Here is a 144179-nt window from a genome sequence, read left to right as displayed (position 1 = left end):
TTAAACGAACTTTTTATATTGCAAACAGATAATTGTCTCTATATTCAGTAATTATTTTTGATATGTAGGAGCGGACTGAGCATTTTTCTTTTGTTGTAATAACTAGCCTATATAAGGCACAATAAATGTAATACGTACAACATGTTACAAAATATGCAAAACAAAACAGATCTTTTTTTTTTTTTTTTACAGCAACGTTTTATTGAAATTTCATCCAGGAACACTGGGCAATAATAAATATCTCATTTGTCAACAAGAATGTACAAAAATAAAGACCACGGCAATCTCTCTGGAATAACAAAAATTTCCCAGGAAAAAAGATCATGCTCATGCTGAAGAGTTTCAAATAAAGACACGACACACTGAAGGTTCAGCTATTACTCAGGCAGACAATGGACGAATAAAAGAATCGAAAGAGAGATATCATCATAACAACACTCTAATGCGAACTAAATCCACAGTCGTACAGTTTCCATCTGAAATGCCATTTCACAATCCTTGTTACAAGGAACATGTGGGTTTCGTCTTTTCACGCCCTTTGCAGAAAGACACATGCACGCGCCTCATCATCGTCACATCACATGATCAACAGGTAGCCTTGCGCAACTTTACCATGTTAGCCACATGTGCGCCAAAACTCCTAGAGATGGGTAACACTTTGTTTTACATTGTCCTTGTTACATGTAGTTACTATAATAACTATAAATGATGCATAAATGCATGCAACTAACTCTAAACCAAACCAGACCCTAATCCCATTGAATTAATATTACCATAAATGTATAATTAAACTGTAACAAAGACACCTTAAATAAAAGTGTAACCGAGATTTGTAACGCTGAAGCACATACAATGTCAGAAAGGAGATCCCGCATTATTATTATTATTATTTTTCGGCGGACAATATGGTTACCAAAGTAAGCTCGCGCAAGGGGAGTGCTCGCGTTTCCAGGGCAACTTCAAACACATAAGATTCCATTTCGAATAGAACAATTTACTCTCATTTACAGTGAATGTACACGGAGCCTCGCGCGGCCCCTGACATTATTTACAGTGCGTTATGCAGCACATACTCCATAACTGTACCTTACAAAGCATTACCAGTGAGATCCTTGTTACAAGGACAAAGTAGTGAATTTGTAAGGGCTAAAACAATCAAACAGACAGACAGACAGACAGACAGACAGACAGACAGATCATGCAAAGTCCAGTCCACAATGCACACTTCACTTCATCACGTCCTTGTTTTCTGTGGAGAGCCTGGTGAGTCCTGTGGAGGTGATGGGCAGGTGGGGGGGTGGAGGCACCTGGCAGATAGTGCAGGGGCACGGCAGGCCCGACCAGTGCTGGAAACTGCCCCCGAGGTGCAGAGGGGGTGCGGGGGTGCTCTTCATCAGAGAGTGCGGGGTCCTGATGGAAGTAAGTCCCGGTAAACTGGTCGAAAGCGTCGAGGAGGTGGAAGAGGACAGCGCGCTCCCGAGGAGCGGGTGATGCACCTGGTGTGCCGTGCTCGCGGAATGCGCGCCGCCGTGGCTCACCGTCCCGCAGTGAAACGCCGAGTGATGTCCACCGTAAATCTCGCCCACCAGCCGCTTCATCTCGTCCAGGGAGCTGGTCAGCATTAAGATGTAGTTTCTGGCCAGCAGGAGAGTGGCGATCTTGGAGAGCTTCCTCACGGACGGCCCGTGCGCGTACGGCATGACCTCCCGGAGCCCGTCCATCGCCAGGTTCAGGTCGTGCATGCGCTTGCGCTCGCGCCCGTTGATCTTCAGGCGCAGTTGCTGGACCTCCTGCTCGGTGACTTGCTTCTTCAGCTTGTACTTGCTGCCGGAGGGAGATTTGGACAGGTGTTCGCTGGTCATCTTCTGGAGCAGCTCGTTCTGCGTGGAGGACACGGAGTTCAGGCGCGCGTCCTGCGGGTGGAGGAGGTGGTGGTCGCGGAGGAACATCTCATCCATGTCTGGAGAGGAGGCTCTGCTGGAGCTCGAGTCCGAATTCATTTTATGGCTGAGCTTGTGTAGGAGGTTGTCTTTCTCTTGTCTTGTTTTTATTTCAAGTCACTCCTGCTTGATCACCTGATTTATCCCACCGGAGCCTCTCTCTCTCTGTGTGTGTGTCAGTCAGTGTCTCTCTCTCACTGTCGATCGAGGCCGTGTCGCCTCTCTCTCTCTCTCTCTCTCTCTCTCTCTCTCTCTCTCTCTCTCTCTCTGAGTCGACCGAGGCCGTGTCGCCCGGTTTTGATCTCTCTCGCTGATGAACCTCTCTCGATCTGTGGAGTCGCATCACAGGACTCAGTATTTATAGCGCTGCTCGACAGGGGCCAAACAAAAGGAGCCCCTCTATTCATAACGGTCTTGTTAGGATGACGTCCCCATTATCTGGAGCGGTGTGCTTTGACTGTCCCATTGACCAGAGGAGCATCTATTCATATTCATTGTAAGGACGCCATGGGGGGACACTTCAGCCCAGGAGCCTCCGAAACTTTGCAAATACTTCTCCACACTTAAGAACCGATGCCGGGTCAGTCACAACACACCTCGCACCCTTCATTTCGTCTCACTGATTATGTATGCAATCACAAAATATGCATACTGTATGTTTATTGGTATGCGTCATAGGATAATAATATTTTGTTATTACTTGCGTGCATCTAAAATAATATTAACAAGCATGATTAGATTAAGTAATGATCCTACGGATTATGTGTGCGTGTGTGTGAACGGCTGATCTGTTAATAATGTGCATAATAGCAGAGCCGGATTAACGCAAAGGCAAACTAGGCACGTGCCTAGGGCCCGATTGGCGGGATGGGGCCCAGACAGAGGGACAAAAAAAAAAAAAAAAAAAAGTACAAATGTCCTATCTACAATTTATTTCAATATTTATTAATTCACTATAAATAGTGACGATGTTTATCTTAACCATAGACTGTTACATTACTGCAGTTAAACCAATTAATGTGTGCCGGCTTCTGAAAGTATGTGTAACGAACGCATCCATCAGATGCTGCGAGGCTAAAGCCTAATAAGCACACAAAGAAGCACAGCTAATAATGCAGGTGTGAGAGTTGTCGTCATCTATTTTGGAGTGATTGCAATGTATTCTAAATATAAACTTGTACTGTAGATCAGCGTCATTTCTGGAAAAATCATTCACCGCTTTATTACGAGTTTAAAAGAGCGCGAGCGTCATTAACGTGCCCAGACGCGACGCTTTGAATTTGCGCGTACAATGAATAACATCGCGTCGGGAGCTGACTAGTAAAAAAGCTACAAAATTAAAAGACAAGACGTCTGTATTCTAAGTTAAAAAGCCAACACACTACAACATTTTTAAATGTTTCAAATAGTCTAAAGGATATCATCTATGGGTCTATCTTCTAAATTCTGCTGATGATTAGATTCCTGACATCACGCCAATAATTTCACTTATATATTTTTTTTCTGCTCAGTAGCGATCGTGTCTTTCTCTTCCACTTGATTTGTGTATAGCATATTTAAGGTAGCAATGCAATATAAAAGCCCTTATGCTCATCTACTGAAGTGGGATTCTGGAACTGTGAATAAATTGAATAAAACAGCAAAATAACAACAACAACAATAACATCTTCATTAAACAAAAAAGAGATTACCGTAGATAAAGTTTGATTAATATGTACAGTACCGGTAAAAGTCTGGACCCATTACTATTTTTAATGTTTTTGAAAGAAGTTTATTATTATGCTCTACAAGCCTGCATTTATTTGATCAAAAATACAGAAAAAAAAATATATGTGTTAAATATATAAAAAGTGATAGTGAAGACTTTTTTAAAACAACTCTTTAATAATCAAAAATCCTGAAAAAAAGTATCACAGGTTATAAAATAAATATTAAGCACCATTTCTAACATTTGATAATAAATCAGAATGATCACGTGGCACTAAATTCAGCTTTGCATCACAGAAATATAAAGTATAGTAAAATAGAAAACCATTATTTTAAATTTTAATAATATTTCACTTTATTATTTTTCTGTTTTTTTTTTATCAAATAAATCCAGGCTTGATGAGCATAAGAGACTTCTTTCAAAAACATTAAAAATAGTAATGTGTCCAAACTTATGTAAGTAAAAATATACTGCTTTTAAAATTAAATGTTGTATAAATAAAAAGGTTAGGAATCATATTTGTTTCAAGTGTTTTTTTTATTGGGGGTGGGGGGCCTCCAACATGAATTTTGCCTAGGGCCTCCTAATGTCTAGAACCGGCTCTGCATAATAGTATGCTTGTTATAATTATTTTGATATATATAAACATTGCACTTTGTCTTTTGCTGGGCCATTTTTAAGGCCCACATACTGTCAAACTCAGCCGCTCTTAATTTAAACCTTTAAAATTTAAACCTTCAGTTGAATTGCCTTAAATCTGCAGAAGAATTAGATTGGAGCCGCACTTACAGTTTAGCAAAATTACTGATCAAGAAAATTTATTTGAAATTCTGTTAGCTGGAAAACTGTTACAAATATATATATATATATATATATATATATATATATATATATATATATATATATATATATATATATATATATATATATATATATATATATATATATATATATGTGTGTGTGTGTGTGTGTGTGTGTGTGTGTGTGTGTGTGTGTGTGTGTTACAAAGATTAATCCTGAATGCATATTATCATTTTTTAAAATGCAGTATATATTTTGTTACTTTCATAATTAGTTCATCATTGCTTAACCTGTTTCATGGTGTAAAAAAGCTACATTTGCATTGCTTTGTTGTGTCTGTGCAATTGCATTTCTTTACATAAAAAAACAGGGTAAAGTTAAACAAATGAGTTACTATTCAAAAATAATAATAATAAAAAAAAAAGAATTATAATCACATGAACTGAATGAAAACAGAATTCGGTATTCAGTAAATTTAACACTTACTTTAGCCAATTATCTATGGCAAAATTCTGTAACTTTATTATGAATCTAAAAAGCAGACAAGGTGTTCAGAAATGTACTTATAGCAACTACAATTAATATTGTCCTTAAGTTTATATAAATTTCTGCTTATGATTAATATTAATATTAATATGCTTATACTGATTTATGCTCACTTGCTGAATATGCGTAATTACAAGATCTTTTGATTTAATTTAGTCATATCTGGTTATGCATTACAAGCAGAGCATAATTTATATATTGGTAAGATAAATATTAAATATGTTTATCTTATTAAAAAATTGTTAATTGGCAGATAAAGACTTTATGCTTTACTGTTACAGTGTCTCTTCATTATCATCTGGTTCATATGAAACAAACAGAGTGAGATTGTAAATTTGCTTGTCTCATAATTCTGAAAACAATCAACATTTCTGTGTACAAAGTAAAACAAAAGTCTGAATTGCCGGGTAATCATCAGAACATCACAGAAATGAAAGAAAGTATGATGAGAGATGAAAAGTCCCGCTCTGAAACAGAAGTTCCCAGTTTAGTGTGTGCAGGATAAAAACAGCGTTCCCTCTCGTCGTCTCGCTGCTTTTCCACAGCAATAAAATCCCTGCATAAAAAGAGTGAAAACATGAATTCACGGCGCCATAGAGGAAGTTGAAAGGGAATCGTTTCTCATAAAGGTGCTGCAATGCAAAGAAAAGCTCAGGACTGCTTTACTCTCTCTTGGTGGCATTTGAAAGTGTAAAGCTTTGAATACCAATTGCTTGAACTGGACATATGTGAATCCTTTTTAATCCTACTAATCCTGTCTCCAAGTGTTTCTTTGTCTGTGGGGGCGACCACATAGATCTAAGTGAAAGTGTTCCTAATCCGGCCAATGTGGAAAAATGTCTCAGTGTGTGAGCGGAGGAGAGAGGGAAGAGATGGAGGGGGGAGAGAGAGAGAGAGAGAGAGAGGGATGAGGTGGATGTAGAGAGGCGGGGGGGGGGGGGGGTCCTCATTTACTCACTGCTGCCCCGAGAAGGAAACCCAAACAGCAGGACACCATCCCAGAGCCGGGACTACACTACACAAGCACTCCGGCTCGACACAGACCCTAAAACACACTGTGAAAAATGAGGCACTTTATTTTGATGATCCGACATTTTACTGACTATAAGTAACTGTACATGTCAACTAACTCTCATTAGAGTATTAGTAGATGGTCTGTTTAATATCTGTTAACTCTTTATTGTGATGGTCCTCCAACAGATATTCTACTGACTATAAGTAACTTTACAACTATTATTCTACTAACAGTCTATTAATACTCTAATGAGAGTTAGTCGACATATAGTTGTAAGTCTAAAGTGGACCAAAAAGTTGTAAATAAAGATTATTAATAATCCGTCATTAATAAGTAACTATGCAGGAAGTAATACAGGACTAATGAGTAGTTCTACATTAACACCTCAGCTACTACTATTAACTAATATGGAAACAATATGAACTAATCAGTAAGTAATATCGAATTTAGGACTAAGATAGTTCCTTATTAGGTAATCAATAGTTACTTAATGAGATTGGCATCATTAAGAACTAATAAGTAATTATGACAACTTATAAAGAATTACTAATTAATTACTAATCACAACATTATCATGTCTGAGACGTTAGCAATTATCTTTTTTTACCTTCAACGTGGTCATAAAATTCATCACTACTTACTCAAGTGTTACATAGTCACTCTTCAAGGACTACTTGTGATCTGGACCATTATTTTAAAGTGAAAAAGATGTTTTTGGTCCAGATCACTAGTAGTTCCTGCATAGTGACTAGGTAACACTTAGTGATGAATTTCATAGTAAAAATGATGACTGATTACGTCTCAGACACACGATAATGTTCTTTATAATTTGTCAGTTAGTTAATGAAGCTAATCTCATTAAGATTAAGGAATAATCTCCTAAATTTTATATTACTTACTGATTAGTTAAGCTTGTTTCTTTATTAGTTAATCGTAGTAGCTGAAGTGTTAATGTAGTACTACTCATTAGTCCTTCATTACTTCCATACTGCATAATTATTAATGACGGACCATTATTATAGTGTTACCAGGTTATTTATTGCCATTGATGGTTAAAAGTTTCTTTAAAAATGGTTCTTTAGGTTTTTAAAATGTAAGAAAACGTGTTTCTTTTAGTAACTTTTTACTGAAAGATTCTTTATGGAACCACAAATGGTTCTTCTATGGCATCGCTGTGAAAACCCTCCTCTTGGAAACTTTATTTTTAAGAATGAACATTTAACAATTCAAAATTGAACGTGTAGCATGTCTTTGAAATTAATTGTGAAATTTACTAGTGATTTCTGAGTGAAAATGCTTTCTACACCTAGGTCTGGTTTCACAGACGGGGTTTAGATTAAGTCAGGATTAGGCCTTAGTTCAATTTAAGGAGCTTTTATAAACGTGCATTAGAAAAAAAAAACATTACTGGTGTGAATCTTGAGACAAAACACTGACACTGGTATATTTTAAGATATCAGTGCAAGTTGCTTTCAGTTAAAACAGCTCAAATCTGAGACTATCTTAAGCCTAGTCTGTGGAACCAGGGGTCATTTTTAAAAGTTTGATTGGCCAGGGTTGCAAAAACAATACCAGACAGCGACGGCGCGCGTACGAGGCACGTCAGAAGCATTTAAAACATTTGCAGCTGTTCTCCAGTGGCTCTAAAGACTGTTCGCTCACTTCAGCCACACTTAAAAATCCATTGCCTTACATATATCAAGCCTAGTGGCGTCTGCAAACAAGTGATGCTAGAGTGCCGGCTTCATCAGACGCTCAGCAAACACCAGCCATCAGGGCAGTTTCGAAGTCAGTTCCCCTAAAAAACGTGTCCTATCAGAGGAAGCAAAGGTGCAGAGAATCACATTAACATTTGACAACCAGAAAGTGTCCAAAAACATTTAAATGCACAATATTTCTCCCCCAAATCAGCGTGCAGTCATGTTAAGTTTATTCACTAGTTTACTGAGAAGTCTCACAGTGTTAATGGCACAGTTGTCCCGCTGACAGACCGGCACGGTTGAGTGAGGGACGTCCAGCCCCCGAAGGGCCGATGCTCTCAGACAATAGTGACGCGATGGAGGCCCGGATTACATCGGTTTACCGCTCGTCCATGCTAGACAGCCTGGTGGACCCAGAACAGATCCTCTACAAATCACTGCAGACATGAATGGTTTCATTAACAAGACTTGTTTTTTTTATGCAACCATAATATGCATGTAATTTTCACTCTATATGATATGCTACATGCAATCCGCATACTGACACACTTCTTTATCCTTCTATCCTGATAACTTTAATGTGAGCACTGGTTCTTTCTGTTTCTCCAGACAAAATAAATCAGATGTAGGTTTTTAAAGAGATGAATATACTTTTTGTGTTTGTAATTTTTTTCAGAATCGGGAAAAGTTTTTTTTTTTTTTTTTTTTGGTATGATGCTAAGAGAAAGATATCAATGGAACTTTGAATCCCTTGATTCTATATTCTGTTATCTTACAAGTAAACAAACCTTGAAATTGAAGAAATCTAATTATCATTGCGATCAAACGATAAAAGCTCCCTAATTAAAGAGCTTGTAAGAAGCAGTACAATGAATGTGAGGTTTCTAATTAATATTTTCAGGGTTATTTTCCTCAAAGACGACATTTGCATTCATTAGGCAAAATGAGACAAATTAACATTTCAGTGTAAAAAATGATACCTTTATGTTTCCCTTTAGATTGAGCAGTGTGAAGGCGTAACTATAGTTTACTTTTCAAAGCTGTCAGTCTCAGAGACTCTTTGAAAGACTGGCCACACTGGGAAAGGATTAAATACCATAACTCATTACAACATGCTTTGCTCCAAAACATTATTCAGTTAATGCTGTAGCCTACAACATTAGTCTAACATTATTATACTTAAAGGTGTGTGTGATATTAAAATTATAAAAAATATGTTCTTCCATCATCACTTAAATATGCAGAAACGTATTACACCATACGTGAGACATATACCCATGAAATATGCAAAAACTTTAAACATTGGTCTGTTATATGCCATAACTTAAATTCCCAATATTTTCTATTTTTATGTATGGGTTTATTATGAAAATAATAATAATTATTGTATGTATTTATTTGTTATTTATTAAAAAAAAAAAAAAAAACATATTTATTATTTATCATTTATTATTTATGCATATTTATATATTTTTTATTTCCCAGAGTCATTGTATGCTTTCCATGTACATACGAAAGAACCACATGTATGTTTGAGATACATGGCACACATGTATGAAAGCATAAATGTTATGCACATATATATCCATCCAAAAGTTGTTAATATATGTCAATATTACTGTATGTACATTATGTGAATACAAAAGATGGACATATTAAACATTAAGAAATATATATATGTGCATGCAGAATTTTGGCATAATGTTGCTTTCATAAACTTAAAATAATTCTATATTTTTTACATATTTTATAACATAAAATAACAATGTCGTAATATAGATATTATTAATATATGTACAGTACATATGAAGAGTTCAGATGCAAAAGCCTCTAAGTGCCATCTGAAATTTTCTTCTAGAATGATCATTTTTATAAAGCTTGTATATTTAAGTTCAGTAATTTCACTTAACTGACAATTAATAGGTAATTTGCATTGCCATTTAAGTGAAATTACTGAACTTAAATATACGAGCTTGATAAAAATGATCATTCTAGAAGAAATTTTCAGATGGCACTTGCATCTGAACTCTTCATATATGAATTATACTCTGGGTATTTTCCACTTTATGTTATAAACTCATTTCTTCCTATATCCAGAAGATGCATGTATGTGATAATAATATATTGCCTTACACATACAGTATATCACTCTTGATATGTGGGCAATATATGTCACATATTAAACTTCCGTATGGGATGGAATAAACCGGAAATGATTTCCACGTCAAGCACACACACCTGTTACACAATGGCCACAGACCAAGGCCAGTTCCAAGGGGTTTAACAGCCAGAAAGAGTTTTTCGGGAAAGTTTCAAACCAGCAAAACACTTTTGTTCGGGCCAGATTTTGTTCAAAATTAAGTCCGTTCTTGGATTTCACCTGAAGTTTATACAGTAGTCGACATTTGAAGCAGATCAAAAAAGTTCATCAAAGTTGTCCTAAGACAAGAACGGGTGTTATTCTACTTTGATGAAAGGTTCTGATCCACTTCAGATGTTGACTACTGTACATCGGGACATCATTGGAGAAGCTAAAATGTGCCAGATGGCCAACAAGACCAGCTTTTCAGACGACTACATCCAGCGCTCAGCCAGAGACAGAAACCGGCAGACTCCGCGAGAGAGACCGGCTGGTTGTAAAGTCCGGCGCGGGACTCGGCCTCTCGCTGTCTCACTTTAACTGTCCCTTTCAGCGCCAACAATTGTTAGTCTCTTTTCAAGCTCAGTTTCAGCCTGGTAGCCTCCATTCTGCTTTGTGTGTCACTCTGTGTCTGGTTCGCCCCCTTCTAATGGGTGCACATGACCAGAAAATGAAGGCTTGCATGAGGGTTTCGTCAAGACGGGGAACCGCGAGAAGAGATTAATATGTAAGCTTTGCGGCTAAGCTGGACACAGGGGAGGGTGCTTTGTGCCCGGGGAGGGTTACATGTAAGGAGAGAGGGGCTGGCCTTTTCATTCACCAAAACATGTCCCGAGGAGCGCCCGCTCGCCATTGTGCGAGTCGACATGAGGGCGGTTGTTTCATTAATTACACATTAGCCATTGGGCCGCAAGGTGGGAGGTACGATGGAGAAAATACAGATGTGCTGGCGAGGGCAGAGAACGAGAAAACACATTGATCTCATCCAAAGGATTTTCATCTAAAATGAGGCCGTGCGGGCTCGGAAAAGGAGGCACTTTTTGGCCGTCCCGAACCTTATCCCAGTAAAAATGCTTGGTGGTCTTGCATTGTCTCCCTCTAAGTCTCTCCTAAGCAGCCATTGTCACAGGCACTTCAGAAGAGGAATCACAGCAGCTTGATGAGGCATTGCTGCTCCTTCTGCCCACCGGCACCGGGCTCTCACACACTCACACACTCCACAATAAAGCTGAGAAGAGCCCAGGCTCGTCCCTGAGAGGCTGCGTCGGGCTCTGTCTCATTGTGCTCGTTCTCCACGCCGGCTCGCCAATGCTGCAAACCTCTGCTGCTTTATGACCTGCTCTGGATAGCTGGCATTCAGCTGGGACGGCCCTCTCCGGCCCCCTGGTAACCCAGTAAAACCAGTGGGAGGATCACAGCTTTATGAGAGCTTGCCTAAATGTGCGCCTGGATTGTCTCCCATTAGAGCGTCCCTCCCATCCATCAACAATGCCCAACAAGATCCCAGAGCCAGAACGAGACTGCTACTTTACTTATTTCAATTAAGCAACAGATGTAGGATGTCTTGACCCAATTGGACCATGAAGAGAATCAGCAGTCTTGTGGACTGAACAGGAAATAAAAATGGCTTGTCACTCGGACAGAACACACCAAGGAGAATATCTGTACCTTTTTACTAGGGCTGAGTAAAAAATATTGCTTTCTCGATTTTAATTGATTCTCATTTTTACGAACCAATATCGATTATTAAATCCCAAGATTATTAAATCATCCTGTTTTCAGTTGATGAATGAATGGACCATTGTAGCGCGCATCCCATCCAATAAATCGCAATAATCTTTGTGCTTTGTTACTATTGATATGAAACAAAGTCTCAGATTTTAAATTACGTCCATTTTCTTACGAAATTCAAAAACATAAATACCGTTTTGACGCTGTGGCGTGAGATCGCTCTGCCTCAGCTCAAGAGAAGCACATGATCTTCTCTTCCGCCTTATAACACCAGTTACAGCGCGAGATAAACATGAATGAGCATCTGAAAGTGTGTTAAAAGATGGAGTACAACTTATCAAAATCCGTATCATGTGACATGGAAACGCTCAACCAGAGTTTCAACCGTGGAAAGACGTCATTAAAACAGCTTGTAAACAATGTCATGTGACGTCACATTTACCTCAGAAAAACCATATTCAGTGACTATAAACTCGTTAGTCAGCGAGAAAAATTACCTCTAGAGAGGAGCATTTTGCTAAATATATGCACTGTATTACATATTCATTATAATTTTTAATGTTCTTCAAATTTTTAATGCATGTTTGAATAAATCTAGCAAGTTTTTATGACAGCCACCATTTAAATGTTTACATTTCATATAACTTTATTATTATAAAAATAAATAAAAGTGTAATTTAAGTTTTTATACAAATCAGTTCATTTTTACCTTCAATATTATAGTAGGCTAATGAAGCCCATAGGCTACAACTGACTCCCATAGTTTACAGCATTAGTTAAGAGATTTGAAATTTGCCATGTATTGTACCTGTGTGATATCCAAAATAATCAATATTGAATCGAATCGAAATCGAATCGAATTGTGAAATTTGTGTCAATACCCAGCCCTACTTTTTACCATTAAACAGGGGTGTCCACACCTACTCCTGGAGGTCCATTGTCTGCCGAAAGCATCGTTAGACAACTATGGTTGCAAGTTCTATCATTACAAATATAGATATATTCCCGAAACCATATAGTTCCCAACGAACATTCGCTGACTGCATCGCAAAGTTGTATGACATGTGGACTTGTGAGATTTATAATCATTCTCTTGAGCACAATTTTGGGTGCCTGAAAACGCAAAGTCTCCGTGTAAACAACAAAAACGTGAATCTCTGAAGATGATGACGACGTGCACACGTGTATCACGTGTTCAGTCTATAGTGTTTCATCGCCATCTACTGGCCTTGGCAGAAGAATACAGCGTTTTTAGTCGTTTTCGCGGATCTGTGTGAACGGGGATCGTTTTGACAATAATGTCGTCTATTCGCGGAAACCTCAATGGAAAAACTTCTCCGTTTTTGTCATGTAAACGTACCCTAAATGAACCACACATATAGCCTATAACAAATAGCAACAGCTTTTCTGTCGTTTCATGTGAAAATGAACAATCTGACGAAGATTGCAGTCTTGCTTTGATTAATTAGCAGAAGTTATTAGTCCATCATTAATGACAGTCCTATATGTTGAACTGATGGAGGTGCGACTGTCGTTCTATGGTTTCAGGAAACAGTTGTGAACGCTAGATCATTTCTCCAATGGTGTATCGTTTTCCCAGTCTCCCACAGTCTCCACAGAGATGCTGATGTGTGATTTTATGGTGATGTAAAGCTCTCCAAGCCCTGTTGAAGCAGAAGGCCTTGAGGTCAGCCCTGAGTAAACTCTGAGTGTTGGTGGCCGAGCTTCACCTTTTACCCTCTGAAAAGCCCTTTTTATTACACTCATGCATGAGACATTCACAGTCCAGTGGGAGTGTTTGATGGAAGTGGTCATCAGGCCGAAGGAGGAACGCAAAACTAGATTTCACTTCAATCGCCATCAAATAGCTTTCAGAAATGCCTCTTATTGTATTGTAGGATTGTGTTTTGTGAAATATTCATGATAATATCATGAATATTTAAGCAAAATCATCATGAATATATTATATTCATGATGATTTTGCTTAAATAAAAACAAGCAAAATAAAAATAAATTGTGAATATTTATTTGGCCTTTGAGTTTCCTAAAGAACATGTCATTATCACTTTCTGTTTTCACTGTTTTCATTACAGCGTTAAGAGAGACGATGTCAAGAGTTATTAAGATTTATCTCCGTGAATCAGTTTAAAACTCTGAGTCAATTAATTTTGTATCGTCAAAAGAGGACGTCTCCACATGGCATTTTTCTTATAATAAAAATGTTTTAGTGATACATTTAGGTAATTTTTTATGTTTATGCATTGTGTTAAAACAAAATCTGTGTTGTGTTCATTAAGGGAAAATCTATGTGAATTTTTTTTTATTTTTTTTATTGTTGTATCATGGCATTAAACATTTTCAAAGGCAGAATAGTCAAAATTGTCTTTAAGGACAAACACATAAATATATGCATAAAAGGCTGAAAAATATTGCAATAAAATGTCTTTAGCTGCAGTATATCGAACACCTCTGTTTATGTATGGGTGTTGATTGATCAAATGAAATGCCATCGCTTTCTCTTGCATTTCCATCTAGAACAAAGATGCGTAGACTGATTACTCGTAGTGCAGTCATGAGATGTAATGTCTCTCTCTCTCTCTCTCTCTCTCTCTCTCTCTCTCAGCTCATTAGCACTCACTAGTCAAGGGCCATTAGCTTTTCAGGTAGTGCGGTAGGGAGGTGAAGGCCAGCGTGAAGTTAAACTAACACTTATCTAATTACCCACAAACGGCAAACAGAGTGGATTCCTTCTGCTTGATTGCTCTAATCTGACAATGTACTTATAAACCACACAAGACACACTGTGCTTCCCACATATCCAGTTAGATGAAATACTAATACTAAAGATTAAAGATGAAATTGTTGTTACCATTTACTCATCATAATGCCATTAAAAACTGTATTATTTATTTATTTTTGAGACAGTGTGCTAGTGTGTGGTCATTTATAGTGCCTAGCTCCTAAAATGCACCATAAAAGTCCTTTAAAATAGTCATGACTTCATGAAAGAAATTTTGGTCATTATACACTGATTTAAAACCTGTTAACCAACGTTTTTTGACATCAGCAACATCAAACCAACCGTGACATGTCATACAGTTTTAATGAACAAGAGCAAATTAAGCAATCAAATGCAAATGAGAAGAAGATATTCAGTGAATAAGGTACAGTTTGTGTTGAAACCAAATGAATGGTTTCAAAAGACTTCATAATTCTTTTATGGTTATTTTTGGCTTTTTATTTTGCCGTATAAATCATCAAAATGACAAAACGTCATTTACTGTTTCATTGAAGAAATACACCATTTTTGTAGCAAGAAAAGGACAAAATATCAATAATATAATTTTTGGGTGAATGATTCCACAAAAACAAACAGATTTGAAATTTCAAATATTAAAAAGTAGTAAAAATGTAATTTTTACTACTTGACATTATTTTATTATATAATCAAAAGCATTTCATAGAGGAACTGCAGTCTATAGTGTTAAATCAATAAGCATATCTAGTTTTCAGCCGGTTCATCCTCTATTTCCCCCTCACGACAATTAATCTGAGAACATTTTTTGTTTCATGAGATCACGTGAGGTGCATGATAATCGTGACGTGCCACGGTATTTAAATCTTGTAGTGTGTGCATGTTTGAGATTTGAGAGAAGACAATCTGTAAAGATTCTAAGATGTGCAATTATCAAAGCAAATAAATGCAGGATAACCATTAGGATAAAAATAATCCATTTCCATGTTTCTCCCCACGAAGAAGGCCTGGAGTCAGTTATTCCTCACTCAAAATATTTGTTAAAGACTGGACAAAAATACATGCAATTAAAGTGTATAATTAGCAGCAACCATTTGAATTCTTAAAGAAGCAAAGCGGTTCTGAAAGGGCCATCAAAACCCTTGTGCTGCAAATGACAGTAAAACCATTTAGAGTTGGAGACAGAGGTCTTTCTCAGGAGAAGAGGCAAGTGTGTGTAATTTGGAGGTATTGAGGGGGACGTGATCCTCTCCACCCTCTCATCCGCAGCTGCACACAGGGTGTCGGAGCCTGGCGGGCCCCGGGGTCTGAGCGCATGAGGCGGTCCCCGTGTTTCCCAGCCCATCAGCTAATGGAGGAAGCTAATTGTGTTGGTTGTAAAGCCACCTGTCACGCCAGCCTTATTTCCATAGTAATAGGACGAGCACGGACAGCATGCCTCACACACACACACACACACACACTGCAATGAAAACAACATCTACAAATGCTGAGCTTGTCAGCCAGATCCAAAATAGCTGTAATTAAACCACACAATACAACCGTCAGAATCAACAAGGATAAACAGAACACATGTTGCCAAGTAAGCAGAAAATGGAGGATTTCGTCTCCGTCAGATCTTGTTTTCTCCAAACTCTGACTATGTTAGTGACTTCAGCTCGAGTTTGGTCAACAACAGCCGGAGAAGCGGAGGGCAGTGTGATACACCATCTGTGTGAAAGAGCGTCCGTTCGTCTCACGGCCACAGGCAAAGCTCAGGCGTCCTCAGTTCAGCTGTTAACACACGACACACCGCTGCTCTTCACAAGACTGTGTGCTTTCTCAGTAATAATATATTTGCTCTAAAGTGGCCTAAAAGTGTGATTTTTTCAATAAGAGGAATAATAATTAGTCAAGTATTCAAATAAATGTAAAAAAAAGAGAAAAATCATGTATGTTCTCCACACTTGTTGACATGACTTAAATATTATTTTATTTTTTATTATTTTCAAATAATAAAATGCAATACTTGTTGACATGACTGAAATATTATTTTATTTTTTATTATTTTCAAATAATAAAATGCAATACTTCAAAATGTAGAGCTTGAGGTTGGTAATATACACACACACACACATATATACATATATATATATATATATATATATGCTGCATTTAGTTGATCATGAATACGGTAAAAACAGTAATATTGTGAAATATTATTAAAATTTAAAAGGTAAAGGTAAAGTGGACGGTTTGAGTTTGATTGTACTGTGCTCAATGGGTTTATACTTTCAGAGCATGACAGTGGTCTTTAATTACAGAGAAATTATTTCTTTAAATGATAAAATAGTTTTGGTTGATGCAATATGACACTGGTGGGTGTGGCCATAAGATTTTATTTCCTAAATTATAAGGTTGCTCACTAAATGTAAACAAATACTATTGTGACAGGTCTTGTTTTGTTTGTTACTACAGTTAACAGGAAATAAAATGCAAAGAATAAAATTCTTTAGTAATTATACTCAAATTCATTCAATTAATTGACATTCATTGATTATTTTATAGTTGACATGTATAATCTACTTTTTAGAAAACAGAAGTAGGTGTCCCGTTATATAAGATATAAGATGAGGCATTACGCTCAATCTGTGGAGTGAAGAAAGGATGAGAAATGCAGAATATAAAGCTTTAAAATATGTACAAATACAGCAGACGAAGAACACAGGAAAACCCGGGGTTTAGAATAAATACACGAGACAACAAGAAACAGGTGTGGGTAATTGGAAACAAACCAGGGTAACTATAACAAACAAGGCAGCAATGGAAACACTACAAAATAAGAGTCCTCAAACAGAAGACAGGGGAAACGAGACAGGAACTGTAACGGTGATTCTCATAAAGGACTGCGAAACTATTGCAAGTCTTTAGGACACATTGAGGCCAAATAAAAGCACATTAAAATCATTGCATATTGTCACTCATGACTCATGGCTCAACAAGTCATTATAAAATATTTTCACCATTTGCAAATTCACGCCCTGTTGATTGGCTTCAGTTTCATGTCCTTGCAGTTGAGATTCAATATCAATATTCAATATTCACTCAAATATTTCACTGTTTTAGTGTATAGCAGCCATGCAGCAAAACATAAAAAAAATTAATTTATACATAATAATAAATCTTCTGAGGGGAAAACTGGCCTTAGCAATAAGAGGTTAGGACATGTTCCCATTGTCCTCCTATTATATTACAGTATTGTCTATCGACTGAGACAGACACACTTGGGACAGACTGATAAATATAAAGAAGTCCAAACTTTCTGAGCTCTTTATGGTAAGCAATATGATTATGCCATGTAGCGGTGTATTTAATTTGCCAACAGCCCCCCCCATATTTCTATTTGTACGCATTTAAAATGCTAATGCCCACTTTATTACGTGCTCTATCAAATGCAAATGTTTTGTTTTACTGCAGTAAAGTTGGGCTGACAAAGGCATTAGCATATCTTACGCCTCTCTCCTTAGCATGCGCTGGCGTGGAAATGCTATAAATTACATTAACAGACGCATTAGATAAACAAGCCCAAATGATGTCGCCGTTAAGACCTGCAGGAAGGTTGTTTGGGCAAATGAAGGTGCCTGGCTTTGCTAGCATATGGCGCACCAATTTCATCAAATCAACACCGTCTGAACATTAGCTGGAAGAGTCAGGCGAGGCTGGAACGGTGTAACGGTCGTCGTTTTAATAACGGTTTATGACAATGGATGAATCAGAAACTTCAAGAAGCTTAAAAACAACTTTTGATTGCTAGTGTTGATGGATACACTGGTATTAGCATCAGCTTTGAGTACTTGATGTGATGAGTGAAGGAACACATTACTTTATACATTTAAACAATAATATTTGAGTTACATTTTTTAAACTACTGAATAATTTTTTTATCTTTTCTCCAAAACAGTCACTTAGACATTTATGTGAATGGAAAAAAAATTTAAAAGTAACAAAACAGCATTTAATAAAAAGAGTTGTGCAGTAGGTAATATAATTTGTGATGTTAAAGAGGATCTATTATGCCTTTTTACAAAGTCTTGATGTTGTTTTTGGCCTCTAGAACAAAAAAAAACACATTATTTTCCCATATTCTCCATGGTTGCGGCTCCTCTCTTCCCAGTCTGTCAGTAACGCTCTGTTTAGTTTCTGTCTCTTTGAAGCCCTCCTTCTGAAAAGCACACTGTGATTGGTCGGCTGGAGCAGTGTGTTGTGATTGGTCGAGTGTGTTTGGGAAATGTCCCGCCCCTTACCATAACCGCCAGTTTAACACACTAACTCAACCAGGCCCCGCCCCTTTATTCTGCGTATGAATTATTATAATGAGGAATATTTTCATGATCAAACAGCAACATTACACACTAAAGAGAGATGAACATGGAAACAAGCACTTTTAAAAGTAACTTTCCCCAACACTGGTAAGATCGCAGCACTGATGGCGACATTGGTAAAGTGCTGCTTTTACTGTATAAAGCTCATTAGGAAGACAACGATGCACATGACCCACGGTAATTTTTAGGACACCATCCATCCGTTCTTTATGGAGGCCTGAACATCCTCAGTCCTGCTTCACACCCGTCACGGGCCGTAAGGAAACCTCAGTCCCGAACAGATGGCCAGCAGTCTCTGAGGACACGCGGATACATGGCTGCAGTCCCGTCCCCTGCTGACACACACACACACACACACACACACACACACACACACACACACACACACACACACACACACACACACTGTTGCTGGCAGATTGCAGCACAGGACCCCCCCCAAACCTCCCCATCTGCACCTAAAGACCCACATGCCCCGACAATGAGGTGGCCATGTCCCTGCCTGCACACAAGCAGAGGGCCGAGAGACCCGAGAGGGGGAACACATTAACAAGCTATAATCTCAAACGCCTTATCCATAATGCATTGTCTGGGCCAATTTACATGGTGTGGAAACCTTCGGGGAGAAAGAGCCATCCATCACATTACTTTATTAGCTTTCCACCCTGTCTTACTCAGGCCAGCCTTTCACTTTTCTTTTCTTGTCTTTCTTTTTTAGGACCTGTTTTGTCATGCTTGTTGTACGGAGCACAACTGGCCCCATAAAGAACGTTAAACAGCTTAATTGTAAGGGTGTAAAAAAATAAAATGCTTGAGTGCGACAAAATATACACTGTAAAAAAAGACTTTTTCAGTCTTTCTACATCAGTATTTTTACATTTAATTCAATGTGTTGCTTGCCGTTTCTTTGTAAAACGTTTGTGAAAATTAGCAATTTTTGAATTAAAACAATTCTACACCAAATTTTCTTCAGTGTGAACGCAAATGTTTCGGTAACACTTTACAATACGGTCTCATTTAGTTTATGTATTTACTAACATGCATTTACTAACATTTGTTACCGTATATAAACCGTGTTAATTTAAGTTAAAATAAAATACAGTTGTTCATTGTTTGTTCAAGGTGCATTAACTAATGTTAACAAATACAACTTTTTAATTACATTAGTAAATGTAGTTCATTTTTAGTTCATGAAACCTTATTGTAAATGAAACCTTCATTTACGTTGCTGTTGCATTACAAAATGTGTCAAAGCAAAAAGTATGTCTTGCTTTCTCAGTGACGGCGCTGATGTTTGATCAATATTATTTTTAATAATGTACATGGACCCTCTAGTGGTAAAAAAAAAAAAAAAAACTTCATGGATTTTGCAGAAGAACATTGTTTTACAGTTTGTGTTTGGTCACCGTTTTCACAAATTCACATTTTTGTAGTTTACACAAGAACAATATTTTCATAAACTTGCACTTTGAAACCTGTTTCCAAAAGTTTGCGTTTTCCGCCTGTTGTCGTGTAAATGAATGGCCAAAACGCATAAAAAGTTTTACGTTGAAAAAGCTGTCATGTAAACACACACAGCAAACCCACCAGAAACACAAGCAATTTCTTTCAACTAAAGTCAACAAATGTTAATAAATCCTGTAACAAATGTCTTGTTCATTGTTTGCTGATTTTGAACTTTAATTAATGGGACCTGATTGTAAAGTGTAACCTACTTTGTCAGGCTCTGTCGGCCTCATGAAGAGTTTAAAACTGATTGATTGTAAGGTTGTAAAAAGGAAATAAACTGCACACACAGAACATGGTGAGTTAGAGGGAGGAGTGTAGTAAAATAAGTGGAGGAATAAGCCAAATCCTTCTCAACAAGAGCAGTCCAAATGAATTCCCCCATGAATCAATCAAATCAGCAGCAATTCTGAGTGTGTGTGTGAGTGTGTGTGTGTGTGTGGGGTCAATGGACGGCTTGTTACATGAACCTGTGATCATGCTTTGACTACTAAACAGTCCTGTTGTGTGACAGATGAGAGCGTCTAATTACCTTCAAGTTTTGTCGGATCAGTTATCCTGAAAGAACTACCAAACACTCAAACGCAAACACATGTCAGGATTACTCTGACAATCACAATTTGGTAACAATAGAGATGAACACTTTTGGCTCAGTATTTAAATATGTGTGTGTGTTGGGGTGGGCGACATGAACAAAATCTTATATCAAGAGTCATTTTATTTCACGATAACTATATACATTACGATATAGTTATCATTGCTCTAAATAAGATTTTTGTGATATCAAAATGTTGATACTATTGAAATTTAATCATTTTGTTACAAAAATCTATTACTAGCCCAAGTAAAAATAAAAAATAAAATAAAAACTCTTAAGAAGTAAACAGTGATAAAATAAGAACAACTAAGCTAATTACAAGCATACAGGAAAACAAACTAAAATACAACAATGAAACAAATGAAATAGACCTAACTGTAAAAACATGATCTCATGAAAATGTGTATGTATTTATCGTGCGATTTATACGCAAAAATAATTTTTACGTGCATATGATACGTACTGTAAACACCTTAGGATTAGTGGTGTGGAGTATGTGTGTATTACACGTCATAAAGTGTGTATCATATGCACACGAAAACTGCATATCATATGCATGTAAAAAACTCTTGTTTGCGTATAAAATGCACGATAAATACAATTTGTGCTGTAGATACGCACTTTTATGAGATCGGGCTGGAAAAACTTATAAAGTAATCAAATGTATAAAAAACACTGCATAATCTTCACTGTGTAAATTAAGTCTATATCTATTCTTATTAAAGTGAGACAAAAGTGATTCAGTGAAGAGCACTGAGAGATTTTCTCTTTTTTGTTGTTTGATTGACATTAATAACTCAGGTTTATTAGGCTGCTGTTCCTTTAAGACTGAATGCACGGATCCAATACACTGTTACACATGTGTTTCTTTCTCAACGGTTTACCTTCACTTAAGACATAAATTACTGTGTTTATGAGGATACTTGCAAAGACGGGCATTTGACATACAAGTATGTGTATTTAACCAACTCAGTTCATCATTCATGTGAGTTTAAAATCACTTGTTTTAAAACCGCAATGGTTAAAACGATAAGCTTTCCTGACGCCACAGCACATCTACGTCACGCGAGTGTAACCGCGATACAGATGACAGTCCAAAATCTCTACTGGCTAATCGGTTTACCCGTATATATGTGTGAAATTATATATACTGTCCTTCAAAGTGCTTTACTGAGTGGATAATGGTTATAGTTACAGAGAATAAAGGTAAAGCAGGAGCCTTTCTGATCATTTGTCAATGGCAGTGATTAAAAGTATGATCCAAATACAATAACATTTAATTATAAAATGCATTATAGCAATAAAATGTATCTGCTTTTAATTTATTATATGATTCAATTTTTGCAGTAGACAATGCCAAGTTTATGTATAATCTATAACAGATTACTGTAGTACAGTAACCCCCCCCCCATTAAAATGATTTTTCACCCAAAACTGAATATATTGTTGCCATTTACTCGTGTTTTTCCTTCTTCTCGAACACACAACGAGAGCAGAGTGTTAGTGACTGACAGCCTCCGTCACAATTCACTGCATCTTACAGTGAACGGCGACTGACTGAGGTGTGTTTCATAAATCACAACCATAAAGAAATGAGTCTTTCCCAATGCAAACACTACAGATACACCTGGTTATTCTGCTGTTTCACATTATTCACATTTTCCAATGGAACTTTTTAAATAGTGCCGTCTATAAAAGAAGAGGACAAAATAATATTGATCATCTTTAAGAAATTGCAATTTCAGCAACTTGTGAATTGTATAAATGGTTATTGTTAATATGTTCTAAATGAGTCTGATGATTATTATTATTAAAAATGCAATTTCTCTTCACTACATGCAAGTGCAATAATGTAACACATCTTACTTTTTTTTAACAACACAAGACAGAAATCAATAACCAGTTATAATTAGAGTATGTCTAAAACATTTGATAACATCTAAGAGTTGCATTTGCTAAAACACCATGTCAGTTTTTAAACTTTTCAGACAACAGCTAAAATATGTCCATCTTTCATCGCTGATGGACCTTCATGTTAGTCATCAGAGTATTTTCTCCTTTCTCAACCTCAAACAACTTCCTATATGACAGCGATTGCTTTGAAAAAGTGCCAGTATATTCAGTGCAGGACCATCATAATAATAATAACTGGTGATGTTTCACTTGCACGCGGTGACAGGACGTCTGGTGCCCACCGTGAGCATAAACCCACAAAAGTGCCCGTTTGTTTAATTGTTTCACATCTCTAAACACCTCACTAACTCATTACCCCGACTTTACCCACAATCCATCTCAGGAGTGAGGACAGCACACATCATGCCGGCAGCCTCTGAGAAAGAGCTTTATAATTGTAATCATATATGTAGAGACGCTGCATTTGTGCCATACTGTACGATTAGCAAGACAAATAAGTAATAATTTGCTAATGACAACATTATGTTGAGTCAGTTTAGGGGCAATTAAAGTGAGTGATATTTACATATGCCTAATGAATCACCGTGCAGTGGCAGCTTCAGGAAACCTCATGAATATTCATCCGTGCATGCGCCAGCCCCGCCGCAGTTTATAAACTGAATTATGGTTGATTTGCCCTTTTAAAAAATGAACATGGGCGCATCTCCCACAAGGAGCGAATGAACAATAAAGGCTGATTATAAAAATGTTTTAGTGGTAAACTGCCGGTGAGGAGACTAAAGGCTCGTTTTTATAGACTTCCCAGGCTTTCGTGCAACTAAAATAAAAGAATGAATAACTAAACGCCATGCGCGCGCGTTCGGGTGGAGGCACTGGAGCAATCTGTGGTCTCTCTCCCCTGTTCAACTGGTCGGCACCCATTAGTGAGGTCAACTATATCAGCGAGAGTTCACCCAGCAATCAGCTCGAAACACAGCCTTCGTTTGTCATTTCTCATCGTCTTTCAGCAGGTGCAGTGTTTCATATCCATACGCTGATGTTTTTGAGATGCAAAACGAGACGCGTGTTCAGCTTTCAACTGTCTGATTCTTCACTGCAACTTCTCAATTCGCTAATTAGTCTCTATTAATTGCAAGATGTGCGTTTTGTGTTGGGAAATGCAATTCCCTGGGTAGATTATTAATTGTAAATGCCAACATCTGCCGTCATGAAAGCGATGCGATCCTGCCCACTCTGACCTTTTGACCCTGATCTGTGATACTGTGGAATTTTAAACATATAATCATTTACAATCATATATTTTAACGTTTGAGAAAGAAAAAGAAACAATTATTAAGAAAAATAACATTTAAATGATCATTTTGCTACAATTTTTTCTTGAACATGTTATTTCTTTAATACGTTTTCATTTTCATTTTGCAACTTATAAAAGGCCTATGTTAAATAGCAAATGTAAATTATTTTATTGAATTTGAATTAGCATTTTGCTTCAAAAGTTGCACATTTGGTATGGAAAATGTACATTTAAATATTGAAATACATTGCCATTTTACATATTGCATTGCCATTTTGCATATTACATTTCAAATTTAAAAATTGTTACCCACAAGCTTCCATATCAAACAAGTCGCTGTTTACTTTACAGTGACGGGATCAGACCGTATTTAGGGAATGTTTGATAGTATTTTACCAATCAAATCTGTAATGCTGATTGTGAGTTTGTTTCAAATACTGTGACTTCTACAGTGAAGGTAGTTTTAAAATATCATTACCTTTCATGGGGAGTTTCATTACCTGTCTAGTGGGACCTTTTGAACAATGTAATGATTTTTTGATTAAAAAAAAAAAATCCTCTAAAATCAGGCTCCTCGAGGTGATGATGGAAACCCCGGATATATCAGGGAATTTTAAAACTGTGATTCTGGAAAAATCATGGAAATAAACACAATCTTTAGTCATAATCACCATGAGAAAAAAAATTCTATTCTACTTCTTTTTTTAAATAATTCTGAGAAGTCAAATATTTCACTACTCTTATAAATTAAGTCCTTAATTTCGAAGGACTGCAAAAGTCATGAACAGGTCTGGCAACCCTGAACATACTGAGATAAATACACTTGTTTGCTCTAGATAAACATTATATCACTCCAGGTTATTATGATCAGATATCCTCTCAGAAAAGCTGTCACTGTGTCTGTACCCTTTAAAAATGTATTAATATGAACACTTTAGGTATACGCTCCTTTAAGATACTAATATGCACTCTTTTTGAAAGGGCACAGTCCCAGACAGCTTCTCTGAGAGTGTATCCTAATATCCTATGCTTGTTTCTAACCTAAACGTGCAACACTTTCACTGACCTCTCGTCTAAAGAAATACCATCTGCTTTCAGACCGGAAGAGGAATCCCAGCACGCCACATAGAGCATTGCTGACACCTTGTGGCCGAAAGGACTGAGAGTTCCATTAGCTGAAGGTGCACTGGCTTTTTCCACTAGAAAAGCTTTACCAGTAAAGAAAAGATTTATACTTCAAAACTCCCCAAAAGATTAATACTTTATTCCCTGACATGTCCTTTGAGATGTGTGTTTTTATCACTCCATCCGGTCTCCAGAAGAGGTAGCACTGAGACCTACTCGGGTTCTGCGAGTATCATTTCCTATTATCCTGAAATTCTGTCTCCTCGGACCCTTCAGAGTTACTAAAGGCTGAAATAACATTTAATGGTAGCCTATTTGGTGCCTGACATTTTACAAAACCGTCAAATGTCATTTATTGCATTAATCATGCTAAAACCGTGCCACATTTTTGTAAACATGTACAATTCACTGCAGGTTTCAGCTGAAATGAACACTAGAAAAACAGCAACAGCTTTTACTCATTTTCACACAAATTATGCTTACAGGGACTCACGTTGGGGCCACGTTACCACCTCGGGTGTGCATTATTTTTGCAATAATTCAACTGTGTATCGTCAATTATTCCTTACTTGTAACAGACACTTTCCTTATGTTGCAACGGTTTTTTTTTTCGTTAATGTGGGCACTTCCGATTCAATGGCTATTATAGTAGGGGAGACCAGGGACAGTTGCAAAACTTTTTGCATTTCTCTCAGTTACTCAGAGACTATTTGGACTAGACCAACCAAATTTATATATATTAAACTTGCATCTGTCTGCTAATTACCCATACCATTTAAAGATGATTAGGCCTATATATGACATATCGTTCACAGTATTTATTTGAATGGAAGTCAGATGTTGCAACTGACCCCGACCCAGGGACGGTTGCAACATGTTAAAAATACGTTAAATTTCATTAATTAACTTAAGCTTTTTGTCTCAATGAGCATATAAAATATTAACTGTTTTAGGCCTACTATAATATTATAGGATTATTTATTTCAATAATATTATTGTAGCCTATTATTTATTTATTTAGTCATATTTATCAAATAACAGTTTTTGAGTTTTGTTTGTTCATGTGTAGAACATAGGCCTACATAGATTCAGTGTGCAGGTGTTACAGACGCTACTCAATCTCTCCATATTTCAGTGTCAGACAGGAAGAATTGAACAATTTGCAATGCAACAAACTTTTATTAAACATGCATTTTATAACCGTCCCCAACCCTATGAGCCATGACAGAACATCATACGCCTGCTATAGACGCACTGACTTTGACACATGCTAATCATGTCACTTAGAAGTCAACAAAACATGAACGTTCTCTAAGTTGTGCAATTCGTTTCCAAGAAAATCACAGTTTAAGCAGGAGCACGTTCAAGCCTTTTACTATTACTTTTACTTTTACTTTCTTTTACTGTCCATGGTTCAAGCTCAAACCGGTCCACAACGTTTTGCTACGGTTGGTTGAACGACATGTTTCCTGGAAACGATGTGCAACGGGGTTTGAGATGCGTTTTTCTCTTGTTTGGTGGGTGTGTAAACCAGCTCGCACAATGGGCATGGTGCGTTCAAGTCATCTCGTATCGTAATTACGAGTTGAACGCACTTGAACACCACCACAATGTCGTAAATACCAGTGGGGAGCTCGGGATTTTTTACGAGTTGGGGGCGTGTCAGTGAGAAACATGGCGGAATCAATGGATGTTGCGCAACGTAGCCTATGTAGTTGACGGTAAATTTTAATTGAGAGAAAAGTGATAGTAAAATATATATATCACAATACTTACAGGAATTTAGCAGTGACATTGTAAGGCTTTTTCATTTATAACAAAGGAAGCTTTCTGCACAAAATATGATATCATTGTAATGTAATATAACAATTATATAATAAGTATATAATGATACAGTTTACATTGGCTTCATAAGTTAATTACAAACATAAAAAGAAAAACACACCTGATGCGGATTCTTTGTTCTTCATTTTCTATAGAGCTGGTAAGTCCCGCCCATCCGTAAAACCCCAAGTGAACCTCTAGGTTGAAAAATCGTCAAACAAAGTGAATGGGAGAAAATAAATATTTTCTGGTCCCGTTTGAATTGTGCCATGAATGTGAACATATGTTGTCTGTGAATTTTTTATATAACTTTTCATGTTACGAGTTTGACAGTAGGCTATATAGTATGATTCTTCGGCTAGCAGTTGTGGAAAAGACATAACGAGAAAGACTACATGTCGCCTATGTGACGTCACCCCATAAAGTTGACTTACCCGTGGTTTTCGCCAACCTCAACGATTTTGTCCTCTCCCTGAAAGAAGGCGGTGAAGTGCACCAAAGACACAGCCATGTTTAGCGGGATCCGTGAGCTAGTGTCCGTGTGCTAGTGGTGTTGACGTTTCAAACGCGTCGAAAGCAGCGAAGAGTTGTAGTCCACAAAGTGCTCTCACACAAAGTCTAACCGTATCAAACTTCTACCCGCTAAATTGTAGCATTCTTCACACGAAAAGTTATATAAAAAATTCACAGACAACATATGTTCACATTCATGGCAAAATTCAAACGGGACCAGAAAATAATTATTTTATCCCATTCACTAGCATTGACGGTTTATCAACCTAGAGGTCCAGGGGGATTAGCGGAAGGGGCGGGACTTACCAGCTCTATAAGCAGGAGTTAACAAACCTTGCTGTATTTTCGTGTAATCCATTAAAAGAAGGTACACCGCCATTTTGCTCCGACAAAACTGACTTGAACGCACCTCACGTCGTAAACACGACTTCACGCCTCGTACGTACGAACTTCCCAGGAGGACTTGAACGCATGCGTTTTTTTCTTGTTTGGTGGGTGTGTCAAAAATGTCAGCCCAATCAGCAGCAACATATAAACCAGCTCGCACAATGGGTCCAAGTAAAGTCGTTTCCAAATGTGTCCAGCAGCTCAGTATAACTGAAGATATTAGAAGATATATTTGTTGAAAGAGTTTTATAGTAAAAATAAAATATAGCATATCAACAGTGATCAGCAATAATGATAAGCCTAATTCACAATAAAAATAATAAGGCCTAATATACTAGATATTAACACAGTCTCTGAGGTAAGAAGTGGATTATCCTTCATCTGAAATGTTTGTCTTTTCATCCTGAAATGCGAGGAAAATGTTGGATCACGATAATTAGGAACCACAGTTTCTACAATTCCCTGGAAAGGGAAAATGTGCGTAGGCTATGGGTTGTTCCAGGACCTCTCCACCTCAGACGACCACCAAAAATCACTCACCCAATCGTCCGTTTCTCATTCACCTGAGTAAAATTCAACCTGTCCGTGGCGTGGTGGGCCATTACATCAAGCAACTCCCAGTAAGCTGTTTGTGTCACACCGCATCCAGTGTTGACAGCATCACTGATTATAATGAGTTCTATCTGATTTTGTCGCAGATCGACTTCGAAAGGGATATCTAATCTCTCTCTCTCTCTCTCTCTCTCTCTCTCTCTCTCTCTCTCTCTCTCTCTCTCTCTCTCTCTCTCTCTCTCTCTCTCTCTCATGTAACAGCATTAGTCATCAGCATAAGGAAAAACCTGGAAAATGTCTTGAAATAAAACACCAGAACAACGTCTTGAGTCATTATAGTACATGATTAATTAAAACTTTTTGACATCATCATCTCCATATGTATGGCCTTTCTAACACAGTACATTTGTTCAGTAGCTCAGCTAATAGGCCTACAGCTTTGCACTTGAGTCCCGATATGACAGCTTCAAAACTTAGGCTAATCAAGCTAAAATGCTGAAGCAACATGTGTTTGTATATTTTGGATATGGTTTAGGAGAGGGTTTAGTGTTATTCTCAAATGTGAAAGTATTAACCTTTTAGCGCCACTCACCTGACATTTCATTTCCGATCTGCCACAAACCAACGTAATAAAACCATCGCCACGCCACCTGCATCTGTTTCTGATAAAACTGAACTCATTTTAGCCCACTCACTGATTACTTCACTTTAAAAGTGCTTTAAAACGTGGAAGAAGCAGCGTAATCGTTTTGCAGAAATGTTGCCAGAGACATGTTTCTGCAATGAGCCTGAGTTGGGTTGACTGACATTACAAACCATACCGACTGGGACTCTGGTCGTGAGTCTTACACAGCAGCACACAAATCTTTGGTATTTTTTATTATATAAATACATTTTTTTTAAAATTACAATATTATTTTATTTCATAATTATTGTAAATACAAATCATCTAAAGAGAATTAAATCCTCAATAAAACAGCAGTGCATGTGCAAAGCACACAAAATGTGCAAAGCCCAAATTACAATCCTCAGAAAATTATTTTGTCCTGCCTTTGTTTTAGTTTTTTATCATAATAAAGTTTGTATAATGATTGATTCTGAAAGAAAGAATTTGGTGTTTGAAATGTATGTAATAATTATTCATACAATGTAATTGTATTATGTACAGTATTGGCCAAAAGTGATTTCTGGCCTATAGGAAAACCTTTATAAAGTGCCTTTATTAAAATATTATTCAAAATTTGTTAAACATTTTGTAAGAATATTGCGTAGTTCGAGTTGATTGTTTTATTTGTGATGCCAAATAGTATGGACATAATTTCAGAAACAAAAGAGAACCAACAAAATAACTGATTATGTTGTAGTCAATGTATGCTTTTTTGTTTTTCTATGCATATTTCCATAGTAAAATAAAACCTGTATAGCTGTAGTTTCCCTTTTTTGCCAAATAATTGTGTGTGATAAATAACTTAACCAAATTAAGTGTTTTTTTCTTCCCTCATATTGAAAATATTTTCCTGATATTTTGATGGTTTAATCGAACTTGTAGGGTCATTAAAAACAAATATCCCCTCCGGACATCATTTTTGGCCACAACTGTATATACATTACTAATTATGCACAACAGCTATTTGTGTTATAGTGACAGCAACAACTGTGTTACATCTACAGTACAATGAAGCATTGAAGGTCCCCCTGTAGTCAATCATTGTATCCCTTAAAACTCATCTTTGAGAATCAAAATTACACATTTAAACTTTTTTCCCTTGAATGTAACTCGACACCCTTGCCTCATTTGGTATGCGTGGTTCTATGAATATGCAAATGAGCCCCGTCTCCACTCACTCACTCAGCTCAGAGATCCACTGGTTGTCGATCACACGTTGATCTGATTGGTTACAAGGTAGTTTGTGACGTCAGAAACACCAGTGATTTCAAACCGCGTTTTTTAAGGAGACTTTTAAGGAGGAAAATACTCAGCAATGGTGTCGACTCATGACTGTTCACATGGTTTGTCTGAAAGCATATTAAAAACACCACATAGACTTATAAACAACTTTAAAAGCTGGATTTTCACCACAGGGGGACTTTAAATTCCACTCTCAGAAAAATGCCTCTCTCAGTACAGAAAAGTGACGAATATCCTCATCTCCGAAAGCGCAACGCGAGACATAAAAATGTCCGGGAAGGACATCATGCCTCTGCGATCCACTTTGGTCTGGACCGTGTACGACTTCAGCTCTGATTTCCCGGTCAACACAGAGGTGTGAATGACAGCGATTCTCGCCTCCTCTTGATACGGATCGTCCCTGTCCTTCCCTATGGCGACGTTGTGACTCTGTCCAGGCCTCCAGAATGGGTACTGGACCGTTAGAGTCTCCAAACGCTGCACGGTGAAGTACTCAACCGGGATGGGCTGGTCGTCGGCTGGTTTGCACTGGACCAGCGTCAGGTGCCGGACCTCAGAGTTGTTGAGCAGGAGGGCCACGTTCAGAGGCGAGGTGTACAACACTGTCAGATGCTTCTTCTGAACCGGACTGGGATTCTCGGCCCTTTGCAACACTGATGACTGATCCTTACAGTTGTTGTACTCGCTGGAGTTCATCTTCTCACAGAGGCCCAGATCATGCGCACATGTGCACATGTACACGTTGCGCTCGGTCACGTAGGCCACCTTGAATTCGGAGCGCAGGACGGCGGGAGAGGCGAGCCACAGTGTGCAGAACAACACTGCAAAACTCATCTGACTGCACAGGATCATCTCGGAGAGGGATTCTTTGAGACCTGCGTGTGAGAGACGGAAGAATACAGTAGATCAAACTTTATTCATGTAGACGTGTAGAAACAGCATAAACTAGACAAAAACATTATAAAACATAAAAAAAAAACAGATAAATTATGTAGACAGATCAAAAACAACAGATATTTCATTAAATATAAAAGAAAAAAGATTAATAAATAAGTATATGGGTAAATATACTCTCCTAAAAAAATTAAACTGGTCCCATGGGAGAGTCAATACTGAGATATACTGATATTAAAAAGTCTTCTGTTGGAAGAAAGGATCTTCAGTAGAGCGTCTTCAGTCTCTGAATGAGATTTTGTTTAGCCTGAGAGCAACAGTCATGGCTCTGTTCCAAAACCCGGTGCACTGCCTTGTGTCGTACTGACAAGTTATGATTTGCAGCTCTTCTTACCAGCACGCACGGGAGATTTGCCTTAATGTGGATTTCAATACAATCCAGTGTTAGCTAACCATGTGATACTTAAAGGCCCCCTGAAATCAAAATATGTTTTTTAGCTTTTAGTGTGAATATGTTAGCCTTAAAGGGTCATGAAACATTTGGGTACCAAAATACGGGAGACCTGGGGGGGGGGGTTCAGTTCAACCACATGCAGTTTCATGTCATCTATACATTTCACACCCCATCATCAAATCATAGAAAAATTCAGTTAAGACAGTTGTATTATCTTAACAATACACAACAAATCAATATACAGAAAAACAGATTTCTAAAATAAGGTATAATCCACAAATCTGTGAGTAGGCTACAGTTTTCAAAACTGAACAGGTGATGTTGTGTAATATTCAGTTACTGTAAAAAACTGTTCCAGCGGGTGGAGTTTACTGTACTGAATATTACACATCTCCTGTGTATACTCCATGTCTGGAACAGATTTTCACTGGAACTGAATATTACATCCAAATATTGTTATGTAATCAATCAGCATATTGTTGTGTAACGTAGTTTTTATTTTCTTTTTTCTGTATAGTTCTGTTAATACATTTTGCATACTTGAATTTTACCCCCTGATCCCTAAACCCACCCCTAAACCTATACCCATCTCCACCCCCTGACCCCTAAACCCACCCCTAAACCTATACCCATCTCCACCCCCTGACCCCTAAACCCACCCCTAAACCTATACCCATCTCCACCCCCTGACCCCTAAACTTATACCCATCTCCACCCCCTGATCCCTAAACCCACCCCTAAACCTATACCCATCTCCACCCCCTGACCCCTAAACTTATACCCATCTCCACCCCTTTATCCCTAAACCCACCCCTAAACCTACCCATCTCCACCCCCTGACCCCTAAACCCACCCCTAAACCTATACCCATCTCCACCCCCTGACCCCTAAACTTATACCCATCTCCACCCTCTGACCCCTAAACTTATACCCATCTCCACCCCTTTATCCCTAAACCCACCCCTAAACCTATACCCATCTCCACCCCCTGACCCCTAAACTTATACCCATCTCCACCCCCTGACCCCTAAACTTATACCCATCTCCACCCCTTTATCCCTAAACCCACCCCTAAACCTAGACCCATCTCCACCCCCTGACCCCTAAACCCACCCCTAAACCTATACCCATCTCCACCCCTGACCCCTAAACTTATACCCATCTCCACCCCCTGACCCCTAAACTTATACCCATCTCCACCCCTTTATCCCTAAACCCACCCCTAAACCTATACCCATCTCCACCCCCTGAACCCTAAACCCACCCTTAAACCTATACCCATCTCCACCCCTGACCCCTAAACCTACCCATCTCCACCCCCTGACCCCTAAACCCACCCCTAAACCTACCCATCTCCACCCCCTGACCCCTAAACCTATAACCATCTCCACCCCCTGACCCCTAAACCCACCCCTAAACCTACCCATCTTCACCCCTTAGATTCTTTTACCCTGCCCACTTCCGGCATCAGACTGTTAGGCTGGCGCTGTCATCCTCACACTGCTATGACGTATGGTTCTGCGGTTCTGCAGTTGGTTAATATTGGGCGAAACGGGTACGGATTGAAAAACCAAAGCAATTGTACGGTTACAGTTAACAAATCTGAGCACAGCTGAGACTTTTTCTCTGGTACTTTTGGCGTAGGATATTTATTTCTGTCAAGGTCAGGCTGCGATGTCAAATGTATTCCCATGAGTGAGTGATGCGCTTTCCGCTTTTAAAGTTTTATAAAATAAGTAGCCTAAGATATGGCTTGAATGGTTTAAAAGCATTAGCAGGAATAAAAGCGCATCATATAATGTAACGCCATGCAGCCAAAGGATGACAGAAAAAAACAGATGCTGCGTTAATTGCGTTAAATATAAAATAGCTAAATGGATCAATATACACAAGCATAATTATCCTTGGCTAGAACTGGAACAAAACAAATGCACAAATATCTCAGTTGCAGATCTCCCCTTCCTTTCACAATCAATCAAAAAATCCAAACTCTGCCAACACATTACCATCCATTCAACTCTGACAGCCTGGTGGAAAACGAACCAAATCACAAAATCATCACTAGAATTAAACAGGTACACCCCACTCTGGCACAACCCAGAATTCATGATACAGAACAAACCTCTTTATTTCCCCACATGGGCACAAAAAGGAATCACACATCTTCACCACTTATTTGAGAACCAACATTTCATGTCATTTAACACACTCACACAGAAATATGGGGTTGGGAGAGAACAATTCCTTCAATATCAACAAATTAGACTTCAAATTAAAGATAAAACCACACTTACCAACAATACATTACAACCTTCCCAGCTTATAGAAGAAATTTTGAAAATTAATAACTTCAAAAAATTAACCTCCCAACTATATACACTAATCTCCAACCAAAACACAACAATAACACTCCCAACAACCAAGTGGGAAACCGACCTGGCCGTCTCTTCCAACCCTGAATACTGGGAACAAATCTGTAGGAATACATTTTCCATGACCGATAACACAAACCTGCAGCTTATACAATATAAAGTCATTCATAGAACTCACATCACCCAAAGTAAAATGTTCAAAATGGGCCTACACAACACCGAAATCTGTTCACAATGCACTTTGGGTAGCACAGACGACTATTTGCACGCCATGTGGCACTGCCAACCAGTTCACTCTTTTTGGATTACAGTCACTGAAACACTGTCCACTATCCTGAGCCACAGAATCCCATCGTCACCAACACTTTGTCTCATAGGCGACTCTTCCGAAATCCATATCCCACAAAAATACAGGAATCCGTTGCTCATCTCTCTAGCTGTCGCTAAGAAAGTAGTTCTACCAGAAAGACTCGGGAGAGTTATTTCAATAAACCATACATTTATTGACAGCTCAGCAAGCTGATAAACTACAAAGTCATTTGGCGTAGGCCCCGTCCGTAGTGCATAATCCGAGAGTATCGGATCTGCAATTCCTGCCTAAAGATGAAGGCAGGGGCGCAGCCGACCCCCCCTGGGAGGTATGGACGGGACCATCCTGGTGGTGGTGGGGAGGATGGGGGTAATCGTCGCTTCAGTATCTGCGAACTCAAACATGTGTAAGTACCGTGCTTTTATACAGTGAGCATAAGAATATGATTGGATAGAAGTGAAGGCAATAAGTGACGTAGTAATTGAGTCTTCCCAGCAGAACTTATGCTAAAGCTTTCATTTCTCCAAAACTGGAAATCAAAAAAATCTTGCCACATCAAACACTGGACAAATTTAATCTCAGAATACATTTCAATGGAAAAACACAATGCACACAGAAGGAAGCAAACATCAGCCTTTGAAGACACCTGGTCACCATTTTTGACATTTCTTAATACCACACAAACATAACTACAAGCCGTGTACATTACCAACTTTTGTTCTTGCACCCATCACTTCATACATACACATAGGCATACACTTATGCATAACACGTTTCCAAACCCTTTTCCCTTTCAAACACCCTAGCCATGACCAACTAATATAAATCTTAGATTAACAAATAAAATTTGCTTAAGATCATTCTACTTAATCAATAATAATACGTTTTTGTGTTTGTCAACTGTCCTTTCCCTCTGTTGTCTGTCTATCACCTTGTCATGTCCTACAGTATATGTTATGTTACACTCTGTTCGTGGTGTTATAATCCCCCCCCACCCCTCATGTACCCAGGGTCCTACTAAATTGGTTGAATGGTCACGCACTGTATATAAATCTGTTGTCAGTATTGTAATATATTGTGTATATGATTTGCTTTATTAAACAATAAAGTTGTCCTCCGAAGAGGGGGGGTGGTGGCGGGCCAAAAAAAATAAAAAAAAAATAAAAAAATAAATTGCGTTAAATATTTACACAGAGTCTTTTCCCATTTCTACCAGTAACGCTTATTCAACGGGAGTGTTGACAGGTATACATGAAACCCTAAACCAAATTTTCTGAGATTTTAACAGAGGTATGTGTGTTGAACACCATTGAAGACAATGTTAGCATCTGTTAGATTTAATAGTAGGGGGAAAATGGTTAAATTTGAGTTTTTCCCCGCTATTTTCATCTTCCGGGTTTAAAATCATCATCATGTCCACAGAGCGCTATAGTAGTCAAGTCAAGTCAAGTCATCTTCATTTATATAGCGCTTTTTACAATGCAGATTGTCTCAAAGCAGCTTTACAGAGATAAGCGTATAATTTAAGGTAACAGAGATTGTTTCGGCTTTACAGCAGAGTTAAGTTATTTCCATCTAAAGTTAGTTTTAATTGATTTGGTTCCGTCGCAATGATCATTTGTTATTAAATTAGGGGCCGCTAAGACGACACCATTCTCTCTACACAGACTTTAAACGCGAACCTGTGAGAAACGCTGATGGCGGTCACATGCGCATTTAGAATGGGTTCTATAGTTATGTGCGTTAGAATATACGCAGGTTTGGAATTCCCTACAAGCCAAGCCTAAACAAAATACTTGTCTTTCCTTATAAATTTTGATAAGGAATTTTATTTTATTTGTTGCTTTGGGGTAGGACCGCAAGACGAATTTTCCCGACAACGCCTTATCTGTAGAGTGGTAGTGGGATCCTCCATAGGGAGAGACTAGTTGGCTCATCGGTGTCTCATAATTATTCATGTATTGAGTTTTCTTATCCAATGAGAAGACACTTTCTCTTAATTATTCATGACACCACGTGGTTCCCCTTCGAGGGAACTCGCACTGCGTCGTCGTCGTGACGACACTATGGGAACGCCCCCAGCGTAACGCATCTGAAGCATGAATGAAATCTGTCCAATCCTGATTGGTGCTACGTTATGACGTAGTAGATGACGGCATACCCGGAAGATACAAAGGGACGCTGGCTCATACACACGTTAGCTTTTTGCTCTTCAGCTGAAGCGCTCTGTGTTTGTAAGTCTTATTTATTGTTGTCTGTCCTTATCTGAGTACAAGCATCAAAATGAGCGAGCAGTTTAAGAAATGTGTGCATCCGTGCCAGCGCTATATTTCGGGCTCGGACACACACCAGCTGTGTGTGCATTGTCTCGGCGTGCAGCACGCTAGGGCGGCTCTCGAGGGAGCCGCTTGTAGCGAGTGTGATAAGCTGCCGCTGAGAACGTTGCGCTCACGGCTCGCCGTGTTTGACCAGCACAGCCAGGCTCGCGAGCCTCGCGGTTCTGGGCCCGCTGTTGCCGAGGCAGAGCGGCGTCGCAGATCGTGGGGCTCACAAATGGATCTATCAGCGGGACATGGGACTGTTACGGCATCTTCCCAGTCCTCGTCTGAAGATTCAGACGTTCTCCCGCCCCGTGTGGAAGCCCGCGGGGCGGCTTCTTCCCGCGAGGCGGAGGAACAGATGTTGCAATTGTCTGGCTCTGAGGAGTCAGATGATTTAAACATCGAGGTGGTTGATGCGGCGTTAGAAGCACAAACGCCAGCACACGCACCCGCTCAAGAGGAGCTTGTAGAGGTGTTGACGCGCGCTGTGGCCAAACTTAATATCGATTGGCCACAGGAAGAACCTCAAATCCAGCCGCCCAGTAAGCTGGATGAGAAGTTTTTCAAGCATAGATCTCAACCTCCACGCCGGGGTCTGCCTTTTTTCCCTGACTTGCACAACGAGTTGTGTAAGTCGTGGGACAAACCATTTTCAGCCAGGGTCTCTAATCCCCCAGTCCTTGATTTTGCAAATGTTTTGGGGGCGGCTGAATCTGGTTATGGGAGATTGCCTCGGGTTGAGGAGGCTCTCGCCAGTTATCTCTCCCCTGAGGCCGCATCGTCCCTTAAGGCCCCGGTACTGCCCACTAAGCCGTGTCGTGACACTTCAGCGCTGGTGGGCAGGGCATATATGGCAGCTGGGCGGGCTGGTGGCTGTCTACACACGATGGCAGTGTTGCAAGCCTACCAGGCCGACCTCCTTAAGGAGCTGGATGAAGGCCAAGGGCCATCTCCAGAGGATATTTTGGAGCTCAGAAAGGCCACTGATTTGTCTCTCCGCATCACCAAGGAGACGGCCCGTGCCATCGGCCGCTCCATGGCTGGTTTGGTGTGCGTCGAGAGACACTTATGGTTAAATTTATCGGGGATGAAGGAGAGAGAAAAGCATTTCCTCTTGGATTCCCCGATCTCGCCTTCTGGCCTTTTCGGCGGTGCGGTCGATACTGTTGATGGAAGGTTTTAAGAGGTGAAAAAGCAGTCAGCTGCCTTCCAGCAATACCTCCCCCGTCACTCCAGCTCCTCTAAGAAGGCTGCCTCTAAGGGGCAGCCTCAGCCGTCTGCCAGCTACTCGTACCGTCAGGTGCAAAAAGAGAGTGTTGCCTCCTGCGCCCCTCCCGAGGGAGCCTGGCGAAGGAGGAGACGCTCTCGAGGTAAGCCTTCGGAGCCGAAGGTCGATCTAAGGACCGTCCTTCAGGCGAAGAAGGCTTCCTCTAAGCGGTCCTAGTTACCGGACCGCTGAGAGCTGTCCCCCCCCCCGGGATGGAGCGATCGAGGTCGCCTCTCGGGGAATCAGTGCTGTGCTTCCGCCGTCCAGTACGTTTCGGGCCACACTGATTTCCCCCGTACGCACGCCGCTCCAGCCACCTCTAAAAAGACCTGTGGCTGGGCAGCGAACGCGTTCGCCCACCGAAAATCATTCTCGACTGCTCCCTGCCGGTCAGCCGCTTCAGGGGGTCGGGAACGAGGCTCGGTTGACACCCGAGGCCAGCCTCGAGAGGCTGGTTCCCTTAGTAGATTATCTCGGCGCATGGTCATGCCTTCCGAATATATCTGCGTGGGCCCTGCGTACTGTAGAGCTGGGTTACAGACTGCAGTTCAGCTCCCCTCCCCCGAAGTTCAACGGGGTGGTCTGGACTGTGATCGGCCCAGAGCAGGTTCGGGTTATGGAACAGGAAGTTCAATCCCTGTTGGTAAAAGAGGCCATAGAACGTGTTCCTCTGCCACACAAGGAGTCCGGGTTCTACAGCCGGTACTTCATAGTTCCCAAGAAGGATGGGGGGTTGCGTCCAGTAATAGATCTCAGGCACTTGAATCATTCTCTGAGGAGATTCAGGTTCAAGATGCTCACAATTCCAGCCATCGTGAGTCAGATCCAGTTCGAGGACTGGTTCGTCACGATAGATCTAAAGGACGCATACTTCCATATATCCATCCTTCCATGTCACAGGAAGTTCCTGAGGTTCGCTTTCGGGGGCGAAGCGTACCAATATCGGGTTCTTCCCTTTGGCCTAGCTCTTTCCCCTCGCACCTTCACCAAGTGCATGGATGCAGCGCTGGCTCCGCTGAGACTCCAGGGCATTTGTGTACTCAATTACATCAACGACTGGCTAATATTAGCCAAGTCGTACGATATGGCAGTTCGACATCGAGATGTCGTTCTGGCCCATATCAGGTGCTTGGGGCTGAGACTCAACACGAAGAAAAGCGTGTTGACGCCCTCCCAGAGGACTACGTTCCTGGGAGTGGTATGGGACTCCACGACGATGCGGGCACAAATGTCTCCTGCTCGGGTGGGTTCCATACAGGCGATGGTCTCCAGACTTAAGCTAGGCCACAACCTCACTGTAAAGCAGTTTCAGATACTGCTGGGGCACATGGCAGCAGCGTCCAACGTCATACCTTTTGGCCTGCTACACATGAGACCCCTACAGTGGTGGTTGAGAGCCAAGGGGTTTTCCCCGAGGGGAAATCCGTTCCGTATGATCAGAGTAACGCGCAGATGCCTTCGTTCTCTCGTCATATGGAGGAAACCTTGGTTCCTGTCCCAGGGACCAGTGCTGGGAGCATCATGTTGCCGGGAAAACCGTTTCAACAGATGCCTCCCTCACTGGTTGGGGCGCGGTCATGGACGGCCGTTTTGCGAGAGGTCTGTGGGAGACCCAGCACTCTTCCTGGCACATCAACTGCCTGGAAATGCTGGCGGTCTACAAAGCTCTGAGGAGCTTTTTCCCAGACCTCCGCGGCCACCATGTCCTGATACGCTCGGACGACACTTCTGTAGTCGCGTATCTAAATCATCAGGGGGGTCTGAGGTCGCGCCCTCTATGCAGACTGGCACACCAGATCCTCCTGTGGTCCCAGGGGAAACTGTCGTCTCTCAGAGCGATGTACGTCCCCGGGGACCAAAATCAGGGAGCAGACGTCCTGTCGAGGCAGGGGCTGAGGCCCGGGGAGTGGCGTCTCCACCCAGAGGTGGTGGGAGCCATGTGCGTGAGATTCGGCCCAGTGGAAGTGGATCTTTTCGCGTCTCAAGAGACGTCCCACTGTCCACTGTGGTTCTCTCTTAGGCATCTAGCCCCGCTGGGGCTGGATGCCATGATGCAGACGTGGCCGAGGCTGCGTCTGTACGCATTTCCCCCAATCGCTCTGCTCCCGGGAGTCTTGGAGCGGGTCCGCCGTGAGGGGATCAGTCTACTTTTAGTAGCACCCCGCTGGCCGACCCGGGTATGGTTCTCGGACATTGTAGCACTGCTGGGCGGCCTCCCGTGGCAGGTCCCTCTGAGGAGGGATCTGCTGTCACAGGCAGGGGGCACAATATTTCACCCCCGGCCAGAGCTGTGGAACCTCTGGGTCTGGCCCCTGAGGGGGCTCGGTACCTAGAGGCTGGCCTGTCAGCAGATGTTGTCGAGACCTTACTCAGCTCCAGGGCTCCCTCTACCAGGAGACTGTACAGCCTGAAGTGGAATGTGTTTTCCACTTGGTGTAGAGAGCGTGAGGTGGACCCAGTTAACTGCCCAGTGGCTTCAGTGCTGGAGTTCCTCCAAGATCGTTTCTCCGCCGGTCTAACCCCGTCCACACTTAAGGTGTATGTGGCTGCCATTGGGGCTTTCCACTCGCCTGTAGATGATGGGCCCTTGGGGAAGCACCATCTGGAGTTTGCCCCCGGCGGAGTTAAGGCCATCTTACATCCTAGACCGGGCTATGTGCCCAAGGTGCCATCTAATGTGGCACGGTGGTTCTTCAGGCCTTTCATCCTCCACCTCACGCGACGGCGGAAGAGGGGAGACTTCACCTGCTCTGCCCAGTCAGAGCCCTGAGAGTGTACCTTGAGAGGTCCTCTCAGTGGAGGAAGTCAGATCAGTTGTTGGTGTGCTTTGGTTCACCCAAGAAAGGGCTGCCTGCATCCAAACAGACAATCAGTAATTGGATTGTCCATGCTATAGCCACGGCTTATCAGGTGCGCAATCTGCCTGCATGGCCTCCTCGGTAGCCCTCCTTTCTGGAGCCTCGCTTCAGGATATTTGCGAAGCGGCTGGGTGGGCCACTCCGCACACCTTCATACGATTTTACAGTCTGCAACTCCCTGTGACGCCTGCCGCCAGAGTGCTCGCGTCCTAAGTGTGCCTGGTCTCCAGCTTCACACTAGGGTGGCGTGCTTACGGTGTGGCATAGTGGGCATTGCGTTCCCATAGTGTCTGTCACGACGACGACGCAGTGCGAGTTCCCTCGAAGGGGAACGTCTCGGGTTACGACTGTAACCCTTGTTCCCCGAGAAGGGAACGAGACACTGCGTCTCGCCGCCACACCTATCACGTTCAGAGCGCTTGCTTCATCGCAAAGTAGCTAACGTGTGTATGAGCCGGCGTCCCTTTGTATCTTCCGGGTATGCCGTCATCTACTACGTCATGACGTAGCACCAATCAGGATTGGACAGATTTCATTCATGCTTCAGATGCGTTACGCTGGGGGCATTCCCATAGTGTCGCCACGACGACGACGCAGTGTCTCGTTCCCTTCTCGGGGAACAAGGGTTACAGTCGTAACCCGAGACGATCTTTCCAATGACAGACATGTCAAACTGTGATATCCCGTAGTAGATGATGATGGGATGCGTATGGCAAGCTATTTTAACATTTAACAGCTAGACTGGATATGTGTATCAGATATCTGTAATTCAGTTTTGCCTAGTCAAAAAGAACATTTCAGATTCTTTCTTCCTAGGACAAATGACGTCACTTTTGCCATTCATTTGTATGGGGTTTATCATTACAGATATCTACAATTCAGTTGCAGATATCCACTATGTGAATTACGGATATCTGCAACTGAATTGTAGATCTATAATCTGTAATTCTAGTTTGAGATATCTTCAATTTGATTCTGACTAGTCATAACTCCAGGTCAAGATATCTTTAATTCACCTCAATTCAAGATATCTAAAGTACATGTTCCTTTTCAGATATCTTAAATTAAGTTTTGACTAGGCGAAATGACGTTGTAGATATCTGTAACTGGAGTTATGTATGACTAGTCAAAATGGCGTTGTAGATATCTCAAACTGGAGTTAGGGATAGTCAAAATTTAATTGGAGATATCTATTATCAAGTTATAGATATCTTGAAATTAATTTTGATTAGAGATATCTGAAATTTGAGATATCTGTAACTTTCATTCTGCCTAGTCAAAATGTAATTACAGATATCTTGAATTAGAGTTTTGACTAGGCCAAATGACAGATATCTGTATGCAAATTAAATCAAATCACATAGCACCTGTTAACTGTTAACTTGTAATTAGCACTGATTAGCACCATGTCGGAGCAACCAAAGGGGGGAAGGAGTTTTTAATCGTCTTTTTAATGCTGTTAGATATACTGTTTCTGTCACGGATCCACTCAGCACACCTCAGCCAGCGTCAACTCAACACACCTGGTCGCGATCTCACTCACCCGAATTCTGATTGTCTGCACCTGCAACTCATCACTTCACTCTGGATATAAACCCCAGTCACACCACAGCTCACTGTCCGGTCTCGTCTTCAGACACCCGTGACTCTTCAGCGCTATTCTCCATGCTCCACATTTGCAAGTATATCTCAAGTTCAAGACTCTCATTACTCTCTCTGTGTGTTCCCTGCCAGCCTCAGTAACCGGAGATCTCCTGGAATCCCTCAAGATCCAGACCAGTCCTGTTTGTCTCAACCAGCTAAGCTTCATTGATCCAGTTCCACGCCCCGAGTGACTTCCTATGTTTCATGCATTCTAAAAGACTCTAGTTCTACGTTATATTCCCTGAGTTTGACCCTTTTGTGCTTCCCAGTTATCCGGAGCTGCATACAGTGTCTAAATAAACCTTTGTTATCCTTTACTCTGTGTCCTCGTTCATACAGTGGTGTGACAGTTTCAAACTGGAAAATAAAATAAAAAAATAAGAACTAATCTGAACTAAGAACTTTTTTTCTCATCTAAGGAAGTTAATGTTATTGTACTTCCATGGCAAGAATAGCATGCATGTCAGCATCTTTATTAAAGTGAATAAGTGTGAATCTCTTTCACGCATAAATCTTACGTCAACTGCAAAACTGCGTTTGGACTGCAGATGCAAATTAGCCTAATGCCTGGTTCAGATTACACGATTTTTTTTGTCTGTTACGATAGTCACTGTGTCAGATTACACGATTTTGACTCCTAAAAATCTTATGTCGTGGACAAGAAACATGTCAGACTACACGTTGTTTTCCGACCAGTCATCGCGAGCCGTCTCACACACTCATTCACTCGCACATACACACGCTCACTCACATAGCCTACACGCAATCACTCTCACACACACACACACACACACACGCTCTCTCACTCACACACTCACTCTCGCGCACACACAGTCACACACACATGCTCTCTCACTCACACACTCACTCTCGCGCACACACAGTCACACACATGCTCTCTCACTCACACACTCACAGTCACACACTCGCGAACACACACTCTCTCTCTCTCACTCACTCGCGCACCGTCGTCGTGGAGGACCGTTAAAAAATTAAACATGCTAGTCTTTTTGTCGTGATGTCGTGAAGCATCGCAGACGCGACGTAGGTTGTCGCCCACTATGACACACTATACGAGATGAAACGATCGAATCTTGCGTCCCGACGCCCGTTGTCGTTTGCGAATCCCCACGACACCCTACGTCAAATGGATCGTGCCAAAATCGGGCTAAAATCGTGTAATCTGAACCAGGCATAAGGCTAACTCTGGTGTAATGCATCAAATGTTTACATTTATGTTTTTAATTACTCATGGTCCCTTTTAAATAAAAAATCAATCAATCAACAATAAGCTACGTAATTTTAAGCATGATCATAAACAGCATTGTAACATTTTATATTTTTTTTTATTTAAAATATTGTATATAATTTTTTTTATTTGTAGGCCTATATAAAAATCATTTTCTGGTGTTTTTTTTCGATTACGGCCAACGCCATGACTGCTTCTTTCTTCCTCCATTCATAGAAATAAGGAAATGAACCCACTTCTTTGATTATGGCGGGGAGGGGAAATTACTTATTCATGAATATCTAAAATAGAGCAATGTCATGCACAATAATTTGCACTAGTCATAATGACGTTTGAGATATCTTTAACTTTCATTCTGCCTATACTGAATTACAGATATCTGCAATTGTCATTTAAGATGTGTGACGAGTTGAATGTCGTTTTCAATGACGTCATTGCAGATATCTGTAATTCAGTTTTGCCTAGTCACAATTACGTTACAGATATCTTGAATGACAATTCCAACTATCCAAAATGTAATTACGACTAGTCAGAAAGACATTGTTGATATCTACAATGTTAATTCCGGAGAGGTGTGTGTGTCTAAAATGTAACCCTGACCATTTTACTTGCCTTTTGTTAAATAATCACTCGTTATTAAAATTTAGATATTTCGATAATACCTCAATTGTATGGAACGTATGCTTAATTTGTGCAAATTTCTATGTCACTCACTGTCCATCTTTATTATGTGGGTTTAGGGGGCGCGTAGATCTAGGCTATGTACGAAACGTTTTGTTTTGTTTTTAAGCGGAAAATGTATTATTTTCAAATATATGCATTTATAGTGTGTATAGAAACAATTTATGTTTTAAATACAATTATGATTACTGTAGGCTATATATAGCAGGGCATTCAGTTACTTTTGAAAGGACAAAAATAAGGTGTCCATTTATTTCATTAGACTTTAACTTTGCCAGCTATAAAAAAAATAGAGGTGGGCATAGATTATTTTTTTTAATCTAGATTAATCTAGATTAATTTTGAAATTAATCTAGATTAATCTAGATTAAAATGGCTCATTTGAATTCTGCCGAAGGCATTCATAATATGTGTGCTACCCAAATAATGACTATAAAAGTAAGTCTTTGAGAACGGGTTTCTCAAGCCAGGTGGCGCATTAGACCAGGGGCTCATCTCCTGTTTCCAAAATGCATCACAAACTGCTTGAGAAAGCTGTTCTACTCACTGTAAAAGGTTACTACTGTACTGTTACCGTCCGTAGGCAACATTAGGTAGGCCTATGTTATTATCAACTAGGCCTACTATAGGCTATCAATTAGGGATGGGCGATATGGCCTAAAATCTATATTGTGATATACATTGCAGCCTCTTGCGATAACGAATTATGTTGTATACCTACAGTTTTGCACAATATATGTTCTCAAAACTACATACACCAGTAGTCCTTATCAGGGGGCATGTGTCAAAATGATTTACGACTTTGACCTTTGACCTTTTGGCAGGTTGAACTTCCGGTGACCTTTATGATTGACAGGTTGAACTTCCGGAATGCGGTCATGGGATTAACCTATTGACCCTGCTAGCCTATCGATCATGTTGTATGACAGTTAGTTTTGAACTATGACCTAGCTAGGACTAAATCATAATTTTGATGGGTAGTTATATTTGAACAGATGTTTTTTGCCGTTTGTTTGAACTTTGTCCCAGTTATATGTGTGTGCGTGTGTCAGAGGCCTGCGCCCCCTCCGCAGTGAAAGTGAGAAGCGTATGTCACACAAACACATTCTATCCTTTATATAATTTATATCATATAAATTATATAATCTAAAACATACAATGAAACCAATTATTTTAGATGAACAAAAGTATATAAAATAAAAAGCTACTAAAACCAATTATTTTAGTTTTAGATGAATAAAAGTATATAAAATAAAAAGCTACTAAAACCAATTATTTTAGATAAAAATTACATAAACATTCTGCTCTTTAAAAGTGTATAATCTAAATCAATTTAAGGTTGAAAAAACATTTAGTTATTTCACATTCCTATCCTTTATATAAATTCTATATTAATTATCATGCTAAGGTTGTTTTTAAGTCTATAATATAAAAGCTTACTAAAACCAAAAGTTTTAGTTTTAGCTACAAAATAAAATCGTGTAACATAAAACATACTGCTCTTTAATATCCTTTATATAATATAAATTATATAATAATTATCATGCTAAAGTTCTTTTTAAAAGTGTAAAATATATAATCTAAATCAATTTAAGGTTGAAAAAACTTTTAGTTATTTCACATTCCTATGTAAAACATCCTATCCTTTATATAATTTATATAAATGATCATGCTAAATTTGTTTTTAAGTCTATAATATAAAAGCTTACTAAAACCAATAGTTTTAGCTGAATAAAATTGTCTTACCTTATTTTAGAAAGTTGAAGTATACCATTGATGTCCACAAAAAATGCAATGTATGAATGGATTCAAAATTGTTTTACACAACTGAATTCACATAGTCATTCCTGAATGACCTCACACTCTCAAAACATAAGGAGCGCGCTTCTAATGTATGTGTGTCAAAAAGTAAAACACACGTGTCTGTGTGTGTGTGTGTCTATGCGCGCCCCCCTATTCCTGTGAGCTCTGACATCTGAAACACGGTGAAGTCTATATCAGACTAACAAGTTGAAAACATGCCTTTAAAAGTATAATATAAATATCTTATTGATCCAATTATTTTAGTTTTAGATGAATAAAAGAATACAAAATAAAAAGCTTGCTAAAAATAAAAATCATCTTACATGTTAGAGGTAAAGTATACCACGGATGTCCATAAAAATGCAATGTATGAAACGGAGTCGCAGGTCCCTCCTGCCTTCACATTCCTGAACAGTATATATAAATGGGGTCAGTTATTTCATATATGTCACATTCAGTTATTTCACATTCATATGTAAAACATTCTGTTCTTTTTAAAAGTATATAAATGTTAATAATATACAATAATATCTTACTAAAATAATTAAAGTTGAAAAAGATTCTATCTTTTAAAAGTGTTTAAATGAAATCTTGCAAATTAAACTAAAGTTGAAAAACATACTGTTCTTTAAAAGCTTACTAAAACCAATTGTTTTAGTTTTAGATAAAAATTACATAAAACATTCTATCCTTTATATTCTATCATTTATATAATTTATATAATCTAAAACAATTAAACTAAGGTTGAAAAACATTCTATCCTTTAAAAGTATATAATGAAATGCTTATACAATATATCTTACTAAAAATAAAAATCATCTTACATGTTAGAGAGAGTTAAAGTATGTCCTACCATGGATGTCCACAAAAATGCAATGTATGAATGGGTTCAAAATTGTTTTACACAACTGAATTCATCTAGTCATTCCTGAATGACCTCACACTGTCTCAAAACATAGCGCGTCTAATGTATGTGTGTCAAAAAGTAAAGGAGCCGTGCGCGTTTCTGTGTGTGCATGTGTGTGTGTGTGTGTGTGTGTGTGTGTGTGTGTGTGTGTGTGTGTCTGTGCGCGCCCCTTCACATGTGAGCTCTGACCCCTCTCCTTCGCATATTAGAGCACGGTGAAAGTGAGAAAGGGGGTTCCTAATATCACACTAACAAAAGTTGAAAAACATACTGTTCCTTAAAAGTGTATAAATAAAATGGTTATAAAAATATACTGAAACCAATTATTTTAGATGAATAAATAAAATTCATCTTACATGTTTAGAGTTACAACTCTTGAACTTACAAGTTCAAGAAGCTCTTAAAGACATAAATCACAGAGTGGTTCTCTCTCACACCAGCGAATATCTAACTGTAGATTGTGATCTGAGATCTCTTTCATTTTATTTACAACGTTGTGTGTCGTGAGTGAGATGTTAGAGAAATCTGGTTGCACTACGCCTGAAACTTAATCATCAACATCTAAACTAAACATTATCATGGTTTAGTTGTATTTTTCTTTAAAATGTTTTTTCTTAAAAATTATCGTTTCATCGTATTCATTTATCAGGTTGATGTTTAGAAATAAGCAAAAAATACATTTATAAAACAAAAAGAACCGGTTAATGGCCTTGTGTCAGAACACAACAGATTATTCTAACTTTGAAAAGTGTCATACAGTATTTGATTTTGGGTGAAAATCTGGAAAACTACCTTACACATGCAGTGTTTTCGCCAACGGGCCTAAACCGTTGACCCCTGAAGTTCTGACTTCTGAAGGTCTCTCATGTGTAGATTGAAAAATGGTATGTTGTCATTTAAACATCTGAAACTAAAGGTACAAGAGTTTTTTTATTAGCTAAAATCATTGTCTGTATTCATAAAAAAAGTCCTCACAGGTGTAAAATGATCTGACTTTAAGAAAGATCATTTCTTATCTTTATTTACATGGGACGGGTAAGTCCAAGGAGGCTTCCTGTGTGTTCCGCCATCTTGAAAAAGAGCAGAGAGGGACAAAAAGCACTAGCACGTTTCATCATCAACAGTACTATAGTCAACAACCAAATTATGACTTTAAAACATTAAAAAGGCGTCATTGACAAAAATTGTAAATTATGACAAGTCGAAATGATGACTTAAAAAGTTGAAATGATGACTATGCGTCATAATTATGAGATGAAAAGTTGAAATGATGACGTACTAAATTTAAATTATGATAAAGTATTCCATAGTGAAATTTTCTGAATTCAATATAATTGTATTTGTGAAAATGATTTGGTACTGAAACTGAGTTTTCACACATTCTGCTTGTTTCTGCAGTTCGTGTAGGACTCTAAGACTATGAATTACTAAAAATGATTATTGATGATTATTCGACTATTGAGTAGCAGCCTGGACAGCCTGGATGAAAACCAGGAATCCTAACCGCTAGACCATATGGGAGGCGTTGATACTGCCCCCGCCACATTTGAAAGGCTGCACTGCACGGTACAATATAATGCTGGATCATAGTTATGCCGAGCCACAGGAGAAGTTTTAATTAAATTCAAATTTAATTTATCGGTATGTAAATAAATATCGGGATAGCTTTTATCTAGGAATCTACTTTCTTCTCGACGGGTAAGTCAAAAGTACGGTCTATTGCTCGGTTGTGTAAATCATTATATAGAACGGTAGAACATGTACGGTAGAACGTAACAAATACATCATAATGGTAGAACATGTACAATTAAACTCGATGAAGTGCTATCGGAAGACACGTTGTCATAGATACTTGACACATTTACCAAAGTTGAAAAAGCGAGTAGATGGGAGAACCGCTAGAGAGCACTATTCATTTAAATGCAAAATAGAATTTCGCCGCTAGATGGGAATCTTTTTAAATCTTTAACAAAAAGGCCTGCAAAATCGAGGAGGTCAAAGGGCATGCTTCCTGCTATAGCTCTCCCCAAAGTCTGTTCATACGGCCACCATCAACAAATGTTTGAAACTTCTACATATATTTTGAGTAGATGGCCGATAGTATATTCTCAGTAAAGGGTTTCACCCTAGTTTGGGAGATACAGGTAAAAATGATCGTATATGATGTGTGATTTTTACTTTGATTTTCCAAATGATACAACTTTGTCTAAATAAGAGCAATGTGAAGTCTTCGGATTTCTTAAAAAACGTTGTGACAAACTTTGACACCATGTTTCATGTTGTATGTTGTATGTAACAATCTAAAGTTTTTGGACAGACGCTCCTCAGTAACAATAATACATAAATCTTCTAAGAAGATATGATTTTAAAGATTTGATTTAAACTTTTAAGGTTATGCTTTTACATGAATTTAGTATAAAACTCTAGATATACTCTGGAATGCAGACTAGATTTACTGTGACATTGTCCCCCGAGACTCATTTTTTTTATCTCAGAGTTTATCTCTGGAGGATTTTTTTGTTTTGTTTTGTTCTGTTTATGACAACTTAAACTATTTGCTTTTTTGGATCGTTTTTATCAGTGCATAAAGAACTACTTCGCCTCTCTGGAAATTTTTTAATAAATTATTTATTTATTACATTTTGAAAATGTAGTTCTCTTACGAGAGGTTCTCTCGTATTGCGTAGTTGCTTACGCTACGGGAAAGCCTTTCTTTCTCGAGATACTGAAGCCAAAAATTATCCTTAATTTTTATAATCTTGTCAACGCAGTGCGGCAGCCTGCAGACCTAGGGCAAGCTAACTAGCGTGCCCATTGGCTGCCCTGCGGCAACTGCAGCAGCCTACCGCTGAGCCCTTGGCGTGACGTCACGACCAATGAGCGCGCTTGGCGCGCTTAATGCGTCACAGCCCGCGAAAAAGGGGTGTGGCTTAGCGTATATAAACAGGGCTCGGAGGCTGCTTCTCTGATTTCTGTCTTTTCAGCGAAGCTCTTCGCATCGCTGCTCTCTGAGGAAGCCGCCGTCGAAACAAGCGACCAGCACGCCGAGGATCTCAGCCTGAGGACGCCGGCCGCCTTCGCCGCCTTCAGCTTTCCCTGCCTGCTTCGCTATCCGGCGATCATATCCTTTACTGCTCTGTGTTGTATGTGTTGTGTGTTCGCCCCGCGACACACTTTTGCATCTAAAAGAGCGCGAGGCGTTGTTGCAAATGCCTCGCTCATCCTGTGGCTCGTGCAGAGCCCCGCTCAGCGATGGAGACCGCCACGTGGTCTGCGCTCTCTGCCTGGGCTTCGACCACGCAGCCCGCGCCCTCTCCTCGGGTGGCTGCGAACAGTGTGAGGACTTGCCGATGTCGACCCTGCGGGCTCGACTCGCCATGTTTGACGATCCTCCACCTTCCCCGGCTGCCTCTTCAGGGCCGCGTAAGAAGAAACGCCGCTCTCAAAGGCCTCCCGAGCCGGTGGTTATAGCTGAGCGCTCGCCGGAGCCCCTCCCGCGAGCCTCGCTTTCTCCTTCTCCCCCGCCCTTCACCGACGCGCAGCGGCCGGCTACTGCCCGCACTGCCGTCGCCTCAGGGGATGAAGCAGATGACGCCGCTGACAGCTGCTCTCTGCTTGCTTTGGACAGCGAGGAGTGGTCGGGCTCTCACCGCTCCGCCTCCTCGACTCCTGAGTCTGGCAGGTCCCGCTCCAGTGTCGACGCGGAGCTTATCCGCCTCCTCACCAAAGCGGTCGACCGACTGGGATTGGACTGGTCCCCACCCAAGGAGCCCGCGCCTAACCGACTCGACGGGTGTTTTCTGCCTAGCCGCCGCCAAGCGCCAGCCTCTAGGTCAGCACCCTTCCTGCCTGAGCTCCACCAGGAGCTATCGAAGTCGTGGAACGCGCCCTTCTCCGCTAGACTCCGCTCGTCTGTCTCCTCGGCTCTCTCCCAGGTGGACGGGGCCGCCGAGAAAGGCTATACCGGCATCCCTTCCGTTGAGGAAGCGGTGGCAACGCACCTTTGCCCGCCGTCTGCTAGATGGCGCTCAAAGTCTGCCCTGCCGTCTAAAGCCTGCAGGACCACATCAGCTCTCGCCGGCCGCGCATTCGCCGCCTCCGGCCAAGCTGCTTCTGCCCTGCACTCGATGGCTGTTCTTCTGATCCTGCAAGCCGACCTCCTCCGCGAATTGGACGAGAAGGGCTCGGATCATACAGCCTTAACAGATCTGCGCAGCGCGACGGACCTTTCGCTCCGTGCTACCAAGACCGCTGCACAAGCCATCGGCAGATCTATGGCCGCGCTCACCGTCATCGACAGACACTTATGGTTGACGCTGGCGGATATGAGTGAGTCAGAACGCGCTGTTTTCCTCAACGCCCCGCTCTCGCCCACCGGCCTCTTCGGCCCTGCGGTCAGCGGGATTGTGGACCGCTTCTCTGAAGTACAGAAGGCGTCGCAGGCTATGAATCTCTTCCTGCCCCGCCGCTCGAGCCCAGCCGCAGGCCGCTCTCAAGCTCAGCCTCCTGCGCGCAGCTCCACACAGCGCTCGTCTCGGCCACCAACCACTTTGCAGCGACGCCAGGGCGGCCGCCCTAGGTCGCGCTCGACCAGCCGTCACAGACCGCCGCCCCCCCGGGGTCCGCGTCCCAAGATAACGCTGAAGTCTGAGCCCGCGAAGTCCTCCTAGCATCCGCAGGGAGGAAGAGATGGCTGAGTCCCGCTGCGGCCGGACCGCCATCAAAACGCCCAGCTCTGTCAGTCCCCTCAGTGCAGGCTACTGCAGCAGCTTACACCGCAGCCAACGAGCCAGTAATACCACTCGCTCGCCTGCACACAAACGCCGTTTTTACGGCGGCCCAAATAAATCTCAGAAAGAGTGTAAATTCGGGCTTTCCGGCTCCGGCCGAAGGTGTTGTAAGTGTAGAAAATGTGCCCACTCCCACGTGCTCACTGCTTCACACAAACACGGTCCCTATGGTAACGCTTTCAGAGCGCTCTCTCATAAAGCGGTCACACGCCGCTCGAGTAATAAGTGTAGTAAATGTGCCCACAACTCTGTGCTCACATCTACCTGTAACTCGCTCTGCCACTCGGTTACCCCGGGCAACAGCGGCTCAAGCCGAGGGTGTTATAAGTGTAGAAAATGTGCCCACTCCCATGTGCTCACTGCTTCACACAAACAGGGTCCCCATGGTAACGCGTACAGAGCGCTCTCTCATGAAGCGGTCGCAAGCCGCTCGAGTATTAAATGTAGGAAATGTGCCCACAACCTTGTGCTCACACCTACCCGCTGCTCGCTCTGCCAGCCAGTTACCTTGGGTCACGGACCCTCTAAAGCTCCCAAACACTGGCCGTGTCATAAGTGTAAACCCTGCGCCCGCTCACGAGCACGCGCACTCACTTGTAGACATTATAATCCCCACGCCTCTCTCGCGCCTGGGATGTTTGACAGCAAATCACGCTCCATCCGATGGGACCGAGCTACTGAACGCTGTACAGTCGGCCAATACTGTTTACCAGCCCCCGTGTTCGAGCACCAGCGGCGCGCGCGCCGCGCCTTTCTCTCTGATACAGGCTCCCCATCCCGCGCAGCGCGGCGATCTGAGCCCAGAGACCATTCGACCCCTAGCTATGCATGCGGAAGCATGGGAAGCGATTCAGGGCGCGTCAGAATGGGTGCTGAAAACTATAAAACACGGCTATTCGCTTCAATTCGCTCGTCGCCCTCCGCGCTATACAGCACAGACGGAGACGAGAGTGAGTTCAGAAGCTGCGCACTTGCTTCAAGCAGAAATAGCGAAGCTGCTGCGCAAAGGGGCTATAGAACAGGTTCATCCTTCTTTGAGCGAGTCGGGCTTTTACAGCCGCTACTTCCTCGTGCCCAAGAAGGACGGAGCGTTCAGACCTATTTTAGATCTGAGACATCTGAACAAAGCCCTCATGAGACGGCCGTTCAAAATGATCACAACCAGAAAAATCCTCGCGCAGATTCGCCCAGGAGACTGGTTTATCTCTCTCGATCTAAAAGACGCATACTTTCAGATCCAGATAACTCCCCGTCACAGGCCATTCTTGAGATTCGCCTTCGAGGGTCGAGTATATCAGTACACAGTCCTGCCGTTCGGCCTGTCTTTGGCACCCCGTACATTTACGAAATGCATGGACACGGCCCTCGCTCCCCTGAGGAAACAGGGAATGCGAATACTGAATTATCTGGACGATTGGCTTATTCTAGCGCAGTCAGAGACGGAACTTGTGTCTCACAGAACAGCGCTTCTCAGCCATCTGGAGGAGCTGGGTCTCTCGGTCAACTGGACCAAGAGCTCGCTATCACCCCGTCAGTCAATTTCCTTTCTTGGAATAGAACTGGACTCGGTGGCTATGACGGCCAGACTGTCGGAGCAGCGCGCGCGCCGCATCCGCCTCCTCGCCGCATCCCTCCAAATAGGCAGCCGGGTTCCGCTGAGGACATTCCAGCGTATCCTGGGGCATATGGCCTCAGCTGCAGCAGTGCTCCAGCTGGGTTTACTGCGCATGCGCCCGCTCCAACGCTGGCTGAAAATGCGCGTGCCCCACCGAGCCTGGGCGGCCGGCGGCTTGCGAGTCAGAGTGAATCAGGGATGCATTTCAGCCCTGCAGCCCTGGCTGGCAGCCGAATGGTATCACACAGGAGTGACTATGGGAGTGATTTCACACCGGAAAGTTGTCTCGACAGACGCTTCCAACCTAGGTTGGGGAGCGCTCTTCGAAGGCAGACCGGTCTATGGCCGCTGGTCAGACCAGGAGAATCTCCTACACATAAACTGTCTAGAGATGCTCGCGGTCGAGAAAGCGCTCAAACACTTCCTCCCATTCCTCCACGGTCACCATGTTCTAGTCCGCACGGACAATACATCGGTAGTGGCCTACGTGAATCACCAGGGCGGTGTCAGATCAAAGATGCTCTGCACCCTGGCGGAACGCCTCCTCGTGTGGGCTCAGCACTCTCTGCGCTCGCTGAGAGCCGCGCATGTGCCTGGCCACCTGAACGAGGGCCCCGACAGACTGTCCAGGGACAACATTCCCCCTGGGGAGTGGTCTCTACACCCCCAAACAGTCCAGTCACTGTGGCGACGGTTCGGCAAAGCGAAAGTCGACCTTTTTGCGTCAAAAGACAACGCTCACTGCCCAGAGTTCTTCTCGAAGAACGAGGACGCGCTGGCCCAGATCTGGCCCAGCGGCCCGTTGTACGCTTTTCCCCCGGTCTCTCTGCTGCCTCAGGTCATCGAGAGAATCAGGGAAGCGCGCCACTCAGTGCTCCTCATAGCCCCATGCTGGGAGAACCAAGCTTGGTTCCCGGATCTAATACAGCTGGCAGGCTCAGCCCCCTGGCCGATACCGGTGAGGAGAGACCTTCTCTCTCAAGCACGCGGATCGATATGGCATCCCCATCCAGAGCGCTGGTCTCTGCATGCGTGGAGCCTCAACGATTACACGCTAATCTGCCAGACGGGGTCATGAACACGATCATACAATCTAGAGCCCCCTCTACGAGGCGGCTCTACATGTCGAAATGGTCAGTGTTTAACACATGGTGCACTGCTAAGGGGCTCGATCCACAGACATGTGGGGTATCGCGAGTACTGTGTTTCCTTCAAGAGCTACTGGACGCGGGCAGGTCCCCCTCCACGCTCAAAGTCTATGTTGCGGCCATTTCAGCGCTCTCGGTTTCTGAGCAGGGCCGCGCATTAGGAAGGAACGAGCTCGTCATCCGCTTCCTTAGGGGAGCCAGGAGGATGAACCCCCCGCGACTCCCCTCGGTTCCTATGTGGGATCTCTCTCTGGTCTTGGAGGCCCTGAGAGCGCATCCCTTCGAACCCTTGGAAACTGTGGATATGAAATACCTCACGCTCAAAACCGTTTTTCTGATAGCTCTGTCGTCAGTCAAACGAGTGGGAGACCTTCACGCGTTATCTGTTAACGCCGCGTGCCTCGAGTTCGGACCTAATGACTCCAAAGTCATTCTCAGACCGAGGCATGGGTACGTTCCAAAAATTTTGGGCACTCCCTTCAGAGCACAGGTCATTTCCCTCTCAGCCCTGCCGACGCACGGCAGCGAGGCCGATAGTAATCTCCTCTGCCCGGTCAGGGCGTTGAGAAACTACATTTCACGGTCCGCCGCTTTCAGGCGCTCGGATCAGCTCTTTGTTTCGTTTGGTGGGCGCACCAAGGGTCTCGCCGCCTCGAAACACAGCCTGTCCAGATGGATAGTGGACGCTATTGCTGCTGCTTATGCGTCTAAAGACCTGCAGTGCCCATTGGGCGTTCGAGCTCATTCCACTAGAGGCATGGCCTCGTCGTGGGCATGGTCCAGCGGGATTCCCATTCATGACATTTGTGCAGCGGCAGGCTGGGCCTCCCCCTCCACGTTTGTTAGGTTTTACAACCTGGATGTTCCCGCCTTGCAGGCGAAAGTCTTAGCAGTCTAAGTCTCGCGTATGCCAGCCCACTATCTGTGCGCGGGCTACGTTGTGTGATTTAGCTCTACTGGTTGAGCTGCACTATGCAGGGAATTGTCAGTTAGGACCGGCCGTGCCGCTCCTAACCCCCTAGTGTGTGCTTATGTACGGCGCTAGCCCTCTTCGGGCTGCCCGGCTCTCCGCTATCACGTTCCCCGGGCTCTCCCTGGGACTCATTCAGTGGATGCTGGGCGCGCACGGCGTTGACAAGGGCGTTCCCGTAGCGTAAGCAACTACGCAATACGAGAGAACCTCTCGTAAGAGAACGTTTCGGTTACTCACGTAACCTCTGTTCTCTCTAGAAGAGGGAACGAGTATTGCGTAGCCCGCCGTGCTCGCGCCACGAGCTCATTTCGCTTCATGCGACAGAAACCAGAGAAGCAGCCTCCGAGCCCTGTTTATATACGCTAAGCCACACCCCTTTTTCGCGGGCTGTGACGCATTAAGCGCGCCAAGCGCGCTCATTGGTCGTGACGTCACGCCAAGGGCTCAGCGGTAGGCTGCTGCAGTTGCCGCAGGGCAGCCAATGGGCACGCTAGTTAGCTTGCCCTAGGTCTGCAGGCTGCCGCACTGCGTTGACAAGATTATAAAAATTAAGGATAATTTTTGGCTTCAGTATCTCGAGAAAGAAAGGCTTTCCCGTAGCGTAAGCAACTACGCAATACTCGTTCCCTCTTCTAGAGAGAACAGAGGTTACGTGAGTAACCGAAACGTTTTCTGTGATGGTCGTGTTTAGGTGTACAGGATAGCTATGGAAAACCATAAAAATTGAAACCCAGCATGGACAAAAAATGCTGGTTGAATCTTTTTCATATAAATGAGATTTAAGACGACCAAGTACAGTTTTTGAACAGACATTGTTTAATAACAATAATACTTTAGGTCAAAAAAATAATTTATATCATACATAAGTACAGATAAATAGAAGATGAGTATGTATTGAAACTTTAAAGATTTAATTTAATCAATCTTTTAAAATATCTAATGCAAACTTTTTAAGGTTATGCTTTTAGATGAGAGAGAGAATATTTTTTATATATTTATAAAGAACAGAATGTTTTTTAACTTTAGTTAGTGTGAGATACACTTCACAGTGTCACTGTTACCTCTGGAAATGGAAGGAGGGGATGTCAGAATGCAGCATAGACACACAGACACACGCGCGCCCCCGTCGGCCTGCTGACAGACACGAGCCAGGGCCTCTGTTTGAGAGACTTTTTTATACATTTTTTTTATACATTACATTTACATTTTATAAAGATATCATTTAAACTTTGAAATAAATTTAGCCCTAACACAATGTCTCATTCTGGGGTGCGTTTCCCGAAAGCATCGTTGGCCAACTATGGTCGCAAGTTCATCGCAATGTCCATTGAACTCTATTGGTAACGACGGAACTTGCGACCATAGTTGGCCAACGATGCTTTCGGGAAACGATAAAATAATTGGATCAATTATTTAAAATAATTGGATCAATAAGATATTTATATTATACTTTTAAAGGCATGTTTTCAACTTGTTAGTCTGATATAGACTTCACCGTGTTTCAGATGTCAGAGCTCACAGGAATAGGGGGGCGCGCATAGACACACACACACACAGACACGTGTGTTTTACTTTTTGACACACATACATTAGAAGCGCGCTCCTTATGTTTTGAGAGTGTGAGGTCATTCAGGAATGACTATGTGAATTCAGTTGTGTAAAACAATTTTGAATCCATTCATACATTGCATTTTTTGTGGACATCAATGGTATACTTCAACTTTCTAAAATAAGGTAAGACAATTTTATTCAGCTAAAACTATTGGTTTTAGTAAGCTTTTATATTATAGACTTAAAAACAAATTTAGCATGATCATTTATATAAATTATATAAAGGATAGGATGTTTTACATAGGAATGTGAAATAACTAAATGTTTTTTCAACCTTAAATTGATTTAGATTATATATTTTACACTTTTAAAAAGAACTTTAGCATGATAATTATTATATAATTTATATTATATAAATTATATAAAGGATATTAAAGAGCAGTATGTTTTATGTTACACGATTTTATTTTGTAGCTAAAACTAAAACTATTGGTTTTAGTAAGCTTTTATATTATAGATTTAAAAACAACCTTAGCATGATAATTAATATAGAATTTATATAAAGGATAGGAATGTGAAATAACTAAATGTTTTTTCAACCTTAAATTGATTTAGATTATACACTTTTAAAGAGCAGAATGTTTATGTAATTTTTATCTAAAATAATTGGTTTTAGTAGCTTTTTATTTTATATACTTTTATTCATCTAAAACTAAAATAATTGGTTTTAGTAGCTTTTTATTTTATATACTTTTGTTCATCTAAAATAATTGGTTTCATTGTATGTTTTAGATTATATAATTTATATGATATAAATTATATAAAGGATAGAATGTGTTTGTGTGACATACGCTTCTCACTTTCACTGCGGAGGGGGCGCAGGCCTCTGACACACGCACACACATATAACTGGGACAAAGTTCAAACAAACGGCAAAAAACATCTGTTCAAATATAACTACCCGTCAAAATTATGATTTAGTCCTACATAGGTCATAGTTCAAAACTAACTGTCATACAACATGATCGATAGGCTAGCAGGGTCAATAGGTTAATCCCATGACCGCATTCCGGAAGTTCAACCCGTCAATCATAAGGTCACCGGAAGTTCAACCTGCCAAAAGGTCAAAGGTCAAAGTCGTAAATCATTTTGACACATGCCCCCTGATAAGTACTACTTACACCCTTTAAAAAAAATACATTTAGCAGTTGTTTAGCAGGGTCTGTGTAACCTGTTCTGAAATGGTTTTATTATAATATACTGTATATGTAGTTTTGAGAACATATATTGTGCATACCTGTAAGTATACAACATAATTTTGCAGATAAATAAAATTGAAGTACACTAGCTGCAGAGACTTAAGTACGCATTTTCCGCACTATAAGGCGCACTTAAAAGCCTTTCATTTTTTCAAAAAAACGACAGTGCGCCTTATAGTGCGGACCGCCTTATATATAAGGACCTGGCGCCTTATGTTAATGTCTGTAAAACAACCGCTGACTTAAAACCTTGTTTATACTGTCGGCTGGCACCGGAGCGCGAGCCTCCGCTAACTGCGCGCGCAACTCCCCAAACAGACGAGGCATTTATACTTGACGCAACTGTTTTGTTTTAGACTGAACACCAGACCATACAACTGATTTAGACGCGCAAACTGGGTGCCGGTGTCAAGTCTAGTCAAGTCAACTTTATTTAAATAGCGCTTTTCACAATACAGATTGTATCAAAGCAGCTTCACAGTATTAAATAAAATAGTACATCAGTGTTTGTTTCTGGTGTAAAACATCCACGTTTGGTAATGCAGATCAATAGCACTGTTGAATCGATCAATCAAATTAAGTATCCCCAACTGAGCAAGCCAAAGGCAACAGTGGCAAGGAACCGAAAAACTCCATTAGGTGACCTAATGGAGAAAAAAAAAACTTGGGAGAACCCAGGCTCAGTCGGGGGCCAGTTCTCCTCTGGCGTTTATGAAGTAGAGACCGGATTTAACTGTAAGATTAAAATATTATATGAATGCCTGGCTGAAGAGATGCGTCTTTAATCTAGTTTTAAACTGGGAGAGCGAATCTGAGCAACGAACAGTATCAGGAAGGCTATTCCAGAGTTTTGGTGCTAAATGTGAAAATGCTCTCCCTCCTTTGGTGGATCTGGATATCCTAGGTATGACCAGAAGCCTCGAATTTAGTGATCTTAAAGAGCGCGATGGATTATAGGGCGATAGAAGATCCGTTAAATAAACTGGAGCTAAGCCGTTTAGGGCTTTATAAGTCAGTAGCAATACCTTGTAATTAATACGGAACTTTATAGGTAACCAATGTAGTGATGATAAAATTGGTGTTATATGGTCAAACTTTCTTGATCTAGTAAGAACTCTAGCGGCGGCATTTTGGACTAACTGTAGCTTGTTTATTGAGGATGCAGGACAACCAGCTAATAAAGCATTACAGTAATCTAGTCTCGAGGTCATGAATGCATGAACTAGCTTTTCTGCATCAGAGACAGATAGCATGTTACGTAATTTAGCAATATTTCTAAGGTGAAAAAATGCTGTTTTTGTAACATATGAAATATGATTTTCAAAAGACAAGTTACAATCTAATATAACACCCAGGTCTTTTACTGTAGAGGATAAAGTAACAGGACACCCTACTATGTTAAAGTTGTATTGTGAGAGGTTTTGTGGGCGGTTTTTTGAACCGATAAGTATTACCTCTGTCTTATCTGGATTTAATAAAAGAAAATTGTGCGTCATCCAATCTTTTATATCTTTAACACACTCTGTCAATTTGGATAATTTAGCGTTTTCATCCGGCCGTGATGAAATATATAGTTGAGTGTCATCAGCATAACAATGGAAACTAATTCCATGTTTCCTTATAATATTTCCAAGTGGCAGCATATATATTGAGAATAATAGAGGGCCTAACACAGATCCTTGCGGCACTCCATAGTTTACTGGAGTTATGATCGATTTTTCTCCGTTTAAATAGACAAAATGGTAGCAGTCAGATAGGTATGATCTGAACCAGCTTAATGCTTGTCCTTGAACACCGGTATAGTTTTGTAGCCGATCTAAGAGTATTGTGTGATCTATAGTATCGAACGCAGCACTAAGATCAAGTAAAACTAGTATTGAGATACAGCCTTGGTCAGAAGCTAAGAGTAAATCATTTGTGATTTTAACGAGCGCAGTTTCAGTGCTATGATGCGGCCTGAACCCAGACTGAAACTTTTCATAGGTGTCATTTTCTTGCAAGAAAGAGCCCAGTTGGGCAGACACAACTTTTTCTAATATTTTGGACATAAAAGGAAGATTTGAAATGGGTCTATAATTTGCTAGGTTATTTGGGTCTAATTGTGGTTTCTTAATGAGAGGTTTTATAACTGCCAATTTAAATGTTCTTGGAACATGACCTAAAGATAAAGACGAGTTAATAATATTGAGGAGAGGCTCTTCCACTATAGGTAACACTTCTTTCAATAGTTTAGTTGGTATGGGATCTAATAAACATGTTGTTGTTTTAGAGGAAATGATAAATTTATTTAACTCTTTTTGTTCTATAGTTGTAAAGCACTGTAATTGTTCTTGCGGGGTGATAATCGAGGCTGAATTATAAGGCGCGATTGAAGATTGAACGTTTACAATTGTGGATCTGATGTTTTCTATTTTCTCAGTGAAAAAATTCATGAAATCATTACTACTAAACTGTAACGGAATATTTTGTTCAGGTGACGCTTGTTTATTTGTTAGTCTAGCCACGGTGTTAAATAAGAACCTAGGATTGTTTTGGTTATTTTCTATTAGTTTGCGGAGATGCTCAGCCCTGGCCGCTTTTAGGGCCTTTTTATAGCGTGACGTACTGTCTTTCCAAGCGATTCTAAAAACCTCTAAATTAGTTTGTTTCCATTTACGCTCTAAATTACGGGTTTCTCTCTTTAGAACACGAGTAGTATTGTTGTACCATGGTGCTTTAATTTTCTCTCTGACCTTTTTTAGTCTCATAGGTGCAACAATATCCCATTTTCCAGAGAGAACGGTGCTCATAGTGCTGGTTAGTTCGTCTAGTTCATCTGTTTGTTTAGGTTCAGGCAGCAGCTGAGACAGATCCGATAAGCAATTTGAAAAATTATCTATGGTGGATGGAAGGATTGTTCTGCCTAATCGATAACGCGGCGCAGCATGATATATTCCCGGGGTACGTAATATGCAAGTTACCATGTAATGGTCAGTTACATCATCACTTTGCGGAATGATATCTATATCGGTTGGATCGGTTCCATGTGATATAATTAAATCGAGTGTATGATTAAAACGATGAGTTGGTCCGGTAACGTTTTGCTTAACCCCAAAGGAGTTTAATAAGTCTATAAACGCAGCCCCTAACGTATCATTTTGATTATCTACGTGTATGTTAAAATCTCCAACAATTAATATTTTATCGACATTGACCAATAGATCTGAGAGAAAATTTGCAAATTCTTTTAGGAAATCAGCGTAAGGCCCTGGTGGTCTATATACGGTAGCCAAGGCTAAAGATAATAGGGATGTTTTTCTATCATCTAAGAGCGTAACATTTAGTACAAGTACTTCAAATGAAATAAACTCATAACCCGTTTTCTGAGTAACATTGAGAATATCTCTATAGATAGTTGCAATACCGCCGCCACGACCAATCAGACGGGGCTCGTGCTTATAGGAGTATCCTGATGGAGTAGACTCATTTAGACCGAAATAATCATTTGGTTTAAGCCAGGTTTCAGTAAGGCAAAGTACATCGAAGCTATTATCTGTGACTATTTCATTTACAATAACTGCCTTAGGTGTGAGTGATCTAATGTTTAAAAGACCTAGCTTTAGAAATTGTTTTTGTTTACTAATAGCAACATTTTCTGTTTTAATAACAATTAGATTTTTCCTAGATCCTGCAGTAGATTTATTATTTGATCGCACTAAACGAGGAATAGACACAGTTTCTATGCAATGTTCTACACTACTATTTATGGGACATTCTACCAGAAACGTACATTTTCTATCCCCAAAAAAAAAAAAAAAAAGTATTATTAACCTTCAACTTTAACCCTGACTTTAACAAAGGAGATAGTGAATAATTGTAAATTATTGAAATCCCACCTCGGCACATAATAATTTTTGAATAATAAGCATTTTAATATGCAGTTACTCTTTAAAATGTCAGGCTCCGTCACAGACATGGCTGATAATGTAAGTGTGTTAAAGAATATGCTCTCTTCTGCACAAATATCATCATTTTAATGAGGATCTGTCCCTTATTGAAGGAAACATATAATTCATTAAAAAAAACACAGCTATCAGGCTGATTTTGCTTGTTTTGTGGGCTCTTAGATAAAGAATGACCATCAGGTTCACATAATGTTGTTGAATAAGGGGCTTTTGGGGTAAAGTTTGTTACCAACGCATTATTGTAAATATATAATCCAGTCTTTACTATCACTATATACCCATTTCAATAATTGTTATAATCAAAATAGCCATTTTTGGACTAAAATATACTTTGTGACAGGACTGACCGTGGTGTGACAGGGTTGACAATGTTGTGACAGGACTGACATTTTTTCCATCAAGCATTACGAATTACATTAAAATGACCAGATTTTCTCTGAAAAACTAAAAAAAACAAAATGTTTATAATTTGTAGTAATATACTAAAAATCTGTATTTAAATAGTGGATAAGTCTTTATTAATAAAATTAATCAAACACAATTAACAATGGGAAAAGATAGTCTCGATTTTAAAGAGTAAACAGTATTTTAATTCTCTAATAGGCCTATTATGAGCCACTTTAAACCTGTGTAGGCTACAAGTAAAATTCATTAGTATATCCTATATATGTTGTCATATATCTTTACCCAGATTCCTTATTGAATCAGTAACTTAAGAGCTGTATAATAGAAGAAACAATACACACAGCACACTTGTCTTTGGTATTATTGTATTAATTAATATTGTTGTACAAAACCATTTTTTAACAGTTGAATCTTTTTTATTTAAAAATGGAATAATGATGAGCAAGTAGCAACACATAAAGCACATTTTTAAATGAGTTCAAGATATATTCTTTAAATCATTAACTATTAAAGGGACAGTAAGTATCTAGTGGTGAATTTGTATTTTGTGAATTTTGCAATCAAACTAATTTTGCTCTGAAATTGAATCTGAATTGAAATTAGGCGTTTATTAAAAATAAATAAATAAACAAATGTTAGCAGTAGTCAACATATTCATCTGCAATGAAACAAGAAGATTACCTGTGGTATTCACTACAAACAAGCAATGTATCAGGCCCCGTCACAGAATGTCAGGCCCTGTCACAGTGAAATGTGACAGAGCCTGACGTGACAGGGCCTGACAGTCAGACATTTTAACAGCTATAACTCAGCTATTTAGCATGCTAGCATAAAAACTGACAACATTTCAGAGAGTATTTACACAAAAGATTTAATTTGTTCCAAATCTAAACCTATTGACATACATTTTCTGGGACATTATTGCGTGACAGGAACTGACGTAGTAGCTCGACCTCAGGTAAAAACATGCAGAAAGGCTTAAAATTACAAAATTCAAGGACAGAAATTACCTCTGGTTGGTGTCAGTGTGTGATGAGAGGCAAATGAGGTCACTTCCTGTGATTTGGGACCTTAAAGACATATCACACCCTTTTCTTGGAATCTTTTATGCAAGTGTGACAGGGCATGACAGAAACCCGGGGACACTTCTAAAAAATCTATTTATTTATTAATAATTCATTTTACTGATGATTTTAATCGAATAATACAAATTATAACATCTTAAATGTGCTATGGTATTGTTTTTTCTATGAATTTCAAATGTATAATTATTATTTATATGATGTATAGAATTGAGATTTGACCTGGGACAGTACATTTTAGGGGTTCTTAATTTTAAAAACTGTTTTTTAAACAAAAATAAAAAACAATTTAATCAAATACATAACATATTCTGTTGTAAAACCCTCTAAATTAATTCACTGTATGACAGTTTTGGGAAATATGTGGATTACACCAGTTTTATAAAACAATAGTAGTGCCAGGACAGCAAATGTACGTTTCTGGTAGAATGTCCCTTATATCAGTTAATTTGGTGCAGCAGAGACTATGATTTGGACTTTTGGTTACTAGTCAAAAGGTATTTAACATTTTGGAGATGTTATCTGACAGAAGATCCGATCCGAATCTGTTTGGGTGTAAGCCATCAGCACGGTATAGCCTAGGACGCTCCCAAAACAGATTCCAATTATTTACAAAGAGCAGTTTCTGCTCATTGCACCATGACATTAACCATTCATTTAGCGCGAATAATCTACTAAACTTGTCATGTCCTAGACGGTACGTGGGAAGCGGTCCTGACACAATGATCGTTATATCAGGCGATGTGCTGCGTACCGTATCGATCAGATTCCTGAAGTCTTTCTTCAGAACTTCCGTCTGGCGCAGCCTGATGTCGTTCACTCCCGCGTGCAATACCAAAGTTCCGACGCGCTCGTTATCGTTCAGAATCTCGGGAACGCGAGCAGCGATTTCAGAAACACGAGCACCAGGAAAGCAGTGACTGTGCACCTTATTTTTACCTGATGTAGCATGGACGTGCCGAACAATGGAATCACCGATGATCAAAGCGTCGCGTTCTGTTTCGCGAAGAGCGGAGAAGCGGTTTTGTGTGGATAACTCGAAAACCGGGAGGGTCGGAGAGGGTCTTGGTCTAGACCTGACTCGCGTCTTCCGCTGCGGAAATATCCAGGCTTCGTGGTGGCGTGTTGGAGCCGGAGTGAACGAGACCATGGCTGATCGCGACCTTGGCGCTCGGGACCGATGCCGAGTAACGCACGGAGTAGACGAGGTCGGAGTCAGCCGGTTAGTAACATTAATCTCTGATTTGTGAGCATCAGCGCGTGATGTTTCAAGAGCCAAACGCCGGTCTCTCAGCTCGGCCTGTCTCACTAAAAGGTCGTGGATCTGTTTCTCAACAGCTTCCAGCTCAGACTGTACCGCGTGCAGCTCAAATGTGTCCTCACCTGCACCAAAAGGTAGACTACTTGCATCTGATATATTCGCCATTTTAACAGATGGACAGTAAGTTAGCAAAAGACACTACCAGTGATGCTATCAATTAATACTAATTTCTGACAAGCGTCTTAGATATAATCCGTCTTTTAAGTGGTACGGGTGTAGAGTAGACGCACGATAGGTGAAAAATGTTTGTAAGTGAGTGTTGAGAAGACGCGTTCAGCCGTGATCCCCGGGAGTAACCTATAAGAGTATCCAGCGTAGAATCACTAACAGGCTTGAGACACGTCTGCTCAACAGTCCGCGTTGTAACTATGAGGTTTGAGCAGTAGTGCTTCTCAGTGAGGAAAAGTAGAAAATGTTTGTTGTAAGTAAGTTTAAAGAGTAAAATCAAGAATTATAAATCAAATCGATAGAGCTCCAAAGACAACAACGCGTTCAGACCGGGTGCCGGGTACCGGGTGCCGGTGTGATGATGAGATGTACTAATGTCCGTCTGCTCGGGCAGATTCGGCTCAAGTCGTGCATCTTCTGATGCGGAGGCGCGCGCGCTGTTAAGCCGAATCTGCCCGAGCAGACGGACATTAGTTTTTTTTTATTACCTTCGCGCTCATGCGGACGCGTCGAGTACAAGGTTTTACAGCTCAGCCACTTGTTTTTTTATATATTTTTTTGCAAGTGGAAGATCTTGGTTTACATTTCGACTTTGGATGTGATCTTAGGCTTGAAAAGGTTGGTGACCACTGCAAACGTTTGACTGCAGTATCTTCTATTCTATGCGCTTTATAATCCGGTGCGCCCTATATGAAAACAGTTCTAAAATGGGCCATTCATTGAAGGTGCGCTTTATAATCCGGTGCGCCTAATAGTGCGGAAAATACGATAGGTCTAATGTTTATTATAGCTTGGAGTTTATGAAACCCCAAATTTAAAATTAGAATATTGTCTAACTGATGTATTTTCAGTTAAAAAGAAACACAACAACGATTCTTAAAATCGGGCGTAGACAGAGATTATGTGTTAACGTTACACCACTAAGATATATTGGAATGGGAATAATACGCGCTGGTATTCAGTGATATAATGTTTCGTTTTGAATTTGAGGTGGTAGAACGGATTAGTCGTGTGTACTTACCAAACCGTTACCCCACACACTCTGTCTATAGTTTGCTGCTGTTTGTCGGACGGCTTAAATCTGAACCAAGTCCAAATAATGGATGTTGCAAAAGATGTGATCTTTTTCACCAGCTTATACTTTCAGCCGTGTTTACTTAAAGGGATACTTCACCTCTGGGAAGATGAATGTGTATTTAAAATAGGTCATTTAAGTAGAAGAAATGTGGAGAAATTTTTGAATTTGGAGCTTTCTAGACTGAGAAAAGCCAGAAAATGTATTTTTGGCTTATGTGGATGAAAGACAACAACTCCCAGAATGCACTTGCTTCGCTGCCTTAGGAGGCCACGCCTACCGGTTAGAGAGCACAGTTGAAAACAACAAGGCTAGCCTAAGTAAGTGATGAGTTTGCCAGGGATTTAGAGACCCAAAATGTCCGGGATTCGGCTTTTGCGTTCTACAGTCGCCATTCATCATGTTTACTGTGGCGAGCAGGACGAGGCTGACGGCCGCGGGAGAACGGCGCGAGGGCGGTGGCGTCATTACTGAGACGCGCCGGGTCTCGCATCTCTCACGGAGGAGCGGAAATTTTCTTAGCAAGGGTAAAACGCACATCAACCGATCACTTGTTTACCGTTCATGTAAACACTACAGTCAGATTCACCGATCGGAATTAATTCAGTTAGATTGAAACGAGAGGTGTGCATGTAAACAATGAATAGCGACCGCAGAACGCAAAAGCCGAATCCCGGACATTTTTAACAGTCTCGCCCACCGGAGAAGTCCGGGAAAAAGAAGATGGTAACCCCTACTATTCAGCTTTCTCCTATTATTCAGCTTTCTCCACAGAACAAGAGCCTGCTAGCTTAGCTTCCAAAGAAAGACGGCTGATACTGTGTACATTCTGTGAGTGAGATCCCACCCATATGGGCGGGCTGAAAACATGCGGAACAACGCCATCTACTGGCTGTAGTCTTTAGCCTCTGGACAGAAAATCCTCCGATGACGCAAAATGACGATTTTTGCGTCATCGGAGGATTTTTTCCAGACAAAAAATACACAAATCTCTCCTCTCAGGGGGATATGAGGGGGGAAAGCATGGTAATTCGAAAATACTACAGGTTTTCTACTAATACAAAGCTTAATGCTAAATCCTGAAGTAACCCTTTAAGATGACGACGAATATGCGTTGCAGCCGGGTTTACCTCGCGGCCGCGGGTAGATTGCGTCATCATAGCTTGTGTAGTTGAGTCATCTCCCAACCCAACTTGGGGAATAGATTAACGGCGATATTTTTTTTATCGCGCGATAAGAGTCTCGCGTTAACGCAGCGCGTTAACGCCGATAACGGCCCACCACTAAAAAAAAATCTAGCATTTCCTCACGTTACCACTGATTTTTAGAGACAGTCGATATGCATGGGCCACTGGCGATGACAGTGACAGATATAAGCATTCAAAACTTACAGTCTCTCACTTCCGCTAAAATCTATCAGGGATTTTTATGACATCACCGTGATATGAGATCACATCATCTCCTGTCCAATCAAATGCTCTCTAGAATCTAAAGCTCCGCCCCCTCTGCTATAAACACCACCTGGCCAAAGCGAGCATTGACACGTCACAGAGCAATATTGTCGGGATAATTCCAGTTCGCGTGGATACGTGGAAGCGATAAAAATTCTGCATTTTAAGGCCAGACAAGTATGTTGAGGGTTGATTTGTAGGGAAGGACTACATGCCTGCGCACATATATTCAAACACTCATACCTATAGACTGAACTCGTAATACGCATGTGCACGCCATCAGCGTTCTCACAGGTTCACGTTTTTGAAGTTTGCGCAGAAAAAACGTAAGAGTTTTCTGTTAAAACGGTGTCGTGTTAGCGGCCCCTAAGTTAATAACTAATGGTCGTTGCGACGGAAGTGAATCAATCAAACTAACTTTAGCTGGACAATAACTTTATTCTAGAGCTGCTGTAAAGCCTAAACACTTTACTTTAATTTCCTATTATCAATGTAAAGCCGCTTTGGAACAATCTACATTGTTAAAAGCACCTTATAAATTAAGATGACTTGACTTGACTACAACTCGCAGTCTGAGGTAAACTAAACACTATTGGCTATTTGAAAAAGATTTCAAGATGTCCCGCCTTAGCTTCTGTTTCAGTGGAAATCACGTCAGCATCATCCAAGGCCTTTAAGCATAAAAACATATAGAAGAAATCAAAATACTGGGGTACATTGGTCCATTTTGAATCAGAACTATTGATTTTAGTAATGAATCAATTCTATTGATAGTTCTCTGTCCTTACGCCATCTTTATCACTGAGCTTGTTGCTATTCATTTCTCTAAAGGATGCTTTGAATTTGCCTTCAAGAAGGATTCTTAGAAGGCAACATAATAGTTCTTCCTTTTGGAATCGCACAGATGGTGCCTTATAAACTCAGGAATGAGCCAATCTCCTTACCAGTGAAAGATCTGCACCCACAGGGTTTTTCAGTGATGCATGAACAAGAGTGGCGCTCTGATTGGTTAGTCAGCCAATGCCAGATGTAGAGAGGACAATAAAACAGGCTCAGTCCTCTGACAGTCTGTCAGCAGTGCCATGGTGTTCATGAGCTGTCGTCTCAGCTGAAAACAACAACATCCTCTATCTCATCTGCAACTGACAACATAAAGTGGTCCACAATGACCAGTTTGTCCACTTAAAGGTAGGGTAGGCAATTTCAGAGTGGCTAGCAATAGCAAGCTAGTTTTGAAAGCTTTAGATCCCGCCCTCCCTTCAAAGCCACTCCTCCTTCAAAACACATGACTGTACACTCAGACTCATAAACTATTACTATATAGTCCAGTCATTTTATGAAAAAAGGTTGAACAAATTGCAACTGAAGCAAACTCAACTGGTTTTGTATCCTCAATATAACCAGCCTTTATTACGTTTGCGTGGGGGGGGGGGGATACACCACTTCTATTATTGAATGCTATCAGGATGTGAAGAGAGTTTCAACCAGAATAACAAAAAGAGTTTATGAAAAAAAATGCCTACCCTATCTTTAACCATGGAAATGAACGTGTTAAAATTCTGAAAATGAAGAAAGCATGATGTAATAGTGTGGAGAACTCTAAGAAAAAGGGTTCAGTGGGGTTCTATATAGAACTAGGGTTCTTGACTCAATTTTAAATAACACTTTATGCCAAGAAGGTTCTACAAGGACAAATGTCTTAAATGATCGCATAATACTGTCATATTTAATGGTATTATCTAGTGATAAAGTATGTTTACAAGCTGTTTAATTCATAAAATTGTATTAAAAGATGAACTGAAACAAAATGAATTCATTAAAACTAGATCCATGATGGGAACGCCTAAACGGTTCTATATATGAAGACAGAACCCTTTAAAGTTCTATTTAGAACCTTTTCCTCTATTGACATTAACTGTGTTTCCACGCCAGTGTCTGGAAATAGAGCAGAAATTCCAATGACATTTTTTTTACATTAAATATTAAAAAAATAAAAAAAATAGACAATTTGCACATTTTAAATAATTCACAGACCGTTGCATCATCAGCATGTTTAAAACACATTCGAGTACTTACGCCTATCATCGAAACACAGTGTAGCTTTACCTTTCTATCGGCTTTCTTTGGCAAGTTCAGACCTGAAGGTTTCGATTCTGATGAAAACTCCTCAGCACCAGTCGTGTTGCTTGGATTGGCGGGCTTCTTCCTCCAGGGGTTTAAACTGTGCTTGAGTCTCTCATTATGCAACAGAACTGCCCGGAGGTGACGCGCCGCTAACAAACACTATTTCTCCTGCCTGGTCCAGAACACATGCAGCTGTCCTCCATTTTCTCTCCTGAATAACACAGGGTGTGTCACACTTCATCAGCGAGTCCGAGCTGCTTCAGGATTTACTTTCCATCTCACCTTCTCACACAGAGCAAACATGAAACTATTCATTCTCAACCAGCATCTCACATTACATCCTTTTCAGAGCTCGGAATAAAGGATCTACATAATGCACCCATTAATAAAGCTTTCCAGTAGAGTCTTTCTCCTTCATGCAGAATGGAAGAATTCCTGGCAGCTTTGCATGTGATGATTCACTGTTTCCTCGAGTTAATCTAAGAAAACATCTGTCTTGTCAGACGATAATACCCTGTGTGTGTTGTTAAAGTGGTTAGATTGTCTTTAGATAAACACTGTCCACATATGGCTTTTCCAACACTTACACTCAGAGTCCTGAACGGTTTACGGTAAGTCACATTTAAAGAAAGAGAGGGTGAAAAGGAGATTACCTGTTAGTGTTTGTCATGCTGAGAGTCAGTGAAGCACATGTCCATCTCACGGTCCACTCGTCTGAGGATATCAGGGATCACTCGTGGACTGTGGGGTTGGGCTTGCCGAATACACAGAGGTTGCCAAAGCCACAAGACGGTGTCCTCAGCATCTTGCTATGCATGAGCCGCTAAGCCAAGAAGGAAAATGTTAACTGGAACAATGTGAGGCGGTCAATAAAAAATATGAGGCAAGCGCATGACTCGACCCTGACCATTTATGAACTTTCTCCGCTGACTTTCTATGTTTTAATGACGCTGAGTTTTAAAGGCAGCTGTCTGACTCTGAGATGCGAACGGGAACATGGTTTGTGTAACATTAGCAACACGTTATAAGCTGTTTGATAATGTATTCAAGCCAAAGGCTAGTCATATTAATTAGCGTTATGTGTCCGACTTTGCAGAGAACGATACAAAAAAGCATTCTGATACATGGACTTGTAGACGAGCCTGTATAATTCACTCTTCCTCTTCTGAATCAGTTTCTGGACAGTTATACAGTAAAGTTGAGTGAGTATCAGCTATTCTGAGCTGGTGTGAGTGAGTGGAGACGGGGTTAATTTGTACATTCATGCAAATTAAACCGTTACAGGACCTAACATACAAGTTTTATACCGTTATGTAAATTTGAACTAAAATCTTGGTCATGAGCATGTTGCGTTTTGACAGAACTACACTCACAAACAAGCCAACTACTCATATCATGCAATGAATCACACAAACTTTCCCTTTTTTCTTTCTTTCTTTTTTGAACCTTTTTTGAGGCGTAATACATTAAATGACCAGAGGAGGCGAAATGAATCCTCTTCTTTTTTTAATGTGTTACAAATCAAACTGATGCAAACATGTGTGTTAATTGTTCAACAGAAGCAACAAGTCACTGGTTAGTAGGTTTGTTATATAAGTGAAAGCGATGGACCGTTTCCATCATTGTTGCCAAATATGCAGATTCACTGAACACATGTTGACCTGTGTGTGTGTCACACTGTAAATGTCACAGTCAAACCCACCAATAGAGTTTACAGCAAATATGCAACACGTAGAAATATAAAAGCATGTAAAATATTTCTGAATTGTATACATTTAATATTCAAACATAGATCTCGCTGCATTTTTGGAAAGTTTATAATAACATTAGGGGTGAGAAAATGATGGTGTTTGTATGTAGTTTATTCTTTCTAAGTGCCTGCACGAGTATAACTGTAAATGCTAACATTACATCTCACTGTAAATATTTGGTTACAATGTATTTCGATAGTCCACTTTATAACATTGCACCACGTCAACTAACTTTCATTAGATTATTAGACTGTAGTAGACTAGCAGTGTTAGGTATTAGAGTTAGGGTTAGAAAAATAAGTTGGCATGCACTTGAACAGTTACTTATATAGAATATCTGTTGAGAAGCATCACAATAAAGAGTTAGCAGATATTAAGCTGACAGTCTAATACTCTATAATACTCTAATGAGAGTTAGTTGGCATGTTGCAAAGTTACTCATAGTCAACAGAAAGTCTAAAGTCTACCACAATAAAGAGTTACCAAATATTTTTTTCTAATCATTTACTGTATATAATGAATGTATTAGAGTTGTTAATGATTGCTCAAACACATTTCTTGGAATTATGACTCATTTTCTTGAAACTCTAAACACAAATTCCTAACTTCTTCTCACCCATTTCCCCAAACTTCCTATTTCCAGGTCAAAATGAAGCTGTCCACTCAAAACCATTCAATCTTCACATCTGACATCATCTTCACCCCTCTGACATCACACAAGCCCTCAAACACACACACACTACAACATAGTCTTTCACACTGGTGAGATAAATTCAAAACAATACTACACAAAAGTTCTGAAGAACACCTACACCTGTTTCTGATGGAGGCGATGGAGAAGCGACTCGTGTTTGGCTGAACTCGTTGCTCAGCCTCACTCATCATCACGCCATAGACATCAACATGGTCAACTAGAGTAGCACTAATTTCATCCGAGACTGCTTGTCTCCTTTCCCTTCTTCCTCCTCTTCCTCCTCCTCCTCCTCCTCTTCCTTCTTCTCTTCCTCCTCCTCCTCCTCCTCCTTAACCTCCTCCTCCTCTTCCTCCTCCTTCACCTCCTCCTCCTCATCCTCTTCCTTCTAGTCTTCCTCCTACTTCTCCTCTTCCTCCTCCTTCACCCCCTCCTCCTCCTTATCTTCTTCCTTCTAGTCTTCTTCCTACTTCTCCTCTTCCTCCTCCTTCACCCCCTCCTCTTCCTTCTAGTCTTCCTCTTCCTTCTCCTCTTCCTCCTCCTCCTCTTCCTCCTCCTTCACCTCCTCCTCCTCCTCCTCCTCATCCTCTTCCTTCTAGTCTTCCTCCTACTTCTCCTCTTCCTCCTCCACCCCCTCCTTCACCTCCTCCTCACCCTCTTCCTTCTATTCTTCCTCTTCCTTCTCCTCTTCCTCCTCCTTCACCTCCTCATCCTCCTCTTCCTTCTCCTCTTCCTCCTACTTCTCTTCTTCCTCCTTCACCTCCTCCTCATCTTCCTCCTCCTTCTCCTTCCCCTCCTCTTCCTCCTCCTTCACCTCCTCATCCTCCTCCTTCACCTCCTCCTACTCTTCTTCCTCCTTCACCTCCTTCACCTCCTCCTCCTCTTCCTTCTCCTCTTCCTCCTACTTCTCTTCTTCCTCCTCCTTCACCTCCTCCTCCTCTTCCTCCTCCTTCTCCTCCTCCTTCACCTCCTTCTCCTCTTACTCCTCCTCCTTCACCTCCACCTCCCTCTTCCTCATCCTCCTCCTTCACCTCCTCATCTTCCTCCTTCTCCTCTTCCTCCTCCTTCACCTTCCCCTCCTCCTCCTTCTCCTCCTCCTTCACATCCTCATCCTCCTTCACCTCCTCCTCCTCTTCCTTCTCCTCTTCCTCCTCCTTCTCCTCTTCCTCCTCCTTCACCTCCTCCTACTCCTCTTCCTCCTCCTTCACCTTCTCCCCCTCCTCCTTCTCCTCTTCTTCCTCCTCCTTCACCTCCTCCTCCTCCTTATCCTCTTCCTTCTAGTCTTCCTCCTACTTCTCCACCCCCTCCTCCTCCTTCACCTCCTCCTCATCCTCTTCCTTCTAGTCTTCCTCTTCATTCTCCTCTTCCTCCTCCTTCACCTCCTCCACCTCCTCCTTTACCTCTTCCTCTTCCTCCTCCTTCACCTCCTCCTCCTCTTCCTCCTCCTTCTCCTCCTCCTCCACCTCCTTCTCCTCTTACTCCTCCTCCTTCACCTCCACCTCCCTCTTCCTCATCCTCCTCCTTCACCTCCTCATCTTCCTCCTTCTCCTCTTCCTCCTCCTTCACCTTCCCCTCCTCCTCCTTCTCCTCCTCCTTCACATCCTCATCCTCCTTCACCTCCTCTTCCTTCTCCTCTTCCTCCTCCTTCTCCTCTTCCTCCTCCTTCACCTTCTCCCCCTCCTCCTTCTCCTCTTCTTCCTCCTCCTTCACCCGCTCCTCCTCCTTATCCTCTTCCTTCTAGTCTTCCTCCTACTTCTCCACCCCCTCCTCCTCCTTCACCTCCTCCTCATCCTCTTCCTTCTAGTCTTCCTCTTCATTCTCCTCTTCCTCCTCCTTCACCTCCTCCACCTCCTCCTTTACCTCTTCCTCTTCCTCCTCCTTCACCTCCTCATCCTCCTCTACCTTCTCCTCTTCCTCCTACTTCTCTTCTTCCTCCTTCACCTCCTCCTCATCTTCCTCCTCCTTCTCCTTCCCCTCCTCTTCCTCTTCCTTCACCTCCTCATCCTCCTCCTTCACCTCCTCCTACTTTTCTTCCTCCTTCACCTCCTCCTCCTCTTCCTTCTCCTCTTCCTCCTCCTTCACCTCCTCCTCCTCTTCCTCCTCCTTCTCCTCCTCCTTCACCTCCTTCTCCTATTCCTTCATCTCCTCCTCCAACCGAGAAGTTTTCAGGCACCAAAACGACGTTGTTGTGTAAAAATGAACGGCCAAAACGCATAAAAAGTATTAAGTTTTTAGTTGAAAACGGTATTGAGTGAACAGCCCCTTAGATTGTTTCCATGATTCCTAGTATGTTCTAATTTGTTGCCATGGCAACTCATTGTTTAATTTGAGTTAAGATGATATGAGGTGATACACAGGGCAACTTTTTGAGCAATGTTGCTGGGCAATGTTGCCGTCAACGGGCAACCAGATGAGACACAGGGCCCACGACTAATCTAAATTATCCAGATAGAAATGTTTTGCCCATGTTCAATGGGAAAGTGCCCAAGCAACAATCGCTCGGCAAGATTGCCCAGCAACATTGCTCAAAAAGTTGCCCTGTGTATCACCTTTAGGGTTAGTAGAATAAGTTGACATGCACTTGCAAAGTTACTTATAGTCAGTAGAATATCTGTTGAGAAGCATCAAAATAAAGAGTTATCAGATATTAAGCAGACAGTCTAATACTCTATAATACTCTAATGAGAGTTAGCTGACATGTAGTTGCAAAGTTACTCATAGTCAACAGAACGTCTAAAGTGGACCATCGAAATAGTGTTACCAAATATTTTTCTAATCATTTACAGTAAATAATGAATGTATTAAGACCAGTTATCATGTTTTGCTGATATATGAATATTACAAAAATTATATTTAGTAGGCCTATATATTAGTGTATATATTCATCAACCTCCTCAGAAGCTCCATTTGCGAGAGCAGAGAGTCACACATTGGGGCAAAATAAAGTGGCTCAGCAAACCTCCTTATCTCAGTCCCACAGTCATGGATAATATATCGATATCTGAATATCAGCATGACATGTACGTTTTTTACATATAGTCGTGCAAAGAAATTCAAAAGTAGGCCATCTTTGTTTGGACCATGAGAAAGAAAAGGTCAATGTTATTTGAAAAGTTGTTTCTGTCTTCAAGTTCCTATTCAGTGTGGTTTGACACGTGTTGGAAAACAGTCATAGAAGTGCTGAAGTGCAGAATCGTGTGGTTGTGGTGGCACGGATGTGACAAATGCTAGAACTGAATGTTTCTGATAAGAGAACACTGTAAAAAACCCCACCTAATTCAACTTCAAAACTTGAGTATAATCTGTATAATCAAATTGGCTTTACAAGTCAAAACATAAAAAAAAATGAAAGTTGAAATGTTGTCATATTGATCATATCATTTTTTTTTTTTTACAAAGATGGTGGAAATGCAGAGACGACGTCAATGCTGCATTTTCTCACTGATTCTTGCAGCTCTTTTATTAATCTATATTTTCCAGGCTTCTCCTGCAATATTTCTAAACATAAATGACCAAATGAATCATAGCTGAATAAGTAAGAATTACTGATCCAATATCACCATTGCACACGTGTGCAAATTTCTTCCTTCGATGACTTAGTACAGATTTTCCGCTCAAGGCAGGATCATCAAACTTACAGGACCTTGAAACACAGATCTTGCATGAAAGTTATATTTTCCTGCCTGAAACTGAACACGTGTTGTTCATTCAATAAGGGCTATTTCAGTATCTTAAATTGAATTCTGTCATCCAGAACTAAACTAAAACTAAAATTCCATCTAAACAAAGTATTTTCTAATTGAGCTCAATTGGTTGGGGCAAGTTGCTTTATATTTGGGCAAAGTGTCACATGTGTTTCATAGGTTCACTTCTGGAATGAGTGTCAGTAAACAGCAGTGTAGGTTATGCTAAATCTGGCAACCCAGCTATAACAGGACACATTCCACAGCTTTAACTAGTGTTTTGTTAAAGTTAAGATAAAACATTCTTTAAATAACATTTATAGAATGTTCTTGTAACATAATAATGTTGGCTTGAGAAACCATGAGAAAGTCAACATAGGGAAATTTTAAAGACTTTGCAATGTTATTTGACATTTGATTATTCCACTTATGTTCTTTAATAAAAACCTACAAACCCGAAACCTGATTTCTTTATGCTATTGCTTACACGTTGCTTATTATGAACTTTAACGTGTATACTTTTGCTTTAATAATAAGCTTATTTATTAGAATACAAAATAACATGGGTCAATGGGAAAAAAAAACAATAGGCCTACAAATACAAAATAGAAAATGTTCTGAAAACAACATTTTGCAAGTAAAAACAAGGTTAGGAAAATGTAACACTGTAACCTTTTAACATTCTAATCACGACAAGAAAACTGGACATTTTAATGTCTTAGAAACATTGTAAATTGCTGTTCCCACATCATTTTTAATAAGCTGTGTAAATCCATATGGTATGTGATAACATTCCACACTATTCGGTACATAAACTGAAAAATAAACTGTCTTTTTTTTTTCAGGGGAGATGTTTTTTAGTCAACTTGACTTTCATCACAAATATCACAACACATTCTGACAGTTAACCCTGGTCTCAATACATAATAGCTATGATGAGTAACATCGAAACTGTAAGGTGTTACCAAACATTCAGGTAAGCTCTACTATCATAAGTTTTTTTTTTTTTTTTTTTTTTTTTTTTTGTAGCTTGAGGCTGATAAGGTGGAAAGTACCGTATCTTTCATTCAACCGGGTTGCCAGATCACTCATAACACGAAAATCTTAAAATGCCCATCATGTCAGCAGTATTCATATATTAGAAAAACATATTTACTAATCAAATAAAGAAAATAACGCATTTAGTGTAGCCTATAATGGGTTAACGGGGAACACTTCGCCTCTCACTGTGTCAGGGCGGATTTGAATATTTGGCAACCCAGACTGAGTCCAGTCGAGGGAAAGCGCAGATCTCCGCGAGACCGAGTCAGGAAATGTTGTTGTTCGGGTTCCGGACGCACATCTGAAGTCGGCCTGAGAGTTTTGGGGAAAACCGGTTTGCAACAATGTTAAAGGACCCTGTATTCCAGTTTGTGGTGTTTTACGCCTTAATGAGTCAATATGCCCTTGGTTTTGGTGAGTATCATATTGCTAAAGCTGCTTGTGCTAACGATGTCTGTTAACGTTATCTGTTTATGAGCGCGTGCGTCCATTAATGATGTGTGATTTCTGAAATATTCAGTAAAATAACAATTTATACAGTATGTTTTAAATAATCGCCACTTGTGTTTTAGCTGTAGGCTATTATTAAAATGCGTGGATCATTTCTGGTAACCGAGCTGTGGTTCCCATATCATATCATTTCCCAAATCTGGGAAATGTAACGTTAGCTAAGTGTTTTACAGTTGTGATTCCCCTGGCCGAAAATGCATTCTCGTCTGGGCTGTTTTTGAGTTCAATCTTTATTAAAAAAAAAAAAAAAAAAAGCCTAGAATATAAAATATCTTGGGATTCAAAATAGTTCACATTTTGTTGTTTAAAAAATAATTCTAGAACCTGTGTGGTGTATAAGCGAGTGTTTATAAATGTAGGCCTATGCGCGCGCACATTCAGACGGTCTCCTTCATAATGTTTGTTTTTCAGTGTGGCTTACTAAGAGAGTCGTAGTCGAGGGACTTTATTTGTAATGTAACCTGATAAAAATGTTCCTCCTGCTCACCAAGAACAAAGACTGTATTGTTTACTGTGCTAACGGTACTTTATTCTTAACAAACAAAGGTTTACATCGCCACATTATTACACTTATAACTGACCAACCAAAAAGTGCTAAAGCCATTTTTGGGAGGCGTTTTCTTCATATTAATAAATGACTGAGGCGGCTTCAGCTCTTTTGTATGTGTTTAATAGGGCCTATAGAAGGGGTATTCAATTAATATTACTACTACTGTATAATAATACTGAATGTGGTTCAGGGTTTTCCTCTTGAAGTCTGGACCATTTTTATATTTTGCTTAAAATAAATATCTACTAAAACCAAACAAACAATGTACGTAATAATCAAAATGCCTTCATTATGAGCAGAAAACAAAGTTACCTAGTCATTTTAAAGTTTGTTGTCTTTCCTTGCCATTTACAAATAATTTCCCCAATTAGGCTATAACTATATGTTTATTTTGAAATGCTCTTAACATTGAGTAATAATGCTAAATGTAGCCTAGATCAAAATACGTCTTGTCACAAGTCTGGTTTAAACGGTCATAATAAAATAACTATATTTGCAGCATTGTTGTTTTCTTCAGTGGTTTAGCAAAAGTATCGATCTATTTTACTGCTCATTGAGTTTCTGCTGCTGTTATTATAATAACTCTTCCTTTGACGTTTTTGCCTCTAGATGAAAATATTAGAGTGGATATAGAGACAAAAGATCATTATCATAAGTGACCTTAAACGCTTGTGGTGTAAACTACTCCGTTGTTTCGACATGCTGCTCACTTTAACTACAGTAAAATGGTGCTACAGTTCTCATTATGTGTTGCGGTCTTGTTGGAATTGAATATGACTGGTCTATAGCTTTTTGGTAAGCCAGTCAAAACACCACTTTATTATTTCACCTGTTTATTACCCTAAAGCTTCCACTAAGAAAAATAGTCCATTACAACGTACAAATCAACTTAGCAACAAGACAAACACTGCATGCATTACCCCAGTTATACTGTAGTCCTGATGTTCATTCACTATGATTGATAACTGAGGCGCTGGATGGCGTCAGTTGCTTTTGTACGAAACGAGAGCAAGTCTGCGATGTGACATGATAATATTACTAATAATAATTAGTGGGAATATCTGACAAATGAGTGCCATGATCAATCTGTCTGAGTCAAGAACTCCAGAGAACTGTGATGTGTGATAAGTTGTGTAATAAGTTGTGTAATAAGATATGTGCTTCTGTAAAAAAAAAAAAAAAAAACTATTCCCAGACAGCAAACGTGTTTTATAAAGAGCACTTTGTCTGGAAAGCATCTAATCAAATCAAGTCACGTCAAGCCACATTTACTTACAATACAGACTGTTTCAAAGCATCTTTACAGTGATAACAGGGAAATATTGCAACAAAGTTTGTTTCTGATAGCAGATCTAGAAGAAAACAGCTTCATAGTCCAGCTCAAGTAAGTTCAGTGAGTTTATTTCTGTTGTAAAAAAGTTATTGATTTAGTTCATTTATCTATTCAGTTTCCAGATTCCTGGTAGAGAGCAACATTAATCTTAAGAAGCAATCCATTAGTCAGAGAAGTTGCTGTAAGCATTTGAGAGAGGACAGTGCAGGCCGTCCATCATCAGACATCAGGAATGACGTAATGGAGGACAGACATGAAAATCTGCAGTGCTGTGTTGTTATATATTGTAACTTTATTTTCATTATAACACTCGCCAACCCGCCAAATGCAGGTAAAAATCAACTGTGGCGGGTAACGCTGTCAAATCACTTGCCAATTTGGTGGGTTACTCATTATGTTTACTCACTTTGCTCACGTTGGGGCAAGTTGCGCATTTATATTTGGGAAAAGTGTCACATGTGTGTCATAGGTTCACTTCTGGAATGAGTGTCAGTAAACAGCAGTGTAGGCTATGCTAAATCTGGCAACCCAGCTATAACAGGACACATTCCACAGCTTTAACCAGTGTTTTGTTAAAGTTAAGATAAAACATTCTTTAAATAACATTTATAGAATGTTCTTGTAACATTATTATTTATGTTGGCTTGAGAAACCATGAGAAAGTCAACATAGTGAAATTTTAAAGACAGTGTGCAATGTGATTTGACACTGGATTATTCCACTTCTGTACTTTGAAAACCTACAAACCTGAAACCTGATTTCTTTGTTATTGCTTGCACTTTGCTTATTGTGAACTTTAACTTGTATACTTTTGCTTTAATAATAAGCTTATTTATTAGAATACAAAATAACAATATACAAAATATACACTTTGCTGGGGAAGTTCGTGTAGACGAATCTGTGCAGATTTAGCGCAAATCCTCGTGAGTCATCATGCTTGCGCAGAATCTGCTCATATCTGGCTTACTTGAACACACACGTCACTACGCAACAAATAACGGCACGCTTGTTCATTTGTATTGAAGCAATAGCGAAGATTACAATGCGTTTTCATGTTATTTTCCAATATCCTACATTTTCTTGATGTTTGTTGTACTGTATTGATCTGTCCACATAAAACACATTTTTGGTGATGAGGATAAAAGAGGAAGGGTGGAGATGCTGGATGACAGGATTTTGTGAATAAAAAATTAATGTATGAAATCCAAATTATAAATATTATATACGTAAGCTGTGACGTAGTTAATCTGTTTTATTTCTTCTTTTTTTGCTTTTCTTTATTAGAATATTTATTAGAATAATGATATTTGAGTCAAATAAACAGGTCATTCTCTTTAAGTTTTCAGATTTCTGTCCAACTCAAATCACACACAAATGCTCTCTAAGCATTGGTTAAATATTCTGTTCTCTTTCAATAGAAAAAAATAAACAAAAAAAATCAGCTGCATTACAGACAAACTTAAACTGCAAACAATTATAAGAATAAAATGTAAAAAAAAAAAAATTGACATGACAATTGAGCTGACAGAGACATTCTCATTCACCTTTTAATTTTACAGAATAAAAAATTAACTGACATGATATTCTTCATAACATTTCATTTTGTAAGTCTTCATGAATATGGAACAAAATACAGGCAAGTGATAAGACTGTAGTACCTAATAATGTTACAATAATAAAAACAGCCCTGACTCCTAAGCTTGATCAAGCTTTATTCTATGCAAAAATAAATCATCACATTACTGTAATTATATTATTATTGTTAATATTATTGCTATTATTAGTAGTATTGCATCATCTAATAAAGAGATTTACTGCTAGTTATTAAGCTCCAGCTGGAGAACATTCACCTCTCACCGGCTCCTCTTGTTTCCTCTTTAAGTGCTTTAACATGCATGTTGTGCTCCCGTGAAAAACAAGTTCCGCCTTGCATGTATTGCACACGACAGCATTCTTGGTTTGAAGTTTTGTGAAACTTTCACACACCTAACGTTAGCTAGTTCGGATTCGTTTGCACTCCTTCATAATTCGCGCGGTGTTTTCTTCTACCGCAATAGCATTATAACGGCTGCATTACACTCTAGCGCTACAGCGCCGTAGCGGTCAAATCGCGATATTGCAGGCCCTTACATTGGGTCACGTGAGATCAAACGACTACTCGACAACAAACATATTTGTCGACAATTTTTTATTGTCGACATTATCGACAATGTCGACTAATCGTTTCAGCCCTAGTGAGTAACACTGAATAACACGTGAGTAACACACGAGTAACACTGAATAACACGTGAGTAACACGCGAGTAACACTGAATAACACGCGAGTAACACTGAATAACACGCGAGTAACATGTGAGTAACATGTTAACATGTGAGTAACGTGAGGAACACGCGAGTAACATGCAAGAGTAACACGTGAGTAACACTGAATAACACGTGGGTAACACTGAATAACACGTGGGTAACACTGAATAACACGTGAGTAACACTGAATAACACGTGGGTAACACTGAATAACACGTGGGTAACACGTGAGTAACACGCAAGTAACGTGAGTAACACGCAAGTAACACGGAATAACACGCGAGTAACACTGAATAACACGCGAGTAACACAAGTAACACTGAATAACACGCGAGTAACACTGAATAACACTCGAATAACACAAGTAACACTGAGTAACACGCGAGTAACATGCGTGAGTAACACTGAATAACACGTGAGTAACACGCGAGTAACACTGAATAACACGCGAGTAACACTGAATAACACGCGAGTAACACTGAATAACACGCGAGTAACACTGAATAACACGCGAGTAACACTGAATAACACGCGAGTAACACTGAATAACACGCGAGTAACACTGAATAACACGCGAGTAACACTGAATAACACGCGAGTAACACTGAATAACACGCGAGTAACACTGAGTAACACTGAATAACACGCGAGTAACACTGAATAACACGCGAGTAACACTGAATAACACGCGAGTAACACTGAATAACACGCGAGTAACACTGAATAACACGCGAGTAACACTGAATAACACGCGAGTAACACTGAATAACACGCGAGTAACACTGAATAACACGCGAGTAACACTGAATAACACGCGAGTAACACTGAGTAACACGCGAGTAACACGCGAGTAACACTGAGTAACACGCGAGTAACACTGAGTAACACGCGAGTAACACGCGAGTAACACGCGAGTAACACGCGAGTAACACGCGAGTAACACGCGAGTAACACTGAATAACACGCGAGTAACACGAGTAACACGCGAGTAACACGCGAGTAACACGCGAGTAACACGCGAGTAACACGTGAGTAACACGCGAGTAACACGCGAGTAACACGCGAGTAACACGCGAGTAACACGCGAGTAACACGCGAGTAACACGCGAGTAACACGCGAGTAACACGCGAGTAACACGCGAGTAACACGCGAGTAACACGCGAGTATCACGTGAGTAACACGTGAGTAACACGGAGGAACATGTGAGTAACACTGAATAACACGCGAAACACTGAATAACACTGAATAACACGCGTAACACTGAGTAACACGTGAGTTAACACGCAAGTAACACTGGGTTTGAGTGTCAGTTTGTGTCTCGAGCTGCTGTGCTATTGGCAACTAACAACGCTTAACGTGAAAAACGCTTAACGTGGCTTAATGTACTAATACAGTGATATTAAAAGACAAAACTAAACAAACACCTTATTAATAAACCACTACAGTAAAATGGTGCTACAGTTCTCATTATGTGTTGCGGTCTTGTTGGAATTGAATATGACTGGCCTATAGCTTTTTGGTAAGCCAGCCAAAACACCACTTTATTATTTCACCTGTTTATTACCCTAAAGCTTCCACTAAGCAAAATAGTCCATTACAACGTACAAATCAACTTAGCAACAAGACAAACACTGCAGTGCATTACCGCAATTAAACTGTAGTCCTGATGTTCATTCACTATGATTGATAACTGAGGCGCTGGATGGCGTCAGTTGCTTTTGTACGAAACGAGAGCAAGTCTGCGATGTGACATGATATTAATAATACATACTAATAATAATTATATCTGACAGCTGAGTGCTATGATCGATCTGTCTGAATCAAGAACTCCAGATTACTGTGATATGTTTCCCAGACAATTCCCACGTGTTTTATAAAGAGCACTTCGTCTGGAAAGCATTTCCAGTTAACACGCGAGTAGCACTGGGTTTGAGTGTCAGTGTGTGTCTGGAGCTGCTGTGCTGTTGGCAACTAACAACGCTTAACGTGAAAAACGCTTAACGTGCATAATGTTCTAATACAGTGATATTAAAAGACAAAGCTCAACAAACACCTTATTAATAAGCCATACTATACAAAAAATCTGATGAGCCCAGAATTTGAACGCAACACGTTTAATTACACATTAAGCATAACTTTATTAGTATGAGGTTTACTGAGTTTGGTCTTTTAATAACACTGTCTTAGTACATTAAGCCATTTTAAGCATTTTCACGGTAAGTGTTTTAGAAGGTTCCCTAACAACCAACTCTTGTTTGTAATTACTATTGTGTACTGTATGTTCATTTTTTGTGCTTCCTTGTCATTCGTTCATCATCTGCGCTTTATTTTTCGTGAAGCATTACTGTGTTGCGCTTCTGCTACGATAAACAGACATCCACTCTTGTGAGTGTTAGGGAGAGTCGCGCTGACGATTGCGAGAGAATGCGGTGTTTAGCATCGGGTTCGAGCCCGACTCGGAGCAGGGAGTTTAGGATTGGTGTTGGGATGCACCGATATTAACATATTGGCCGATACCGATAACCGATAATTTGTTATTTTTGAAAGCCGATAACCGATATATTGTCCGAAAAAATCTAAATCCAATTTTTTTTATAGAATTTTTGAGAGCCTGATTACAAAAATAAAAGTTCCAAACACACAATTAAAACGTTCTCATGATAATGTTATGTTGCCGATATGACAGACTTCTTTACTGTATTTTCCTTTTTGATTCCAATCATATTTCAAGCGATTCAAAACCATCATGGTGAACAGTGCGCATCTGAAGAGTCTCAGCTGAAGGAAATAATCCATCATTCATCAGCTTTAATATAAATGATCGTTTCTATACGATAACATTATAAATGAACACATATCGGCCGATATAACGTGCATCCCTAGATTGGAGGATGAGTTTTGGAAGAGAGGGGTGTGTTGGTTTGGGTTGATTTCAGATATCAACATTGTTCAACAGTGTTTTTGAAATATCCCTTGGCTTACCCTAATGGTATGCCTCATAAAACAATTTAATTTCAATTCCTGGAAGTTTTTTTTTAAATCCCTGTGGAGAAAATGCTCCCGGAAACGAGGCTCTGGGCAGTCGGTCTGTCGCCTCTCTTCATGTAGGGAGACTTGTGTAAATGCTTAATGTTATGATTCTTGAGGTTAAGTGGTGGAGTCAGTTATTATTCATCATCAAGTTGTTACTAGACAATTGATTAATTATTAAACATAAATAAAATATGCAAGTACTTGGTAACAAAGCTGTAGTTTTAATATTTCATATATAATTTATATATATATTATTAAAATATAATATTTTAATAATAGCTGTAGTCATCACCTAAACTTATGCTTAACAGATCTATAAGCAATAGCTAAAGGCTATATATATATATATATATATATATATATATATATATATATATATATATATATATATATATATATATATATATTCTAGAATGATAATTTTTATCAAGCTCGTTTATTTAAGTTCAGTAGTTTCACTTAAATGACAACTAATAGGTAATCTTCATTGCCATTTAAGTGAAATTACTGAACAAGATCTACGAGCTTGATAAAAATGATCATTCTAGAAGAAAATTTCAGGTGGCACTTAGAGGCTTTTGCATCTGAACTCTTCATATATATATATATATATATATATATATATATATATATATATAATGATAAAAACCTCAGTATTTCTAATTATGTTTATCTGAAGATAGAATAATCTATCTATAATGTAACGTTTAGTTTAAAGTCGGCATGAAACGGAAGTTGAGATTTTTTCCTTGTTGTGACGTATATCCGAGTGAAACGGCTTCTGAAATTAGAAAAAAATGTAGGGCGGGGCTTGATTTCGTCCTTCGGGAATTGATTGGATCGTTGGAGGTTGGGCGTTGCAAACAAAATGGAGGCAGATTTGAATGCCAGTTTACATTCAGTTGTGGAGGATTTCTCTCCACCGGACTCCCCACCGTTACCCTCCCATGAAGGATTTTTTATTTTATTTTATTGTTCCTGCGAACCAAGAAGAGTCAAGTCAAGTTATCAGTCAAGTTCACCCTCGAGAGCATCTCGATAGCCGCACCCTTTCGTCATGGCACGTGACCGAAAGAGATGGGGGAGGGAAGGGTAATGTATTTGATTAAAGATTATAAGGGTACATGAATTTAAAAAAAATAATGAAGTGCACAGATAAATCATTTATAATAAACACTACAATATTACATATATAATTTTTTTTTGTCAAATTTGATTTCATGCCGACTTTAAAGTTTTAAAAGTTTTACATGCAGGTTCTTGCACTTCTCCTGCCTTCAGCACATCGGATGGCTTGCAGAGACAGATTTCCCTTTACTTTAGGGTTCACTTAGCACTAGTCAGCAGGGATTATATTTCTATTGAACTCCATAGTGTCAGCTTGCAGTGAGTTTCAGATGGCTTTAGGGCTCAAACGTTTGTTCGTATGATTGCTTGTCTTTGCGTGAGAATGTTTCTCTCATTTCTCTCTCTCGCTGTTTCACTTCCTTCCTGTTGTTCTTTTCATTCCTTTGTTTCTGTCTCTTGTATTTCCTTCTCAATTCTTGTTTGCACCAAGTGTGCCAGTCAGCCAGCCGGTGTCTTGGCCAGAGTTTGCTGTTGAATGTACAGTATGGGTGCTATATAACAGACTTTGGTTTTATTTTCACACATGTGTCACAGTAAAACCACATTTAGGTCTGATGTGAGCGGGTGTGAAAATGTCACTCATCACACGTGGTTACAGCTGCAAATCAGTGTGGCCTTTAGCATTGTTCGACTGCGACGCTGCTTCTCTGGCTGAAATCAGAAGACGAAATAAACAGCGAACAAACACAGGCTTTTGTAAGCAACCGCCCACTGCTGTTTTACATTCCCTGCACCCATGGCAAGGCACAAATAAAACCCTTTTATTTTAGAATAATGTCAAAGGTCACAAAGGTGGCATGTGATCTCAGTTCTTTGGCAAGGCTGTATATATATATATATATATATATATTCCCACTGAAATACTCTCACATCAAAACTAAACTGTTAGTAAGCACTGTGTAAACAGCACTAACTTCCTCTTAAGTGCAAAAACTGATTTCTGCTTTCTGAATTTCACTTCTCTTTAACAAAGTTTTCTCATACAAGTCAGATTTTTTTTTTATTAGGTTGATTTTCATTGATAATTTGGCAACTTTTTCCTCAAAATTACTATTCAGAAACCGCATTATGAGCTTTGCTCAACTGTCTCGCAGTCGAAATATGTCTAGATGCTGTTAGCTGCTTGCTAATGTTATGTCCGAATGGTTTAACAATTAACACTTCAAAAAAATTTCAATAATAAAATCTCCCAGTTATGGCTTTGTGGGTTTTTTTAATGTACTAATTTTTATGAGCATTTTTTTCCCTCAAATCAGAGTAATCACCATAACCAATGTTGTCACTCGGTTTACTATGTAAAAACGTAGTTAAAATGCTCGAGTTCTAGCACCTAATCTACCAGGAGTCTGTGGTAATGTCTCTCCTCTCGAGTGTGTTTTACATCTTCGTATTGAGCAAGAGAAGCTTTTCCTGTGACTGGCCACCACTTCCTCAGATCAAGACGACCCGTTAAGCTGAAATAGCATGCAAAACAATGTACAACATGAACAAAAGCAGCATGTCAGACATCCCAACCTGCAATAGGTCATTTCAGGGAGGTGTCCCGAAGACAAGGAAAGAGGACAAGGATATGACATTTCACCACAGAGTTGTTGTCCCTAAAATATATAAAAGCATAATACATCATTTCTATATAGGCCTATGCAATTATTTGTTAATAATGTTACAATATGTAGATTACTTTTACTATTTATATAAGCTGCTTGGACTATTTATGTAAACTGCTTTTATTTATATTCCATCGCAGCTTTAAACAGGTCTAAGGGAGTTTGTTGTTTTCATGTAGTCTTGGAAACTAGCCGGCCTGAATAATATGCACATGAATGAAATGAAACTAGTTGAACTCACCTCAACATGTCTTTTACAATCATTTAACCCACCGTGGGCAATGCTGAAGTCACTGTTACAACTGTACAGCATGCAAGACTATCATTATGTTTTACTCTTATAAGACAGGGGTACACTTTCGTGTAGTCTGGCGTAAAATGTGTCTATACTTTCATTTTTTGGGGCACTCTCCCTCTGCCATGGCGCTCCTGTGTCTAGATACACTGAACTGATTAATTCGGTTCGGGAGAAGAGATAAAAGCCCGCCCACACTGACAATTGATTGGTTGATTTACCGAAACAGGCCAATCAGATGCTCTCTATCTTACATGCTCTTCATGAGGCACACACACGCAAGGTCTCTCGCTCCCTCTCCCTCTCTGCCGTGCGCGCGCTACACGGTTTTTGGAGCACAGTCTCTGTCTCCCACGCGCGCTCTTGCTCGCTCGCTTTAGATTCCGGGAGATTTTAACTCATCTGCGGGCATCAAGGAGCTACGGAGCCCCTAAAGCAGAGGTCTTCAGTCCTGCTTCTGGAGGGCCACTGTCCTGCAAAGTTTAGTTCCAACCCTAATCAAACACACCTGAATCCGCTCATCAAGCTCTTCAGAATCGCTGGAGTCTTCAAAGGCAGGTGTGCTGAAGCAGGAACTAAACTGTGCAGGACAGTGGCCCTCCAGAAGCAGGATTGAAGACCTCTGCCCTAAAGGGACGTGGTGGTGGAAAAAACTTTAGGTTGGGAGAATTTTTGTAAAAAAATATTTTATTTTATTTTTAAATCTTTTGCGTTCCCCCGAGAAACTGTGCGTTCCCACGCAAAACCTGTTTTGAGCTCGGACAGACACTTCCTGTTTAATGTCCCGCTGCCAGTGTTTCAGAGCTCCGGACGGTAATGGAGCGTTTCATAGTGTTTGAACTTGGACTCAAAAAGAAATGCGCAGGGCTCCAAACAAAAAAATCAATTAAGGAGCCAATGGCTCCTATAGGGGAAAAAAACAGGCGCCAAATAATTTTTTTAAGAGCCACATAACAATGCACCTACTTTTAGTCACCCTGTTGTGTGCATGTCTCTCCTCTTCTTACAGTTTCAGCATTTTCATCTAGTTAATGTTCTGGGAACTGGAGCTTATTTGGTAACTGAATGTCATTTCTGACTTATGAACTATTTCATAAGTTCATATTTTGGCGCTTTCACCCAGTGAAATGTTCACGCAAAGCATCTCATTTCATGACGTTAACAAAACAAATGAAGCGATAGGCTGGGCGATATGGCAAAAATATCATATCACGATTTTTTTCAGGAAAATCACAATTCACAATTTTATCACGATTCTTTTTTATTAGGGCCCGAGCACCGATGGTGAGAGGACCCTATTGTTTTGTTGGTTTTACTATTTTGTGACTGAGCATTACAGCCAAACTAATGTCCATATTTTAAAAACAAAGCCTTAGGTAACAAAATATAAAATAAAAAAAGAATGGCAGAAAGGGGTGAAGATAAAAAGTGTAGTCATTATTTTCTTTGTTATTAAATATTAAGATCAAAGATAAACATTACACATACACAACTTAATATACAAATGAAATAAAGAGTGTTTTGTTTTCAGCTACAGTAGGTGTATTTAACAGTAGCATTGAAGAAAGTAATTAAATTAACAAATATAAAAATAAAACAAAACATAGACTTCACTGTATAAATTATAAATTGATACTTATTAAAGCTACTATTGAAGTTATCAGTCAAGAGCAGTGAGTGATTTTCTCTTTACATTTTGTTGTTTCATTAACATTAAAGGGATAGTTCTCCTAAAAATTCAAATTGTCATAATTTACTCTCTCAAGTTGTTTTAAACTTTAATAATTTTTTTTACATGTTGAAAATAAAAGTTATTTGGACGAATGTGGGTAACCTAACAGTTGATGTACCCCAGTGACTTCCATGGTATATTTTTCTCCTTTGGAAGTCAAAGGGGACCAGCTACTGTTTGGTTACCCACATTCTTCAAATTATTAATATTAGAAAATATTAGAAGGAAATTAATACAGTTTTGGAACAACATTAGAGTGCGTAAATGAGATAATTTTTATTTTTGGGTGAACTATCCCTTTAAGGACAAGCGGCAGTCTCTTTAAAGCAGCACTCAGTAGCTTCGGGATTTCTTCGCTGTATTCTCGCTTTTTGCTCGCAGGTTTCTCTCTAGAGCTCCCCCCACAGCTTCGGAATAGATATTTGACAACACTGTTGTAAAAACTCGTTGGTGATTCTCAGACACCAGAGGCTATAGATCAACGACATCAAAGCAGATGGGACATTCTTTAAAACGTCTTCTTCCTTCGGGTTCGGACAGCGTGAGGGAGTGCAATAATGACAGTATTTGAGCAGATTTCTTTTGGCCGTAAAGCAATTGTTTACATCGCGAGACCTGATATCACGCGATACTTCCTGCCGCGGCTGCCGGCGGCCCGCCGTCTCAAAGTTGCAAGTGCGAATTTTCCGCTCACGGGCACCAGGGGGGTGCGAAACGACCACCATTCAACCCGAAATAAGTAATATAACCATTCCAATGACTCTGAAGCTGTTTAGTTAAGGTAAAAAAGTTACTTAGTTCACCTTTAAGAGCTGAGCGCGACACGTCTAATGTACACGCATTGGACAAGCAGATTTTCTCTCAATTTTCTCAAGTTTGCTTTTACTTTAGACATAACCGACTTTGTTTATGTAAACCTTGTGTGAATTTGACAGTATTAGCACAATAAGACTCGAAAGATAACTTAGTCCAGTATCCAGGCGCTGGTAGACAGGCTTTTAGTGCATGTGAGCTTCACATGTACGCGCTGAGAAACACACACACACACGTTAGAACAGCGCATCAGCAAGCGAATTAAATGTTTAACCGACAAGGCATTAAAGCACATGCAAATTATTAACTTTTGTGAACTGCAGCACTGTCCCGTTCCGCTGCGTTAACATTTTATGTGAATATACGTCGCATTGTTCAGTATGTTGGGACAGAGGCGCCAGAACAGCGACTGATAGAATGCACGATTCTACGATATTTCTTCAAAAGCAGATCGTGGAGACATTTTAATCGTCCACGATCAAAAATCTTCATATCGCACACCCCTACGATAGGCTACTGGTTATAAAACATGCACGTAGGATGCAAATTTTACAATCAAAGGGACTAAATTTGTATTGTCGCCAATGGCGACCTTGGCAGAAATTTCACTCGCAAATAAATATTTTTGGTCGCAAATGCGACCATTTTAGTCGCAGTTTGGAGCCCTGATGCGGTCAGTGCTTAAAGGGTTAGTTCAACCAAAAGTGAAAATTCTGTCAGTAATTACTCACCCTCATGTTGTTCCAACCCCGTATGACCTTCGTTCATCTTCGGAACACAAATTAAGATATTTTTGATGAAATCTGAGTGTATTAAATGTATTAAAGACATTGTTAATACAGTCCAAGTGACTCCAGTGGCTCAATCTTAAGTTTATAAAGCGATGAGAATACTTTTTGTGCGCAAAAACAAACAAAAATAACGACTTTATTCCACTTTTCATTTCCTTCTCTCTGGGCCTCGAGTCTTTTCACATAGTGTAATAGCGTAGCGCGTCTGTGTTGCACGTCACCACGTAGGCTCACTATTGGCCGACGCTGGTCATGTGTGTGATACGTGGTGACGTGCAGAGAGAGACCAGTTCAAAGGGACCGTCTGCAAAGTGCAATATAACCCAAAAAAAAACGACTACAGCATCAACTCATAGTCAAAAATACAAAAATAGTCATTGACTTCATTGTTACAAACTGTAGTGCCACCCAATTCAGTTTACATATCAATGGTGACCCACTGGTCATACACTGCTTTTGCACATTTTATATTATAAAAAATATTCAATAATTTCACTGTTACACACCAAATTTAGTTCACATATCACTGCTCTAATGTTGGTTTCAACACTTAGTTTGGGAAGTAATTGCACATAAAAAATAAGCAGGCTATTCTTTACACAAATTATATTGGTAGTAGCCTGGTAAAAACCAGACCATTCTCAGTAGTAACTGAGTCATGGTCTGGCAAAGCTTCATTAATAACTCATTTCCAAAGGGGCTTCACCAATGGACGTCGCTCAAATGCCTCTGGGCGCAACTGGATAGACCTTAAACCTATCAGAGCGATCGGCATCGTGTAAAGCCATATGCTGCGTCCCAATTCGCCTAAGTTACACTACGCCATAAAAGTATGTAGTCTTTTTGTGAAGAAAAGATTTTTACTTTTGAATGTGTAGCAAAAAAGTAGGCAAGCTTTGGGACATACTACTTCGTCATCTTTATCGGACGGATCTGTCGCGTGCGTCCTGTCACGTAAACTGCCCTGTCAATCATCGTGTCACAGTTAAAATCCTCTATTAAATCTAATTTTATTTCCTACCGTTTCGGAGAGAAATGTAGTAGCGCGTTCATCTGCCAGTGGGTCTTTCATGGAGCCTGTCCTCATGTGTTTGCAATTTGAATATAATAATGCATTTAAAAGTTGAACGGACGTCGCTCAAATGCCTCTGGGCGTAATCGGATAGACCTCAAACCAATCAGAGTGATCGTCATCGTTTAAAGCCCGCCCCAACGTTTCTGATTGGTGCCGCGATTTCGCCGAATTAGAAATGGGCTTGAATGAGCTCTTTGCCAGACTATTTGCAGAGCAAATCTAAATTTGCCGGAAGTTGTCTGGGTTTTCCCAGGCTATATTGGTAGCCTACTGTACGCAGCTTTTGCATTATATTTGCTCACTGAATTTGATGGCATTACACTGTATAACAGAGTGAAGTTATTTAATATTTTTTTTAAAAAGGGTGAAGTTATTGATTTGATTTCATAATAAATAATCATAAAAATTATGCACCCAAGTAATGTAGTGTAACCAGCAGGAGAGCAGTGATGTGTGAACTGAATGTGGTGACAGTACAGTGCGTCACAGTGAAGCTACTGAATATGTTTAATAATATAAAATGTGCAGAAGTGTTTTGGGATTTGAATTTTGCAGACGGCCCCTTATTTGGACTTGTCTCTCATTCGTCTTTAGAGACAAATTAATATTATAAAGCTCGTTTTGATGAGAATTGGGTTGTAGCTCGTTGTCTAAGTCACTGTGATTGCAAATAGGTGTCGTTTGTGTTTTAACAACGTTTAAGTTTGAATAGTCTATGTGAATTTTGCCAGCTTCACTGAACTCCTTGAGTTAAAGGTTGTATCATTGATTTCAGGCCCAAACATAAATGATCACATTCATCTAATCTTTCCTAACAAAAACAGTTGGTTTCACCAACACTCAAAACCAAAACAAATAGTGTTCCTGTCGGTGATTGGTTGGAACACTATTTATTTTGTTTTTGAGTGTTGGTGAAACCAACTGTTTTTGTGTGCAGATCGCGCTCGAGTTCGTGGGCGTGTAGGCGTGCTCATTTTTTACAAGTGCAGCGAGATGAAAAAATCTCAACTTTTCAGAATGCCACCAGCCGGTCATGTGACAAGAACCAACCAATCAGCTTCACCCTTTCCGTAACAACATTGAAAGCTCAATCAACAGGAAGGAATAGGGATTCTGTGATAACCGTGATCATTCTGGTCACTATAATAATGAAATGAAATTTTCATGCCATTTCATCTCTAGTTATGATCAACTAAAATCAACTATAATTATGTGTTTTTATAGTATATGCAAAGTACAATTTTCTATAAAAAAATGTATCTCTGATTCTGTTCTTTTCTCTGACATTTAAGGGTGACATAAATAGGCCTACAAAAACTCTTTTAGGTCTAAAACAGTTTGGACAGTTGTTAATATGAGAGTTATGAGACATTATTTAAAAGATTTAAGTATCTCTCGGCCACTTTCATTTTTAAAAAGTAGCTCTCAAATGAAAAAAGGTTGGAGACCTTTGCTGTAGTATTTCTCAGTTGGATATACTGCATACTAGTATACCTGAAAAACTTAAAGCCGTGTTTATTTCATATCTCTCTTTATCGTATTGCATTTATTTGTGCCGTTGGTTGAAATTAGTATGTTTGCTTATTTGCTTTCATTTTATAACTGTCCTTTTACTTTATTTTGCATTAAAGAAAAGTCGATTTTTCTACTCTTCTTTGAAAGAAAATCGGTATTGTCAGGTCACACTTATAAAAAAGAAAAGAAAATTGCAATCGGTGCATCTTTAATTATTAAAAAATATATTTTTGAAAAGACATTTGAATATAGTCATCATTTATATGTGTCTGCTAAACTCATTTCAAACATGTATGCATCATATCATGTGAATCAAACTTGAGGTTTAACCTTTTACCAAGGAAATGACGCCTGTCTGAAAAATGCCTCAACATTTCAGTACCTGTTAAGCAATACTGGAAGAAACTGTTGTTGTAATCATGAGTTTGCAGTGGCGTCGAAATCTGAGTCTAAACTGCGTTTGTTTTTCTACAGTTCCTTCTGCAACAAACGTCAGTGTTGTGTGTCACAACTTTGTGAATGTGCTTTACTGGAACTACAGTGGTCCAGCTGATCAGATGAGGTTCAGTGTACGGGTCAAACCTTACGAAAGGTACGTGTGTGTGTGTGTGTGTGTGTGTGTGTGTGTGTGTGTGTGTGTGTGTGTGTGTGTGTGTGTGTGTGTGTGTGTGTGTGTGTGTGTGTGTGTCAAAAGCAGCTGATGAAAACAATTTCAGAAAATCATGTGACATTTCCTAAACACAAGACTCTCATTCTGTCTCATGTATCTGCAGTAGGGATCCCCGAACCGTCAACACTTCCCAGATGTTCCTTGATATCAGCAACTACAGCAACGATGCGGCTGATGATTATATTGTGGATGTGACGGCATATTTTGGACAAGAGAAATCTGAACCTGCCTCCATTAGATTCACATACAGCGAAGACTTTTATAATGAGAAAACGCATAAATATAAATGTAAGTTCTCTGAGTATAACTTAATAATATACAGTATTATACTTTTTTTTTTTTTTACAGTGAAATTAGGGTTTGCAAGGCACTAATGAAGATGAAACACTTGATGTTTTACTATACTTGTACATCCGCAATTTATTCATCCCAAAACGGAAAATCAAAATTTTGATTATTCTTAAGTGTGCTATAGTTTTAGTAAACTTTAAGCTTAAATATCTCAGAAAATCTTGATTGATGAGATGTTCATCTGACAGTGATGATGAAGGGTGTAACGATACACTCATGTCACGATACGATACTGAACTGCTGATTTAAATGCTAGATTTGATATTACATCAGGAATGGACTTGAATAGGCTTGGTCATGGTCCCCAATTCACCTGACATTCATGATTCTGAAGTTAAAGGGGTCATATAATGCCATTTTTGTACAAGCTAATATGATTCTTTAGGGTCTAAATTAAAAGTTTGTAATATACTTTAATTAAAAATTCTCATTAGTATTGTAAGAAAACACTAATTTTACCTGCTCAAAAACAGCTCTGTTTTCAGCACGCCGTTTCAGTGTATGTGTCTTTAAATGATAATGAGCTTTGCTCACCCCGCCCCTCTGTTCTGTGGGTACACCGTATCTAACACAATAACCACGTGTTATTCGTTATAAACATGTGATTATGAATTATATTGAGAACGTCGTACATAGAAAACATGCCGTAATGTACCCTGAGTGTAAACCTTAGACGCATTCATTGTGAAGCCTGCAGCAAGGTTTGCAAATTTCGCAAAGATTAATATAAATACTAATATAAAGGTTAATAAAACATTACACTCACATCTTCTGGAGGTTCAGCAGTAACACGTTGGTACCGATCCGTTTTTTCTCGTTTGTAAAGCTGTCTGGTCTGAAATGATTCGCGCAAACATGAAAGCACAGACGATCGTGGGGAATCCCCATGAGGGAATCCCCGCGTCAATCCTTTGGGCATATCACTTCAAAAACAAAATTCAGCCACTGCATCTTCAACGGCTCGGATTTAGGAACATCCAAATGACTGCTGTGTTCCTTATTACATCTAAGAAGAGAACACCACAATCGCGTAGACGCCATTCTGCTCCAGCATATCAACAATGGCGGACTACTATGACGGCTGTCACAGCTCGCTCAGGGCGGGTCTTGTGTTGAAGCACGGCTGTCACTCACAATAGCGGGAGGGGCGTACGATCTTATGACGTCACAATATCGAACGGCTTGATTTCATAGATGGTCAAACATATAAGGAGATTAAAACAAAACCACTGGATGGATTTTAATCATGATAGGATGGTTGTGTACAGGCACTGCCAACAGACATTTCAGTGCAATCAACTTGTAAAAGTGCATGTACCATTATATGACCCCTTTAAAAACAGAATTATGTTCGACACATGCTTGACTCTGTCCCTGACTACATATAAATAACGTAGGCCTGTTTTACTGGTAATATCAGTCACTAAAACCTAGGGCTGGTCCGAATACCATTTTTTGAGCTTCGAAGCTTCGGTAGTAATGAACATCGAATATTCAAAGCTTCGGAGAGAGGGGCTGAACATATTCTTCTCTCTAATAAAGGCAGGAATCTCTATGTGTCTTTCTGTCCGTTTGCATTTTGATTATTTCGAGAACCGTTCATCCAATCGACTTCACAGGGAGTGCAGTGTCACATTTGGTGCAATATAGATGGACACGCGAGACGCAACACATTCAGAATTAATAAACTTTTAATAAACTACAGAACAGCGCGAGCGGGAATCTTATATGAAAACGGACACTGCACTAGTGATATAAAACACATCTTCCCCATGAACAACACAAAGTAAATACATTCGCACGTAACACACACACGCACACACACAGGTCTGTTAACTTAAAGGTATAGCGGAGGATCTTTCCAAATTTTAGATAAGACCCGCCCTCTCCACTTTTTGAAAAGTTTGATTGATTCACCAGAATGATTGACAATTAGGAGGACAAATAGTATAACCAACCAGGAAGTAAAACATCCTCCGCTATACCTTTAAGCAATACTTTTAATAAGGTAGTCTTAATATTTTTATAAGAAATACAGTACCAGTCAAAAGTTTGGAAAAGTTACTATTTTTAATGTTTTTGAAAGAAGTCTCTTATGCTTAGGTTCTCTTTTTTAATATACTTTAAAATGTAATTTATTTTTGTGATGCAAAGCTGAGTTTTCATCAGCAAGTACTCCAGTCTTCATACTCAGTTATTATCAATGTTGGAAACAGTTGTGCTGTTTAATATATTTTTTATAACCTGAGATACTTTTTTCAGGATTATTTGATGAATAAAAAGTTAAAAAGAACTGTATTTATTTAGAATAGAAATCGTTTGTAACAATATACACTACCGTTCAAAAGTTTGGGAACAATAACTATTTTTTTTTTTAAGAAATTAGTACTTTAATTCAACAAGGATGCGCTAAATTGATAAAAGGTGATGGTAACGATTTATATTGTTAGAAATGTTTTTATTTTGAATAAATGCTGTTTTTATGAATAAATGCTGTTAACGTTTTACTCATCAGTGAATCCTGAAAAAAGTATTCCAAAAAAATATATTAAACAGCACAACTGTTTCCATCATTGATAATAACTGAGTATCAAATCATCATATTAGAATGATTTCTGAAGGATCATAAGACACCAAAGACTGGAGTACTTGCTGATGAAAATTCAGCTTTGCATCACAAAAATAAATTACATTTTAAAATATATTAAAAAAGAGAACCATTATTTTAAATTGTAATAATATTTCATAATATTACTGTTTTTTTTTTTTTTTTTTTTTTAACTGCAGGCTTGATGAGCATAAGAGACTTCTTTCAAAAACATTAAAAATAGTAATGTTTCCAGACTTTTGACTGGTACTGTATATATAAGAAAAACAAAATTTAAATAAGGAAAAAAACTAAATTTAAATAAAGAAAAAAGAAATTAAGTTAAATTAAAAACGAGATAAATTTAGATTGATAATAACGGGTAAAAAGGCTAATATATTTTGTTTCTATTATTCTATTTTCCACAATGTCAAAGCAACGCAGCTTAACCCAAAACACAAGCTCATGCACTTCTGTCCACACACACTCCGCTGTTCTGCACTTCTGTCCACACACACTTCTGTCCACACACACTCCGCTGTTCTGCACTACTGTCCACACACACTCCACTGTTCTGCACTTCTGTCCACACACACTCCGCTGTTCTGCACTTCAGTCCACACACACTCCGCTGTTCTGCACTTCTGTCCTCACACACTCCGCTGTTCTGCACTTCTGTCCACACCTGTCCACACACACTCCGCTGTTCTGCACTTCAGTCCACACACACTCCGCTGTTCTGCACTTCTGTCCACACACACTCCGCTGTTCTGCACTTCTGTCCACACACACTCCGCTGTTCTGCACTTCTGTCCACACACACTCCGCTGTTCTGCACTTCTGTCCACACACACTCCGCTGTTCTGCACTTCTGTCCACACACACTCCGCTGTTCTGCACTTCTGTCCACACACACTCCGCTGTTCTGCACTTCTGTCCACACACACTCCGCTGTTCTGCACTTCTGTCCACACACACTCCGCTGTTCTGCACTTCTGTCCACACACACTCCGCTGTTCTGCACTTCTGTCCACACACACTCCGCTGTTCTGCACTTCAGTCCACACACACTCCGCTGTTCTGCACTTCTGTCCACACACACTCCGCTGTTCTGCACTTCTGTCCACACACACTCCGCTGTTCTGCACACCTGTCCACACACACTCCGCTGTTCTGCACTTCTGTCCACACACACTCCGCTGTTCTGCACTTCTGTCCACACACACTCTGCTGTTCTGCGCTCTAGCCAGAGAACACTCCCGTTGCAGGAACACTTTAGTAGGCCAAGAAGAAGCAAATATATTTATTAAGTGTAACGAGGTTGGGTTCCTTCAACTGTACATCCTATTAAAAATGGCTAGGCTATATAAGATAATTGTAAAAAAGAGTATTGTATTTTGCCAGATTTTATAGTGTAAAACATATTCAAGCGCGAATGAGAACTGTTTCGAGGGGAATGCCAGGTGTGCAAAAAACAACAACAACAAATATTCGAATGTCAAATTTTCAAATCGAATACCAACCCACGAACGTATATTCTGGTCCAGCCCTACTACTAAAACTACAAACGTGATTAGTGATTTAAATGTGCTTTGACTTTGAGTGCCGCTCTTCAGATGATCAGTCAGTTCTAATCAAAATGACTGTTCCCAAACTTAAAAGAGTTTGTTCATCCAAAAATTAAAAGTCTGTCTGCATTTACTCACTCCCATGTCGTTCATGCGCACGCACATCCAATGAACGTCCGTGTTAACGACTGTATGTGCTTTAATCAGTAAATCTGTTCATCATAATAAGCAAACTCTATATCACGATTCATATAGTTCACATCACCGATACATATTTTCGCATTTTGATATCGCGATATTCGTTATACCCCTCTTGATGACGTCTTTAATACTGACTTGATTGGTTCTTTCAGTACCGCATTTGTTTAACCATATATTTGCCTTTATTTCATTTACACACAACCAAAGCTTATAAGCTTCCCTATAACTTTAACTCTTATCTTTTTTCACTCGGGAAATGTGAATATTTAGATGCCAATTTAGTGTTGGAATTCATCTTCGTTAGTCTCTTGCAAGATTAATTTTAATATTACAGTTTTTTTCCTTGTTGTTGTGACTGTATAAGCAATATTGTGCCTTTTTCCCAGGCTCTTTGGACTTCCCAGCTGTAAATACGTCTGTCCACAAAGATGAGATTGAAGTGTCTTTTTGGCACCCTTCCTTATTTTATGAGCAGGATATTCTGAAGGAGGAATTCAAGTACACGGTCACATATGATCAGGTAGGAAATGCAGTCAAAAAAACATTGAAAGAAACATCGCAAAAACTCCTCCATGTTACATAATCTTTTCTGAAATCACTGTTCTATTCTCCGTCTTCAGGAAACGTTTGAAGACTCATGTTATGAGGATGAGGATCTGTGCGTTACACAAATCCACCTTAACCAAAGCTTGGTCGGAAAGTGTGTTGAGTTGAGCTTTGAAGGGAAGATCGCTGGTATTCCTACACACACCTCCAGAAACGTGTGTGTCCCTCTGCTGACGCCCCACACCGGTAAAACGCTGCAAATATTGAGATTTCATGTTTGCACAAGATAAAGCCCACACATGAGCTGTGTTTGAAATCCCCTCACTGACTCTTCCATGTCATGTAAGTCACTACACGAGAAAGAGTGAGTGAAGGTTAGTGTAAAGGGATGCACCGGTGTGAACATTTTGGCCGATAACGATAATTCTTTATATTTGAAAGCCGATAACCGATATATTGGCCGATAAATCTAAATCTAAATTTTAGATATTTTTTGAGAGCCTGATTACAAAAACAAAAGTCTCACCATCCCAAGCACACAATTATAATTTTCTCATTATAATTTTATGTAGCCGATATGACAGATAACCGATATATTGGCCGATAAATCTAAATTTGATATATTTTTTGAGAGCCTGATTACAAAAACAAAAGTTTCTGAGACTTTTGTTTTTGTAATCAGGCTCTCAAAAAATATATAAGATTTAGATTTATCGGCCAATATATCGGTTATCTGTCATATCGGTAATCTGTCATAAATTATAATTGTGTGCTTGGGATGGTCTCACCATCCCAAGCACACAATTATAATTTTCTCATTATAATTTTATGTAGCCGATATGACAGATTTGCACTTACTTTACTGTATTTTCCTTTTTTAAGTGAATCATATTTCAAGCAACTCAAAACCATCATGTTGAACAGTGCGCATCTGAAGTGTCTCAGCTGAAGGAAATAATCCATCATATATATCGGTTTTAATATATCAGCCAAATTTTCTTAATGCGCCGATAACGATAACATTAAAAATGAACATATATCGGTTGATAACGATGTGGTGGCCGATATATCGTGCATCCCTAGAATATGGACACTGATGTCACATTCATGCACCAGAGACGACTGTGAAACACTTTAATCACGAATGCTTTGTGGAATGCATGAGGTGCATTCTGGGATTGAATGAGTGCACTGGATAATCTCCACTATGGTTTCAGTCACCACTAATATTGCACTAGGGAATAAGGGGCGTTTTTTGTTGTTGTTGTTGTTGTTGTAACATATTTTAAAGGTGAAGAATTTCATTTCTGTGCCACTAACTGCACCAAACAGAATTGCGATCTGTTTATTATTGGTAAAATATTGTAAAATTTGTAAAATATATATTTTTTTATTATTATTATCATTATTAGTAATTTTAGTATCAAGTATGCTGCCTCCTAAAATACATTGGTTTGGCCAAATTTTAGCACCTTGTGTATTATTGGTGGAGAATCCCATAATGCATTGCAACAAGCTCAGATAAATCCAAGGGTGTTGGCTTAAGCAAGATAAATGTTGCGAAAATATGTTTGGAATTCATTCAATACCGATAAAGGCCTATTTAAGCCGTTATCTGTCCGGTTGGAGGAGCGCCTCAACTTATTTGAGAACTTGTGCTGTTTTCCCCAGTTTTGTCTGATGCTGATAGTGGAGCTTCACCTTCTGCTTATGAGAATGTCAGTATGTTGTGAGTACTAGAGCAGATGGCTTCATTGACATGTTGTTTTCTGTAGACCACGCAGGATTAATCATGGCTCTGCTGGGAGTTGGGGTCGTGTTGCTCTTCATTATCGCAGGCGTTGTGTGGGTCCTCTCCAAGAAGTGGTCCAAAATCCCCAAATTTCCTGAAGTTTTGGTTGGTGTCTTTGAGTCCTTTCACTTTCTATTTCACTTTCTATTACATCTGACATTATGGTGTATGCATTTTTCACTTAAAATGGTGTGTTTAACCCTCATGTTGGTCCTTTTTGTCCTCTGTGGGACACTTTTGTTGAATATCATTATAGAGCAGCGCCATCTTTGATTTTTAATGGGACTGAAAGCGAGGCTGTGAGGGACAGACATGCTTCTCTTCAATGGGCTGTACTGTTATTTAATGTGTTTTTGGATTTGTTCTGCTCATTAAACACTGGAAAAATATCTTTCCAAGAAATTTCAGTTGACAAAAAACTCCCGACAATATAAGCTGTGGAAAATTGTAAGTAATCTAGGAGCGTTATTCAGCTTTTTACAGCGGATGCCATTGGAAACAAGGCAAGACTATCCCTCACAGCCTCACTTCCATACCTGTCATGGCGCTGCTCTGAATAAGGTCTATAGTAAGCCACATACACACTGTAAAGTTTCAGGAGTGTCAACCGCATTTAAATACGGCGATGAATCCCCTAAATTATAATTTCGTGTCTGTATTGCAATGATTGACATTGTGTTTAGCAAAACATCATTCTTGCATCACGCTTGTTTGCTAGCCACTATATTTGAGGCAACATTACAGCGACCTAAGGCTTGTTATTTTCTGTGGCTTTAACCAGACCACTGTCTACAGAGGCAGTGTGGTGTGCGTAAGGCTTGCGGTGTTGCCATGTCCACTTATTAGAAGCATTTTCTAAGCTTGGCTAAAGCGAATAAGTTATTAAAGAGCTATTAAAGTAGGTAGATGCAGGTTGTGATATTTTGGTCTCATCTCAGTATATTATTATTATTTTGGTTTATTATGAGCTTCCACACGAATGAGTCGAGGCTCGTACTTCTTTCCCTGTGACCACTTTTGCACCGCACTTACAGAAGAGAGAAACATCTCTGATGCACATTTAAATACATCATTACATTTACAACTAGTTGTACCAATAGTGTACAGAACATAATAAAGCCCTAAAAGCTGAACTGACAAACTAATTTAGCTGCAGTGTGTATGTGGCATTGTGACTTGCCTACGACTTCAAGACTCATTTTATGGGCAAGAATGACACACGGAAGAGAAAAACTGCCAGCTGTGGTTCCCATAATAGATAATACCATAGTAAAAACGTCAACTTGTGTACAGAACAACCTGTAAAGTTTACAATTTAAAACTGCAATATATAAAAAAGGGTAAGACTTTGCTTCTACTAAAATCTAAAAACTGTTTTGTACCTTTAACATATACTGACTTCCTCCATAACACTGATAGCAAAGAGAAAGACGTCTTCGAAACGTAGCTTTTCCACAAGCTGAGGTAAATACCAATCTATAGAAGGTGCACAGTGTCACAAAACAGCATCTGGTAACACACACGACACTAAAATAATGCAATAAACATTCATTTAACAGCATAAGATGTCATTTAAAACCCTAATATACCAAAAAACGAAGAAATAAACGATTATCAAAATGAAAACCCATCCAATGTGAAGTGAAGAACTCTGGGAATGTCAGTTTATTTATTTTTACTTATAAAAAAGTATTTTATTGTAACATTACATGAAATGTGAGGTATTTTCTCCATATAGTAAGGGAATTTACTGTTAACCATTTAACAGATTACTGTAGTTTTTTTACTGTGCATGTTAGAAATGTTAAAATGTTCACATCAAATGTTCCTTTAGGGCTTTAATGCATTAGTGTTTTGTATTTGTGACGTGTGTAGTGACTTCTTGCTGACTCAGTGATATCAGTGCCAAGATTAACCAGGTTTGCTCTTTTCCATACGCAGCGGAGCTTTATTCCCGGCCAAACTCCCACAACACTCCCTTCCCAACCCGAGTGCAGTGTCAGTTCTCCGACGGCGTCTGATGGACACAAACCACTTCTGACTGAAGACAGCTTTGGTTCTTTCCCCATTTCTGTAGATGAGAAAGACTGCGAAACGACCACTGACCTTGCGAACACAGAAGCGGATGAGCCTGAGGTTCGTGAAGTGGATGATGAGGACTTCACGGGCTTCAGCGAGTCGTCTGACTATAACAGTCCCAAATTCATGATTGAAATGAGTCATGAGGACTTAGCTGAGGGATACGGCCCGCGACCACCGATTCTCTCTGAACCCGTGTAAGAATAACACAGAAAGATGGTCTGTTCACACCAAGTCATTTGATGAAATCATTATATGGTCCATTAGCAATTTCACTCACACACCCGTCCAGCGGGATCAGGTTGTGCTTACTGTAAGGAGATGAAACTACATCGCTCCCATTAAACCCATCAAAGCTGTGTGTAATGCAGCCAGCGTAGATCTTTTGCTTATGGTCCGAGCGATCTAGTTTTCTCGTAGTTTAGATGGAGTGTAACGGGTGCATTGACTGGTTACGTTTACATGCGCACACACACAACTCCTAAAAATTTGCTTATTTAGAAAACCCGTTGTTACATGCAAACCAATAACCGGGAAACGCAGGTATACCACATTCACAGGAGTGTAAAAAATCAGGTTATTCCCCAGTAGTGACGTCAAAATGGACAATGTCCTGTCAGAAAAATTGTATTTGTTGTTTATTTGAATAGGGACAGATACAAAAAAACCAGATTATTACATAAAGAGCAATCCGATGCCTGCATCACAGTGTGTATAGCCATGGCTAATTCGCAACACCTGTCCCTAGAAGTGCTTTTAACAGTTAAGATAATAAAGTACATTTTTTTACAGTGATTACAATAAAATGTCCAGAAACCAGTTAGCACCGATAAACACATTCACTGGAACTCACACAGATGCACGCCTCACACACACACACAGCTGTACATCTCATCTGGCATGATCACACTGCTGCTGCTGAACCAGGCTTTTGTTCGTTTCTTAAAGGTGGACAGTTTAGTTAAAGTCTTTATATTTGTAGGAAGCCAGTTCCACAGATTGGCTCCTTTCACAGAAAAAACATTTTGGGCAAAAGATGTTTTACAAAGTGGAACTTTACAGTCTCCACATGTAGCGGCTCTTGTTGATCTGGAGGGTTCATCCAGCCTGTTCACAAATTTACAAAGGTCATGACAAATGTTTTTTTTTTTTTTACAAAAATACCAGATTGCAAATATGACGCTTCATCATTCAACCAAAAGTTGTATTCCCACTCGACAACATCAGGACGCATCTTACACACTCCTTACACAAGGACTCTCTAGTGTGTGTGCTCATGAGCCATAACTTTATTCTGTTATTCTTGATTTTGTCATGAGACGCATGTATAGATCATTGCATGTGTTTATATCCACGACACTTGCAGTTGTGGATCAGTCTTGCTGTTGTCTTCTGTGTGTCAGAGGCTGTTCACTATATACACATTTCTGTGCAGAGACTTAATCTGTTACATATGTGAAGTCTTTGCTGCCATTGCACCATATTCATGCGTCTTATAATAACAATAACATGCTCCATGTAATGTGTGCCTAAAGCTTCTCAGTAATTGTACATTTCTCCGGCTGAAAAGACATATAGGTTGTATAAATAGAAAATACAGCATTACTCTGAACATTTCATGGTGTAGTTGTGATGTCACTTTTTGGTGTTTAGAAAAAGTGGAAAATGTTATTAAAGAGAACTTCTTTTTTTTTTTATTCTATGCACTTTTTATGATATTCCTTCTGATTTCCCCCCAAATTTCTTGTAATTTTAAAGCTTTTTTTTATGCTCTTTATTTTATGCTCTTTTTATTTTATGCTCTTTGAAAATCAAGGCAAATTTTGCACTCAATTAAGATTATCAAGAATTTATGAGTCTCTACTCTGTCCAGACAAGATGGCAATAAAAAAGGCTCTCTTAAGTTAGCTTGTTAGCCCAAAAAATGACAAACCCATTCCTTACTAACCATTCAAAATATTAGCATTTACATTTATGCATTTGGCTGAACCTTTTTTATCTGATGTCACATTCAATGAACTCAAGGCATACAGTTGATCAGTATGGGTTCTTGCTGTTACTAGTGCCGTTCTTGTCAAGTTTGACGATTTTGTGTTTGTCAATTTAATGCATATGTAAATATACTCTGTATATAATACCTGTTTGATGTGGATGTGCATTGCCACATTAAGTTGCTATACATTTTAATTACATTAATAAACCAAGTGACTGGCTGCTTCTTTGCTTTAGCTGTTGATTGACACTCTTGAGCACTACGCATACTGTACATTTTGCAGGAGAATTGGGCCTTTTGCTCATATATGCATTTAATATATCCTATTTAATATACAGGGTGGGCCATTTATATGGATACACCGTAATAACATGGGAATGGTTGGTGATATTAAAGTCCTGTTTGTGGCACATTAGTATATGTGAGGGGGCAAACTCCTCAAGATGGGTGGTGACCATGACATATACTAATGTGCCACAAACAGGACTTTAATATCACCAACCATTCCCATGTTATTACGGTGTATCCATATAAATGGCCCACCCTGTACTGTAAGGAATCATAAGTCTGCCCTGACCCAGATTCCACCTCAAGATATGGTTGATTCTGCTCACTCCCCAAAGATGGCTAATCTATCAGAGAGACAGTGTTGACATACAGTACTGTGCAAAAGTCAGACTAAATCCAGAAGAACTGCGGGAACGTCTCCGAGACGCTTGAAGAAACCTTCCTGCAAAGCTACCTGAGAAACTCTGCGCAAGTGTACCTGGACAAAAGCTGTTTTAAACGCAAAGGGTTGTTACACCATATATTGATTTGAATTAGTTAATAGAAGTTAAATCATAAATAAATTCAATTAGTGATTTTATTTTTGAAAGCATTCTCACTTTACAGCATTTTAACACAAGTGCCAGTGCTTTTCACAGTACTGTAGCTTTGCAGGAAGGTTTCTTCAAGCGTCTCGGAGACGTTCCCGCAGTTCTTCTGGATTTAGTCTGTCTCAGTTTCTTCATGTAATCACAGACGGACTCGATGATGGTGAGATCAGATCATACCGGCTGTTGTCAGACTCCTTGTGCATACACAAATCTCACTGGATTATTACAATTAATGGCAAAAAGAATGTTTGGAAATGTGAACTGATATTTCCTACTGACACACTACAGCAAAATATATAAATAACTGACTTAAAACCATTTTTTTTGGGGGGGGGGGGTATTAACATGCCTAAGACTTTTGCACAGTACTGTATAATGTGTATATAATCTATTCTATATAAAACAATTGAAGAGTTCAGATGCAAAAGCCTCTAAGTGCCATCTGAAATTTTCTTCTAGAATGATCATTTTTAGAAAGCGTGTATATTTAAGTTCATTTCACTTAAATGGCAATGCAAATTACCTATTAATTGTCATTTAAGTGAAATTACTGAACTTAAATATACAAGCTTTATAAAAATGATCATTCTAGAAGAAAATTTCAGATGGCACTTAGAGGCTTTTGCATCTAAACTCTTCAATTGTAGAACAAGTTTGAGTATTATAAAAGCCAGACATGTTTTTAAGGCCTATGTGACTATGACTACAAAGGTCAAGATGAGACGTTCGAGCATGCACAGGGTTTTTAAGTAAAGGACAAGTGACGGTGAAAGAATCAGAGCATTGTTTAGAGGTGTCGTGGAAGCTTCTTGCCTCTGAGAAGAGTTGATTGTCCTTGGAGAATGTTACATGCTTGCCTATGAGAGTGGGATGACCACGTCTCAGCTTCATTAACACACAGACCACAACAGTTACAGCAGGAGCTGCTTCAGTACATTAGAGGTGCTAAACTACAGGATAAAGGCTTGAGTTTCGGATGTTCAGGGATTATTCCGACTCAAGGTGCTTCGTCTACAGTGTACTTCGCTACTGTCACACTAGGGGTGAGCGGGACACAACCTAACACAGGGTTAGTTAACACACTTGTGTTAAATACTTCCACACATGCCAGTATGACGGATCTTAGTGTGTTGACTAGTTGCCATATCAACACTATATAGAGAATAAATTGCACCAAAATTCAGAAATCTTTGGAAAATATCACTGAGCATTTATTTAACCATAGCAAAAGTACATTTTTTACTTATGTTAATTTTCATCTCTGTGTGTGTTTTTTATTTAAAATTAGACAAATCTGATATTATTTTAATTTTCAATCTGTTATTTAACAGTACTTTCTCTAATGCTGATCTAACCAGCAGAAGACACTCGCCCAGTTGCGCAGGCGGGGCATGTTGTCACACTGCGTTACTATGAGTCCCTATTAGAACTATGATATTCTATTCTATACTTTTATCAATTCTATTGAGAAACCATGAGAAAAAGGCGAATAAAAACTGAGAGTCAATGTTCAGAAATTATTAATATGTTTTGAACTATGCTGTATATCTGTGTTTGTTGTCAAACTCAAAAATTTGTTTATTTTTAATCATTAAAAAATGCCATTATTTTATATGAAAAACTAAATAATTGTATTTTATTGAGAAAATATTTTAATATTTCTTGTTTTTTTTTTTATTAGATCAGATTACATTTTAAGCTGTAATATATTCATGTTACATTGAACCCCACCTATACACTTCCAATATTTCAGGGTAAATCAAGAAAAAAGTATATTCTGTATTAATGAAACAAAACCACATAATTGTACTAGACATGTGGGAAATAAATGTGGGAAAAAATAAATACTCTGAACCCAAAGTAGGTTTACAAATGGAGAAAGTCAGAAAGCGTTATACCCCACTCTCCCCTATTTCATCTTCATCGAGATCTTCAATGTCCTCTTCATTTTATCTTACAATACCCTATATCAAATAAAACAGTCATATCAGACAACAGCAGTATATGATTTTAGACAAATTAATAAATGATTGTTCTTCAATGCTCTGTACTGAAATTGAGTCGTTTATGTGAGATCATATCTTCCTAAATACAATTTTATCATTTTGCTGAAATTGGATTATAAGGTTTTTCTTTGAAACTATTATAAAAATATTGAACTATGTCTTAATGTAAACCAAAAATGTATAAATACTCATAAACAGTATTAGGGGGTAAAACATTACAAGTAACGTGAGTAAAGTTAATCAGATTACTTCTTTCAAGTATCTAGTAAAGTAACGCATTACTTTTACGTTTACAACAAAATATCTGAGTTACTTTTTCAAATAAGTAACGCTATACTTCTCATGTATCTGAGTAAGTGCTGAGGCGTTATGAACATGATAGGTATTGTAGTTCTAGAATAATTGTGTGCAAAAAGGATAAATTTCTTTAAAAAAAAATTGAAAATAAATTTTTATTTTATTCATTTATTTATTCATTTATTCATGAATAAATTTATTCATCTCACTTGCAAAAAAAACCAAAACATTCAGTATTCCTCAAATTTAATAAAAACAGTGAAATGCAAACTCAGCAAATTACACAACCTGCAATAATTAAATGTTCAATAACACAAATATACTTTATGTATTTAATCTCACTTTATTAACCAATGTCTTTGCTGCTGACCTTTGATGATCCACTTCAACCATACAAATAAAAAATAAAATACTTTAGAGAAACATCACATATGCTGATGCAAAAGTGTTGAACTTTTTTTTTGTTATTAAAACGCAATCAAGCTCAGCTCATAAAAAGTAATGCAAAAGTAAAGTACCTCATTACTTTCCTTAAAAAGTAACTAAGTAACACAATTAGTTACTTTTTTAGGGAGGTATACATTACTTTAAAAGTAACTTTCCCCAGCACTGATAATAACAGTATTGTAAACAAGTTGAATCTTGTACTTTAAATAAAATATTATTTAAAGTGCTTATATACTCCAGTATTCTATACATGAACAAAGTCAAGTAAAACATTATATTAGTATACTTAAATTTACTACAGTTTCTTCTTAAAATGGTACAGTTATAAAAACAATGCCTTCAACACTCATTTGATGAATCAAAGAATGCTGAACATTTTCGCAGTCTTCCGTCATTGCTTGGGTGATGCAGAAACACCCAAAGTGTGCAGTTTGAAATCTGCCATGTTTTCTTGTATAGGAACAGTTCTTCAGCCAGTTTGTAAAGTCAGCATGAAACAGAAGCTGCCATATTCTTTTTTTTTCTATACTGTGACGTATATCCGGGAGAAACGGCTTCTCGAACAAGAAAAAATGTAGGACGGGACCATAGACTGTAAAAAATAGGACGGGACATGATTTTGTACATGGAGAATTGATTGGATGTTGTGGTTTGCTATTGGTCGAAAGTGTCCCGCCCTTGCACCAGTAAACACGTCATCAGAGAGGAGAAGAGATCTTGCAGAAAGGAGAGGAGAAGTTATTTTAAGTAGGGATTACGAGGACAAATTAAAAAAGATGTGCACGTATAAATAATTTAATAAAAATAAATGAAAATAAAAATAAATATAATTACTAATAATTCAAGAATTGTCCATTTTGGTGACTAAATACATTAAATAAATGAAATGGCTTTTATTTTGAAAAGGGTGTTTTTGGTGGGCGATCTCGCAGAGTGGTCTCCCGCTTCACGCGTGACTGTTGCTGCGGTCAACAGATGAGACACACACACACACACACACACACTCACACACAGCACAGAGAGTCGTGGATGACTGCAAAACACGTCAAGACGCTCCGCTATATCTGTTCTCATCTGTATCTGTTGACATTTGCTTCCTCAGAGCTCGTTTGAGATCGGATCATCCAGGCTGGAGAGAGAGAGAGAGACAGAGAGAGAGAGAGCAGGAAAGGAGGAGAAGGAGGAGGCCACTCCTTTGATAAACTGTGCGGATTTAAAAGCTGTGTTATATTTACATCCAGCAGATGTGTGTGTGTTCATAAATCATTAGAGCTGTGTGTGTGTGCGTGGATCTTCCTGGACAGCTCGCGTTTATTATTATCCTCGTGTCGGATCTTCAGAGACGAAATAATGTGATGTAACCTGGTAACACGAATGCAGGTAAGACACCGCGTTCCCTTCCTCACTGACACAATGTACCAGAAATTTAAGTACCATCCAAATACTTATTAATAATCGTTCAGTGCGTCTACATAACAAAGTATCATGCCATCAGACACATCACTGCACCATCCCAGCCAACACATAACGTTCCCATTAAGTTATTCAAACGTTTTTTCCTGAAAGTTCTCTGGACGTTCGAAACGTTCTGAGTTTGTTGTTGTGCGAACGTTAAAGGAACATTCCATTTGTTCTTTCTGCAAACATCATGGGAACGTTAAGTTACTCCTAAAGGTTCTCTGAACGTTCTGAAACATTCACATCAACTGAACGACGTATAAATTATCATGCTAACGTTTTGAGAACATCATTAAAGACCAAATAACATTGAACAAACGTTCTATTAACGTTACTTAAAGATGTTGGTAACACTTTATCTCGCAGTGTCCATGTTACTATAGTACAGTACTAGTACTAACTGTACACAATGCATAATCACAAGCAGCTAAACCTAACCCTATGTACAGTTAGTTTGTTGTTAATTAATATTACTCATTAATATCTCACAAGGATTTGTTTTGCACTACTAAAAATATGGGGGATCCTTGCAATTCTTGTGATTTGGAGTAGTAGTATCTTATACCATGTTGAATGAATATGGTAAAAACATGGTGATGTACACAAATGGTTACATATAAGCCGTTTCCTCCAATGTTTTTGCCACTTTTTGTTTGCATAATAAGCAAAGTGCTGTATAGATCTCTAACTGCAACAAATCCTGTGTAAGACGTGTACGATGTGTGTAATGTGACCACTAACAGCTGCTTTAAACAGGCATATGGATCGTTTTGGTGCTCATAGAGTGTCATTCATTTATATTTTAGGGTTCAGCGTGTTTTTACACCTGCCACACACACACACACACACACACACACACACAGAAACACCTGTAGGAACAACACTGATTCTTCTCTCGTCTCTAAAGTCTCTATTCATCTCTAAAAGCCGAACCAAACGAAAGGAAGAAATCTAATCTTGCAAAATGCATTTAAAACACATTTATAAAATAGTTGTTATGATCTGTAAATGTATATTGGTAACACTTTACAATAACTTAATATATTAACTAACATGAACTGAATGCGCAATACATTTGTTACAGTATTAATCTTTAACTTTAGTTAATAAAAATACAGCTGTTCATGTTAGTTCACAGTGCATTAATGCTAACATGATTTTAATAAAGTAGGCTATTAGTAAATGTTGAAATTAACATTAATAAATGCTGCATATGTGCAGTTCATTATTAGTTCATGTCAACTAATGAACCTTATTGGAAAGTGTTACCAATGCATTGTATTGTAAAGTATTAGAAATCCAACTGTAAAACAGTACATAGCAAAAACAACCGATTTTTATGTTTTGCGAGTGTGTTTGATGGGAGATCGTCCCGTGGAGACGAGGTCTGGTGTGAGACTCATGGATGTGGTCATTGTTGTGTCAGGTTAGCTGGTGTATTTAGTTACTCAGGAGAAACGCGGGAGGCCTTGCTAGCGTAACGTAATATGTGAGCGCTAGTGTCGCTGCTATCTTTACAGCATTCAAGACCCGAGACTCCTGCTGTAGTAGACACAACTATTGTGTGTGTGTCCCAAGTCTCAAACACTGATGAAAATGATTTTGTGGTGAAGTAAATACTAGAGAAAAAACAATGTAATTTACATGAAAAAGTTAGTTTAGGCGAAAATTAAAGTAAATTATATATTGGTACTTAATTCAAGCATGTAGAAAGGAAAAAGTAACATCAACCTAATAAAGTTAAGTAAAATTACTCAACTTTTGTGCTCCCATCATGCACTGGGCCTTGAATAATTAATGAGGTTGATTTTTCCAGCTGTGTTTACACAGTTTTATCATTGTGTTTGTCGTCAGGATTAGTAACTTGCCATTTTGTGACATTTAGAGTTCATTTTCTACTCAAAATTACTTTCAAACACAAAAACGATCCATCAAATGTTACCGTCATTGTGTATTGTCTACCCAGTATTGAGCTCTCTGCGTTCACATGATGTGTGAGTCCTTACATGTAGAATATCTAATGTATTGACCACTTAGTAAAGCATATTCTTTAAAAGTGTGGTTTAAATCAATGTTATATTGTTCGAGTTAAATGCATTGCAAAGGAAACTTCAACTAAATAGATATACTAGCCAAGTTAAAATGACTTAGTTTCTTTGTTACTTTCACTTAACTTAGTTAAGTAGAGTTTACTTAATTCCATATGTGAAATTTATTTAATATGCGTGCAAAAACTTGTCAAAGAAATATTAGGTAAACTTATTGTTTGTTTTTTTCAGTGTACTTATACTATGACCTAAAGTACTGTTTTTGTGAAGAAAAGTACATACTTTTGAGTGTGTCGCAGAAGAGTAGTGCATAATTTGTAAAAAAAAAAAAATAGGATTCATTTCATATGCAAAGAGGAATTTTATTTATTTATTTTGGTTTTGGGGTGAAATATGACTAGACATGATTTTGACAGGTTTTATAAGATTTTAACAACTATAATCAATGAAACTGGCTGTTCCAGGCCTTGAATCTGCAGAAAAGTAGAAATTATTGTTGTCACGATACTGGAATTTCTCATTTTGATACAATATCTAGAAGAATATAGATATTCTATATACCATTTTTGATTCCATGTGGAAAAAGATTTGGGGTAAACTACTTAAACGCTGCTTAGTTAAATGGATCCTGTCACTGTTTAAACTGCTAATCTCAGTCTTAATTGTCTCAGTTAAATTCCCTCATTTAATGTAATTTAATTTAATGAGGGAATTTAATTTCAATTTTGTCTTTATAGCTGAATCAAATTCATTTCCAGCCTAATGAACTTTGCAACATCATCTCAGTTATTGAACTGAATCAGCACTGAAACTATTTGATCTGAATGATGACGCTCTTAATCTGTAGAGCTGCTTAGAGACATTTTTTCATAATTGATTCATTTTGCCTGAAAAAAAAAGGTCTCGATTTGAGAGATTAGAAACAAAATTGACGAGGCAGTTGTCAGATTTCATTGGTGATTTCAAATGTGAAAGTGATCTCGTCTCTTCAGAAGCCTTGGATTAAACAGCTCGATTCATATGGATTACTGTGTGTTACTTTTTATAGCTTAAATATATTGATTACACTTTCAATGGATGGGCAAAAAATTATGAGATAATATTAAAAATATCTATTTGGTATCAAAAATGGTATATAGAATATCTATATTATTCTAGGTATCGTATCAAAAATGAGAAATGCCAGTATCGTGACAACAATAATTTCTACTTTTCTGCAGATTCAAGGCCAGTTTCATTGATTATAGTTGTTGATTCTTATGAAACCTGTCAAAATCATGTCTAGTCATATTTCACCCCAAAACCAAAAGAAAGAAATAAAATTCCTCTTTGCTTTTTAAATAAATCCTATTTTTTTTTTTTGAAATTATTCTCGTGACAATTAAGTACGTTCCCACAAATTCTTATGCCCTTAAAACCAAAATATACTGGTAACACTTTACAATAAGGTTCATTAGTTTACATTAGTTAATGTATTGTATTAGCTAACATGAACTAACCATGAGCAATACATTTGTTACTGTATTTGTTAATCTTTGTTAATGTTAGTTAATAAAAATACAGCTGGGCAATTCCACGCAAAACTGTCACATCCATAACGCCAACGCCAATCATGTTAGTTCACAGTGCATTAACTAATGCTAACAATATTTTAATAAAGTATTAGTAAATGTTGAAATTAACATAAGCAAAGATTAGTTAATGCTGTATAAGTGCAGTTCATTGTTAGACTAGTTCATGCTAGCTAATCTTGTTAATGCCGAGTGTGAACGCAGCCTTAATGTGTGTGATTGTGACTGATCTGTCAATTGCTCTCCTGACACAGGCTAGAGTTGAGCAGATCCCACAGCAGAAGCTCTAACGTGAAGCGAACCCCACACAGACCCAGCCATGCTGGAGGAGGACATGGAAGTGGCCATCAAGGTGGTGGTGGTGGGCAACGGAGCGGTCGGCAAGTCCAGCATGATTCAGCGATACTGCAAGGGCATCTTCACCAAGGACTACAAGAAGACCATCGGGGTCGACTTTCTGGAGAGACAGATAATGTGAGCGTGCTTTAGTTTTACGCTTCAGTCGGGCTGCTTTGAAATGCTTTTATGAGTTCTCACGCACAGCTTTTGGGTTCTGTGTTTGAACTAGGGCTGTGTGCAATTCATTGAATTTCGATTTCGATGTTGGCTTCCAACTAGGGCTGTCACTTTACGGTCGGAAATCGATTGCACAATCGATCGGACCAACCAACACAAGTTTCGTAAACAAAAATAGGGAATCGATTTTAACGTCTTTTCTCGGAGCGCGTCCAGCTCGTCACGATACGCCCGCAGCGAACGCACGTCACACAGCAACTGCAGGCTCTGACAAACACACATAACAGCAGATTATACTTCTGCATAATGTGTCTCTTTTTACTGCAAAACTGTGAATTCTGCCGGTATTCAGACAGTCTCATGCATACAGATACAGATTCGGGCTACAATCGCCTGTGCAGGTGAATTTAGTTTGACATTTCTAATCGTAAACACAGCCATGCTGAAGCCTGCGGTAATGTTTTTCACTGATGTTATGGCAGTTCACTCTGCTTATTGTTTTTCGAGAACGTTGCACTCCTGTTTGTCATTGTGCATGAAACTTCATGCCAATAAATCATCAGAAATATTGCTGACTTGTGCGCATCTCAAGCGCCCTCTTTACGTTCGTCCTAATGCCTGTTAGTTGTCCATGGATTTGCCTATATTTGGCATTTAAAATGGAAACGTCTTTAGACATGGAAAATCGATTTTACAATCGATTCAGTGAACACTTATGACTCAAAAATCGAACAGGATTTTTTCACAAAAGTGACAGCCCTACTCCCAACGATCACCAAAATAGTACAATTGAGTAAAAACGATTATTTTGCCTTGTCCTGTTTTGCAAGAACACTCTTATTTTGTCTTGTGTTCTGAATGACACGTGCACATCCGCCCCTCCCGAAGCCGTGAGCTCTCTCAGCCTATACACCAGTGGGGATTTCTTTAAGGCTGCAAGGGAAGCTCGGCTTCCCCCTATAATGTCAAAAAATTAATGGTCAGATATGTACTATTGTGTTAACATTTTATTGACTAAAAATGCGTTAGAAACCGTTCATCTCAAAGACGAGTTCGTTCAGAATCAGCTCCATATAGCAGGTCGGCTGACTCGATTTCCTTCTCATACATTCCCGTAGCGTCACAGTGCATTTCCCTGTTGAAGCCGAGCGTCCAGTGACTTCAGTGGAGCTGCTTTGAACAGTTTTTTTTCAGTGCTTCGAAACTAGACGGTCATGGGATAAATGCTGCGATGATGTCTCGCCCGTGGGTGGTGAATGAGGAGTGGGCTGGCCTGGACTCCGGCTTCTGCGTGATGATTGGAGGGTCTGTCGAAAGGCTGCGTCTCCTTTTGATTGACAGCGCTTTCATACTATATAAAGTCGCTGATGCTGAAGCTGTTCGAGCTCAGTCCCATCGCGGATTTCACAAGTGTAGTCGAAAGACAAACTGCTGCGAACTATTTCTTGGTATTTGCTTGTTGAAATTGCAAGCCAATTTTCATAATACAGTTCACACAATTCTACATTTATACCTTTATTATATTATTACTTATATTATTATTAGTAATAATTAAAAAATAATTATTAAAATAATTAAAAAATATATATTATTAGTAGTAGTATTATTATACTTCATTATATTATTATTTATACCTTTATTATATTATTACATTTATACAATTATATTGAACTCTGCTGGCCATTGAGAGGACACTGGTCAAGTCGCTGGAAAAGACGCCTAGTTGGTACGACAGGGTCACAGAGCATTTTCTTGAAAAGGAACGTAGAATTTACGTATAAATAAAAGGACAGTTTTTATGATGTAGGCCGAAAATGAGCGTCCCGTCCTTGAAAGACCAGCAGCCGCCACTGATATACAGTGAGGGAGGCAGTCGTGTATGGCAAGCCTTTTAACTTTCATTCATTTCCAGGATACTAATTCTTGATATCAACAATTCAATTTTCACTAGTTAAAATGATAGTTATTGATATCAGGAATTAGATTTCTACTATAACAATGCCAATTTTTGATATCAGAAATTACATTTCCACTAGTAACAATGCTAATTCTTGATATCAACAATTTAATTTCAACTAGTAAAAACTATAATTCTTGATATCTGTAATTGTATTTTCACTAGTGAAATGTCACCATAGGCTGCCATTCAAAATCCATTGTTGATATCAAGAATTGATTTCTTACTTGTTGAAATTCCAATTTTACATATCAGAAATACAATTCTTACTAGTAAAAACCTTTATTTTTGATATCAAGAATTAAACTGTCACTAGTTGAAATGTCTATTCTTGATATCAACAATTGAATTGCTACTAGTAACAATGTTCATTTTTTATATCAATAATTCAATTTTTACTAGTGACAATGTTAATTTCTGATATCATGAATGTGATTGTTACTAGTAAGAAAGCCATTTTAGATATCTGAAATAATATTGATATCAGAAATACATTTTCAGATATCAAAAATGAAAAATTTTACTAGTAGCAATTCAATTGTTGATATCAAGAATAGAATTTAAAAACTCAGCATGTGAAGGTGAGGAGAAACCTGTAAGTGTCAGGCGAAGCACAGAGTCAGTCTGGGTTTTATGGCTTGGCTGTTGTTATTGTGACATTTTGAGTTTTGTTTTTAACCCCATTCTCACATACATGATGCTGATTTTGCTCTGATGTAACACTCATCATTCCTTTGTTATGAATAATCTGATAATTTCGTTTGCAGCCATCACATTCTGAATAAGTCTTTTTTCATTGTTTCTAATTTCCCGGATTATCCATTAATAGGCATTGTTATATAAATCAGTTTGAGTTAATCCATCTCAAGTGGACCATTGTAGTTTAAGCACATAATAAAATAGGCTTTCCCCCTGAATTCTTCTAGCCGTAGCTCTGCAACCAGTGCGATCTGGAAACCACATTGTAAAACTGCACTTTTTTTCACACTTTCTCACTTAAAGCCAGGGCAGGGTAGTACTTTTTTTTGGTAATAAACACTTTTGGTTATGCTGGTTGAAACTCTCTTCACATCCTGAGGAGTCAATAATATAAGTGGTCTAAATATTGAAAAATGTCATTGAAAAAGTCAGGATAAAAAACTGACATTGCGATATTTAGTTTTTCTGCAATCTTTATTGCGATATGGAAAAAAAATGTACCAGATTACTTGAAAAGCTCTCTTTGGAAAGAATGAATCATTCAGTGATTTTGTAGGGGAGAGAATCTGCGTACAAAATAATAAACAAAACAAATTACCAGCATATGTAAATACAGTAGAACAAAGATACAAATTAAATTAACTGTATTCAGGTACATAAATTGAGGAATCAACTGTAAAATAACACTGCATAGTCTTCACTGTATAATTTAAATATAATTAATCTTTGTTACAGATACAAAAGTGAGTTACTCTTTGTATTTTGTTTGATTAACATTAATGACACAGATGGCAGCAGGAATATTAGGCTGCTGTCACTTTAAGACGAATGCACTGATCCAATATAATGATACACATCCATTTTCTTTCTCAGTTGTTTGTTCACCTAAGCCATAAGTGACTGTTTACGAGGATGCTCCCCATTTTAGCAGAATTCTGCATGTATGTGTCCGTTCAAGCACAGGTTCGCGCGAAGGAGAACTGAATTCGGTGTGCGACTCATTGTGTTCGGTCCAGTAATCGCCATGCTTTGCAAACTCTCCTCTGGCTGTCATTCATGCAATTCTGACTGTTTTCTCACAGTTTGAGTTTGGATACACTTTAGTTTAGGGTCCAATTATCACTATTAAAGGGATGGTTCAGAGTAAAATCAACCTAGGGTCCTTTGCACCATGACCTCGAGCCAAACACCCCCCAAGAAGCCTTTTTCCCTTGGTTGAACATTATTAAAGTTAGAGCTTATTTAGAGATATCAGCCGGATGGCTTAGTGAAGGCGCTAATGGATCCAATGATGTATCTGGTAAATTACCCCACTAATAATGCCCAGAATGGCACCAAACTTCTACAGTAGTACAAATAGGTTCTGTACTCATAAAACGAGCCATTGGAAAGTTTGTAAGTACATCAGGAGTTTATATAAATAACACTTGCCTGACTGCTCATGCTACCGCTAACCGGGACGTCGACGTCACTTCCGTGGTTTTAGGAAAAGCCCGTAAAAGTCCTGCAGAAAGCGATGCATAAGGATGTAGTGCAAAGGGTGCAAAGGACCCTAGGTTGATTTTACACCGAACCATCCCTTTAACTAGTTTATTAGCTTGCATATTACTAGGATATTGGCTGATTATTAGTACTCATAAAGCACATATTAATGCCCTATTCTGCATGATCATATTCTACATCCCTTAATCCACCCAATACATAAACTTAACAACTACCTTATTAACTATTAATAAGCAGTCATTAGGAGTTTACTGAGGCAAAAGTCATAGTTAATAGTGAGAATTGGACACAAATCTAATCTAATCTAAAGTGTGACTGTGAGTTTATATCTCGTAATTCGGATTTTTTGCTGAATTATATTTCGTATACCTATTTAATACATATATTAAACACACATATGAAATATATAGCAAACCATAAAAACCTGAATCCATGGCAATTCCAGCCTTTTATAGGCAGATTCCCCCTGGAATTTCCCCGGGGATTCCCCTGCCTCAGTTCGGCTTCGCACCGATTGGTTCGTGCAGTTACACTGCACTGCCATTGGTTTGTGCAGTTCCCACTGACCAGCCAATAGCGTGCGAGTAATCCTCAGCACTGTCTGGCTGTGCAGTAGCACTGCGTTATTTTATAAAGGCTTCAGTATTTCGGATTCAAAGCGGTTTACCGCTATACCGTGGAAATTTCTTTCTTTTCAACCGCGGTAAGAAAAAATCCATACCGTCCCAGCCCTACCGTTGAGTACATATTTAGAAGACGCGTTTGTCCAAAACTTACAAAAAAGGAACAAAGCAATTCGTCAAATATCAGTCATAATACAGGTTAGAAAATAATAATAAAGTGTTAAGATTATCACAAATAAACAAAAGATTTTGATGCACGTCATTCATAGGCCTATTAAATAGTATATTACACCCATACCCGCTAAAATTGAGAATCACTTTAAGCATGCAGACGCAGTTAAGACAATTTGATGTATTCCACTTATTACACAATAAAACAATATACAATAATATTTGTTAACAACGTGTTCTTCTAAAATGAGAATGAGCCACAAATCCGTGAGTACAGATTACAAACCCACGTGGGAACGGATTGTGAATTTGTGGGTACAGATTGCAAAAACTGAAGGCACGGTTTACAAATCTGAGAACGCGGATTAGAAACTCGTGGGTGCGGTTTATTAACCCGTGGGCACGATTTGTTAAACCGAGGGAACAGTTTGAGAATTCGTGAGTACGGTTTATAAACTGAGCGGACGGATTGCAAAACCGTCGCCACGGATTTTATTTTTTTTTCTCCCACAGGTGCTTTCCCGGTAGGCTTGGGCGGTATTCGAATTTTGATACCGTCAAACCCCCTCCCTATTTTACCGGGGTATACGGTATTACCGTGACTAATTAAAAATTATGACATAATGGGCTCAGACGGCGTCACCAAACTGTTGGTTTGTGCCTACACAGTTCAGAAACTGAATGCCAGATCGGGAAAAAAAAAAACAAATCAAGCCGTGCACGTTGTGTCTGAGTCCGGCCGACGGCATTAACTGTTATTATGAGCCCGAGCCCACCATTATTCAACATAATATCTGTGTGCGTGCAACAAGCAAGAAGTGCCTTTGTAATCCGGTGACGCGTGTCCATTTGATTTTTATTAATAAAACTTTTCTGCAAAGGTGGAAGTTGACGATCGCCATCTCTGTGGTGAACGCGCCTATAGAGAGAAATGCACATCATTGATTAATCAGACTATATTTCTTTTCGTTTTGAATTGTTTCGTTTAAAGAAATTGACGATCACCATCTTCATAGTGAACGAAATGCACATCATGGATTACAGAGAGTAGGCTAGTCTATTTCTATTCGGTTTGTATGGTTTCGTTTGCTGAAATTGATGATCACATCTCCGTATGAACGCGCCTAGAGAGAAATGCACATCATGGATTAAATAATCAGAGTGGCCTTTGTCTTTTCGTTTTGAGAAATTGACGATCGCCATCTGAACGCCATAGAGAGAAATGCACATCATGGATTAATCAGAGAGTAGCCTACCCTGTATTTCTTTTCGTTTTGAATTGTTTTGTTTAAAGAAATTGACGATCGCCATCTCCAAGTTTCGGTTAGGGTAAACGTACCTATTAAGCTCAAGTACCCATTAAGCACACTACCATCTTGGAGCTCAGATTATAAAAAGAAACAGCAATGTATTATCCTATTTGATGTATTAACCAATTGATGTGTTTGTTACTATATACCTCCTGTAATTTTAAACCAATCAGACCATTGCACACTGAGATATGTGTGTCCATGTGTTCACACTGTCTGGCGGCTATTTTCAAAGCTGTCTGAAAACTTTCACCAGAAGAGGAGCCCCTCAGATGTGCATTTTTTATATGTTTAAGCCTTTATTTTGAAGAAGTACATCTTCTTATTGCAAAATTAAGAGATTAATGTTTAGACTTTTGAATATTATAACCTGGAACCTGGATGTGGGAAATAATTACAGTTAGATCTAAAAGATAGTTTTAGCAACATAGCCCAGATGCTACGAACATAGCTAGCTTACTAGCTGTATAAGATTGTGTGCTACATTAATATATTACTTCACAGGAATTAATGGCTTGTACTTTTAAATCCATAATATTATAATTTTACATTTTATTGATAGTCTGTGGTTTTAAACTGCTGTAATTTTTAAAGAATTCATATTATTGTTAGGTGAGCTTAAAGGGTGCACTACTATGACAATCACACAGCTTCAGTGTGACATCAATTAGAAAAAGCATAATTTCATAGATATTGTCTATAATAGTTGTTCATATTAAAATTGGTATAAACTTAATACATTACCTAGATTATTAATTTAGCTAAATATTTTCCTTTAAATTTTAATTTAATATTTATTAATTAAAAAATGTTTTTGCTCCAATTAAGCACAGTGTGTGCTCCCTTTAAGCTCACCCACATTAAACGTCTATGTAAATACTTAATAATCAGAATTTAAATATTAACTGATGGTTGTCACTATGTTAATCTTCAAAAAAAATGATTAATAAACTTATTTTCACAGTCTTAAGATGACAAAAGCTAGACGAAACTATAGTGTATGCCCAAAGATGAAAGAGGCATGTCATACAAAGAAGGAGCCATCAGAAACCTGTCGTATCTGTCCAAGAAGTTTGGAGTAGACAGGAAAGCTCTGACCCAGAGAGTTAAAGGGATACTCCACTTTTTTTGGAAATAAGCTCATTTTACAACTCCCCCAGAGTTAAACAGTTGAGTTTTACCGTTTTCGAATCCATTCAGCCGATCTCCGGGTCTGGCGGTACCACTTTTAGCATAGCTTAGCAAATGAATTGAACCGGACAAGACCATTAGCATCTCTCTCAAAAAAATTACCAAAGAGTTTCGATATTTTTCCTATTTAAAACTCGACTCTTCTGTAGTTACATCGTGTACTAAGACGGACGGAAAATGAAAAGGTGCGATTTTGAGAGTATAGTTCCTAGCCATATCAGCCTAGAAAATTTAAACTTTACATTTTCTGTCGGTCTTATTACACGATGTAACTACAGAAGAGTCGAGTTTTAAATAGGAAAAATATCGAAACTCTTTGGTCATTTTTTTGAGAGAGATGCTAATGGTCTTGTCCGGTTCAATTCATTATGCTAAGCTATGCTAAAAGTGGTACCGCCAGACCCGGAGATCGGCTGAATGGATTCGAAAACGGTAAAACTCAACTGTTTAACTCTGGGGGAGTTGTAAAATGAGCCAATTTCCAAAAAAAGTGGAGTATCCCTTTAAGGAGCACATTGGTTTGTTTTGTTATTTGATTTTTCAATATGGGTTACATAGCTGAACGTGGACTAGTCTAGATGTTGCAATGAGTTTGAATGACACGTCACTATGAATAGGATAGGCTACCTGATCAAATTGAATGCCTTGTTGCTTGATTTTAGTGTTCTGTTTTTTTGTGATTGACTCTGTACCTTCAAATAAAACTTTTTTCAATTATTCCTTAAAAAGGTTGTTTAAAATAAACAAGATTTTTTAATAAAACTTGTTGTGAGCTTATTGGGAACAGGGGTGTGCTTAAAGGGTACAAAATGTACCCATTAAGCACAGCCAGACTTTTTATATTTAATGATGTACATCTTAATTGAAATACTTTTGTCATTTAAAATAAAATGAAATATTATAGTGTGAGAGATTAATATTTTATTTTAAAATAACTTCTTGTACTAAAACCAATATCTTGTGCACTAAAAATGTCTCAATGTAGATTTTGGTGAGCTTAATAGGTACGTTTACCCTAATTTATGAGATTTCAATGCAAGTGACCGTGGCATGCCAGCGCCCATCATGTCATGATTATATTAAATATATAGGCAATTGGTTGATGAAAAATGTATTGAAATTAAGATACAATTTATACAAAACGAAATTCGTTTTAAAGAGGCCTTTTACAAAACGAAATTTATTGAAGTGGTCAAATCGTCTGACTCCCGATGCATCCCATCTTATTTGTGCTGTTCACTTTTCATAATCAAGAAAGATGGAAAAAATAACATTATGATAAAATACGAAACTTAATGCGCTTATTTAATGAACTCGAGAACAAAATGCATCCTGGCAGTAGTGAGTGGGTGGTAGTTTCGGAGATGCGACATTAGGTTAGAGGTGTTTACATCTCTCGCGGTCACCTTTTTATGGCACAATTTACAAATTGCCTCATCAGTATTTACCGCCTCTCCCTTCTTATTCGGTTGGAACCAGAAATATTACCAAACTGCAACCACACATAAGCATTTTTTAGGCAATAAATAAATTATATATATTATAGGCTATATAAGTGCCGGTAATGACGGTATTGAAACTGATACCGGTGCTATTTTAAGATCCCGCGGTATCCGATATTACCGTAATACCGCCCAACCCTACTTCCTGGGCTCCGTAGGAACGCCATTCCAGACCGGAAGTAACTTTTCAGACTTTGATTAAAGATTACGACGGCAAACAAATTTTTTCTGTGTATTAACTTGCACGGATTAATTTTTCACCACAAGACTAGTAATATGCGCTAACAAAGTAAATAGGGTCAATTTTGATCTCAGTTGGACTTTAAGAAAATCAAAAATGGTCAAGCAACCTTTAAATTTTTTTGAACCCCATTTGACATCCATGTTATTGTGATATTGAATTTTCATGCTGAGATATATTTTGCCAGTACTGCCCATCTGTGTTTCATATGCATATAGTATATACTACAACAGTATGTTCAGTATTCCACTCATACGTACTGTAAACAGCCTAAAGTGGGTCACATAAACAGAAGTAACTGCCAGTAAACATGGCTCACGCTTGACCCGAGAGAGATGATTTAACACTTCTGGACAAGCACATTTCCTGTTTCCATTTAAATATTTAAATATGGGAAATGACAAATAACTCGCGGTGACGCTCAGGCAAACCCTTGGGAAAAGAAGATCCTCTTGTCTTTGTTCGCAGTGACGACACAAACGTGTAGTTCCTGGATCTTTCCAGCTATTATAACGTGAGATGTGACATCGGAAGGGAACGCCAGAGAAAATCTGTGTGGTTTACTGGCTGTACACATAAAACGAAACGAGGAACAAATGAGGTGTCAGTGGCTTCGTCGGTTTCAAAGCTTAGTCAAACTGAGAGCGAAAGCAGGGACCAGTTGCATAAACATAGCCGCTAACTTAAAGGGTTATTTTACCCAAAAATTCTGTCAGTAATTACTCGCCCTCATGTTGTTCAACCCCGTCAGACTTTCGTTCATCTTCAGAACACAAATTAAGATATTTCTCTGATTAAATCTGAGAGCTGTCTCACTCCTACATAGGCTTCTCTGTTATTGAAACTTGCCGGCCCAGAAAGTTAGTAAAGTAGTCTAAACGGAGGCTCACTATTGGCCAGCATCACACACATGACCAGCGTCGGCCAATAGTGAGCCTCCGTTCTGACGTACAACCCAGAAGCGCTGCGCTGTTACACTACGTGAACTCACTCAGAGAAACACAGAAGAAAATGAAGAGTTGAATAAAGTCATTATTTTTGGGTGTTTTTGCGCACTTAAAGTATTCTCGTCACTTGATAAACTTAAGGTTGAGCCACTGTAGTCACTTGGACTATTTTAAACATTGTCTTTACTCACTTTCTGGGCCGGCAAGTTTCAATTACAGAGAAGCCTATGGAGGAGTGAGACAGCTCTCAGATTTAATCAGAAATATCTTCATTTGTGTTCTGAAGATGAACGAAAGTCTTACGGGGATGGGATATATATAATCAGTCTCACTTCTTGGATTCAAATTAGACCAATCTTTCTTTTTATGTAACTGACTTAAATTATGACCAGTCTTGACTAGTCTAAGCAGTTTATGACCCAATTATTTGATGTAACTGTTGCCTTTTAAAGGCTTTTTCAACGGTCTATTGCACTCTTAAAAATCAAGGTTCTTTTATTGACAATGAAGAATCTTTAACATCTATAGAACCTTTCCGTTCCACAAAGGTTCTTAATACTGGAAAAAAAGCTTCTTTATATTTAGGGGCGTAACGATTCCTTCATGTCACGATTCGATACATATCACGATATTGAACTCACAATACGATATTATTGCGATTCTCCAAGACAAATGTGACCCTGGATCACAAAACCAGTCACATGTCGCACGGGTATATTTGTGACAATAGCCAAAAATACACTGAAGGGGTCAAAATTATCGATTTTTCTTTTATGCCAAAAATCATTAGGAGATTAAGTAAATATCATGTTCCTTGAAGATATTTTGTAAATTTCCTACCGTAAATATATAAAACATTTATTTTTGTGAGTGAATGCTGCACAATCGGGAACATAAATGGACAACTTTAAAGGAGATTTTCTCAATGTTTCGATTTTTTTGCACCCTCAGATTCAAGATCTTCATATAGTTGAATCTCGACCAAATATTGTCTATTGCCTATCCTAACAAACCATACATCAGTGGAAAGCTTATTTATTCAGCTTTCAGATGATGTATACATCTCAATAAAAAAAAATAAAAAAAGACCCATGTGACTGGTTTTGTGGTCCAGGGTCACATATGATAACAAAAAATGTACTATTGATAAAAATGCTAAATTTGGTTTTACATTGTGTGTGTAAGTGAATAGGCTTGGACTCGGTGCTGGAAACCCAACACACAGGACAATAGAGACACCAGAATAACAATATTCATGATTCTCAAGCTGAAAATACAGAATTATTTTAGATGAATATGCTTGCACTGTTTCACTGACTAGATATATTAAAAATAATGTAGGCCACTTTTTACTGGTAACATCAGACATTTGGCATTATCAGGACCCACAAATATTCCCCCATTGCATTATTATACATTATATTAAACATATATAGTAGTTTAATGTAGTACTGACACTAAAACTCTGAAAACGTGCATTTTTATTTTGGGTGAATTATACACAATACATATTATTGCATTTTTGTATTGCGATATATTGGTACACCTCTATTTATATTAGAACACAGCATCACTGTGAAAACCCATTTTAAACCCTATTTTAGCAATTATTACCCTATTTAGCTATTAGACCTGTGCTAAATGAATTTTGAGGTTGTTTGCATGTGTTCCAGAGTGAACGACGAGGACGTGAGATTGATGTTGTGGGACACGGCAGGACAGGAGGAGTTTGATGCCATCACCAAGGCCTATTACAGAGGTGTGTGTGTGTGTGTGTGTGTGTGTGTGTGTGTGTGTGTGTGTGTGTGTGTGTGTGTGAGAGAGAGACGTGTAGGGCTGCACGATATTGAAGAAAAATGTGATATGTGATATTCTTTTTGTGACTAGAAAACAGCCCTACAGCTTCTGAAAGTGAACATCAGTGTTTTACTGTAGTATAAGAAGTGTTATTTTAACATCAGTGTAAACCTCGGGTATCCTACATTAGGGTTATTCAACAACAGAAACTCAATAATCAAATGTAAAAATAATATCGCGATATATACATTTGCGATATTTCGATATATTGTGCAGTCCTAGTGACGTGTGATCGGTCCCGCAGGAGCTCAGGCGTGTGTGCTGGTGTTCTCCACCACCGACAGAGACTCGTTCGAGGCCATCGGCAGCTGGAGGGAGAAGGTGGAGATGGAGGTGGGCGACATTCCCACGGTCCTGGTGCAGAACAAGATCGATCTGCTGGACGACACGGTGATCAAGAAGTAAGAGTCAGTGATGCTCTGTAAAGGTGCACTGTGTCATTTTTAGCATCACTAGTTAGTGTGTAATGTTGCTGTTTGAGCATAAACAACATCTGCAAAGTTACAACGCTCAACGTTCAAAGCAAAGGGAGAGATTTTTTATGTTAGTAACATCACCAACCCTAGGATTTACATAAACCCCGCCCCCTGAACACAATTTATAGATTATCAAGACAGAATATGCTAATCAATGACTAGAAGATAACTACACATAAGCTTCATAAATTCATCAATTAAACATTCAGAAATGTCCTGTTGCTTCTACATGTTGTCACTTCTTCTAGAGTCTCTCCATCATTGTCTGACTTCGGTTTGAACACAAAAGGCTAAAAGTGTTTGAAATTTTCAGTGCGTGTCTGTGTGAGTGCAAGCTGTTGAAGCTCCGCCCCCTGTGCCGGGAGCAGCAGCTCATTTGCATTTAAAGGGACAGACACAAAAACGGTGCGTTTTTGCTCACCCTTTAAAAAAGTGACAATTTTAACCTGCTATATAAAATATCTGTGTGGTATTTTGAGTTAAAACTTCACACACACTCTGGGGACATCAGAGACTTATTTTACATCTTGTGAAAAGGTCATTATACCACCCCTTTAAGAATGAGTTTTTTTTACAAAGATAAATAAAGAAATTAGGTTTACTTGATTATTCAGTAAAACGATATGTTATTGCGAATATTATTGTTACTTGTTCATCATTGTGTCAGTGTTTTATTCGCTGACTTTAGCTGAAGCTTCTCTGCACGAAGAACAACATAGTGACGTAACGCGTTTGTCCATTCAGGGCCACCGTAGAAACATGTCGATGTAAGGGGACCCGCGGTGTGTGTAGATAGCAATGCTCATTTCTCAGGTAATAAAAACATAACGGTTCATTAAGTAAGATCTTTATACACCACTGAAAATATAGTTATGCATATGATATTGCATTTCTGTCAACAGATCCTCCAAAATATTACACAGTGCACCTTTAATGCTCTGGTACTCTTCGCGTGGCGGTCAAAAATTACAGAATTTTTGTTCATTTCAATGAAAGGAATGTACTATATTTAAGTTTGATTTTATGTTTTTTTTTATTTAATATTTTGTATTTTTAGGGGATTTTATGGTTTTACATTATATTTACGCAGTATTTATAATCTATTTATTCACGTTTTTAGCATAGACCTGAAAATTAAATTTCCAACTTAAATTGTCATAAATCTTGAATGCTTTAAAGCACAGACTTAAGTTTGATCTCTGTTTAAAGTCAACACTTGGCAAATTATTCTGTAAAAAGTTACAGAACTTAAAAAATAGTTACAGAATTTTGTTTATTGTTATGAAAAATACTATTTAAATGTTTTTAATATGAAATCTATATTTTCAAAAACACGTCTTGCTCTAAAACTGCAAGAAAATCAAAGCCATTAATCTAAACAAGTTGTGTTACAAATTTGAGCTTGATATCTCAAAAAATGAGCGTTCAGTGAGATTGTGTTTGGCCGCAGTACCAAACGCTTCCACTAGAGGAAATTCGTCTCCCATTCATTTCCAATCCGCTTGTTTTAGACTGTGAACAATTATACAAGTGTGACTATTTTTTTCAGGACCATTTAACCTTTTCAAATCATGTCCAGGATAGTTTTGTGTTCACACAGCAAGTGCCAAAACCTTTACCAAGTTTCGTACCATTCCGATGAAGAAAAATAAAAGAAATAAATAAAAATGACCGAAAAGCATCAGAGGCTTTCTCTAGCTTTCCAGGGATTGATGTGTGTGTGTGTGTGTGTGTGTGTGTGTGTGTGTGTGTGTGTGTGTGTGTGTGTGTGTGTGTGTGTGTGTGTGTGTGTGTGTGTGTGTGTGTGTGTGTGTGTGTGTGTGTGTGTGTGTTGTTGTTGCTTCAGTGAAGAGGCCGAAGGTCTTGCTAAGAGGCTGAAGCTGAGATTCTATCGCACATCAGTGAAGGAAGATCTCAACGTCAATGAAGGTGAGTGACGAAGCCTTTCCGCTCACAAAACTGATTATGCTTTATTATAAAATAACACAATTTATTTGTTGTAGTTTTTAAGTATCTAGCTGACAAATATCTGCATCGACTCAAGCAACAGTCAGCGGAGGAGAGCGAGGTTGTTCATACATCCAGCAATAAAATAGGTAAGACTGAACTTTTGTGTGACATTACTTTACATACGGCCCTGTTAAAATGTAGCATTCTCTATTTTTATAATTTTTTTTTTTAAAGAAATTAATAATTTTATTCATTAATGAAATGTTTCTTTTTCAAATAAATGTTTTTTTTTTTTTTTCTGTTCATCAAAGAATCATAAAAAACAAAGTATCAAGGTCTCCACAAAGATATGAAGCAGAAGCACAACTGATTTCAACACTGATAATAATCATACATGTTTTTTGAGCATCAAATCATCATATTAGAGTGATTTCTGAAGGATCATGTGACACTGAAGACTGGAGTGACATAGAAAACACTTATTTTTAATTGTAAAAATATTTCACAATAATACTGTTTGTACAGAATATTTCATCAAATAAATACATCCTTGGTCAGCAGAAGATATATATATATATATATATATATATATATATATATATATGAATATTTATAAGATATGTTTGTAAGATATATATATATATATATATGAATTCATATTCTATGAATTACTGGTCAAAAGTTTTAGATCGGTAAGATTTTTTATGTTTTTAAAAGAAGTCTCTTCTGCTCACCAAGGCTGCATTTATTTGATAAAAAACAGTAATATTGTGAAATATTATGACAATTTAAATTGACTGTTTTCTATTTTAATATATTTTAAACTGTATTTTATTCCTGTGATCAAAGCTGAATTTTCAGCATCATTACTCCAGTCTTCAGTGTCACATGATCCTTCAGAAATCAGTATAATATGATGATTTGATGATCAAGAAACATTTCTCATTATTATCAGTGTTGAAAACGGTTGTGTACAATTTTTTTTCCAAAATTCTTTGATGAATAGAAATTTCAAAAGAACAGCATTTATTTAAAATAGAATATTTTCTAACATTATAAATGTCTTTACTGTCACTTTTGATCAGTTTAACTCATCCTTGATGAATAAAAGTATTGATTTATTTTATTTCTTTCCCCCAAAAATAAAATTAAAATTCTTACTGACCCCAAACTTTTGAACGGTAGTGTTTAATGTTACAAAAGCTTTAGATTTCAGATAAATGCTGTTCTTTTCAACTTTCTATTCATCATAGCATCATGAAATAAAAATGTAAAAAACTGTTTTCAACATTGATAATAATCATCAAGCATCAAATCATCATATTAGAATGATTTCTGAAGGATCATGTGACACTGAAGACTGGAGTAATGATGCTGAAAATTCAGCTTTGATCACAGGAATAAATTACACTTTACTGTATATTCACATAGAAAACAGCTGTTTTAAATTGGAATAATATTTCACAATATTACTGTTTCTGTTTGTATTTTTAATCAAATAAATGCAGCCTTGGTCAGCAGAAGAGACTTCTTTTAAAAACATTAAACATTAAAAATCGTACAGATCTAAAACTTTTGACCGGAAGTGTGTATATGTATGTATGTATGTGTATATATATATATATATATATATATATATATATATATATATATATAGAGAGAGAGAGAGAGAGAGAGAGAGAGAGAGAGAGAGAGAGAGAGAGAGAGAGAGAGAGAGAGAGAGAGAGAGAGAGAGAGAGAGAGAGAGAGAGAGAGAGAGAGAGAGAGAGAGAGAGAGAGAGAGAGAGAGAGAGAGAGAGAGAGAGAGAGAGAGAGAGAGAGAGAGAGAGAGAGAGAGAGAGAGAGAGAGAGAGAGAGAGAGAGAGAGAGAGAGAGATATAAAAAATTATATATTTATTTATTTATTTTACGACTAGGGTCAAAACTAACCAACTAAACCTTGACACTTACTTTCATTAATATAGGTTTTATTTCATTCTGATTATTTTTTGCATATTTAAACGACAGTGCCAGTGTTTATCACACTTCAGATGAAGCATGATCATGCATTGTTATATAGTCTCTTGCTCTTCTTTTTCCCAGGTGTTTTTAACACTTCCGGCGGCACTCATCCGAACCAGAACACCAGCGATCTGAACGGCCGTGATGTCATCAACCTGCGACCAAACAAGCAGCGGACGAAGAAAACGAAAAACCCGTTCGGCGGCTGCAGACTCCTGTAGAGCGGCTCGTGATCGGCTGCAGGACAGAAACCCATCGTGTTCTGTGTTTCATACGTCACGGACTCCTGTGGACGAGTGTGAGCCTTCTTCAAACACTCGTTTTTACATCACACGCTGAATTTCTGCGCCAGTAGCAGCATCAATCAGAATCACAGGGGGAACATGACACACAACGTGCTCTACTGGTGCAGAAGTGACTCGAGCGTGTCCTAAAAGTCAAACCCTCAGTAAATATGAGGTCTGTTAAGATATTTTTGTACGCGTATTAAAATCTTTCGGACACCGCCCCGTCCTCTCGTTTTAACAATGATTGTGGCTCAAAATTGAAATGAAAAGCGAATCTATTTTCTCACAGATGTGCATTATTTGATGTGGCACACACACAGCAGGGTAATATTCAGATGTTCTCTAAAGAGATTAATTACAAAAGAAACACACCATTTGTGCATTTGGACTGTTCATCGTTTGTGCAATATGTGCGTATGGATGGAGATGCATCGTTTGCAATCTTCCCTTAAAAGTAATGTTGATTTGTTTCTTATATGAACAGTGTCATGAAGTTCAACCCATATGTTCTTATAGGTATTTTTGTATGAAAAATGTAGTAAAGTAACGACTTACTTAAATCCATGACATTTAACAGTGCCAAAATGTTTCTACTTGTACGAAATGTAAATAGCGTTAGTAAATGGTTGAACGAGTCAGATTTATAGATATTATTTCAAATGAAATCAACATCCTTGATATGCATCCATATGCTCTTCTGAGACTGTCATATTCTAACTCAATACCAAATGCAAGAGATGGAATTATATAAACATATTCTTTAGGAATAAGGAATTTTAAATTTTTTTTTTATAATTCATTTTGCTGACAGCTGGCAATGCTTCAGATATTAAAGCATCCGACATCACACACTTAATGCTAGGGCTGGGCGATATACCTACTAAATATATATATTGATATTATTAAGCCTCAATGGAGATATTCCACATTCATCGTAATATATACATTTACTTTGAAGTGGCATAAAACTAGCCTGGCAAGCCAGACCTACATCAAGATGTTAGGTCTGGAAACTCACCATAGACACGGCTCAATCCGAGGGGCGGGATAAACGGCTGTCTTTCAAATTCCCTCTGCACGCAATAGGACAGCGCTTCAACCAACCAGAGCGTTTTCCCAACAGCGGAGTTAGTTGATAGATTCAACTTTTGCCATATCTGACCGGCAAAACGACAAACAAATCTTCCTTTTTTTAAGAATGACTTAAGTGCCGTTCTTTGCTCTTTTCTCAAAGAAAAGCTTAACTCCAAGTCCTCCAGAGTCGCGGCCAAAGCCGATTCGAAAGACCGTTGTTCTCCAGCAGCAGCCGCCATTCTTTGTTTTCAAGCAGCAGGTAACCGTCGCAACTCTGTCGTCATTATGTTAAGCCCGCCCCGCCTACTCTATAAGCGACGTGATTGGCCTGACCCAATTTAGGTTTTTGCAGCTCGAAAGTCAATGGAGAGTTGCTAGACTGCCCTGGCTGCAAAACACATTTTTAGGCTAGATTTCTAGGCTAGCATAAAACTGTTTTTCTGTTCAATCAGTCATTTTGACCAAAAAGTCATTCATGCATCAGAATGTTCACACTAACATGCAGTAAAAATCAGTTTTTAAATTAAATGAACACAATTGCAATTATAACTTATTTTTAATCATTTTCATTCATATGCACCAATGTAACAAAAACTAAACATCAATATTTGTTTACCTATATTGTTGTACTATTTTTTACTAAATCATTTTAATCCTTAAATATGAAGGAACATATTACACTAAACAAACTAGAACTCAAATAATTAAACAGTTTAATTCACAGTAAAGTTCAGTTCACAGTAAAGTAAAGTGCACGGTAACGTTCACGGTAAAGTTCAGTTCACGTAAAGTAAAGTGCACGGTAACGTTCACGGTAAAGTTCAGTTCACGTAAAGTAAAGTGCACGGTAAAGTTCTAGCCACGGTAACGTTCACAGTAAAGTAAAAAAATCTAGCCACGGTAACGTTCACAGTAAAGTAAAGTGCACGGTAACGTTCACGGTAAAGTAAAGTGCACGGTAACGTTCACGGTAAAGTTCAGTTCATGGTAAAGTTCACGGTAAAGTGCGCGGTAACGTTCACGGTAAAGTTCAGTTCACGTAAAGTAAAGTGCACGGTAAAGTTCACGGTAACGTTCACAGTAAAGTAAAGTGCACGGTAACGTTCACAGTAAAGTAAAGTGCACGGTAACGTTCACAGTAAAGTAAAGTTCACGGTAACGTTCACGGTAAAGTTCAGTTCATGGTAAAGTTCACGGTAAAGTGCGCGGTAACGTTCACAGTAAAGTAAAAAAATCTAGCCACGGTAACGTTCACAGTAAAGTAAAGTGCACGGTAACGTTCACGGTAAAGTAAAGTGCACGGTAACGTTCACGGTAAAGTTCAGTTCATGGTAAAGTTCACGGTAAAGTGCGCGGTAACGTTCACGGTAAAGTTCAGTTCACGTAAAGTAAAGTGCACGGTAACGTTCACAGTAAAGTAAAGTGCACGGTAACGTTCACAGTAAAGTAAAGTGCACGGTAACGTTCACAGTAAAGTAAAGTGCACGGTAACGTTCACGGTAAAGTTCAGTTCATGGTAAAGTTCACGGTAAAGTGCGCGGTAACGTTCACGGTAAAGTTCAGTTCACGTAAAGTGCACGGTAAAGTTCACGGTAACGTTCACAGTAAAGTAAAGTGCACGGTAACGTTCATGGTAAAGTTCAGTTCATGGTAAATTTCACGGTAAAGTGCGCGGTAACGTTCACGGTAAAGTTCAGTTCACGTAAAGTAAAGTGCACGGTAAAGTTCACGGTAAAGTTCACGGTAACGTTCACGGTAAAGTAAAGTGCACGGTAATGTTCACGGTAAAGTTCAGTTCATGGTAAAGTTCACGGTAAAGTGCGCGGTAACGTTTACGGTAAAGTTCAGTTCACGTAAAGTGCACGGTAAAGTTCACGGTAACGTTCACGGTAAAGTAAAGTGCACGGTAACGTACACGGTAAAGTGAAGTTCACGGTAAAGTTCACAGTAAAGTAAAGTTCACGGTAAAGTTCACGTGCTCATCCGCGTGCTTCTGTGCAGATGTAAGTTGTGATAGTACTGTTATGTTGTGTATATCTGAATAATCTCGTAAGATGCGTTTGTTTGGTCAGAGCTCTTCAGTTTAGCAGTTCATTCACTGTTCAGCGTCAGTGACATTAATGATCGAGTTATCTGAAACAATATTCTTATAGAGTTTCTTTTTCAAAAACATTGATGCATAATTAATAATAACAAGAATTTATTTATTTAGCTTTACCGAGATATTCAGTACATGAGAAAAAAAGACAAAAGTATTGAAAGTAAAATGTTATGGTTTATAAATCTCAATAAAATAACATGTGAAATATATAAAGGTTTACCTTGAGCTCAGTGACCTCTTTAATGTGCCGCTTTGAGCTTGACGTCGTGATCATGCAGGATAAGAAATCTCTGCCGCCCACTTCTACTCTCCGTTTCCATCAGTTAAAGGCGTCCTCGAGAGCGCTCCACTAGATGTGTCTGATCACACCATCTGGATGCTAACATTGATCGGGTGAACGCACATTTTAATCCACAGCTTCATTATTAGAGAGACTCTGCCAGACAGAATGAATCATTCTCTCACTAATGCATTCATATTAATGTAATTAGATCGAGCAGAAAGAGAAATATAACGACTCAAAGTAATCTGTAATGCAGGAGCAATAGCCTTGTGTCCAGATGCCATCGCTGAGCGAGTCTCAGCTCGAGGCTCAGGCTCATTCCTTCATTAATGACGTCATCAGCAACTAGTCAACGACGACTTAAAGTTGAAGTTTAAATGCTGTTAATAGTGGATTACAGAGATCATTCATTATATCGCCCAGCCCTTCTCACTCATGATATCACTTATTCATCAAACTGCCTCTACATGACGTCTGTCATTTACCGGAATCCATATTCTTCGTTATTAAAGTAAATGCACATGTTTTAAGTGAGTTTCTGTCAACATCCTCCCAGAACCACGAGATTACAGTAAACGTCTAAAACTCACTTTACAGTTCCCAGAATACGGTTATCCAGATTAGCGCTGATTCCTTGTGTTTAATCCTGGGCTAAACTGCACTGATACAGTATTCAGGCTTTATATATGTACAGGAGACCATTCCAGAAGTTTATGATGTTTCATGTTAAGTGAAACGATAATTCATATTTCTAGAGGATCCATGACTAAAACTAGCCTCCCAAAGCCTTAATAACCACTAAAGCCATTCAAGAGTGACCACAACAAACCATTGGAGAAGAAGCGTTTAGTGCACAAGTGTTGAATGGATGTTAATGAATATTACGTGCTATAAATGTTTTACTTAATTTGGGTCCGTCAATCAAGCCAACATTCCCGCTCTGAGTTACGCTTTAAATGTGAGTGAATCCTTGATGGATCAGTTTCCCGCAGGATTCCTCCTCTGTTCCCTTGTTCCATGTGGCTTAACATTTGATTGATTGTATTTATTCATGAAACGCATGTCTTACATTTCTGTTTGAATGTGGAAACGGTACTCGGCCTTCATGTTTACAGCTGAGCATTACTGACGTTCATATGACGAGCTCATGACGACACTACAGTGGACTAAAGGCACTTTATTTCTCTGATGTAATTCCTGATCATGTTATTAATAGGTCATCTTAAATATTCAATATTCGTTTTTGTTTTTTCTAATATGAAAACTGCTTTGGAAATAATGTTTTCTCTGTTTTAGTCTTCTTTAAACTGATGTATTCATGACTTTCAGTCGATGTTAAGAATCTGCCAGCACCCATCATCACTCCTGCAGTTTCAGTGCTAGTTTTCAGTGTGATGTAAAGCTCAGTTGGGATCATTCCTGGACTGATCCCGGGCTTTATCCGCTGTGCCACACGACTCCACATGTGATCCTTCGCTCCGTTCTGTTTCTGGGTTGTTGGGTGGTTGTTAAAAATGGACAAAATAAAGAATCTATTGTAGTCCTTGGACTTTATTGTACTTTTTTGTGTCTGTGAGAACCTTATATGTGCATGATTACAAAACAATGTTGTGAATATTTAACTATATAACATAAATCCACCACAAAAGAACACTTTATTCAGCAAGGATGCATTAGATTGGTCAAAAGTGACAGTAAAGACATTTATAATGTTATAAAAGTTTTCTATTTTAAACAAATGCTGTTCTTTTAAACTTTGTTCATTAAAGAATCCTGAAAAATGTATGGTTTCCACAAAAAGCATCACAAGTTTCAATATTGATAATAATATATTTTTTCCTGAGCATCAAATCATCATATTATACTGATTTCTGAAGGATCATGTGACACTGAAGACTGGAGTAATGATGCTGAACATTCAGCTTTGATCACAGGAATAAATTACACTTTACTGTATATTCACATTGAAAACAGCTGTTTTAAATCATAATAATATTTCACAATATTACTGTGTTTGCTGTGTTTTTGATCACATAAATGCAGCCTTGGTGAGCAGAAGAGACTTCTTCAAAAACAACAGAAATCCCCAAACTTCTACAAACCAGTGTAACTTTGGATATGTCTGACTCTAAACTCTGTTTGCTTGATTTGCTACACAGATTGGCAGCTGTGAACAGCCTATTCAAACGAATAAACCATGTTTTATTTGATTTATTAGAGTTTTATTGAACATATGGGTCTTTTATCATAAAGCTGTTGCAGCCTTGTGTTGTGTCTTAAACTTTTTCGCAAGGCATTAATAAACAAATTAAAGAATATTGTTTTAATAAATTGTTAATTGGCTTAATTAGTTATAAAGCAAAAGTTATAAACCTCAGAGAATTTTAGAATTGTGATTTCTATGCAGGCTTACAAAAATCATTAAAATATTTATTGTAATCAGACAGAAACTGCTGTTTGTGAATCTAATCTCTATACAATTGTTTAAAAAAGCAACAGAGCCATTCCACCGAATGGGTGACATTTATGTCCCCAGAACATCATATGTAAAAAAATTGCATGAAAATTAACTCTAAAATACATTTTATTATTAAGCAAAATGTCCTGCATATTAAGCTAACTACAAATTATAAAATTTATAATTAAAAACATTAATAAAAACTACATAGAACACAAAAAAATAGCATTTTCTGCATGTCCCCACTCTCTGTCTCTAAAATTTGCCATGAAATATAATGATTAAAATCCTTCAGAAATCTTAAGTTTTGGGGATTGTTGTATGACTTAATATCCAATGTATTTAAAATATTTGTTTATTTTTATGAGAAAAAAATATTTTATCTAATATTTTAGATAAAATACACATTTTAGTCATGTCCCCGGGTTTTCGCTCAGTCCTGTTACCCTTACACATCCCCCCCTCTGAAAAACTTGGAATATTCCACAAGACACATTTTCAACAGGAAGTTGCATCATCTTGATCTTCTAAAGGCAATGGGAAGATCATAAGTTAGTCCTCTTATTTTAATTTCTGTATATTTGATGAAATTGTAACTATGACTGAGAAGGTCAATCTCAACATACTATCCTGTTACCTAAATAATTTCTTAGAATGTATTTGTTTATTTTAAAGATATTAACTTTTGTTAAGTTACTAGAATTTGCTCAGTGTCCTCATGCTATTAGCATGTATGCTATGTGGCCATATGTCATGTATTTGAGAACTTTTTGCTTAAAAACTCAATCCTGTTACTTTCAGTCCTGTTACTTATATGAAAAAATAACAGGAGTGAGTTAACGTAACAGGAGTGAGTAGAGTCCTGTGTTTTGATGATTTAATACTGTAAATATTATTTCTCTTTCCACCTCATTTGCTGTGAAGTACTACTAGCATATAGTACATCACTTCAACATAGAAATCTAATGCACACACAGTCATGTACACTCTCTCTCGTGCACACACATATGGACACTCATTCCTGTTACCTGTTCCTCATTCCTGTTATGAAATAGTTCATTCCTGTTACCAAGTGTTCAGTCCTGTTACTATTATTTATTTATTTTCTAAAAAAATAAAGTTAAACCACTTTTTTATCAGTTTTGTTTGGTCCATCATTTATACAATTGTTTAATAAATTAAATTATAAAAAAAAATTATAAACTTGAGGCTTCGGCCTTCTTTAAAATGAAAAAAATGGCTTTGTGTTTTTTATTAAAATACACTTTGCCTTAATATAGTGATTTTTTTGTCACAAATATCAGTTATTTGAACATATAACCAACAATATCTTTAAAATAAACACTTTCTTGTGGGGAAAACAAAGGAATAATTGACATGCTTTTAAACATGCTTTTTAAATGTCACATGAGTTTCGGTAACAGGACTGTGAAAACATGCATCCATCTTCTGCTTAGAAACCTTGTAAAAAATTAAATAAAGTAGCCTGAGATTGACCAATACACATTTTGAATAGGTAAATATTTGAGTATTAGATTCAGTGTTGAAAAAAATCAAAAAATTAAGTTTAATTTTTAAGAGTTACAACAAGCAAATGTCACCCATTCGGTGGAATGGCCCAACAACTACTGAAAATGTCATTGCGATGCATTGGTCAAAAGGTGCGAACCATGGTTAAATCTTTTAAAATACTATTTTTCATTTTTAAGGGTTGTTCAGACGTCACCGATGTACTAAAAACGGAAATGTGTTTGCTTTGCTTTGTCCATGTACAGAAGACAGTGCTGTCAAAACAATCCCAGCTGACACTCAAATCTGTGTATTCTGCTGTCAGGCCAGTAGATGGCGACGAAACACTAAGCGCCTGAACACGTAATGTGATAACAGCATGGTTTTCAAAAACCTGCACTTTAAACCCCGTTTTCAAAAGTTCGCGTTTTCATGCCCACAAAACACAGTTGTTGTGTAAACGAACGTCCAAAACACAGAAAGTTTCCCATTTTAAGTTGAAAATGCTGTTGTGTAGGCTAAACGCTCCCTGATAGCCATTAAAGCGATTACAAATCTAAAATCAAGAAGCATCTCAGGCAGTTTGACTCTAGCTGTAATGTTCCCTCATATATCTATGTGTTTCCTCCAGCTGCACACACACCATAGACACACACACACACACACACACACACACACACACACACACACACACACTGCACTGGCCCGTTTCACTCTGCGCTGGAGAGAATCAAACCTGACGCTCAAATGTGAGATTCCAGCGAGCCGAACGCTCTAATTAGAATGTAGAGAACGAGCAGGAACACAACCCATAACCCCCCCCCCCCCCACACACACACACACACACACACACACACACACACGCGCGCGCCAGAGAAATAGCTCATATTCATGAGGCTTTAGATGGAATGTTAGAACAGAATCACTTCTGAACACTGACTGAATTCACATTGATTCTTATTAATTAATAAACCAAAAACATTAGGAACATCATGGGTCAATATCAAACATCTCATTTAGTATAACTAAGTATGTGTATAACAAAGGGTTTATGAAGGTAAATGCATAGAAGTAAATAAAAAATAAATATGCATGTGACCAAGAGGCCAACAGTGGTAAATAATGTAATGACACCTTTACATATCTCTGTGTGTGTGTGTGTGTGTGTTAAAGGCACATGTTCCTTTGCTCGTGATTCCGCTCAACCTGGTTCCGGAAGTAAAATCTCCATTCATTTTCCCCATAACTGATTTTTAAGGATCACTTATAATCACAGTTATGATGGTGTTAATCGACGGTATGTGCTCTTGTTAAAGCCATCGGCCTGTATTATTTCAACTTATTTTTTAAACAACCGTGTTTTTAACAGCTGAATTTGTGGTTAAAAAAACTACATTACCCATGATGCTGTACAGAAAATTCCACCAATCAGTCGCAGCGATCAAAGAGTGTCCAACTTTCCACACTTTGTTCTTTCAGTTATTACGTTCATCATCTGGGTATTTCTGAATTTTCAGTGTGAACACAATTTTACACTACAAAGCAGCAATACTACGAATACTACTATACTACGACAACGGGCACTATTGGCGGTTGTGATTGACCAACGGTTAAATAGAGGTTTAATTAAAGGGGTTAATGTGACTAATAATCAACATATTTATGTAATGTTATCTGTGTTATATTATATCTGCAACAACAATGTGAATTTTTATAATCAACTTAATGCGTCATTATTGGATCACACCTGAATATTATTGGAACGTATCCGTTATTTGAACGCATTCATTATTGGAAAGCACCAGAACGCTTTTTTAAACACAATGGGAAAAATGATAGTTGGAATGCATCCGTTATTGGGACGCACGGTGTGGAACGTATCCATTATCGGAACGCACCTGAACGCCTTTTTTTCACCTATGGGGAAAATTAATGGGAAAAATAGTTGGAACATATCCATTATTGGAACACATCTATTATTGGGACATATCCATTATTGGAACACATCTATTATTGGAACATATCCATTATTGGAACACATCTATTATTGGGACGTATCCATTATTGGAACGCACCTGAACACTTTTTTTTTCCTATGGGGAAAATGAATGGGAAAAATAGTTGGAACGCATCTATTATTGGGACATATCCATTATTGGAACGCATCTATTATTGGGACGTATCCATTATTGGAACGCACCTGAACACTTTTTTTTTTTATATGGGGAAAATGAATGGGAAAAATAGTTGTAACACATCCATTATTGGGACGCTCCTGAACACATTTCTTTTTACCTATGGGGAAAATGAATGGGAAAAATAGTTCCGGAACAAGGCCATTGAAAAAGTGGGCAGGCACTAATGCACTTTATTTGCCGTTGGCAAGACTAGAATGATCAACTGTCTGGTTATCCATAACTTTGATGGTTTTCTCGGCATTGTCCACGTTCCTGATGAGGGTCTCGAGACGCCTCTTGATCTTCTTCTGGTCCTCCAGAGCGCAGCTGATCACGACGGTCTGAAACTTCTGGTCCACCGGCACGGGCGGAGCGTCGGTCACACACGCAGCGTGAAGAGCCTGAAGTCTTCTTCTAGACGCCTCCATGTCCTCCAGCAGTTTACCAGCGATCTCATCAATCATGGCTATGGCCTTCTTCAAGGCCTCCTCCTGCTGGCCACTCCTGATGGTGTCCACAGACACATGCACAGTTAAAGCCCTGCCCATGAGTCTGCTGGCGGTCAGAGAGAGCTCTTCCCGTTCCCCTGAAACACACGGTCACATGAGCTTTGATACGTCATCCGTTAGAAGCCGCTGAAGCACTCTAGCACTTTACCGTCACAGATGTTCCTCATCTCCTGGCTGTTCTGTATGGACTGGATCATCTCGATCAAGCTCTCTCTCTCCTGCTCCATAGCAGTGGCTTCCTCGCGGAAAGCCTCCACCCTGAGACACACACACGGCACATTACACCACACACAGCTCTCTCAATTACCAAACACAAACTGAAAAACATGCACATATAAACATCATTCCTGGGATTCGGTGCCTTTATGTTCCCCAGTAAATCAAGATCTATGGGATTTACACTGGGGGACATAAAACATATTACTAACCCTAACCCTTAAAATGTTGAACCATTTCAATTTTAAAGCTGTCTTTGTCATAAATAACACCATTTGCCCTCTAAGCATATTGAAGTTGATTAAAATAAATAAATAATTGTAAATAACTGAGACACTTTACGGCATTTTGAACCACCATTATGTAGCATCCCGTTTTCATGATAAATACAACACTTACTATACATGCTTTTGTCCCAAATTTTCACATTGTTGTGTATATCAGTCATGATTCTCTCTAGTGTAAAGAGTTTTTTCAGTTATTACATTTATTTTAACAATTATAATAAAGGTTTTAAGTGTGTCCCACGAGTTATTGTCCACTCTCTTATTTTTGACTCCTGATGAAAGTTGGAAAAGCTAAATGACATCAGTCATCACTTCTTTAGGCAAGTGTGTGAAATCCTCGATTATCTGAACTATTCTGACAAATATTATGTCAGATTTCATTGTGGTTAACCTCAAAAATTGCAATTTAAAAACCATGATATTGTTAATTTGGTAAATCTTCAATGTTAGCTTGTTTTTGCTCAGACAGTGGCTGACTTTAGGTCAGAATGTCCACCCTGTTGAATCAGTTTATGTTTAAGAGTTAAGTTGAAGAGATAGTGTATTTAATGTTATTTGGTAATGTTTAACATATTGTTTCCTATCAAAATCCAAATCAAACCAAAGTAATATTGTAACTGGGTGTATGTGAGAAATTGGAAATCATACATCCATCCATTTTTGTATACCACTTTGTCCAGCCTGTTGAGCAGTTTTTTAAACAATAATTTCATAAAAATACAAATAATTCAGTGACAGTGAAAATGTATCGATAATGTACGTTAAAAAGTGAACAAGAAAATCCTTTTAGGCATTTGTATCTGAAAAGAAAAAAAATGTATATATTCTGATAATTTATTATCTGATGTACAAAAGAAAATGAACACAGTGCCCATAAATCAGAATCAGTGTTCATTTGTCCCTCACAGAGTGGACTTTTCTGATCTACCATTTCATTGGTTTTGTTTAATAAATGGTTAGATTCATTTACCTGAGCTTGACCAAAATATATATATTTTTAATGTTTTACATCACTATATCATGATTACACAAAATGTATTTTAAAAATGGAGCTTGATTTTCTAAATCGTATGATGTCCAAAAGGCACCAAAGTCAGTTCAAAACCAGCTTCACTTTATAGCGAGGTTTTATCATGTATACTTACCATGCAATTCTGGAATTTAACTCAGGTTTTTGAACTCAATACAACATCACTGCTAGAAAAGAAAGTGTTTGTTGAATTTTGACTTTAATTCTTATAAATCTGCAGCCCTTGTGACAACAGTCACACTTTAGAGATGTCAATTGACATGCAGGTATTTCAAAATATCTGTAAGTAACGTTACAATGTGAAAACATGAGTGCATTGTGTCAAATATGTATTTAAATGTTAGCACATACTAGTAAAGACATTTAATTTGAAGAGGGGATCTTATAGTTAACAGACGGACTCGATATTGTTTTGCATTCCACAAAACCATATATTTTTTTATACAATTCCACGTACGTGTTAAAAACAGAAATATTTACTATAAAAGTTGCATTTGTAATGTTTTAAAAAATGTTACTGTTAAGTTGCGGCAATAATCAACAACTGTTGTTTGAGCAAATCCTCATGGGTTATTTTAGATCTCGTCTGAAACGATTCCAAAAGTCAATATCCATTAATCTCACCTCATTTCAATTTGATCCAGATTTTCCAGTAAGCGTCCGGACCGGTCCGCCATTGACATGGTTCGGGTGAACTTGCCTTTATCGCTCATTTTAGCGTTAATTTTAGCTTGTGCCATATCTTCTGCTCGTCGCGTTAATGAATGTTTAACGGGTGCAGTGACCTATAGGACATATATATATACCAGAGAAACACACCCGACCCGAGCAATATAGCGATGTCCGGTCAGCGAGTGAATCGTTCACTTAGACGGATTCAGTAGAATCGATTCGCACAGCGTTTGCAAATCACTGTGCAACTGTAAAGTGACATTTAGGCATTGCAGTCTTTTTTCGAGCAGGTAAAACATTAAT

General features: G+C 38.9%; 5 protein-coding genes across 6 annotated transcripts in view; 2 read left to right on the top strand and 3 right to left on the bottom strand.

Annotated features, from left to right (window-relative positions):
- Positions 1–1226: 1226 nt before the first annotated feature.
- On the bottom strand, positions 1227–2000 carry olig3 (oligodendrocyte transcription factor 3; the record flags this gene model as incomplete). Its single annotated transcript, XM_081350768.1, has 1 exon — positions 1227–2000. The coding sequence occupies one exon, from the start codon at positions 1998–2000 to the stop codon at positions 1227–1229; it is 774 nt and encodes a 257-aa protein (XP_081206894.1).
- Positions 2001–29394: 27394 nt separating this feature from the next.
- Positions 29395–70714, bottom strand: LOC308681757 (uncharacterized protein). Of its 2 annotated transcripts, XM_081350867.1 has the most exons (3): positions 70639–70714; positions 69968–70196; positions 29395–31194 (listed from the first exon to the last, which is right to left on the bottom strand). In XM_081350867.1, the coding sequence occupies exon 3, from the start codon at positions 31169–31171 to the stop codon at positions 30530–30532; it is 642 nt and encodes a 213-aa protein (XP_081206993.1). In that variant the 5' UTR covers positions 31172–31194; positions 69968–70196; positions 70639–70714; the 3' UTR covers positions 29395–30529. The 2 variants fall into 2 exon arrangements, with proteins under 2 accessions (XP_081206993.1, XP_081206994.1); XM_081350868.1 differs by lacking the exon at positions 69968–70196 and having other exon boundaries at positions 70639–70672.
- Positions 70715–77175: 6461 nt separating this feature from the next.
- On the top strand, positions 77176–105333 carry ifngr1l (interferon gamma receptor 1-like). The gene is made up of 7 exons (XM_081351682.1): positions 77176–77565; positions 94312–94429; positions 94611–94795; positions 99601–99734; positions 99835–100006; positions 101536–101657; positions 103494–105333. Exons 1-7 carry the CDS (start codon positions 77496–77498, stop codon positions 103830–103832), a joined length of 1140 nt encoding a protein of 379 aa, XP_081207808.1. The 5' UTR covers positions 77176–77495; the 3' UTR covers positions 103833–105333.
- Positions 105334–110159: 4826 nt separating this feature from the next.
- rab23 (RAB23, member RAS oncogene family) lies at positions 110160–132547 on the top strand. Its single transcript, XM_081350281.1, has 7 exons — positions 110160–110632; positions 114584–114803; positions 126663–126748; positions 127091–127247; positions 129169–129251; positions 129326–129418; positions 131355–132547. Exons 2-7 carry the CDS (start codon positions 114649–114651, stop codon positions 131492–131494), a joined length of 714 nt encoding a protein of 237 aa, XP_081206407.1. The 5' UTR covers positions 110160–110632; positions 114584–114648; the 3' UTR covers positions 131495–132547.
- Positions 132548–139925: 7378 nt separating this feature from the next.
- Positions 139926–144179, bottom strand: part of bag2 (BCL2 associated athanogene 2) — a 4609-nt gene continuing 355 nt past the window's right edge. The window contains exons 1-3 of the mRNA XM_081350282.1: positions 143829–144179; positions 141820–141929; positions 139926–141748 (exon numbers count right to left, since the gene is read on the bottom strand). The exon at positions 143829–144179 is cut by the window's right edge and continues 355 nt beyond it. Of these exons, the coding sequence (XP_081206408.1) occupies positions 141354–141748; positions 141820–141929; positions 143829–143944 (621 nt within the window). The 5' untranslated portion in view covers positions 143945–144179 and the 3' untranslated portion in view covers positions 139926–141353. The remainder of the gene's footprint in view (positions 141749–141819; positions 141930–143828) is intronic.

This window comes from Scardinius erythrophthalmus, assembly GCF_964197995.2.
Source record: "Scardinius erythrophthalmus genome assembly, chromosome: 21".
Lineage (NCBI taxonomy): Eukaryota > Metazoa > Chordata > Actinopteri > Cypriniformes > Leuciscidae > Scardinius > Scardinius erythrophthalmus.
Note: the sequence above shows the minus strand (reverse complement) of the source record. Positions and strands in the feature narration are given on the sequence as shown.

What these genes read in the sequence shown, in the direction of transcription:
- LOC308681757 (XM_081350867.1), bottom strand. Translation starts at nt 31,171, where the DNA reads ATGATCCTGTGCAGTCAGATGAGTTTTGCAGTGTTGTTCTGCACACTG.
- ifngr1l (XM_081351682.1), top strand. Translation starts at nt 77,496, where the DNA reads ATGTTAAAGGACCCTGTATTCCAGTTTGTGGTGTTTTACGCCTTAATG. An exon ending in CGGGTCAAACCTTACGAAAG is followed by an intron (nt 94,430 to 94,610) that starts GTACGTGTGTGT and finishes ATGTATCTGCAG; the next exon opens with TAGGGATCCCCGAACCGTCA. An exon ending in ACACGGTCACATATGATCAG is followed by an intron (nt 99,735 to 99,834) that starts GTAGGAAATGCA and finishes CTCCGTCTTCAG; the next exon opens with GAAACGTTTGAAGACTCATG.
- rab23 (XM_081350281.1), top strand. Translation starts at nt 114,649, where the DNA reads ATGCTGGAGGAGGACATGGAAGTGGCCATCAAGGTGGTGGTGGTGGGC. An exon ending in CACCAAGGCCTATTACAGAG is followed by an intron (nt 126,749 to 127,090) that starts GTGTGTGTGTGT and finishes TCGGTCCCGCAG; the next exon opens with GAGCTCAGGCGTGTGTGCTG. An exon ending in GACGACACGGTGATCAAGAA is followed by an intron (nt 127,248 to 129,168) that starts GTAAGAGTCAGT and finishes TTGTTGCTTCAG; the next exon opens with TGAAGAGGCCGAAGGTCTTG.